This window comes from Rhamphochromis longiceps, linkage group LG3 (assembly GCF_057381845.1).
Source record: "Rhamphochromis longiceps isolate RC_006_pf linkage group LG3, R_longiceps_female_GT1.1, whole genome shotgun sequence".
NCBI classification, from domain to species: domain Eukaryota; kingdom Metazoa; phylum Chordata; class Actinopteri; order Cichliformes; family Cichlidae; genus Rhamphochromis; species Rhamphochromis longiceps.
The window spans coordinates 30,551,550-30,695,728 of NC_140559.1; the positions used below are offsets into that span (position 1 = coordinate 30,551,550).

The 144,179-nt window shown below is 40.6% G+C and overlaps 8 protein-coding genes and 1 pseudogene across 11 annotated transcripts in view; 3 read left to right on the forward strand and 6 right to left on the reverse strand.

The window, feature by feature from the left end:
- Positions 1–8,882: 8,882 nt before the first annotated feature.
- Positions 8,883–19,871, forward strand: LOC146674048 (uncharacterized). Of its 2 annotated transcripts, none has more exons than XM_085392477.1 (10): positions 8,883–9,109; positions 10,191–10,250; positions 10,903–11,018; positions 14,051–14,189; positions 15,443–15,469; positions 16,178–16,257; positions 16,393–16,483; positions 16,581–16,688; positions 17,251–17,418; positions 18,469–19,871. In XM_085392477.1, the coding sequence occupies exons 1-10, from the start codon at positions 9,079–9,081 to the stop codon at positions 18,603–18,605; spliced, it is 957 nt and encodes a 318-aa protein (XP_085248603.1). In that variant the 5' UTR covers positions 8,883–9,078; the 3' UTR covers positions 18,606–19,871. The 2 variants fall into 2 exon arrangements, with proteins under 2 accessions (XP_085248603.1, XP_085248609.1); XM_085392483.1 differs by having other exon boundaries at positions 18,472–19,871.
- Positions 19,872–20,412: 541 nt separating this feature from the next.
- Positions 20,413–22,711, reverse strand: LOC146674049 (programmed cell death 1 ligand 1-like). The gene is made up of 4 exons (XM_085402347.1): positions 22,571–22,711; positions 21,373–21,428; positions 20,912–21,265; positions 20,413–20,668 (listed from the first exon to the last, which is right to left on the reverse strand). Coding segments are annotated over exons 1-4 (444 nt in total). The 5' UTR covers positions 22,573–22,711; the 3' UTR covers positions 20,413–20,636.
- A 6,366-nt stretch (positions 22,712–29,077) lies between these two features.
- LOC146674050 (uncharacterized) lies at positions 29,078–45,292 on the reverse strand (annotated as a pseudogene). The gene is made up of 4 exons (XR_014908942.1): positions 45,231–45,292; positions 41,481–41,814; positions 30,653–30,820; positions 29,078–30,220 (listed from the first exon to the last, which is right to left on the reverse strand). The product of XR_014908942.1 is annotated as an uncharacterized LOC146674050 (transcript).
- Positions 31,690–33,906, reverse strand: LOC146674051 (tripartite motif-containing protein 16-like). Its single transcript, XM_085392496.1, has one exon. It carries the CDS (start codon positions 33,882–33,884, stop codon positions 32,217–32,219), a length of 1,668 nt encoding a protein of 555 aa, XP_085248622.1. The 5' UTR covers positions 33,885–33,906; the 3' UTR covers positions 31,690–32,216.
- Positions 45,293–69,292: 24,000 nt separating the features above from the next.
- On the reverse strand, positions 69,293–72,055 carry LOC146674052 (nuclear factor 7, ovary-like). Its single transcript, XM_085402348.1, has one exon. It carries the CDS (start codon positions 71,858–71,860, stop codon positions 70,502–70,504), a length of 1,359 nt encoding a protein of 452 aa, XP_085258474.1. The 5' UTR covers positions 71,861–72,055; the 3' UTR covers positions 69,293–70,501.
- Positions 72,056–85,515: 13,460 nt separating this feature from the next.
- Positions 85,516–93,109, reverse strand: LOC146674053 (uncharacterized). The gene is made up of 6 exons (XM_085392518.1): positions 92,713–93,109; positions 91,068–91,187; positions 90,359–90,390; positions 89,934–90,278; positions 89,750–89,827; positions 85,516–86,767 (listed from the first exon to the last, which is right to left on the reverse strand). The coding sequence occupies exons 2-6, from the start codon at positions 91,073–91,075 to the stop codon at positions 86,619–86,621; spliced, it is 612 nt and encodes a 203-aa protein (XP_085248644.1). The 5' UTR covers positions 91,076–91,187; positions 92,713–93,109; the 3' UTR covers positions 85,516–86,618.
- A 1,037-nt stretch (positions 93,110–94,146) lies between these two features.
- LOC146674054 (protein NLRC3-like) overlaps positions 94,147–144,179 on the reverse strand; it is a 176,731-nt gene continuing 126,698 nt past the window's right edge. Inside the window, exons 12-13 of one of the 2 annotated variants that reach the window (XR_014908972.1) lie at positions 94,383–94,451; positions 94,147–94,349 (exon numbers count right to left, since the gene is read on the reverse strand). Coding sequence is in view for 1 of the 2 variants with exons in the window: in XM_085392568.1 (XP_085248694.1) it covers positions 94,436–94,451 (16 nt within the window). In the remaining variant the exon portion in view is untranslated. Of the gene's footprint in view, positions 94,452–144,179 lie in introns of both variants that reach the window. The other variant, XM_085392568.1, reaches the window with a different exon arrangement.
- Positions 108,970–109,746, forward strand: LOC146674055 (uncharacterized). The gene is made up of 3 exons (XM_085393713.1): positions 108,970–109,021; positions 109,129–109,488; positions 109,631–109,746. Exons 1-3 carry the CDS (start codon positions 108,973–108,975, stop codon positions 109,744–109,746), a joined length of 525 nt encoding a protein of 174 aa, XP_085249839.1. The 5' UTR covers positions 108,970–108,972.
- On the forward strand, positions 130,719–134,432 carry LOC146674056 (polymeric immunoglobulin receptor-like). The gene is made up of 5 exons (XM_085393636.1): positions 130,719–130,813; positions 130,892–131,224; positions 132,283–132,603; positions 133,134–133,321; positions 134,282–134,432. The coding sequence occupies exons 1-5, from the start codon at positions 130,774–130,776 to the stop codon at positions 134,366–134,368; spliced, it is 969 nt and encodes a 322-aa protein (XP_085249762.1). The 5' UTR covers positions 130,719–130,773; the 3' UTR covers positions 134,369–134,432.

Genomic DNA, 144,179 nt, shown 5'->3' on the forward strand with positions numbered 1-144,179 from the left:
TTTAGTTTAGTCTGTTTCACCCAGGCCTTCTGTGCTAGTTGTTATGTATTTCTTGTTTGCGTGTTTCATGTTGTCAAGCCTGTGTCGTCATATCTACGTCGCTCCATGTTTCCTGTTTTATTTTGAAAGTCTTGTGTTTCTTTCTTTAATGTGTTTAGTTTTACTCTTCTCCTGTGATGTTGTTATGTTCATTTGAGTCAGCTGTTTCCCCGTGTGTTTCCACTTCCCCTGTGTGTATTTAAGTCCTCCTTCTTCCTTTGTTCTGTGTCAGGTCGTCTGCCCTCCGTGTCACTTCAGGTTTCCAAGATTTTCATGATTTTGTTCAGGGCATGTTCATGTGTCTAGTTCATGTTTGTATTTCACAGTTTCTTTCATGCCTACACAAAATCATGTTCATAGTCGTCATAGTCATTTCTAGTGTTTCCAGTTTAGGTTTTAGTTTAGCCTTGCCACTGTTCATGTTGTTTTGTTTTGCACTCTTGTCATCAGTCCTATTAAAGTCTCGCTTTTTGTTTAAAGTTCTGTACCGTCTCCTCCCGTCTTCTGCGTTTGGGTCCACTATTCTGCTCACAACACACAGTCAGCTCCCGCTGGCCGTGACACTTTGTCCTACTTCACTTATTCAACAGAAGAAAAATTCAACATAGTAAATGTTTTATACACAATTTTTCATCACAAAACAGTTATATGTCTCATACTGTATTTTATTTATAAAGAAGGAAAGCTTCATATGTATTGCTGTTGTTATTTACGACGTCACTGCTTTCCATCATCCTCACTGCTGATTTTTCTGAATAAATATACATGAAAATTGGAATTATGTACAGTGTTGGGAAGGTTACTTTTAAAATGTATTCCACTACAGATTACAGAATACATGCCCCAAAATGTATTCTGTAACGTATTCCGTTACGTTACTCAATGAGAGTAACGTATTCTGAATACTTCGGATTACTTAATATATTATCACGCTGTTTACAACTACATGAATGTACTATTGCTGTGTGATTTATTACTGTTACTGAAGGTCCGGACTCCGAACCGTAGTAAAGGGACCTCTGACTAATAAGGCGGGGTCCCTGTCGGCTCGTAGCCGAAAAATAGCTTTACTTTGTTGTGTGGGTCAATTTTTCTTGCGAGAGACAGAGAGAGGCGTTGAAAGGCTGCTCCAACGGAACTTATTGTTTCGGAGGAAAACACGAACACGGTGTACAGTCGAGTCTTAGCTTACTTACAACTGGGCTCGTCAGGCACTCTTCTTGGCTGCAGTGGTTATTATTATATTTACATGCTTCCAGCTCCCGTTTTCACTCGATGACAACTCGTACCTTTCCACTCTCCTTTTTCTCCCTCCTCGCGCTCACAGACACATAACAGGTATGGCAGTCCATTCTCCCTGCAGCACTGAAATGTGACTACACTGCCCATGATGCTACATTCTTTAGGGCTATGTCTGTAACACTCTACCTTTTAGCTTAGCACAACAACAACAACAACAAAAGGCGCTCTCTCACCCAGGAAACACACAGTCGCAAAAAGAGAGCGCGTCACCATGTAACCATGGCAACCGTAACGCTGCCGCCTGGAACAACAACAATATGAAACAGGAAAGTACCGCCGTGTAATCCATTTATTTCAACAAAGTAACTGTATTCTGAATACCACCTTTTTAAACGGTAACTGTAACGGAATACAGTTACTCATATTTTGTATTTTAAATACGTAACGGCGGTACATGTATTCCGTTACTCCCCAACACTGATTATGTACTGAAAACACAAAGCTGTTGTGTGTCAGCAACATGACTCCAAGCTTCTAACTCTAAGCACAATTCCACTGATCCAAACACCGCTTTAGCAGCAAATCAGCATAAAGGTCATCATATAGCACTCGTCTTTAAAGTACAACACAGTGGTTTCATTAGGTCTCAGTCATATTGCACCTGTTCAAACTTGGAAGAACAACTCAGTCACGTGTCAAAATATTAAAGAGACCTCAAGTGACTTTTGCAGGTGTTAGATAAAAAAATAACAGAGCAGGAAGAGGAAGAGTAGGGTAGAAGTAGGGTAAGGGTAAGAGCAGACCTACAATATTTCCCTGTTCAGCTGAACACTTTGAATTGCCCCAACAAATGTTTTTTTAGTACCTTTTTACAAATCTGGCTTTCTTAGTGTTTCTAATTGCGCTTAATTCAATTCAATTCAATTCAGTTTTATTTATATAGCGCCAAATCACAACAACAGTTGCCTCAAGGCGCTTTATATTGCACAGTAGATTATATGACCCCCTAAGCACTTAAATTAAATTGGTGGGTTTTGCCACATACTGTATAAAAGAGGTAACATCTACACATTGAGTTGGGAGTTCCCAGCAGTCCTGCTTAAGTATTAGTTCAGTTCATTAATTTTAGTTTTTGTCATGAACCGAAGTTCCGAGCGCAGGCAGGACCCAGTAGCAGAACACACACACTAGGGTAGGAGCGAATAAAGAAAGTAATTTTTATTGCAACTAAAGGTGTCCCGTGAGGGTAACCTGAAAAACAACGTATGGAACCAGAAGAAACCGAGGGACCGCGCAGGGAACGCCGAGAGCGGGGCTGTGAGAGGCTGTAAAACAAAAAGAGAGACAGATTACTGGGGTGCGGAAAAAAGGCAGCATACGAGGGAAGGTGGAGTGTGCGTCTCACGGTGATAGCCGGGCCGAGTGAACCAGAGGGGGGTGGAGCTCCAAAAGGGGTCGAGACGGCGAAGCTGATGGTGAACCAAATCTCAGGCGGACAGGTGGACAGGCAGGTGGCTCGTAAACAAAAACACGCCGAGTTGTGATCTGGGTACACAGGGAAAAAACACTGTTAGGTCCGATGGAGAGTTTGTCATAAGAGTTCTTTTCCCGCAGGCGTACGTTACCGCTGAGAGGCGACTACGGACTGGCGTGGAGCAGCAGGTAGGGCAGGATTAAATAGTCCACCTGATGATCGCCTGGGATGGGATGCAGGTGTGGGGTTAGCAGCCACGCTCGTGGGCGTGGACATCCCAGCAGCACCCCGGACGCCGGGCCGCGGACCATGACAGTTTTGGGGAGAATCCTGAGTCAGATGGTGGCTGTCACATGATGTTCTTCCCCCTTTTTTTTCAACTGTGGGTCCTCTCTCTTATTTTGTCAAGTACATTAAGTTTCTTGAACTATATTTGTGTTCCCTTAACGCATGGTGTTTAGAGATTTGGAGACTCAGCTAACAGAACTATGAGAACTGTGCATGCTGGATGTTGTATGTTTGGTGCTTGCAAATAAGCCAAACACATGGCAGCAGCTCAGTGTAGACATGGTCAAAGAAACCTGCTGAAGTTCAAACTGAGCATCACAATGGACAAGAGGGCTGATTTAAGATGGACTGTCTGAGTATTGCTAATCTGCTGGGATTTTTTCACACATCCTTTTCTAGGGTTACAGAGAATGATCTAAAAAAGAGAAAATATCCAGTGAGCAGTGGTTCCTTTCAGAGGAGAATGTCCAGAATGTTTCACGCTGATTAGAAGGCAGCAGTAACTCAAATAACCACTCATTACAACCAAGATATGCAGGAGAGCATCTCTGAATGCACAACACGTTGAACCTTGAACTAGGTGGGTTTTAGCTGGGGCTTGTGACCAAACCGGATGCCACTCCTACCAGCTAATAACAGGAAATTAAAGCAAGCGTTTCTACAAGATAGAAAAATGTTGCCTGGTCTGATGAGACTCAATTTATACTGCAACATTTAGATGACAGGGTCAGAATTTGGCCTAAAATGAATGAAAGCTATGCATGTCACACAGCGTCACAGGGATCTCAATCCAATAGAGGACCTTTGGGATGTGGTGGACCATGAGATTTTCATCATGGATATGTGTAACTGTGTGATGCCATCAAGTCAATATGAACCAACATCTCTCAGCACGGATTCCAGGACGCTATTAGTGCCATGAAAAATTAAAGGGGGTTAAAGCAGTTACAGTATAGCAAGGTGTGCTTAATAAATTGGAATGTGAGTGTAGGTGGTTCAGGTTTAGTATAATAAATCCATATTTCTACATAGTTTCAATTTTCATAGTATTTGGTACGATTACATTTGATTCAGTTTTATGTATACATCTCCAGTTCACTACAACAGTTGACTAAAGTGAGTTTATACTGGAGGATAAAGACAACAGGCACTTGGTGACTGTGGAGAGGAAAAACTCCATTTTAACAGGAAGAAATCAGCAGTATCAGGCTCAGGGAGGGGCAGCCACCTGCTGCAACTGGTTGAGGAAAATATTTGAAAGGGACAAAGTCTATGTCCCAGTCAGTTACATTATGAGGTAAGTGTTTATCACCCCAGGTAAAGTTAGTAAATTTAAGCTTGGGCTTCCAAAGGACTTGAAAGAATTCATCCAAGAATTTCCATTAGATGAACAGAAGAGGAACAGAAGATACTGAATCTGGTTGTTGACTGTTAGTCTCAGTAATAACTCACAAAGAATGAAAATCAATACTGATAAAATGCAAACAAGACTTTCAAGTTAGCTCTCAGAACTGTGCTTTTCTAGTTCGTACAGTCACCACAGGTATGTAAAGGTCCAGGGTTTGAATCCCACAGTTTCCACCAGAATAATGATTCATGCGTGTGATATTTTACAAAGTGCTCGTTGACATTTGCGTGCCATCTGCTCGGACTGGCAAAGGTCAAAAGCTGAGTTGGTCCTCAGAGTATGCAAACTGAAACCTCTTGGTTTCAAGGTGTACTGGAGCTGCTGTAGAAGCAACAGGTTCTGACTATGGCCATCTAGCCACAAATAGGCCATGTGTGTCATTTTCACAACTAGTGAAGAAAGAGTTAAAATGTAGTCATGGTGAGATTCAGTTAGTTACTTTGTCGGGTTTTCTTCATACAAAGCAACAAAAAAAATGTTTTGCTTTATATTCTTTCTACATCTCATCAGCTGTATATGTCTCATAATATTGATTTATTTTTATAACTACTCATTGTTATGTACACCTCTGTCTCCTGAAATATTTACCATCCAGTTACTGAGTTGACTATCGTTCTTTTTAACCTGCTCTCTCCTCGCTGACTCACGCCTTGTGCTGATTGGTTGCAGGAAATCATGTTCATGCTGGTTGGCTCACCTCCATCAGCTCCTGCATTAGTCCTCACTTGGTCTTTGCTGTCTTGTTTATCACTTTTGAGGTGAGCTCGGACTTACCAGTAGTACTATTTTCATTGATGGTTGTCAGTAATATTAGTTGGGGTCAGTGATGGGAATAACAAACAAATCGTGGCAGGATCAGCCTGATGTTATTTGTATCCCGCTGTAACTTTACTGTATAAAGAGCTAACATCTCCAAAATGTCAGGAGTAGTTAGTCATTACAACAAGTGTTTGTGAACTAAAAATCAAGAATGTGGGATACTGTTTGTCTGTGATTTGAAGAGCCCAGTGCTGCTCCCGACGAAGGGAAACCAATTCTGCAGGGGAGACCTACCTTGGCACTTGTGCAGGTGAAGCCAAAGGGAAGATATGCTTCACCATATTTTCTAGTCTTTGGCTTAGAATGAAGTTGGTTTGGAAACATATTCAGCTATGCTTCATCTCCTGCTTTGCGTTTGTGTTGGAGCCCCGTCAAAAAACCTGTCCATTATGCTAGCAGTGTCCAAGCACTGTTTTTGTTTTTTTTTCCTTTTCATACCGCGGCCCCCTCCTGCAATGGTTCTGCGCGCCCTCTAGGGGGCGGGCCCCACACTTTGGGAAGGTCTAGTCTAGCACAACACCTGGAGCTAAGGGGGCAAAACAATCGCATGAGTGTTGCTGTATGACTGACAAAGAATAAAGTAGTTGTGGTAAGCCAATCACATGACCACTTAAAGACAAAGCAAGGTGACATATCCCATTTTTTAAATTGTGTTGATAGGCCACGTAAAACCAGTCATGATAAACAATATATACACTGTGTTTTTTCCTCAATAGTTTCGTCACGTTTACTGTCTAAGGACAGTGCTAGCAAGCACTCTGTGCTTATGAGCAAAAAAAAACAGCAAAAAAAAAAACTGGGGAAGTCTTAGGAGTGACGGCGAGAGAGAGAGAGAGAGAGAGAGGAGTGGCACAAATAATTTGTGTGGCATCTTATTGAATGAAGAACAGCTGATTGTTCTGTAAATAGTTTGAAATGGTTATTTAAAAAATCAAGGTAAAAGGTAAATGGGGGGTAGGTGGGAATAGATGGGAAGAACAGCACCAGCAACAGCAATTGGTAACCAACATTAACCACCTCATGAGGCCTTGACTTCAAACTCTCTGTTGTGATGTTTTGATCTATTGCCCCAGAATGAAAAACTGCCATGGAAGGAGAGCGGGGAGTTTTGGGGGTTTTAGTGAATGAACTGAAGCTTCTTTCCTCTGACAGGGGCAACATCAATGTTAGAAGTCAAAAATTAAATAAATTAAATAAAAAACAAGTCACTTCTTTAATAAATATCTTATTATTTTTGTCAATTGTGTATAAAAAGGCGGCTGGGCAGTGTTTCAGGCTAAGGATATTACTTCCTTATATCAATGACACAGTATTGTTGTTAAGAATATTTTTAAGATTTCAAATGTTGCTGAAAATGAAAGCGAGCTGACATGATGTACCGTTTTTAATCTTTCAGTTTCCTCCTCAAATACCCAGTCATGACTGCATCTGTTTCCTGGGGGCAGTTGTGGCTCAGGAAGAGGTTTAGTGGGTCGTTTATCAAATTACATGGCATGCATGTTAACATATCCTTGCAGTGCGTGTGTGTTAAGACAAGGTGTTTTGGTTTAGAAGTCACTAAATGGGCATAATTGGGTGAATGTACTGAAAGCACTTTGAGTGTGCAGTTGGTTAGAGAGGAAAAGCAGCAGTCCATTTACAATATGATTACATTATACTGTGAGACACTGTGTCTGTACATTTCTTTTTTGTTTTCTTTTTTTTTGCCTGTTTTGTTCGGTACTTTAGCAATCAGAATTATTGTCTGCCAAAAAAGATGCCCAGCGGATTTGTTTTTCCAAGTGGGTCATTATGGCTTTACATTGGTATATTGGTCCATTTGATTGATCTTTATTATTGTTTTTATTATTATTATTAATAATAATTTATTTATTTATTTATTTTAAGTTATTAGAGACTGGACAGACATGAATGGGGGATAGGAAAGGGAAAGAAAGAAAAATAGGGGGGAAGAGGGTCAGTGAGAGAAGACACTAAAAAATAATCCTCCGGATCACCTGTTGGAACAAAAAAGAAAACAAGCAAAAAGAGAACAACACAGCAGGGAGACCACAGCAACAACCAAGGTAAGTAGAGTAACAGTAAATAATAATTATTGAATGTTACTGAACAGCACACAAGACCCATGGTACACAGTATGCTTTGAGGCAGCAGCCAAGGAAGATATAGTGTTTTTCTGTGAGCACCCGTGTGTACACCTGCTGTCACAACCTCAAAAGGTTTCTCCATGCAACTATCTGCTAGAGGGTGTGGGGAGTCATAGCCCTGCCCCCCAGGGCATGAAGCAGGTATGGTGGAGATCCAGGCCCCAGACATCCAGAGGCCCCCTAGAGTGCAAGAGTCCAAGCAGAGATACGTGGGGGGTGGCCCTGCCGAGGGTGCCCCGACCAAGCCACGGGCGCCAGGATCCACCAACACATCGATGGACGAGGGCATCAGCCACCGCCAGGGAGTGTGGTGAGGGGAGATATAGGCCCTCACACCGGGGGGGGCTGAGATGTTCCCAGAGAGGTGGAGTCCAAGACCCGACCTGACATGTTTAAACCATGTTTAACACAGCGGCTCAAATTTCATCTGAAATTACTGATCTTGATCTTGCTCTGCCTCTTATATTGTTGCCATCCTTTATCAGTGTCATCTTTGCAACATCAGTGATGTCTGTGCTGTAGTTTTGTCTAACTTCTCCCTCGTGTGGTTAACATTAGACATCACATGAGAATCACTGTGCGAAATCTGACAAGACACGCAAGTTGAAAACTATTGTAAGCCACAAAAAGCTTGAGACATTCAATAATCTGGATCAAAACATTGAGACTGTGGTTAAAAAAATGGGACAAAAGCTGCAAATTTAAAGCATCTAATGCACCAAAAGCTGGATTTCAAACACTTTAGGCAATCGTTTCCCTTTCTGGAGTTTGTGTAAGCATTTTTTAAAATGCTATATGGTGTGTCGTGGCTTTAAACCAGTGAAAATTAACACTAAAGAGGTCCTGCCGATGTGTTTCTGAGGTGAGAGGCCAAAACTGAGCTAGCATCCTGTGCCTGTGGTCGATGACTCAGTTCCTGAGAGCGAGGGAAACATGAGAGGGTGGAGATACATGCAGATCATATAGAGAATATGAGAGCGAGAACAGTGGGTTGAGATGTTGAGAAATAAGGGGGGAGGGGGGGGGGGGGGGGTAGACTGCAGCAGGTGGAGAAAAAGAGAAGTAGACACAAAAACAGTGAAGAAGAACAGCATGTAAGCATGCATCTGATATGATGCTCTCCTTTTTTCAGTGTTTTCACCTGATTATTATTATTACAGAGATTATAATCCCAACCTGCAACTCAAGGACCAGCGACTAACCCAAAACTGATGCCGGGTCATAGGTTGTAACCCACAGTCCAGGTTCAGCTTCATCCTAAAGTTGTTGGATGAAGGTACAAAACTTTAAGATTCTTCGAAATAAAGGGCCCACATCAATCAACCGCCCTGTTTTCAGCATGCTTTAGCTTGTGTAGCGTGCATTAACAGAACAAGCATAGAGCACTAAGCACAAATGAAACAGGCACTGAGTGACAAGAGACACAGTGAGGGCGGGAGGAGAGCGTGAGAGAGAGGAAGAGAGAGAGAAAGCGGCAAGCAGAAAGCTCATAGCTAAGGAGCGAGAGCAGCATCAGAAGAAGAGGATCGCTTTAAAAAGGACAAAATAAGGAAAAAACAAAAAAGGAAACTCACCAGTCCTGCTGATGGTCATACGTCAACTTTAAGTGGCTAAAATCTCAGTGAGTAGGAGAGAGAGAGAAAAGTAAATTCATCACCACCATGAAGCTGTGGAGCCGTGCCTGCTTCCTCGGTGAGTTTAACTCAACTGTCACGCAGCTTTCATCTCTGATTTCACGCTCTATTATCTCGCTAGAGGAAGTTTGAATTTGTGGTAAGTTAAAAATAAAATTAAAAGGGAACAGAAAAGCTTGCGATCGGGGTCCGTGTGCGCGCTCAAAAACTCAGAAGCTTTCAAGGGCAACGTTCAGATTGTTTTTAGGGTCAGACGCTGCAGGAGGCTCGAGTTTTTGCTCCACATCAAACCTTTCTTTGACCAACACAAGGAAAGCCTTGATTTGCTCTTAAATCTGCACTTGCATGCATTTAATTACATTTCAGCGTCATCCAGGGACTCGAGAAGCATGACATATCCAGGAAGTAATCTGGGAGCACACGAATCTCGCCATATGCACGCCCTTCTTTGAATCTGCTTTTTGTGCAGATCAATGCAAATATTAACAGATTAGCAGAATGTATTAATTCAACATGAGGCTTTTCTCTTTAGCTATAATTATTTGAATTATTTGTCTTGCTACAAATTTAAATTTGTCAACCACAAAAAACGTGAATGCCCCTGTAAACATGAAAGTGTTTTGGTTGCTGTAATTACTATAAATTAGGACCACAGAACATGTATGCAGTACATATAACAATGTAATATACAGATAAGGTTTGCAGGCTTACAGAGGAACTTTGGTAGAGAGGTCAAAGGTCAGAGTGCAGAGTGACTGAAAGTTTGTAACTGACTGATTGATACGATTTAAAATGATATATCTCCTGTCCTGCTTCTCTCACCATTCTCTGCTCTCATTTTCACACCAGCTGTTCTGTTTTTCACACGTATTTGCAGCAGCAGTTAACAAGTGTGCTTTGTCAAACAAGTGACCGTAAATGAGCATGTTTAGTTGGTTTGTGTATCTCACACCGGCTAGCCACAGAATCTGGATGACATTTACTTGTTAGGGTAAAGTGTAGAATCATGTTGCACACCCACAGTCTGCGTCCTGAGGCAATTTTAGATGTTTTTTATTTAATTTGATCTCTTTCCATGACTAACTGGCTCATTTTTAACCTCATGTTTATCTGTTGCTCATTCTCTCTCTTTGTTTCAGTTCTAGCAGTTTCTCCTATTTGCCTGGGACAAAATGGTGCAAGTCATGTGCAACCCAACGGTATGTTCCACTAGAAATTAGAAAATTATTTAATTAACATAAAACAAGCTGAGAATATCAAGGTTCTTGCATACCACAAGTCCAAATACAGATGGACCTGTGGTATGAAAAGGACAAAAAGCAAGAGTCTGACTTTTTGAAAGCATTTGAATAATTCTCTGATGTCCTTAATATGTTTTGTTTATGCCTGTAAAGTCTATGAACCCTTACATGTAATATTAGGCTGTAGAAATAAAAGTCACTTGATCTGATAACCTGAAAATCTATTTATATTGATTTCCTTTCTGGTGTAAAGTAGAGAATATTGGAGTATTTTTGTCCTTAAAAAAGTAGCAATGCTACAGTATAAATGTCCTCTGTAATAAGAACAACTCATGTATTGTGTAAATCTATTCAGATTTAGACACTAACCCCTGAACCTGGTCAGCACTCTGTATCTTCTTAAACTACCATAAAAATCTGCATTGGTTTATCTTCTGAAGCAGACTGCTGTTTCTCTTGTGTTGTTGCATAACTGTGTCACTCTATTTATTTTTTATATCACTTCATTATTTGCAGAGTTGTAATAGTTTATTATTTTACAGTGCTATTTTCAGAGGGGGGAAGTTAACTGTGGCTCAAAGTGATTTTATGCGTCTCTCCTTTATGTCAGGTACAGTTTCTCCTGTCCCCTCAATCGCTGCCACATACGTTTTGAATGGAACTGAAAACGAGATGCAAAATGACACAGACCCTGAGAGTACTACAGCAGAGGAAACAAACAGTATGGTAAGTCAATTATCTCAAAGTTAAATAGCAAATCTTGGTTCTCAAAGTGTAAAACGACAAAGTCTGGTTTGGGAATTCATGCTTATGAGTTCACATTATTGGCATCCATTCAGTGACCATAAACTTCAAATAGGCTTTATTTTAAGAAGGGAATAAAAAGTAACATCCACAGCAGTCTGGTTCTTTTTAAAGTGCAAAAAGCCACCTACTCAGGCTTTATGCACAGTTACATGGTGGAGCTATTTCCTGGTGCACAACATGCAGTCACTTCCTGAAGTCTTGTTGTCACTATGAAGCTGCGTAGTTAAAAGCAGAGTAGCTGCACAGACGTAAAGAGAGTTGGAGAACCACAAGCTGTCGTTTACTGCCTTTAATCACAACTCTGATCATCACACAACATAAAGAGCAATTATTCAACTTCTGTTTTCACAAATTCAGTTTAATCTTTGACTTGATTCTCCATCAACAGCTTTACATCCCAAATAGTTATTTTCAGCTACTGATGAAGAAAAATATAACAGTTCAGCAAAGGATGAATAACACTGAGCACGCCAATTTCATATCTTTGTTTAATTCCTTATTAATAATTAATCACAACACCCAAGTCAAGGTAGGATACTCATAGTTGAAATTATTATTTTATTTGCCAAAGCTCATAGTAGTAAGTTAGTATTACTAGGGGTGGGACTTGATTAAAAAAATTAATCTAATTAACTGGAGGCTTTGTAATTAATTAATCTGATTAATTGCATTTAATCACATAAGAAAATTTGCCCCGAAGCGCAAATGTTTTTTTAATCCAAAATGTTTTAGTGGGCGACAGAATCAAATAATAGACATGGACATGAATATTGTGAACTTAAGCACTTTTAATTTCTGGAAAGAAAAAAATAGAAAAAAATAATATCCCTCTCCAAAATTGGGCGGACTTAAAAATAAAGTGCTATTTTAAGTACTTTAAGTAAATTTTCGAAATGGTATTGTCTTTAATTAATAATAATAATACTTGTTTCAACATAAAGTGCAGTTTAAAAAAATAAGGCAAAAACATAAAAGGTTATTTGACCAGCTTCACCTTTAAACTCTGAGTAACCTTAGCCAACATTATTTTAACATTAGGCTAAAACAGTGTGATCATCGAACATTTCAGTGCAAGAAAATAGCAAACCCATTGGACTCACTATACCTCCATGCTTATTTACTGTCGGTCTCTTTCAGCCAGTTACTTAGACAAACTAACCTGTTCACATTTTCAAGACAGCTCTCTTTTTTGTTACTATGTGAGCTGCAAATGAGAACAGTCTCCCACATGGGACAGAAGTGGCAGCACTAATCAAATACCAGGACAGACAGCTGTGGGTAGGTCCCTGCTCGACTGGACCACCACTGCAGTGGACAGTCTGTCAGGGCCTCAAGGCTGGTCCAAGCCTCTTCTCGCTCTACCCTTGCAAGACATGTGAAGTCCTTAAAGCGTGGGTCAAGCACAATAGCTATCTTGAGCCACTGATGGTTGAGTGTAGCTACACGTTGGGATAGATCCTTTGTGAAGGCAGTCTTAAATTTCACCATGTAGTTTGAGTCATCATCAGAGACCATGTTGTGATGCAGGCGGCAGAAAGCAGGTAAAACCACTGAACATGAGACACATGTCTCACCTCCAAGAAGCTCAGTCACAAACCGGTAGTACACAGTTCAAGAAATTCATTATTTATCCACATAATAACTGTAACTATAGGGCTTTTTGAAGAAACTGTTAAAAATAGTATTATTTACCTGCATGGCTCAAGGACAGTCGGCAGCTTTAGGAGTTTTACCAGCTCTGATGGAGTTAAAATGACTACGGTAGCTTGTGCTTTTGTTTGTCTAAAGCAGTAAAAACAGCCTCTTGATTCTTTAGTAGACGAGAAACCAAATCCAGGGCTGAATTCCACAGTGTGGAAACATCCTGTATGAGTGGCTCTTTCTGTTGCCCCAGTCTCGTTTGTTCCTGGTGTAGTTCCTCCATATTAATAGGGCTGTCTGTAATGCATCTAATTTTGCTCATTTATTAATGTCAAAAAGCTGTTGAATTTTACTTAAAATAGTCTTTCGCCATGGCAGTTAGAAAGTTGGATCACCTGACGCTAACTGTAGCACATTTTCTTCTACATCTTCTACCACTGATAGTGGTCTACAGTCCAGAGCAATCCATCCAAAGTTTGTTGACTTACTAATATTGGTCCTGAAGCCTGAAGTTTGGGCTGCCGACACCTTTTGTTGGTACTTGGACTGCTAGCGCTAACAGCTCCCACAGTTTCTGCACTCGCTGCAACATGTTTTGCATTTAGATGGTACCATAAGGTTGAAGTGCTTCGATGGAATGCAAACTCCGTTTTGCACACTTTGTACAAAACCATGCTTTTACCAAGGCTTCCCTCGAGTAGTCTTTTGAAATGAAATTTGCCTCCAATCAGTCCTAGCAACACAATTGACTATGTGCACGTTAGCATATGCTACTTCCGGTGCGGAAACTCCTGTGGGGAGCTTTGTTTCCGGAGTTTATGGACTCTGATGCTAGTTTAAAGTCATATTGGACTCAACATAATGTCCTTTTTTAAATTTATAGTCTAATTTGAGTAAAATAGATGAGAAAGGAGTGTATGAATTAGGTTGTGGCTTCTGCACGAGTATGCAGTGAGCTCGGTTTCACATCCAGACTCATCCTTCAATGGTGACGTCAAATTTCAAAAAAACAAGATGGCGCCTAGAAAAGTTTTCAACTCAAGCCTTCGAAATAAGACTTCTAAAACCACTGGGTGATACCACGGTGGCTACAGTCACCTTTATTTTTTTTATTCACAGTCTATAGACATGGCTTCCCACATCAAAAAATAACTCACTTGAACTACAAAGACTCCTCACAGGAAGCCTTTTGAATCAGAAACTACTGCTGTACAGAGTCAGATGCCTTCATATTCAATGAGTGAAACAGAAATCAGGCAGATTACAGGATGAAATGTTTACAACCAAAGGATGTTTGTTACTCTTCACAGCCTGGAGGCACAGTGGCTACTACTCTAACAAGTACTAATGTACCAACAAAAGAGACTACCAGCATAGTCACACAAGGAGGAGCAGACCGTGGTGGTAAAATGACTCAAACAACACCAAGTACCAGCTCAGGAACTACAGGTACCGTCACATATTCAGAAAGCACATGCACAAGTTCTGCGCCCCAAGTTGTCTTCCTGTGCACCAAACCACAACACTCGCAGGCTCACACGCTCTGTAGCTGTAAGCAGGCTGCAGACACAACCACTCAAACACTCTCACCCTATTCTAACACACCGTCAAACTGAATATTCAGACACAGTGGCACGTCACCGTATCACATAAAAGGACCACAAAGCAGCACACTTGTACCCCTTTTTTCCTCTTTCTTTTTTAAAATTAGGACTTAAATATCAATTCAGGTTAATCATTTGAGCCATATTGTCAAGCAGAAGGAGTAAGTTTCTGCTTGACTTTTGATCTCTTGTATCTAAAATGATATATAGTGCTCAAAACATGTAACATGTAAAACATCTTTATCTATCATTATCTATCATTTTAAAGACAATTAAAACAATAAAGTTAACTAAGATTTAGAATAAGGGTTAGTCACATTATAAATAATCCAAAAGAAGCAACATATCAGCAGAAATATGTTTGGAAATCACAAAGTCAACATGAAATAGAAATAGGTTCATTGCTTTATTTAAACTTGGCCATTAGCTAGATAGTTCTTGTTGTGGATTATAAAAAGTAATTTTAATGTGTAGTAGAGAGAAAAACATATCGTCCTATTGAAAATAGAAATACACTCCAAGTTCAGTTTGAACTTTGTTGGACAGCCTGCAATCGAACCAAAGTTCAGGGTATTTTAATTTGCAGGTTTTAGGGTATTTCCTATAGACAGGACTAAAACAAAGGCAGACCTGGTGAGGGGTAGATATAAAAGTACGTAAGTAGTAGATATAAAAGTATCATTGTAATAAAATTGTAAACAAACAAGTATTAAAAGGGGCCCAGTACTGATCCTTGTGGAACACCTTAATCGATTCTTTGGGATATTAAACCGAAATAATCCTTAAAGTTTTTTTTTTTTTGAAAAGCAGCTTCTGAATAGTAATCACATGGATACTAACAGGAGATATGGATAGATGGAAAGGAGTTACTGACTTAAATTGAATCACTATGCTTAAATAGTGCCTGCTAAACAGAAAGTCACTTGTAAATGTTGCTGATTAACTAAAGAAAAATCAAATGCTCATCCTCTTGTAATTTAAATATTCAGACATATGCTACGCTTTTACCTATAAAGTGAATTTGCTTCACTTTTCTATTATAAAAAAACATAAACTGACTTTAGCTGAATTACTGAGCCTGCTGTTTGTTTCTTTTAGCACCCCCTCCAGCTGGCTCGTCTGCAGGTAAGAATCTTTACTATATTATCTATTATGTATTTAAACATCTGTCTGTTTTATTCTGCTATCATTTTCAACTGTCCAAATGGACACTAATGTTGTAGTGAACTTCTTAAAACTACAGTGGCCAGTTGTTTCAGTGGTAATAAATAGGATCTAGAATCTATATTTTAAAAAAACAAAAGAAAAAACAAAACAGTTAAATTTTTTTAGATGTTAACGGATTTTTGGCACATATCAGTGGTTTCCTGTGAGCTGCCTTGGGTTGTGACTGGCAGCACTTACTCAGGATGTGCCTGGTTACCACTACTCAGCCACAGTTCCACCAAAGTTTTGACACGACATGCCACACAGAACACTGGCCAGTGCCAAAAGTAGGCTAGATTTGGCTCAAATATGTATGCTGCCTGGGCGAGACACCTTTTAGTTTTTCTTACTTGGTGGGACTAAAAAAAAATCAACCATAAAAAATGCTAGTGTCCCCCTGTGGTTGCAATGCTGATTACATGATAAGAAATTGACACTGTAATTTCTCTACAATTCTACTTTTGAATATTTAAATAGTTTTTATATTTTTTTAAGTGATGTTCTAAGGAGTTTAACAATGTAAGAATAACAGCATAATATTAATTTTTAGAGCCCATTCCCTTTTTTGGGTGGTCCCAATGTTATTACCACTTCTTTTAAAACAGCTCTGCTTATCTTTGTCTCTAGGTTATGTTGTCCTGGCGCTTATCATCATAGTGATTATAATTCTGTGTATCATCCTCTACCTCTTGAGGCGAGCCTCCAGGGTAAGAAAAAGAAATGGAAGTAGAAATTGTTTTCTGTGCACTTAGCCTTTGCTTATTATATTACAGTTAAAACAGGTACACACACATCATGTTCGCTTATTAGTATCTTGCTTGCTTTTTTGTTTGTTTGTGCAGACATATTCATTTGACCTCCAGCGTCCAAATCCTGTTGGTCATCTCAACCAGCCCACTGGCACCTTTGAGCCAGTCTACCTGGATGATCTGGGTGTGTTTCTGTGGAATTACATTTTATATATACATGTCTGCACTTAAGATGATCCTAATGAGTTTGCTTTGGCGTTTGTATGTGTGTCACATCTCAGAGCGACCGGTACCTAAAGATATTGAAGCCACCGATGACCTTTCACCTCCACCGGTCGCTAATGGCACGAGTCTACAGTCGGAGGAAAAGGACTCCACTGGAGAGAACGGTACAAAATGAAACTGTTTTTCAGAAGTACAGATACCTGAAAATTCTACTTAGGTATAGTAACTATGTATTTGTACTTCATGACTTCTTGCCTCTGAGTACTGTGAATGCATTGTCATTTACAAGAAACCACACTGAGAGATTTGAGCTTTGTGACACTGTGTTTTACTCATGATCAGCATCAACACTAAAGTAGGATTTAAACAATGCTCTGTTTGTAATAAGCGGCCCAGAGAGGTCCAAGAATATATGCCTCCACACTACGCCATTATTTCTAAACAGCCTAAACTACAAGGCAAGATATTTTGTCATCAATAAGTTATTTTTTTAGAAGTAAAGTAAAATTATTTGGGTAGGACAGAGACACAGTAAGATTACAAATTACAAATAAGATTGCAAATTACATGTTTCGAAAAAAGTACTGTATGTTGTGGGAAGGGCTTTAAACTACACTAAATAATATCTTTAGCATTGCGGGGATTACCCAAAACTCTGCAGCACTAAAGAAAGTTACACCTTATCTTACAAATCCTGTTTGTCTTCTGTTTGACCTCTCTACTCAGCTCCTGAGGAACAGCCAGAAGCAAACGGTGTGGAGACTTCACCCGCTGAAAACACCACTCCCTCACTGAGTAGCGATGAAGCTGACAAGATATCCAACCCACCGAGCAGTACCAGCCTTTTCTTTGATGCTATTGGGGAGCAGCAGAATGAAAACAACAACAACCCAAGTAAGATTTTTCTTTAATAATGCAAATACAAACACAAAGCAGTACGGTCATTTCTCTATTGCATTTTCAGAAATCATGCAGGACTTGCACGAGAAAGTTTACCATGAAGCTCCAAAATATAACTCGCTTCTATGTATGTCTAAAGACAAAACATGAAATATTCACTGAAATTCTTTGTATACATATGGCTCAACTCTTTATGGTAAATGGGCTGTATTTGTATAGCGTTTTACTTTACACTACATCCAGTCATCCACCCATTCACACACTGGTGATGAAGCTACATTGTAGCCACAGCTGCCCTGGGGCGCACTGACAGAGGCGAGGCTGCCGGACACCGGCGCCACCGGGCCCTCTGCCCACCACCAGTAGGCAACGGGTGAAGTGTCTTGCCCAAGGACACAATGACTGAGACTGTCGGAGTCGGGGCTCAAACCGGCCACCTTCCGACTACAATACGAACTGCCAACTCTTGAGCCACGATTGCCCCTATATTTATTCCAATAAGTGCTGCTAAACAAATTGTTTTATGCGGCAAAGAAAAGCTGCCAGTTGTAGTCAACCATGATTACAATTAAAAATTTAATAGGCTTTATCCTTGTCAGACTATTTACCATGACATTCATGCCGATAATGAGTGTATGGAAACGTCCAACCACAGCTGTATATGGGACTCTTACTGTGGTCACTGGTGTAAGGAGTGATGTGAATTATGTCTCCCTCATCAATCCCTACCTCCAAATGTGGACTTTTTTCCTGAAATGTTTTTACTTCATGCAAAATTCAAAAGGTAGACCTACAGTAGCAACAGGTCAGTGACCAACTGAAGGTAGAGACCATTTGGCTTTAAATGAAAATGTCTGCATTTTAAAAGTGTTGGCTGCAGAAGTGATCCATCAGTTTTACTCTAAAAGTGAACATTGTCTGTTTCTGTGGCACTTTTTTAATGTTTTACTGCTGCACAGTGATTAGGTGTTTGCAGATAAGTTGGCATTTTCCATTTTGCAATCCACTGTCTTCTTCAATCCCAATCTTTGTCCTCTCTCACAGCAGTTTGCTCCAGTGACCCATTTGTTGAAATAAACCTGGACGAGCCGGCATGGTGTGATCAGCTCCTCAATTCTTCCGAAGGTTCTTCCTCGGTCTTCCCCTTCTCTCCATTCTCTTTATCCTCCTCTTCCTCTTAGCACTTTGAATGTTATCCTCTTCCATCAACATATAGGCAGAGACTGTCTTTCGTAGCACATGGACATGAGCACAACATGTGTTTTTTTCCCCAAAGCTAGTATGGATTGTGAAGTGAACAACCAAGGAATTAACATCAACCTGTAAACATGAAGCTAGCTTTAACTGATTTCTTATTGTGTTTTTATATGTTTTTGTTCAAATTTATTGGTCTCATTTAGTATTTTTTCTAAGACTATATGAAGGACTTTAAACTGATTTTAATTGAATTGTTTGAAACTGAGCAATTTGGGAAGCTCAAAGAGGCAGTCCAAAATTGCATCGAAGAAAAAGAAGGATTGAAGAAATGTTAATCACAACTTTTCCTGCATTTAACTGACTTATTATTATTGTTGCCTAACCACACTGCAAACTTCATACCAAAGGAAGTAAAATAAGCAAGGTAGCTTATTTGTGACATCTAGACTAAGCAATAACGCCTGAACTTTTTTTTTTTTTCCAAATGTCATCACTTCATGAGCGTATAGATTGGCTGCAGTTCCTCTCAGATCTAACATCCTTTGAAATAGGCTAAAGTTTTCTCAGAAGAGATGTTTGGTTTTAAGTCAGATTATTTTTGGGGAAATTAGTGTGTACAAAGTACTCATATAGGAAACAGTTGATTAACTTTTTGTACAGTTTAATATTGCAATAATAAGTTATGGTTGTAATCCCAAGACGCAAATGGACATACACAAGAATGATGCTTCATTTGGGAACCACATCTCATTACCAATAAACATAAAACTAGCTTTAACGCTTCCTTATGATTTTTTTGTTTGTTTTATACATTATCAGCACATCAAACTTAAATCAAATGAGTTTTTTCCTAAAATGTAGCATTTTTCTACTTCATTTTATTTACTAAAGCATCATAAAACAAGCTTAAAGTTAGCTTTAGCAGTGACAACTGTTACTCTCAAATTATCGATGTAGGCTAGTTTCCCCTAAACCTACAGGTAGATTTGTGAAATCTCTGAACTATAAAAATACACTCTGTGTCATAATTGCTGTAAATATTTTTGTACACGATATATATTTTTTAGTAGAATACTGTGAATTATTCACATTTATTCAAGTTCTATATTTTAATTTTGTGACTCTGGAGGTTTCCATTCTACTAGATGTTTAAATGCTTTCGTTTCTTTTAACCTACATTTATTTTGTCATTTTTTTAATAAACTGGTTTCTTTTCAGAAGCTAACTAAAAATACATTTCACCACTGCCATTTTCCTCAAAGTGCTAATTCAAACTGATATATAAATATATAATTTTCTGACTAATGTTAAAAAAAACAAACATTAAGAAGTGTTACTTTGTTTCATGTTAAAAATCAAATTGATTCAAATAAAACTATTTTTTTTCAGAATTTCACTGTTATCCCTTCTTCATTCTCTTTATTATCCTGATGGTTAAAATGTCTCTCACTTAACTAATTTTTGGGTTTAATTCCATTTGCTGCCTTACTCACACCAAACCTTTTCAGAAAGTCATCTGTATATTCTTTGGTCCATATCAAAACTATAAAACAATTTTGACTACCTGTCTGTGAGTATTTATGCTTCTTCTTGTGGCCATGGCCCTCAGGTCTCAGTGTCTTCAATCACTTTATTAGTGTTAAATAGCTGATGTTTTGTTTTTGTTGATTTTTACACAACACAGAAAGCCTTGATCAAGCCAGTATTGTTTCTTCACAGAGCCAGCACACCATAACAAAAAATACTTTTGTCAAATCCTATAATTAACTTCTTTAATGATCATTTTGCAGGTTGTAAAAAAACAGAAAATACATTTTAAACAAGAAATTGGAATTAAATTATTTGGTGTTGATGAGATGTAAAATCATCAAAGAAACTTGGATTTATTACTTGTAATCTGAGAAACTCATCTCTACAGCTATAAATAAGTCTTGTGTCTGCACTTTCTTTCTGAATTATGGCAAACACCACATCAGAGGTGGTGCTGTCAGTGCCATTCCCAACTGTGTTGGGTGTTAAAGTCGATCTCTGAGTTGATCAGCAGCTGCTGTAAAAGACAAAAAAAGAAAGAAAAGAAGAAGAAGAAAGAAACAGTTAACATATGTTCATGTCCAGCATGAGCACATTTTGATGTTTGTCTTACATGCATGAAATGTGTTTTAATTATGAAAGCTGATCTTGACTAATAATAAAATTCTCAACAATTAAACTCCATCAAGTGCAGATTAAAAGTCCAGCCAGTGAAAGAGTGAAAATTGAAAAATCTATTAATTCTACTGAATAAACTTACCAGTGATTTTGAGATCACATTTTGCTGAACCTGAGGAGTAGTTAGTAAACACTGCACAAACATAAAGACCCGAGTCATCAGTCCTGAGTCTGGACAGCTGCAGTCTGATTCGTCCTTCTCTGAGGGCGTCTTTGTCACTCTGGACTCGTCCTGAAAACTTTTCATCCCGAGACTCTGACACCTCAAAATAATGAACAAAATTGTACAAGACTACTATTTTTTCTTCAATTTTCTGATAACAGAGGACACTAATCAAAGACATGTCATCTATGATGGTGAACGTCCACTCCAGTGTGATGTTGTGGTTCTCCTCTGCCTGATAGCAGGTCTGTGTCACATTGACTACAAATGATCCTGTTGAGGAGACAGAGAGGGAAAGAGAGGAGCAGACACACTGAGAACTGGAACAAATCTGTTGTTGAGCTTTATTTGGAGTTCATAAAGTGAAGCTGTAAACTAACCAGAGACACATGAGGTGAGGATGATGAGCAGCAGGATCCTGCAGATCATCTTCTCCCTGTGAGAGGAGACAGAGGCGAAGAGTCATCAACACATGAGGTCAAAGGTCAGTCAGTACAGCTAGAAGAAGAAAAATCTACAGTCTGACTTCATTCACTCGTCACAACATCTGATTCTGTTCATGATGCTGATTATTACACTGACTGACCAAAACTACATGAACTACAAACACAGCATTGGAAGCAACCAGAAGAAAAATTTGCTCTCAAAATATTTGACATATTTTTTTTTATATTCAGAGTTGCAAAAATATATATCTGACACAAGGTTTTCTATATGTTTCAACATATAGAAAACAGCAACACTGTGAAATCTGTTTTCTGTGATGGTGTTTAAAGGAGTGTTTACCATCAAAATGCTATTTTTGGCCTGTATTTATATAGCCCTTTACTAGTCCCTAAGGACCCCAAAGCGCTTTACACATTCAGCCTTCCACTCATTCACACACTGGTGATGGCAGCTACATTGTAGCCACAGCTACCCTGACAGAGGCGAGGCTGCCGGACACTGGCGCCACCAGGCCCTCTGACCACCACCAGTAGGCAGTAGGTGAAGTGTCTTGCCCAAGGACACAACAACCTAGACTGACCGAGCCGGGACTAGAACCAGCAACCTTCTGGTTAAAAGACAAACTGCCACGATCGCCCTTTTTATGAAAATAAGTTCGAAATCAACTTGCACCATAGTTCTCTCTAGATTTTTTGAGCTTCATTTCAAGGATTTTTTTTTGTACCTGTTACTTAAACTGAGAATTTTTTTTAACTGTTTAAATACTTTGCTACAGACACACAGAATGAGCTACAGTCCTCTAAAAGCATTATGTTAATGACACAACCTCTTTAACTCTTTAAAGCATTAATCATAAAATAATTGGCAGAAAATTAGAGTGAAAAATGTAGTGTTTATTGAACCTGACAGATAAAAAAATAAATATGAATTTGCATCACAAGTGTTTTGGTGGGAAAAACAAAAATCACATTGATGATATAGAAATCTCAAAAACTTACAAATTCTCATATATCTAATAATTTACGACTACTTAATCCTACTACTACTTGTACTAATAATAGTCTATGCACATTCTTGCTTTTTCATCACTAACAGTAGTAATAGAAGCAGAAAAACATTATAAAAACATACATGGGTTGCTTCTTCCTTTCTCAGATTGTAACAAACACCGTTGTCTTTGGTTGTCACTGCCTCCAAAAAATGCGTAATTTAAACTGTTAACATGAACCTCGTTTAACAAAGCTCATCCAAGTCTGTGCAGAGTACAGGGTCCTCTTCCAGACTGCAGAGTAAGCAACAACTGAGTTTGTTAACCCCGAGATAAGAGAAAGCGAGCAACTGATGCAACAGGCTAAATTCAACAAATAATATTTGAGCTCACATATCCAGTCACATCATTAGACAGATAACAAGCTACAAGCTAATTTTCATTTAAAGGAGTCATCACCCAGTTCAGAATAAACTGACTTGTTTGTTGCAGCAGTGTGCCGGGACACTGACAAAAAATGATCAGACAAAAGCAGGTTCCGAGGAAATACTATTAAGTATTCACTGTTTCTGTGAAAAGTTAAGTCGTGATTTTTCAGATTAAAAAAACAAAAAACAAATAAATAAATAAATAAATAAATCCAGAATTTCAAGTTTCAAGTTGTTCATCTGTGGGAGTAGTACAATTATTATTATTATTATTATTATTATTATTATTATTATTATTATTATTATTATTATTATTAATTAATTAATTAATTAATTTATTTATTTTTTACAGTTGTGACTCCTGATTTGTATTTTCGGTCTTTTGTGAAGTCATGAACTCCCTCAGTTCTCTATAGGGATTGAACGTTTATAACTCCAGCAGTTTTGCCTATGTTGCACTAACCAGGGAGCAGCAGTATTGGGTCCTGGATTCGTGGGAATTCTGTTTATCTCCCTTACACCAAATCATTCTGGTATCACCAAAAATGAGCTTAGAGGTACGGTGTGTAAAATCTCAGCACTGGCAGTAGAGTGCTGTTAGCCTCTTGTTTTAGGCAGCATTAGAGAAACCTTCTATGACGTGGATCCAACATAACTGCACTTGGAAACTTAGCAAAGAAACCTTCGTGCTATGAGAGAATGTATTCAAACAATTTATCAGAGGGAAAGTGTGATTTTTTTCAGACACTGGAACCTAGCATTAGCTGGCATCATGTTAGCTTATAAGCAGCTCTTGTTATTAAAACTGTTTATTGTCAGCTGTTAAAAGAGGGGAGAGTCGCATGTGTAACTGTGACAATATATGGAAAAAAAAAAAGCTTGCTTATTTATGTTTTTATTTGTTACTGCATATGTGGTCAGTCTCTAGCTACATACATAAAACAAAATTAGGAGTAGGAGAATAGACGAATGTTGGCTTTATATTTTTGTACAATAAACAACTGTAAGACAGAAAATGTTTATTTGAAATACACAAACCTAGAGTGCAATAAAGCATGTGTACTCAAGTTCAGAGATGAGTGTTTGACATAAGTTGCTTTTTTCTATGTTGTTGCACTTTATTTGATCACATTTGGATTTATAAATCTGTTTCTTATCTGCAAGTTCCATGATTACCTTTGTAGTAATCAATTCAGGAAGAAAGATTTTCCACGTCTTTTTCCTTTAACCTCTTTAGACTCCTCCTCCCAGTAGCAACATCCAGTCAGACTCTCTCTACTCAGGACCTGATAATATTCAGTTAATCTGTCTGGATGATCAGAATAAGACTGTAGTTCCATCCATTCACTTCTGCTTACCCCTTTAGGGTCCCCTGGGGGTGTTGGAGCCTATCCCAGCTGAGCAAGAGGCAGGTTACACCCTGGACAGGTTGCCAGTCTGTCGCAGGGCTAACACATAGACAGAGGAAACCAGTCACACTCACATTTACCCCATTCAGACCTATGGGCAATTTAGTGTTTCCAATTAACCTATCCCCACTGAGTGCATTTATTTGGACTGTGGGAGGAAGCTGTAGGGATTTAATGTGAATATTTTAAGAATCCAGCTCTGGTCTTTGGCTCTGGTGGTGACAGTAAAACATCCATCATGGGGGCGATCGTGGCTCAAGAGTTGGCAGTTCGTCTTGTAGACGAACTGCCAACTCTGCTTTTACCATATGAACCCTCGCGGACCCTGAGGTCCTCTGGTGCTGGCCTTTTGATTGTCCCTAAAGTCAGGACACATACTCACGGAGAGGCAGCTTTTCAGTGGTATGGCCCTCGTCTGTGAAACAGCCTGCCGGAGGAGCTCAGGGCCGCAGAGAACGTACATGTTTTTAAGAACAGGCTCAAGACCCACCTTTTTAATTTAGCTTTTACTTAGCGTTTATTTATTTTATGCTTATTTATTCTATCCTGTTATTCTATTTATTAATTTAGGTTTTACCTAATATTTATTGATTTTGTTCTTATTCATTTTTTAATCTTCTTACTCTATTTATATTTATATTTATATTGTATCCTGTTCTTATTTATTTTATCATTTTACCCTGTATACATCGTATTGCGTCATATCTCCAGTGTTTCCTCAGAGGGCGCTCTCTGCACCGGGGCTGTGATCGACCGTGGCTGCTGGGTCTCTGGGGGTCCTCTCAGCCTGGTTGGGGGGCTTTTTTGCCTCCCTCCTGCTGTGTGCCCAGCCCGGAGGCTGCGGTCTGTGGCCGGCTCCCGGTGCAGACGGCTCCCTGTGATAGTGTTTCCTCACTTGGCACATGCGTACCCAGCCCAATTTTACTCTTTAAGTGTGTGTGTGTGTGTGTGTGTGTGGGGGGGGGAGATATGTGTGTATTCACATTGTTTATGTTAATGAGAGTGTGGGGAGTGAGTTGGAGGTGGGGTGGGCTGCTTTTAACCATGTAAAGCACTTTGTACTACATTTTTTTTTGTATGAAAAGTGCTTTATAAATAAAGATTGATTGATTGATTGTAATCGGAAGGTTGTTGGTTCAAGCCCCGCCTTGGACAGTCTCGGTCATTGTGTCCTTGGGAAAGACACTTCACCTATTGCCTACTGGTGTTGGCCAGAGGGGCCGATGGCGCGATATGGCAGCCTTGTTTCTGACAGTCTGCCCCAGGGCAGCTGTGGCTACAACTGTAGCTTGCCTGCACCAGTGGAGAAGGAACACAAATATTATGCATTTTGTATTGAGCTGAAAAGGAACAGTTTGTCCCGGACTTCAGCTAGAATGGAAAAAGACACAACGCTGGAGTTATTCTGCGTTTTTATGCTGCACAGCTGTTTCTTCTTCTCTCATTCTCTCCCCCTCCCTTTCCTGTTGCTACTTCAATCACAAAACTGATCAATGGTAAATGGTAAATGGCCTGTATTTATATAGCGCTTTACTAGTCCCTAAGGACCCCAAAGCGCTTTACATATCCAGTCATCCACCCATTCACACACACATTCACACACTGGTGATGGCAGCTACATTGTAGCCACAGCCACCCTGGGGCGCACTGACAGAGGCGAGGCTGCCGGACACTGGCGCCACCGGGCCCTCTGACCACCACCAGTAGGCAACGGGTGAAGTGTCTTGCCCAAGGACACAACGACCGAGACTGTCCAAGCCGGGGCTCGAACCAGCAACCTTCCGATTACAAGGCGAACTCCCAACTCTTGAGCCACGATCGCTCAATGATCAGCTGATCAGCATTTCTAACACAAGTCCCATCTCTCTTGCTTGTTTACCTTTTAGGCGACATGAATGAGTTGAAGGGAAGTTGTTGTGATATTTTGATACCATGGTAGCATTTACAGGATATTGTTTTATTGTGATATTATACAGAAAAGAGTTACTCAATAAGGCCCATTTAATAGTTGTTTTTCTCTTTCTCTCTGACCCAAGAATTGATGTGTAAGACTCACAGGCTGGTACCCCAAGGTCGAAAACACCACAGAGACGAGACCACTTCCTTACTCCCATCCTCCCTTCTTTATCTCTTAGAAAAAGGCTCGTTAAAGGCCAGGTGGTTTGTTTCAGAATTCACTAATGAAAGAACTCTGTATTCTATGTCTAGGAGTGTATTTTGCTGGGATGATCATAAATTGTAGCTGAACTGATAAACTACACACAGGATACTTCTTTGCTCACAAGGCAGGAAGACGTTTCCTTATTTGGTCTGTACCGGTTTGAACTGAGAACTTGCTGACACACGAACCTTTTTTTCCTCTATATAAGCTGTTATGTACTAAATAAACCTTTGAGTCGATTGGGAAGGCAACCTAAAGCAGTCTCTGTTTTCTTGTTCTCCCAAGCTGCTCCCGAGCTCGTACTAACACGCTGAATGGCATACCTGAGTGTTACTTTAAATAATTAGGAATCTTAGAAGGAAAGGACAGAACTCTGCTTATCGCTCGTGCCTTGGAGGGAAAACCGGGATGGACATTTTTTTCCTTCAGAAGTTATAAGCTGTTTCTGAGAGACAAATAACACCAGGATCCTTTTCTAAGTCGCTGACAGCTGGTAACTGTGCAGGGGCGGGTCTAGCAAAGTTTCAAGTTTCAAAGTTCATAAGATCACATTAACATTTGTATCCCTGTATCAACAAACATGCCATATCGGCTGAGTTTATTTGCAGCATATCAAACATCTGCGAACAAATATAATTGTATAATGTTGTTCTATATAGTGTGCAACTGTTAATATAGAGCGTTATTAAATTTATTGCTAATGCAATCATACGGCATATTGACTTCTGTGGAAATTTTAGATGGCACTCCTCATCAGAAAGGTTGCCTACCCCTGGTCTAAACTATGAAATTACTTTTATGTCATAAATTGCACACGACAAAAAAACAAAAAAAACAAAACATAATTTGAGCCAATAAATTCATTTCACAGGGGCAATTAACTCGCACAAACCACCAGAAACAAGCTGTTGGCCTCACAGCTTGACAAGCTCCAGTCATTGTTAATGGGAGACGTACACATGGACCAAGATAACTACATACAGGGAGTGCAGAATTATTAGGCAAATGAGTATTTTGTCCACATCATCCTCTTCATGCATGTTGTCTTACTCCAAGCTGTATAGGCTCGAAAGCCTACTACCAATTAAGCATATTAGGTGATGTGCATCTCTGTAATGAGAAGGGGTGTGGTCTAATGACATCAACACCCTATATCAGGTGTGCATAATTATTAGGCAACGTCCTTTCCTTTGGCAAAATAGGTCAAAAGAAGGACTTGACAGGCTCAGAAAAGTCAAAAATAGTGAGATATCTTGCAGAGGGATGCAGCAGTCTCAAAATTGCAAAGCTTCTGAAGCGTGATCATCGAACAATCAAGCCTTTCATTCAAAATAGTCAACAGGGTCGCAAGAAGCGTGTGGAAAAACCAAGGCGCAAACTAACTGCCCATGAACTGAGAAAAGTCAAGCGTGCAGCTGCCAAGATGCCACTTGCCACCAGTTTGGCCATATTTCAGAGCTGCAACATCACTGGAGTGCCCAAAAGCACAAGGTGTGCAATACTCAGAGACATGGCCAAGGTAAGAAAGGCTGAAAGACGACCACCACTGAACAAGGCACACAAGCTGAAACGTCAAGACTGGGCCAAGAAATATCTCAAGACTGATTTTTCTAAGGTTTTATGGACTGATGAAATGAGAGTGAGTCTTGATGGGCCAGATGGATGGGCCCGTGGCTGGATTGGTAAAGGGCAGAGAGCTCCAGTCCGACTCAGACGCCAGCAAGGTGGAGGTGGAGTACTGGTTTGGGCTGGTATCATCAAAGATGAGCTTGTGGGGCCTTTTCGGGTTGAGGATGGAGTCAAGCTCAACTCCCAGTCCTACTGCCAGTTTCTGGAAGACACCTTCTTCAAGCAGTGGTACAGGAAGAAGTCTGCATCCTTCAAGAAAAACATGATTTTCATGCAGGACAATGCTCCATCACACGCGTCCAAGTACTCCACAGCGTGGCTGACAAGAAAGGGTATCAAAGAAGAAAAACTAATGACATGGCCACCTTGTTCACCTGATCTGAACCCCATTGAGAACCTGTGGTCCATCATCAAATGTGAGATTTACAAGGAGGGAAAACAGTACACCTCTCTGAACAGTGTCTGGGAGGCTGTGGTTGCTGCTGCACGCAATGTTGATGGTGAACAGATCAAAACACTGACAGAATCCATGGATGGCAGGCTTTTGAGTGTCCTTGCAAAGAAAGGTGGCTATATTGGTCGCTGATTTGTTTTTGTTTTGTTTTTGAATGTCAGAAATGTATATTTGTGAATGTGGAGATGTTATATTGGTGTCACTGGTAAAAATAAATAATTGAAATGGGTATATATTTGTTTTTTGTTAAGTTGCCTAATAATTATGCACAGTAATAGTCACCTGCACACACAGATATCCCCCTAAAATAGCTAAAACTAAAAACAAACTAAAAACTACTTCCAAAAACATTCAGCTTTGATATTAATGAGTTTTTGGGTTCATTGAGAACATGGTTGTTGTTCAATAATAAAATTATTCCTCAAAAATACAACTTGCCTAATAATTCTGCACTCCCTGTATGAAAGAAGAACAGCTTTCAGTGACAATAACCAACTGCAGCCACAAGACGGCAGTAACATAAATATATTAAACATTAAATGAAAGTGAGGAGCTTTATGACTGTGCTGTCTGAAATGAAAGGAGAGACATCGCTTTACTTTGGTACATTTAAATTTATCAGTATTGTTTAAATTTGACAGGGCAAGCTTGTCCTGATGGAATGCCGCTGTCAGAAACACAAAGAAAAACCTGTGTTAAATAAGGCAGAACACTCTGTTATGCTGCTTTCACACATTTGAGATTATCATCTTTGTAAGAAAAAAATCATAATCATAATAAATCTTAAAAAACACATGAACCACACTTAAATCAATAAAATTAAACAATGAACCAGCAGAACAGGAGCACACTGAACTTTAACCTTGGTGAAATGTCAGATCAAACTTTCCCTGTTACAATTAACATAATAAGGTAATAAACTGAACAAACAATGCTGACATTTCTTTACTGTTCTGGGTCTAAAATATTGACTTAAATATGGATCATCTTTTCACTCAGGTGTCCAGCAATGACTCACAGTTTTCCCACATTTTACAAGTATGAACATTTAACCAATATGAATTCTCATGTGATTCTTTAAGTGCATCCTCTGGACAAATCTTTTCCCACAGGTACCACAGGAATACGGCTTCTCACCTGTGTGAATTCTCGTGTGTGTTTTCAACGTTGATGGGTGAGCAAATTTTTTTCCACAGGTGCTACAGGAATACAGTTTCTCTCCTGTGTGAATTCTTAGATGTCTAGTCATTTTGTATTTATTCTGCAAAGTTTTTCCACACATGTCACATTGTACAGACTTATTCTTTGCGTCCGTTCTACTTTGACTGACTGACACAGGAGTGTTGTCTACTCTCTGACTGTGACTTCTCTTTCTGTGACGTCTCTTCTTCAGCTCTGCATTTCTAGTTGATCTTGAGTCCACATGCTGATTTTCTTCATGATCTCGGCTCTCTGCTTCAGGAGAGCTGGGAGAAAGGAGCTGCTCGCTGTTTGGTTCTGGTTCACTGTGGGCACTTTCCCCATAAGCAGGAGTCTCCATGAAAGTACCAGTCTCCTGCTTCCCTCCTGACTGCTGCACAGTTCCTCCTGTTCCTCTTTAATCTGTGGAGGCTCTGGGTCCTCCTGGTCCAGACTAGAGTTCCTCTCCTGGTTACAGACCTGCTGGTCGGTTAAAACCTCTTCTTTCTCAAAAGCATGCTGATGTTGGACATCTGAAGGCACAAAGGGAAAAAAATTATGGCAAAACAAACATCTGAGAAAATATTTAGTGGCCTGAACTATTAGCAGGTCTCTACATAGCGAGCATGTTGCTCACATATGCCACTAAAGTGTAAAAACATGACAAATTATTCGGGCACTGATGCAAATGTTTAGTTCTGACACTCTTATTAGCAAAGTTCAAGGTTCAGCTTCATATGTGAATATCTGTGATGTATGAAATAAATAGATGTTGTTGTTTTTTGTTAAATGACTGTGGATGTCTCGATTGGCACAGTAATAAGATGGCATGCTGGGGCAGAGCTCTCTTACACAGTGGTAAATGTTTTGGTTATACTTGAAATGCCATGAAGTGCTAACCACTGTTCCTCTGTGACACCCATGAGTAACATTTACTGTTAGTAAAACGTCACAGTTTTACATACCTATTCTGTATAACTTTATCTCAGGTTTCCAGATGGTCTCCTTCAGTCCAAGCTGCTCTCCCTCCTGACTGCTGCAGAGTTCCTCATGTTCCTCTTTAATCTGTGGAGGCTCTGGGTCCCACTGTTCCCACTTTGTTAGAGATTTACATGATGAATTCACTGTAGGAACTAATTACAAGGTCAAAGATAAACAGACACAAAACACATGTTTTTATATGTGAACAAACAGAAATATGTTAAACATATAAATATACATTAAAGCCACTAAAGTGTCTTATAATCCCTGTTAACACATGCCTGCTGACACATGATACACAGTAATATGTGTTTGATTACAACCTGAAACCTGTTAATGTTCTGATTTAACAGCAGATTTCTCCACATGCAGGGCAGAGAAATTCCTGCCTTCCACCAAAAGTGGAAAATATATTTGTTTGACATTTTAATCACAATAACAAAGAAATAAACTGTTGGTAGATCCACTTTTTAGGAAGATGAGTTGATGAAGAAGAGAGCGTTCAGTGGAAAAAGGCCAGTGAGTTCATGTAAATGCTGCTTCTGCTGTAAGAAACAGACCTAAAAGTGAACAAATGCTTCATGATTTTCATTTCTATCCATCATCTTGAACACTGACTATAAATGTGTTCACGTCATTATTGTGTGATTTGGTTTCTTCACGTGTCTCCTTCAGTGCAAATAAAGGACTGTTAGAGTGTGTGCTGTGTGTTTTTCTGAAGCATGACAATCCTTTCCAACAAGTATTTCCAGCTGTTTGTCTCCACTCTGCACTTTAGTCTTTCTTCCTGTCATGTCTGTGTTTGTCCACCAGGTGTCTCCCTCAGCTCATTTTCTCCAAATCAGAAGCATCAGATTTGTGGAGACGCTCTGCCTGCCAGACACAGCTCAGGGCAAAGAAACATGTCTATCCTCCACAACATACAGGCCTGTATCGTTTATTGTCTGTATTTAAATGTATAAATGATCGAGTGTGATCAAACATCTAAAAAAAAATTACATTAAATGTCATCACTCTAGATACAATTAAGAACAACTAAAAAAACTTCAAAGATTCCATTTTTGTTACATTTTAAAAGTTCAAACCTCAAAGACATTAAGTTTACAGTCATATATGATCAAGAAAATCAACAATCTTCACATTTCAGAAACTGGAACCAGCTTTAAATGTGACTAAAATAATGATAAAACAATCAATTCTCTAATCATTGACTAACTGATGAATCACTGCAGCTCCAATATATTGTTGCATTTGACAACCCACTACAGCAACTACAGAATAAAACCACTAACCAGACTGATGACAGATTTCAAACATGCTGAATATGAAGAGTAGTATCATTTAAACTCACATGATTATCAGCCATAAGAACAAATTCAGATTTATATTGATGTAAGGTATATAAATGTAAGTACAGTTTGAATCAGTGCAATATTATTTTCACACATCAATGGACCACTGAACTTCTCAGCTTCTAAAATGTAAAGCCTCATTTAGAAACTACACAAGTACATATAATGGTCAGGGATCAACATGAACCTGTCTTCTCTATTTGACTTTAATCAACTCTGCAGTGACTCCAGGTCCATAAAGCCAAAGTCCAGCATAGAGCGGCTGAGTGAATGTGGTCTGGACTCTGTGGAGGAGAGTCATGGTTTCAGAGACGCTGTAGAAAGACAGAATACCTGCTCTGTGATCCAGGTACACTCCTACTCTGGAGGACCGAGGACCTGAGAGGACAGTTTGGACTTTGTTGTGAAGAAATTTATAACTGTCTGTGTCACAATATAATGCCCAAGATTTGTTATTGTTTCCAAATACACAGCCCAACCCTGCTCTGCTGATATTCTTGTATGCGACTGCTACACGAACTGCTCCCCCTCTCCACTCCACCTCCCAGTAACAACGTCCAGTCAGACTCTCTCTACTCAGGACCTGAGGCCATACAGTGAATCTGTCTGGATGATCAGAATAAGACTGTTGTTGTTCTGTTCTTGTTACTTTTCTGTTCCCCTCAGATAATAACAGACGTCTGTGTGCTGTGTTTGGATCCAGTGTGATTTCATGTGAATATTTTAAGAATCCAGCTCTGGTCTTTGGCTCTGCTGGTGACAGTAAAACATCCTCTTCAGTGACTGTCAGTGAGATGTTTGTCCATTCCTCTCTCAGAATGTCCTGTAGTTTATCTCTGGTCTCTGACACAGCTGCTGTCACATCCTCAAAGTAGCTCAGAGGACGAATATTGATGCTGGATGAGTGTGTAGACTCACTGAGTGCTGACAGTGAGGGGTAGTTGTGTAGAAACTGGTTGTGATCCTCTGTGTGTGAGAGCTGCTCCAGCTCGCCGTCTTTCCTCTTCAGCTCAGCGATCTCCTGCTCCAGCTTGTCCTGAAGCTCTTTGACTCGACTCACTTCAGTTTCCTGCTGGGATCTGACCTGCTGCTTCACATCAGAGCTTCTTTTCTGGAGGAGACGGATCAGCTCAGTGAACATCTTCTCACTGTCCTCCACTGCTTTATCAGCAGAGCCATTGATGGCCTCCACCTCCTGTTGAAGCAGCTTCACATCTTTCTCTCGCTCCTGGATTCTCTGCTGGATGTTTAGTCGTCTCACCTCGAGCTCCTTCTGCTTCTCAGTCCTTTCTGCTGCAGCTGGGACTGTTTCATGGCCTTTATGTTCATCCATCGTGCAGAGATAACAGATACTCTGCTGATCAGTACGACAGAAAATCTTCATCACCTCATCATGACGAGAGCAGATGTTCTCCTGGAGCTTCTTGGAGGGGGCCACCAGCTTGTGTTTCTTAAACTGAACTACATCATAGTGAGGTTGGAGGTGTTTCTCACAGTAAGAGGCCAGACAGAATAAACAGGACTTGATGGCTTTCAGCTTCCTTCCAGTGCAGAAATCACAGGCCACATCTTCAGGTCCAGCATAGCAGTGATCAGCTGGAGCAGCTTGGAGTCCAGTCTTCTTCAGCTGCTCCACTAAAGCTGCTAACATGGTGTTTTTCTCCAGGACAGGCCTCGGTGTGAAAGTCTTCCTGCACTGAGGGCAGCTGTGGATTCCCTTCCTGTCCTCTTCATCCCAGAAACATTTAATACAGTTCATGCAGTAGCTGTGTCCACAGGTTGTAGTCACCGGATCCTTCAGTAGATCCAAACAGATGGAACAAGAGAAGGTTTCTCGGTCCAGCTGAACTCCTTTCTGTGCCATTTCTCCTCTCAGTGTCAGCGACTGTGTGAGTTTCACTTCCTTATAACTGAAACTAGTCTGAACTCTGATCTCAACAACATGTTTCTGCAGTGAATGGAGCCTGTCAGCTCTTACACGTCACCACATGTTGGTTACACCCATCTTCAAAGTGAAGATCTGAAGGGGAGGGAACGAGGAAACACGTGGACAGAGAGGAGGTGCTGTGTTTAAGAGCAGGAAGAAGAGGGAGGGTTATCAGGCTGTGCTTCACTCCAGGAAGAGGAGCAGTTTGAGAGCGATACTGTGTGTTTAACCCTTTTTATTTACTGCTCACATCAACTTTTAAGCTTGTTAACACTTTCTTCTATAGAAATAAACTTCACTTTAGAAATGTCAGAGTTCTCACTGAAGTTAACAAACAGTCCTTCAGTTTTAGTCAATGCAGGAGGATAATGATCCTCTTTTTTTTTTTTTTTTTTTTTTTTTTTTGCCTGTCCCGTTTGGCTCTTTTGCCATCAGAATTGTTGTCTAAAGGCAAAGAAAGATGCCCAACGGATTTACTTTACCAAATTGACCATCCCAGCCTTGCCATAATGGTCCATTTGATTCACCTTTTATTGTTTATTTTATTTTCACTTGCTGAATACGGGACAGACTTGACTGGGGGAAAGAAGGGGAGAAAGAAAGAGGGAAAGAGAAACAGCTGAGAAGAGGGACGGGGGAGAAGGGCAAAAGACAAAAACCAACAGAACGGGCAGAAAAAAAAATGCATCTATCAATCACCTGGATCACCTGCTGAGAAAGAAAAAAGAGAACAAGCAGAAGAGAACAAGAGTAATAGAATAAACAGCATCACAATGATATATGTGAATATGACAGTAAATACTAAATGTTAAACATTATTGTGCAGCACATAAGATCAACAGAACACAGTGTGCTTTGAGGTAGGAGCCAAAAAGGGTGTAGTTTGTGGGTGTGATCACCCGTGTGTACACCTGTGAGCATGGACGCGCTTGTTTTTTGTTTTTTAAAAGGTTCCTTCATGTAATAATCTGCTAGAGGGTGTGGGGGGGCCACAGCCCCGTCCTCCAGGGCGTGAAGCAGGTGTGGAGGAGATCAAAACTCCAGACATCCAGAGGCCCCCAGAACACAAGAGACCAAGGAAGACCAACAGAGGGGCAGCTGCGCCACTGTCCCGCCACAGCCTGGAGCTGCAGGTGTTTTTCCAAATGTTTGTTTTGTAATTATGAAAGTTCATAATTGCCACACACAGACACACTGATTATTGTCTGAAGTACATCATTTTGGTTTCAGTTTTAAGGATTTGGATGTCATCAAAGTTGTTCATTGTGTGAACTTTAAAGTCCTCTTCTCATCCTTAGCAGCGATGATCTGTGGAGGAGTTCAGCTGTGTTGTTATTAACGTCAGAGACGTCACTGAGCACAGTGGCAAACACATCAGTCATGGTGCTTTTTATTTTGAGGTCAGGATTATTTTACAGTGGGGTTTTTTAGAATATTTTGTTTAAGGACAGTACAGCAGAGGCTGCTTTTTGCTATAATGTATGTCTGTACCAAAGTATAAAGATATTACAAAAACACATTTATCAGGATTTATATTAGACTTGATTTGGCATGAAAGCTCACAAACAGCTGAGTTCTCACTTTTCATGAAATTTAAATCTACAGCTCGACTGTTACTGATATTTTGTTTAAAGATGAGATTTGATTTCCATTGTTCTTTATTGTCTATTGTCTGGCATTTACGTCAGCAGGTGCAGGAGCAGTCCAACCTGTATCACGATTAACCCCACACACCCAACCCAGAAACTCTTCGACCTCCCCCCTGAGGCAGGACTATGCACAGCTTCTTCTCAAAGGCTGTAAGAGTGGTCACCTCCAAACCTCACTGGCCTCATTCTAGCTTGCTGTGCTGCTGCGCTGGTTTTTAAAATGCCACACCTGGGTCTTTTGAGGAGGATAATGATCCTAAACATACAGATAAGGCAGCGACTGACATGATGCTTATGTTGCATTTAAGTTTATGTTCATTTCAATTGTTTCTGTCCCTCAAACACCATCAAAGGTGAGAGGGTGCAGCAGGTGTAGTAGTTGATATATGAGGCAGTAAACAAATTAAATGGTTTTCAAACACATTCATCTCCATAAAAATGTGATAAGTGTTTTGCAGGAATAATAAAAAGAAACTCTGATCCTTCTTTAAAAGTATTTTTCTGTTATCATGGTTGAGCTGATCACAACTTCTACAATCATCTTGAGCAAGGACGTGGCTAAATACAGGCATGTGAGAACCAGTCAATATTAGCCCTTTATTGACCAAGTATCAGGCTGCCTGGACTTATTTGGTATTTTTGGCTGTAAAATGGCCAGAAATCATACTATAAGTGAATGTTTTTGCCCCTTTCTTCAGAATAACCTCAGCTTTTTCTGGCAGTCATTTTACATTATTGTACTGTTATGACAATGGAACAACAGTTTAAAGTGGAAAAAAATGGACTATTTTTTCAGATTTTAAAGTTAAGTGGAAACTGATATTCAGCAGGAACAAAACGTAACACGACATCAACTTCAAATATGAACTAAAATAAATATATACAAAAAAGTTTTTGAGCCTAGGCCACTCAGGTTTTTAAATCTCCAGGCCTTTTTTAGGGCATTGCCACTTCCCCACACCTGCTTCTCTGCTCATCAAGTTGACTTTTTTCAGACAGAAGAAGCTTGTGAACGGTTTATGCTATCGTAATACACCAAGCCCGTGATTCTCAGAAAACAATATTTCTTATAAATCAGCAGTATAATGCATCATAAAACAATATCATCCATTCACAATAAATCAGCAGTCTAATGTAATACAAATTAGAGCAGGGCGATATGGCCAAAAATATTTATCACGATATATATTTGAAAATTTGCAATAATGATATAACTGACGATATAATTGATGCGAGACAAAATACAACTCCACAACATTACTAGCGCAAAAAGACAACCTTCCATTTATTTTCACTTAAACAAGAAGCTGGTTTTTATGTACATTAAAGCTTTATAAAAATTTAACAGTGCAAATGCAAATTCCTTGCTGAAAGTTTAACCAAAAGGCATTTCCAGTAGAAATGGGCTGACATATCCTAAGCATAACCATGTATAATATCCACTGAAGTTAAAAAGAGGTGCTTTGCAACATTAAACTGCAGTGTGCAGTACGCATTTTGCGGACCATGAGGTGCATGGGATTATAAGGCACATTAAGCGAAACAAAGCAGTCAGATAAATCAAACTTTATTCAACTCATTCTTCTTGCTTCCTCCACTTCTGTACCATTGATTCATTAATGCTGTATTCTAACACAGCTGCTCTATTCCCATGTTGTTGCAGTATATTAATGACTAACCTCGTATTGTGGATGGATTATCTCAGTTGTTCTCCTGACTGAAGTTTGGTCCGTTTACAGCATCCTGCCATGCGATTGCATTTGTCTCTAACCATGAGGAACCTTCACGTTAACTTTTATAAGTGGAAAAGTGTTAGTGTTTGTCCTCCAGCTTCACTGTTTATGTTATGCTAACATAGCTGTGTCGCTAGCGATCACGTAGCACATCATTATATACCAGCTAGCCCAACTTCAGTAACCCTACAAACGTCACTGCTGTTTAGTTTCCTGTCTTCATTTATGTTGGAAGTGATAGCAGAGCTGTACGTTTGAATTTTTTCAGAAATCTCTCAGTCAGAACATGCTATATCATGCTTAGGTAACTAGCGAAACTAGCGAGCTAACTTCCACTAGCTTCCTGCTAACTTCTAACTCCGTTAAATGTAATACATTTGGTTTTCATGGATGCCTGGAAGTTAAACTTCATAGTTACACCTGGTAAAGCAGCAATGCTGATCGTTTTATTAAAGATGAAAGAGTTTAGACAGTTTTTAACTCTCAGTGATGCTGCAGTGTTCGTTTGACCTGAAGAGGGGGGTTTAGGACCCAGATTACTCCCAGATTTAAGAGCGACAAATACGAAAATAACGACGGCCGCTTGCATGTTCTGCAAAAAAAAAAGTGCTTTGTCGTGTATCTGACGGACAAACACCAAACCAGTTCCACATCACTGAAGTTGCACCATTTTTACAAACCAATTCTGGTTCATCTGTTTCACTCAACAATCGGCCATGTGCGTATGAAAACAAAGGCACTGCGCATGCGCGATATTTCATTTTCCTATCGTTGCCTAACATTATACCGATATTACCGTGAACCGTATAATATGGCCCAGCCCTAATACAAATCAGTTTAATAAATGTAATAGTTATCCCCTTCTTCTAATTCAGGAGAATAATGCAAACTAAAACTACATAATAATTTCACAATCTTTAATCAGGGGTTTAACTTGGCATAAGATAATGTAATAATCTGACATTATTAAGAGTTTATTTTTATGATTGTGAAATTACAATATATGAAATATCAGATTTTCATCTGCATTTGGGAATCCTCACCTTCAATGCCATTTTTTATTTGGTTTGGTTTCCTGTGTATTAAGTCGTGCAGCCACCAGGTGTCGCTTCTTTGTCCTTTCTTTTCAGCTAAATTCCATTTAAAGTGGAAATTTAAGCAGCTCCAGGTGCTTCCAGCTACTTTAGAGTCTTTTTTTTTTCTCGTCTAACTTTATCGACTCCATGTGGATATTTATGGGAATCAACCAGTGGTGTAGCTGAATTATGGACTAATGAATGAAGCCTTTGCTGTCATTAACATGTCACTATAGCAGTCCCTACTGTTTCTTCTTTCTCTGTTCTTCTTCAGTCTTTCTTCAGTCTTTGTAGTTCAAATGTGGCAGATGACATTTTATTCAAACAATTCTGTACTCAAGTTTTTTTTACTGTAACACTCATATAGAAGTTGGAGCCTACGTCATCAGTGAGTCACAATATACATCTTGTATTCTGTCCGCTGCGTGCGTGGTTCTGGTACACGAAGTGACAGATAGCTAAACATATGCCGTAGGAAATGAAAGCGTTGAATGAGTCAGACGTGAAAGTAAAGTTGAGGGCTGTTTACTTGTGTCTTTATCAATGTACATCTTACAGTGCTTTCCCAGAACTTGTGAAACTACAAAAATACAAAAAGAAATATGTTCAATGAAGAATTATGCATTTGCTTCACATGGCGAACAGATCTAGGCATTTATATATAAATCTCTCCAAATATGCATAAAATCAATAAAATATACACCACTCACTACTCATGAAGATGAAACACAATTCAAACTTACAAACAAAGCTTCTCCATGGCATAACACAGGTGGATGCTGAAGGATTAAACAGGGAGACTTCTGGTATGCCTCATTGTGCAAATCCCAATACAAAAAAGGCTTCCTGCATTACCCCACTCATGTGACCCTAAACATCCAATAGGAAGGAATACAAGCCAAACCACAGAAAAAATCACTTGCCCGCAGACTCCAAGCTAACCACTAGGAGATGCTAAAATTCTCAACGTGCACATAACATTACATCTTGTATATTTCATCTAATTTAAGATAAGATAAGATAAGATAACCTTTATTAGTCCAGCAGAAGGTTGCAGCTCCCAGTGTTTTGTTGGAGACTTTTTGCTTCCCCTCTTTGGTCACACGTCAAATCAGTTCAAGTTTTAAACGCAATCACCTTTATCCTGATCGCAGCGGTCTCTTTCAGACTGACAGTGGCCCGTATGCAGTGACAGCTCTCTGACTGTGAAAATGATATGAAACAAATGCGTTGGCCTTCACAGTCATCAGCAGTGATGGGAATAACGGCGTTACAATTAACGGCGTTACTTTTTCAGTAACGAGTAATCTAACTAATTACTATTCCTATCGTTACAACGCTGTTACAGTTACTAACAAGAAAACGCGGTCCGTTACTATTTTTCAATAAACAGACGGTTGAAGCTGTGTTCAGCTTACCGCATCTTATATCAGTTGCACGGAAGTAGCTGTAAGTAATCTGGGCGCTACAGCTTTAAGCAGCTGCGTGTGCTCCTGCGGACGGTAATCACGATCACTGTCTAGCACAACACCTGGAGCTAAGGGGACAAAACAATTGCATGAGTGCTGCTGTTTGACTGAGGAAGAATAAAGTGGTTGTGGTAAGCCAATCACATGACCACTTAAAGACGAAGCAACAAGTTGATATATACCAGTTTATAAATTGTGTTGATAGGCCACGTAAACCAGAGTCATGATAAACAATACATCGTTTATTCCTCAATAGTTTCGTCACGTTTACTGTCTAAGGACAGCGCAGCAAGCACTCTCTGCTTATGAGCAAAAAACCCACCAAAAAACAGGAAGTTTTAAGAGTGACGGTGAGAGAGAGAGAGAGAGAGAGAGAGAAAGAGCAGAAAAAGAGAGAGAGAGTTTTGAGATGTGATAGATTTGTGACGTTTAGCGTGTTTGGGGTGTGTAGTTAATGTGTTGTCTTGTGTAGTTAATGTGTTGTCTTGTGTAGTTAGTGTGTTGTCTTGTGTAGTTAGTGTGTAGTGTTGTGGATAGTTTTGTGTTGTGTGTCAGAACAATGAGGCAGCTGCTGTCTCCAGGTAGAAACAGGAGTGATACACCTGCTGCTGTCAGACCTGCAGGTATCAGGCTGTGATGTTCTCCTTTATAGTGGACAGAAATTATTTTTTTGGAGTGGCACAAATAATTTGTGTTGCATCTTATTGAATGAAGAACAGCTGATTGTTCTGTAAATAGTTTGAAATGGTTATTTAAAAAATCAAGGTAAAAGGTAAATGGCTGCAAATAACTTTGTTTGCAAAACTTGTGCATAGGATTTTAAAATTGACAATTTATATTTGCATTTAAAGTTATGAAATATGATTCATTAAACATGTTTGTGGTTGTTACAGTAAAAAATACAATTTTTCTACTCTAATTTTATGTTTTTTGTCTGATTTTAGATCAATTGTGTTAATACAGTATGTCAAAATGAAACCATAACTGTAAATTCAGACACGTGAGGTTGTGCTGAAAAGGATGATACCAAACAAGGCGAAGTAAATAGTTTTTAAGGGTAAAATGTGGAGGGAAAATCAAAAGTAGTTAAAAATGGCCAATTATACCCTGGACCCCAGAGGGCTAAAGGTTTTTTTCAAATATTTTCATGCCATGCTTTGTAATTAAAATGACAGATATTAAAATCCAGTATATTTATATTTCACTAAATATGTGCAAACTATTCAGACAGAACACATATGAGCAGTATTGTATTACAGTGAAGACAGCAATGTTATCAAACTGCTGCAATCATTTGTAATATCCAACTCTGTGGGTTACTGAAATTGAAATGTAAAGTTAAACTGAAAGTAGGAGAGTCCATTTGCAAAGTAAACACTTAGATATTTTGCTGGTGACCTTGATGTGAAGGACTTTTCCATTACATCTTTCACTACTTTGACATCTCCCCGAGCAGCCAACGCACAGAGATCACACATTTCTGTATTCTCAAGATTTGTGTTTTCTGTAGGAATAAGTTAACTTCACTTTGAGACACCCTGAGGATATTTATAAATTCAGTGAGATGAGTTAAAGCTTAAAAAAACGAAAATTTATTTAATCTTACCAGAAATGTTGAGCCTGAATTCTTTAACCTTCTTTCCCAACTCAGTGGCCATCCTGCAGAGGTAGCGTCCCGAATCATTAATCCTGACTTTGGGCAGTTTAAGTCTGACTCGTCCTGTGGTCACACTGAACACGTCCAGCAAACTGCTCATGCTGAGGCTCATCAGAACTATCGTCCATGTTGAAGAAAACCTTCAGCTCAGGTAACTGCAGGCAGTGGATCTTAAACATTGAGGTGGTGATGTTGACTTTTGATGCAAACTGCCATTCTACTGTAACATTGCTGTTTTCCTCACCTCGGTAGTACAGAACCTCGTTATCATCATCAGATGTTTCTGAGAGCAAGAAAGGAAAGAAGGGAAAAGTTTACTTATGCTTTAGATAGAGCAAGTCCTATGGAACGCCAGGACTGCCATAATGAATTAATTAAATACACCATTAAATAATTAATTAAATGTGGCAATAATTAATTAAAATTGGAATTAATTAATTAAATAAATAGTTATGACACATGTAATTAATTAATTATTGACACATTTAATTAATTATTTATGTATTTCACATTTTAATTAATTATTGACACATTTAATTAATTAATTATTGACACATTTAATTAATTATTTATGTATTTCACATTTTAATTAATTATTGACACATTTCATTAATTATTGACACAACGCTGATCGAGTCAAAACCATTGCTTTGGCCTGGTGGCCATTGTTTCTAGCACACAACAACCGGCATGTGGAAGCTAACAGAACTGAGCTTTGAAAAACCCTGTTTGTGTGTTACCAAATACCGTTTTAATATTTTTTTAGCCGAGAATGTAGTGGTTTAATCTTCATGTGTCTGGTCGGTTTGTCAAGATACAGCCTCTTTGCAAAAGTGTTTCGATGATTTCGGAGATGTCTGCCCAGTCTCACAGCAAAGCGTGGGATAGACCCGCTCGCCTCGCAAGCAATCCCACCGACAAAGCGCAGGCCCCGGTACACAGCTGTAGTAACCCCCGCTGACTTCTTTTACTGAGGTTATATTTATCTATGTTTTATTTCCTGATGTTCTTATGTGTCCTACGTGTTTCAGTCGCCAATTCTGAATTATAACTAACATTAAAAACATGTTTAAGGAGGAGAGAGAGCAAATAAATCTGTTTAACATCTGATCTTTGGGTTTTTGTTCAGTAATCAGCGTGACCTGTGTATAAACACATAAAAGAGATAACGTTGGTGTTTCCGTCATGTAGTAACTGCTGGCTTTAACTGTACAAAGGTTGTTCGACACTATGAAACACATACAGACTTCATGATGTTCGGCTAATATTTTTATTGTGAATATTAATCATGCTGACCTCGCTCTGTACACCACGCAGCGAGGTCAGCATATCCACGATATCCTCAGCTCCATGAGTTAACACAAAGTTTCCCAGCTGACTATCTAACTGCCAACTATTCCAGAGACGTGAAAATATACAGCATAAAGAAAAGTGTAAGAGACTCAGCAGCAGATTAGAATAACAGTTATACATTTAATAAATCACCAAATGAATCCAAGAAACGAGCAAACCTGTTCCGACAATTTGAATTTGTATTCCCTCAGCTGCAGACTCGCTGCTGTTTAAATGTTTGAAAAGGAAGATTAGATATAAACAAACGTCAAACATAGACTCAGTCTGCCTTCACATTTGATATGAGGCCAGCACGTATAGTGGCCTCAGCAGGCTATTACTGAAATACACGTGCTATATCATAAACTATGATATAAACAGGGAGGTCCTATTAACATGTTTTAAAGGACACCTTCCTGCCTTTAGTCTCATTCATGAGCAGTATTAGTTTTCTTCTAACATCCAGAAGTCTGCACAATGTGTTTCATAGTTTGTAACAAGCCTTTGACAGGTAAACATAACATGACCGAAAAAGCAAAAAAAAAGCAAAAAAAAAGAGAGAGAGTGTTGACATAAGAAGAGAAAATTCTCTCAATTATGGAGACAGACAAATGGTTCATTTATGTTTGATGTGTGTTTATTCCTCCCTAAATATCGTCGGTGAAGTTCGCCATGCATGTCAGATTTTCCTGCGCATTTTTATACCTCTGCCAACAGAGAGAGAGAAAAAATCACATTCTAACAGACAGCTGGTGCTTAGAATACAGTTGAATAACTATTAAAAAACAGATGATATTTAGATGATAGTTCAGTCTAACACATGTGCCAGTGAACCATTAAACGTCAGTGAAACTATGCAGTTATGAAACGTAACTTTAACCTCAGCCAAACCGATTTGCTCAGTTGTAAATAAAACAGCGAAGTAAACGTGACCCGACAGACAGAACCTGAGTGAATGAAGTCCAGCGTTTAACCACTGAGAGCTAAAACTCAGCTGAGGTTTGAAAGCTGTGTGCCGGTGATTGGACATCAGCCGCTGATAAAGCTGTTCGCCTATAAAGTGCTCTGTAAGGAAACGAGCTCCAGCAGCTCTGCGCTCGGGGAAAACACTATATTTACTTATGTTGTGCAGAAAAATGCGCTGACATTGCTTTATATCGAGCACCGGCTGCCCAGTTAAACTGTGACTATCACCAGGTAACTAGGCGTGTTTCTTGAATTAGCAGCAGGTGTTAAACAGCTGACAGATGAGGAGGAGGATGCATGCAGGTAAACTGAGGGTCTGTTGAGCTGATCGCTGGTTTCGTGAGAAAAATGTCAGCTCGTTCTTTATGTTACAGAAGCACAGAGACACAAGACCAGGCGGAAAGAGACGATCGTTCGGTGAAAATGAGAATCTGCGAATGCAACATGTGGAACACGGAGAGTGGAATATGTAAACAAACCGGTTAACGTAACCCCCTCGGTGCACTCTGCATGCTAACTGTTAGCAGAGCTAGTGAAATCTCTGAAAACATCTGAGCACTTTTGCAAACATGTTCTATGTTGACAACCTGACCAGACATACGTCGCGACATTCGCGGCTAAAACACTGTTAAAAGTGTAGCTGGTGACAGAAAAACGGGGTATTTTAAAACTACACCACCACCATTGCTGCCTGTGATTTGATCTGCATTCTGGGATAACTGGCTGCCCCAAGTCTACACAAGCAATCGATTTTCTAGGATCGACCTGTTTTGACTTACTTTGCACGGCAACCAATCAAATGTTAGAGAAGCTGCATGGGCAGCGTTAACCCCGCCCCCTGAGTTTGATGGGTGAGGCTGACAGATAAAATTATTTCATGACGAGAGCCAGGCGTCAGGACTGCCAAAATGAAATAAATAAATATATCATTAAATAATTAATTAAATGTGTCAATAATTAATTAAATGTGTCAATAATTAATTAAAATGTGAAATACATAAATAATTAATTAAATGTGTCAATAATTAATTAATTACATGTGTCAATAATTAATTAAAATGTGAAATACATAAATAATTAATTAAATGTGTCAATAATTAATTAATTACATGTGTCATAACGATTTATTTAATTAATTAATTCCAATTTAAATTAATTATTGCCACATTTAATTAATTATTTAATGGTGTATTTAATTAATTCATTTTGGCAGTCCTGGCGTTCCATACAAGTCAGGCTGCACTGATCTGAGATACTAATGCAGCTAAAATATTAGAAACAGCTTTTTAGAAATCAGGAGTCTATTTAAGTATAAAGTGGAACTTAACTAAATCCTAAATCAGCATCTTATTTTATAGCTCCATCCCTGTTTATGCTCATTATCTGAAGGTGTAAACTGACCATAAGCACCTGAAACCAGTGTCAGGAACAGCAGGGTCCTGTAGACCATCATCATTCTGTGAAAGAAAAGAGATAATTAGACAGATGGGATGGTAATGCACAGAATTTCTGTAGCAGTGTAACAGCGGGCAGTCACACTGCTATGCTAGTAACAAGCCACACACCTCATGTGTGTCGTCCAAATCTCAGAGCAGACCTGAAGCCAAAACTTCGAGGATTAAAAAATCCTCGATGTGTTTAACCCACAGCTTTTTAGTGCTCAATTGTCACCCTGTAAGTGTGAACCCACCTTTGCGAGTATAAAAATAGACCTTCAGTCGAAACCCAGTGGAGCACAGCTGTCAGTGAAACCTATTGCAACACCCAGCCCACGTAGCCCCCAGCTTTTCAACAAAGAAACTGACAACACCACAAAGTTTTAAGCTACAAGGTTAATCGGCCTCCACACACAGTGAAAGGTGCTCTCTCTCTGACACAGGAGTGGAAATGAAGCTTTCTGCTCTTAAATATTTTTATAAATCATTAACACATCATACTGCACAGAGGACGCTCACTTGTAGCTCCAGCCTCAAATGAAGAGACTCCACTTACTCTGACATCAGCTTATAAGGAGGACTGGAAAATCCAACCCAGGCTACAAAGGGGCTTACCACTCCCATACATGTAGCAGAGACAAACCGCAGAATAAATGTTTCAGTGGAGCTGTGACTAAATGTTCGGTCTCTCTGTTTGACACAGAGAGACCACAGATAAGAATCTGATTCTCACATTCACTCAGAGATTCATTCAGTTCAATCATTTTCTAAGCGTATGGAGATGAAAGATTGGGATTTATTTGTTTTATTCCAAAAGGGAAATGATTCTTAACTATGCAGCTGTTCAGCAACAAAGGCACTAATAACATATCTGTGCTACACTGCAAAGAGAAGGAATATAGCCACAAATCCAGTATTAGCACACAATAAAACCAGCATTCTTTTAAAAAAACAACATTAGTAATGGCAAGTCTAGTCAAGAAAAAGAAGAAACTGACATTCTGGGTTCGTCCAATTCACCTGACAAGGTGGAGAAGGAATTTCATGGTTTAAGCCAGGAGTTGAAGCTCTGTCACAGCTGTTTTTGTACATATTTCAGCATGTCAGTGGGGCAGTTTGAGCTCTTGTTGGCAGATTTGGGACCACATTGACCAGAAACATCTTCTAGCTGTTTACAATATCATTGTACATTTAGTACCGGTGTGCGATTTAAACTAGGAGTACATTTGTCGCTAAATGCAGTGATCCGATTGGTCAGATCCGTTTATTCATATCTGAAAAATCAGTGGAAAAAATTAAGCTTGGTTTGAAAATACATGTCGAAAATTCGCCCAGTAACATGAGGCAGTCGGTGTGAACGGCTGCTTTGAGAATAGGTAAGTGAAACATTTTGATTTTACACATTGGTAAATGTGTTGGAACAGATGTTTTTACTTAGAAACAGATCTGACCAATCAGATCACTGCATTTAGCGATAAGTGGGCTCATAGCTCAAAGTAGTCCCACTTGGTGCTGTCACAAAGAATTATAACATGATACAAGTCTTATACAGGATACTCGCTGCTTTCTACCCTTCATAAAATTTACAGCAATAGAAAGTTCTTATCTCAAACTGACTGAGAAATTGGTCGATGCTCTCGTATCACACATGTTAGATTATTGTAATGCCTTATTTGCAAGACCAAGTTGTTTCACTGGTTCCCACTTCAGAGCAGAATTGCCTTTATAAATCTTTCTATTTGCTCATAAAGACTCGATGGTTTGAAACCCAGCACATCGCTGACGGTGTGATGGGTGTTTACAGACATATGTAGTCACCACGTTCTGACCTTTTGAGGGTTAAACTTTCTTATTAAGGGAACTCTTCTGCTTCCATTTCTGAGTAGAGTTTCTGGTAAGTGAGGGGAGGTGGTTTGTTATAGCTGAAGTGGGAAAGTCCTACATGTAGGCTCATTTCATGTAGTTAGCCTACATATAGATGTCACTACATATGATGTCAACGTCACATGACTAAGACCTTCATCCTTAGTTATCAAAGGTTACTAACAATCCTTGCAACTCAGTTCTCAGTATTTATTTATTTGAAGTATTTCCCACTTCAACTAGTGAACCTAAATGTAGACCGTGCTACATGTAAGGTCTACACTGGGCTCACTACAAGTAGTGACGCCACATTGTTATTGTTGTCTGCAAGTAAATAACTTTTGAATGTTGCTCAACAGAAATAATGAAACATAATGCAGGCAGCATGATGTCACAGTATTTAGCCCTGTTATCTCACAAGAAAGTCCTGAGTCCATCAACTGAGCTGGGCCTATGTGGAGTTTGCGTGGGTTCTCTCTGGGTACTCCCAAGACATGCAGTTGTGGGGTTAGGTTAACTGGTGTGAATGTGAATGGTTGTCTGTCTCCATGTTTTAGCCCTGCAGGGTGTACACCATCTCTCGCACTATGAAAGCTCGGACAGGCTCCAGCCCCCACCACACTGACACGAATGGATCGATAAATATTTCCAGCCATTTGTAACTGCTGTTTAATGTTTTAAAAATGACCTACTTTTTACTTTGTATTCAATGCTCTGTCAAAGACTGAGCAAGTAGTAATGAGTTGATCAACAGGTGACATAAATGTGAGCTTGTTAACTTCAGATGGACAGGAACGAAGGGCTGGAAACACCAACCTTCACAGCAAGGCAGCACAAGGTTAGCCCCGCCCCACAAAAACACACGGATCTTTCTTTCTCTCGATCGAGAAAGAAAGACAGCAGAGATGCACAGGATTGGAGCTCTCCAGCATCATCTTCTTCAGCTGCCTCTCACGATGGTTGGAAGCATCAGGTAGTTTGTGTGAACACCACAGATAATTATCGTTTTAGTCCCCCGCTCAAGCTGACGCTGCTTGTGGGTTTTTAGTTTGTGAGTCATTGAGCTGAAAGGAGGAGGATGAGTTCAGGCACAATATTTCCGTTAGATCCACCAAACTGCGAATCATCAGCCAGCTGTTCAACATATTATTCATGTGGGTCAATGTGTGATCTAAGTCTAACTTTACTGCAGCAGTCAGTGAAAGTCTTCTGTGTTCAAGGTGGAAGAAGTGAGGTCAATAATACAATTATATTCATCAGCTGAAACATGGCACCACCTTCTGACAGAGAAAAAAAAACAGAAGTGAAGCTGTGAGGACTTTAAAATATGAAATCTGCCTTGTGACAAAGGACGGGCTCCTCTGATAGACTAAATTGGCCACCAATCAAAATACTCCCTGACTGCGCAAGGAGACTGCTGGTAGAGGTGTGGAAAGGGATCATAGTGGAAGGACTGTGGTGTTGAGTTATTATATAGATCTGGTGGTGAGTTTCAACGTTTGTGAAGACTGTACAGACAGCCAGTAAAAAGATTCAAGGCTTGCTGCTGATTTCTTCCCTGTTTATATTGTTTGTGATTGTGTAGTTTGTTCCAACTTTCCACGTGGTTGCAGTTGTTTATAAGGGCGTCATCAGACAGTTTATTACTTTGGAGGTGCTGACGTTTGAACAAGTTAATATGAGTTACTTAGTAATAGTTTGTGCAATGCTTTGTGATGAACTGTGTAAATACATGGCAAGCAAAGGTTTTATGTTAAACATATAGTATGGTGGCCTTGCTCTAGATTATGTTTATCTTAAGCATTTCTTTCTCTCCATTATGTTTAAGAAATTAGCAGTAAAAAGTTAGTGTCTGAATATGTTACATTGTCCACTTCTTCAGCAGAAAATAATCTCTTTATTATATCATTTGTTTCTTCTTACAGAACTACAACACTATCTCAAAACAAGAGCACAAGTGTTATTTTCACTTAATTTCAATAAAGGATCTGCATTCCAAACTATGCCCACTGGTGGCCACTTTTTTATGAAGACGCAACTTTACTCTTTAAATTCACTGTAACAGATGTTGTGGGGTTTTTGAGGGGGGTGCTATTTGTTATTGTGCACTTCTGCCAATTAGTGTTCCAATTAGGCCCTATGTAATACACAGAGGTAAATAAAGCACATGTTTATCTAGGTGATACCTAGTGATGTCTGGCATTTGTGATACAACAAGTGTTTGTTTTTTAAAACGTATCTGTGTCCAAAATAACAAGGTTCACTAATTGTAGTAAGGATATTTTATTGATACACTGAGTTGAAACAAGAAAAGGCAAAAATAAGACATCCAAAATTATTAGCCCCATGCCCATTAATAGTCAATACTGTACCCTTTTTGAGGGTACAGGGTATGGGATTGAGGTCTGGGCTCTGTGGGTTGCACACAGGTCCATCAAACCCTGGTTCAACCAGGGGCCTTGTTGGAGGAGGTTGGTGAGTAACAGTAACATGGATGGAGGTTAGGTGTATTTATGGGGACATTCACAAATATCCCACAGTGTCACTGCCGGTAGAGTTTAAGGCCAAAACACATAAAATAAATGCTGCACTTAGGTTGCGCATGACGCATATCTTAATCCTGGGGACAAATTTGCGAGGGTTTCATTACCTGTTGTGGCAGTGTGTGGGGATGCCTTCATGACCTTTAGTGCTGTGCAGTGTCTGCTCTTTGTATTATCTACACCAGCCCATGTTTAACCCCTGACTTTGAGACACAACATGTCTTTTTATTTTACTATTTAGGTTCAAATCAATTTGAAGTCTTGCAGTGACAAAATAATAATTTGACCCAATTGCATTAAAGCATAAGTAATGAGTCCATTTTGAAAATGTAGGCAGTAGAAAGTACAGATACTTGTTTAAAAATGCAAGGAGTAAAAGTAAAAAGTAGTCAGAACAAAAACAATAGTCAAGTAATGTACAGATTCCTGAAATTGTATCTAACTACAGTAGGAAGTAGTTGTTCTCCATTACTTTCGACCTCTGCAACCAAATGATAAAACTTGGTTACATGGTTACTTGGTGTGCTCTGAAGCAGTGTGGGCCCACATGCACTTCATATTGATTAATGATAGGCTTTATCGAGTAAATTGTGACACTCGCATGGTGATTTCGATTTTCCAGGTGGCTCATTATTTTTTTTAATACTTTTTATTTTGTACGTTTTCCAAATTTATAGTACATACAAACAATAAGAAGAGAAAATAACGCAAAAGAAACCAACTAAACAGAATGAAACACATAATCTGTGGGGTAAAGAAATAACAAATTACACACATATGTAAACATAACTGTTGCGACCCGAACTGGGGCGGCCCAACATCTGTCCAAATACTACACTGGAGTGCATGTGGATTTTGGTTGCATTCGTTCTGGTGGATTATTATTTATTTTATTTTTTTCCCTGTCCCATTTGGTTCTTTTGCCATCAGAATTATTGTCTAAAGGCAAAGAAATATGCCCAACGGGACTGACTTTACCAAATGGACCATCCTAGCCTTGCCGTATTGGTCTATTTGATTCGCCTTTTATTGTTTATTTTATTTTAACCTGCTAAATATGGGACAGACCTGACTGGGGAAAAGAAAGGGGAGAAAGAAAGAGGGAAAGAAAAACAGCGGAGAACAGGAATGGTGATAAAGGGCAAAAAAACAAAAAACCAACAAAATAAGCAGACAAAAAATGCACACATTAATCACCTGGATCACCTGTTGAGAAAGAAAAAAGAGAAAACAAGCAGAAAAAAAGAGCAACAGAATAAACAACATCACGATGATCTATGTGAATATAACAGTAAATACTAAATATTAAATATTATTGTGCAGCATGTAATATCGACAGTGCAAAGTGTGCTTTGAGGTAGGAGCCAAAAAGGGTGTAGTTTGTGTGTGTGTCTGTGAAGGTTATCAGTCATCCAGGTCATCGTAGTCAAAGGAGCTTGCAAAGAAAAGCGTCTGGACTTCTTTAAGTTGCTTGAAGACGTTTCACCTCTCATCCGAGAAGCTTCTTCAGTTCTAAGGTCAAATGGTGGAGAGTCCCAGATATAAACCTAGTGGGAGTGACCCCCCACCGAGGGACAAAAGGACCCCCTGATGATCCTCTAATCGCCTGAGCCAAGGTGGGAAACTGGGCGTGGGTCCCAATCAGCCAGAGTTTCGGGTGTGTTCATTGTGAAACCTGGCCCCACCTTATCATGCGAATTCCTGAGGCCAGATGGCCCAGGATGTGAGTGGGCGTTAAGGCGTCTGGGAAGGGATCTCAAAACTGGATTGGCAGAGAGTTGGTGTCGTAAACCCCCGCCTCTGTTCAAAGATGGTCGCTCACAGTGGACATAGATGGCTTCTTTCACTCCTCTTTCAAACCATCTGTCCTCTCTGTCCAAAATGTGAACATTGGCATCCTCGAAAGAGTGTCCTTTATCCTTAAGATGCAGATGGACTGCTGAGTCTTGTCCTGTGGAGGTGGCTCTTCTGTGTTGTGCCATGCGCTTGTGAAGTGGCTGTTTGGTCTCTCCAATGTAGAGGTCTGGGCATTCCTCGCTGCACTGTACAGCATACACCACATTGTTAAGTTTGTGTTTTGGCGTTTTGTCTTTCGGGTGAACCAGTTTCTGTCTGAGCGTGTTGCTGGGTCTGAAATGCATCGGGATGTCATGCTTGGAGAAAACTCTCCTGAGTTTCTCTGATACACCGGCTACATAGGGGATGACAATGTTGTTGCGTCTGTCCTTCTTATCCTCCCTCGCTGGTGTCTGGTCTTCTTTTCTGTGCCTCTTTGCTGACTTTAAGAACGCCCATTTAGGATAGCCGCACGTTTTGAGTGCTTCCTTTACATGTGTGTGTTCCTTCTTTTTCCCTTCAGGCTTAGAGGGAACATGTTCTGCCCGGTGGTGTAGGGTCCTGATTACTCCAAGTTTGTGTTCCAAAGGGTGATGGGAGTCAAAGAGGAGGTACTGGTCCGTGTGTGTGGGCTTCCGGTAAACTTCGATGTTGAGTTTGCCGTTCTCTTCAATGTGCACAGCGCAGTCCAGGAAAGGCAGACAGTTGTCCTTTGTGTCTTCCCTGGTGAACTTGATGTTTTTATCCACAGCGTTAATGTGCGCAGTGTGTATGTGTGTGAGCACCCGTGTGTACACCTGTGAGCATGGACGCGCTTGTTTTTAAAAGGTTCCTTCATGTAATGATCTGCTAGAGGGTGTGGGGAGCCACAGCCCCGTCCTCCAGGGCATGAAGCAGGTATGGAGGAGATCAAGACTCCAGACATCCAGAAGCCCTCAGAACACAAGAGACCAAGGAAGACCAACAGAGGGGCAGCTGCGCCACTGTCCCAGAAAGAGCTGAGGAGAGCCCCAGATGAGGGGTCACTCAGCAGCCGTGGAGCAGAAGCCAGGGGGGGGGTTGCAGTGACGTGCCCGTGAGCTCCGCCGGCAGCCAGCTGTGCTAGAGTGACCAAGCCCCAGGCCAAGAGGCCGAGGGTACCCCACCCCCGAAGTGGCCCGAGCGAGCCCCAGGCTCCAGGCCCCGACAAGCAGCCACCAGGAGTGAGCCGGTGGCTAACTGGACGCCCATTTCCGGACACAAAGAACCAGACATAAAGAGACACTGTACACACAATCACACTCCCCAAGCGTACTCTAAGCCCCAGGTCTAGGTACCCTTGCCCCTGGAGGGGGGAAACTGCATCCAGACCCAGGTAGTGTTACCCTTTTCCCTGGGGTGGGGAGAAGCAGACTGCCCCGGCTTGGCAGCAGCAGGGAGGCCCCACATTCCAGACGGCCAACTCCTCCCCCTGGCCCCCCGCTCCAACAGGCAGCAGAGAACGGAGGGGGGGGGGGGGACTCCAAACCTCCCTTCGCCCGCTCATATGTAGTGTTGGTGTATGTGTGTTCTAAGGTGCATTTAAAACCCAGGAGGGCATGGAGCTACCTGTGAGAGAGAGCAGCACGTAAGCGCATGGTCCCTCCTGCTGGCCCTCAATGTCTACGTGTATTTAAAATTGAGAGGTGGGCAACGACGCCAGGGGTGAGGTTGTACACCCTGATGGTTTTTTGGATTCCATGTAGCGTGCCCACCCCCAAGATCCTATGTGTATGTGTTATGAGAGTGTGAGTAATGTGAATGTCTAAGTTGTGATGGATCCATGAGTTCTGGTGGATTATACAAAGTGACACCAATTAGTTAAACTGCAGGAATGTCTTAAAGACATAAAGACCTGGATGGCCGCTAACTTTCTGCTTCTTAATTCAGATAAAACTGAGGTTATTGTACTCGGCCCTGAAAATCTTAGAAATATGGTATCTAACCAGATTCTTACTCTGGATGGCATTACCTTGGCCTCCAGTAACACTGTGAGGAACCTTGGAGTCATTTTTGACCAGGACATGTCCTTCAAAGCACATATTAAACAAATATGTAAGACTGCTTTCTTCCATTTGCGCAACATCTCTAAAATTAGAAATATCCTGTCTCAGAGTGACGCTGAAAAACTAGTTCATGCATTCATTACTTCCAGGCTGGACTACTGTAATTCATTATTATCAGGATGTCCTAAAAACTCACTGAAAAGCCTTCAGCTAATCCAAAATGCTGCAGCAAGAGTACTGACAGGGACTAGAAAGAGAGAGCATATTTCTCCTGTTTTGGCTTCCCTTCATTGGCTTCCTGTTAAATCCAGAATTGAATTCAAAATCCTGCTCCTCACATACAAGGTCTTAAATAATCAGGCCCCATCTTATCTTAATGACCTTGTAGTACCATATCACCCTATTAGAGCACTTCGCTCTCGCTCTGCAGGCCTACTTGTTGTTCCTAGAGTATTTAAAAGTAGAATGGGAGGCAGAGCCTTCAGTTTTCAGGCCCCTCTTCTGTGGAACCAGCTTCCAGTTTGGATTCGGGAGACAGACACTATCTCTACTTTCAAGATTAGGCTTAAAACTTTCCTTTTTGCTAAAACATATAGTTAGGCCTGGACCAGGTGACCCTGAATCCTCCCTTAGTTATGCTGCAATAGACGTAGGCTGCCGGGGGATTCCCATGATGCATTGAGTTTTTCCTTTCCAGTCACCTTTCTCACTCACTATGTATTAATAGACCTCTCTGCATTGAATCATATCTGTTATTAACCTCTGTCTCTCTTCCACAGCATGTCTTTTATCCTGTCTTCCTTCTCTCACCCCAACCGGTCGCAGCAGATGGCCGCCCCTCCCTGAGTCTGGTTCTGCCGGAGGTTTCTTCCTGTTAAAAGGGAGTTTTTCCTTCCCACTGTCGCCAAAGTGCTTGCTCATAGGGGGTCATATGATTGTTGGGTTTTTCTCCGTATCTATGAAGCGCCTTGAGGCGACTTTTGTTGTGATTTGGCGTTATATAAATAAAATTGAATTGAATTGAATATCCCAAAGCAACACTGCTGTGCACCATTTCACCAAAGAGTGTTGCACAAGGACTGTTTCAGGTCATCTCCTGAGCCGGCATCCTAAAAAAGAGACTGACTGATCATTTTAAAGCTCAGTTTTTAAAACCTTATGCTGTAACTACAGCCCAGCCCATCCAGCAGTATATGAATGACTAACCTCGTATTGTGGATGGATTATCAGTTGTTTTCCTGACTGAAGCTTGGTCTGTTTACAGCATCCTGCCATGAGATTGCATTTGTTCCTGACCTTCAGGAACCCTCAAGTTAACTTTTATCGAGTGGAATAAAGTTAGCGTTCATCCTTCAGCTTCACTGTTTATATCATGCTAACACAGTTGTGTCGCTAGCGATCACGTAGCACATCAGTATATACCAGCTAAACCAACTTCAGTAACCCTACAAACGTCACTGCTGTTTACTTTTCTGTCTTCATTTATGCTGGAAGTGATAACAGAGCTGTACGTTTTAATTTGTTTCCAAAACCCCGCAGTCAGGACATGCTATATTGTATTTAGATAGAAGCTAGCGAGCTAACTCCCTGCTAACTTCCGTTAAATGTCATAAATTCCATTTTCATGGATGCCTGGATGTTAAACTCAATTGTTACACCTGGTAGAGCAGAACGCTGATCATTTTATTAAAGATGAAAGACTTTAGATAGTTTTTCTACTCTCAGTAATGCCATAGTGATCGTTTGATATATGGACCTGCAGTGGAGTTTAGGTCCAGACACGGCTAGTGACGTCAGACTGAACAACTGGATTAAGGGAACTCTTCTGCTTCCATTCATTTATGTCGGAAGCGATAGCAGAGCTGTACGTCTTAATTTGTTTTGGAAATCCCTCAGCCAGAACATGGTATATTATATTTAAATGGAAACTAGCAAGCTAACTTCCTGCTTACTTCTAACTGTTAAATTTCATAAATTCTGTTTTCAAGGATGCCTGGATGTTAAACTTAATTGTTACACCTGGTAGAGCAGCCACACTGATCATTTTATTACAGATGAAAGAATTTAGACAGTTTTTAACTCTCAGAGATGCCACAATGATCGTGTGACTTTGGGATCTGCAGCAGAGTTTGGGCCCAGACACAGCTAATGACGTCAGACTTAAAAACCAGATAGACACCCAAGCTGAGTTCATCCTCAATCTTTGCTAGATTCCCCTCACCTTCGGAGGAGGGATGATCCTTAAAAGATGGTAACAACCCGTCCGCCAACTAACGAGACCCTCAGTTCCACCAATGCACAAATGTGTGTCACGTGTCATGACTGGGGCTCACATTGAAATGTAATATTTTGATGTAATCAGCTAGCAAGTCAACAGTTTCAGGCACATAACTTCTACATTTTGAGTTAATCAATTTTTTTGATCGACCTTTTGAGTTTCTTCTGCCTGGCTCTGGTGTAGGAAAACAAGTATCATCAGATAGATATGCTAAAATGCTGTAAGGTAAATTACACTAAATTATGGGTTTTAAGAAAAAAAACTGCACAAATTTCTGTTCTTTCTGCATTTAAACTTTTTTATTTTTATCTTTCAGTAATACTTGAGCATAGAGTTTTAATATTAAGGTATGTTTGTTGAATTATGTAATACATAATATGATACTATCATTTTGCCAACAAATTAATCTTTAATCAACATTTTTCAGTGTGCCAATGTCTATTAAGCAAAGTGTAAGAGAAAAATATGGGACAAAAGATTATTAAAGGTTCTACCATATCAGATTCAGTCAGTGGAAGTAAAGTTTATTAGTACTGGTGCTGCATGATGACTATATCTCACTATTAATTTTCTGGAAAATTTGACTACTTGGACAAACAAAAAGAATTTTAAAAAAGAGAGATTTATTTATCTATTTTTTATTTCATTTTATTGTCCAGCCTGACTCCGCCACCCATCTCAGTGCATTCAATTCAAGTATCGTTGTATTAAACTATTTGTCATTGTCACATGACAGCAATGACAATTATTTTGACATGAACACACACACACACACACACACACACACACACACACACACACACACACACACACACACACACACACACACACAAATGATGTGCAGAGTTTTGTATATTCAAATAAACCAGAGGCAATAAATACATCATCTGTCACTGTCTCGCCTCTACTCTGATCATAGTTTTGCATGACATATTTCCTTAGTAGCAGGAAATATGTAAAGCTGCATGTCTTTAAAGCACATTAAAATATACCTCAAGAATTCTTTTTATACATGTACCTTTTATAATTTTCTTTTAAAGATGCTGTTAAAAGCACTTTGACTTGGAACTTAAACACATATAATCTTCTGTTTCCTCATTAAATTTGTTTTAATAAAAAACAGTGAGATATTACCATTCGACATCGCCACAAAAAGATGATAATGCAATATGATTAAGGTACCTTGAAATATTTTTTATATAAACAGTCTATCCCAAGTGTTCAAGGTGGGGTTTTTTGTTTTTTTTGTCATGCACTGACTCAAAACCCGTATGATATTATACATTCTGAAAATTTAAAACAACGTGTACAGACTTGTCAGTTGCCACCACTGATGAACATATACACACATACTGTATACTACTGTATCATGGGTGTAATGAAAAAGGATTTTAAGTCAGTGCATCATGAAAACTGGACACACACACACACACACACACACACACACACACACACACACACACACACACACACACACACACACACACACACACACACACACACACACACACACAACAGTTTTCAAGATGTTCTTCTGACATACTCAAAGTCCTAATAGATATTATGAGTTTTAAAACTAACTGAACTAACTTCTATACAGTTAGTAAGAAAAACACAGAAATTACAACAGAAAGTGTAACTGAAAATAAACTTTGTTTATTTTTAATTTTATTACAATCCAAAGGAACACTAACCTTATGATTCTCTTCTCTTCTCTTCTCTTCTCTTCTCTTCTCTTCTCTTCTCTTCTCTTCTCTTCTCTTCTCTTCTCTTCTCTTCTCTTCTCTTCATGTGATTATTTGCTCAAAACATATTAAAGCTGCCATCCACCCCACTCACTCTCTCCAAGTACAATTCAAATATAGTTTATTTGCATAAACAATGTGACAATGATGAACTAACAAAGGAATAATTGCACTCTCAATGAATTGATCAGAACTTTATGTTTATCTATAATGCTAGAGTAATGTTCTACATATTCTTTGATTAAAGAATGCATCTGCACATGCAGTGCTGTTGTGTATCAAACATCTTGTGTTGATATATGAGATATGTTTCTCACATATGTGATGATTTTGGAGTTGAGTGAACTTTTACTTTTTTAAAATGTAATGCTACAAAATGTAATGCTTTTCTCTGCATGTATTATTGTAGGGTCTACCGTACAATATAGATGGTAAATGGTAAATGGCCTGCATTTGTATAGCGCTTTTCTAGTCTCTAAGGACCCCAAAGCGCTTCACACTACATTCAGTCATTCACCCATTCACACACACACATTCACACACTGGTGCGCTCTGGGGGCCTCTGGATTTCTGGGGCCAAGGGCCCCCCAATTCATGTTTCACATCCTGGTGGGGCAGGGCTTTGGCTCCCCACAGCCACTACTAGACACTAACGTGAAGAAACCTTATGAACACAAGCACGCTCACACGCACAAGTATTCACAGACACCCACTATCTTGGCCGGCTGCTGCCTCTAAAAATATTTTGTATTATTGGTGCTGTCTGCTGTTCAATGAAATGTATTATGTTAGACTGGAATTAGACAACTCATTACTATAACTGCATTGTTCATTGACTGGCTCATCCAAAACTGGAATCCTGGTACCACACTCGACTCTTCTGTGATGATAACAGAGAAGAACAGTTTAAAGGTTCAGTTTAAGTCCTTCTAAAATGTTTAATTATCAACCACTTTGGGAGGTTTTTCATTTCTGAATGATATCCTTAGTTTTGACTTTATTCAAACTGTTAGGCCTCATGCATCAACTCCTGCCAACTTCGATAGCATATCTTTGTTATGAGAAGAGCCACACTGACATGTTCAGACACAGTTTTAAAATCGCTTAAAGAAAAAAATACTAATTATTTGAGTTGACCACAAAAAAGACATAAACAGCAAACTGACTAAGGCAGTTTTCTGGAAAAAATAAGGCCCATTCCTCTGTGCTATAACCTTGAATGAGTTTCACATAAAATGCATTTTTGATAGTGCAGTACACCACAGCCCAACCTGAGCATCACCCACACGCAAGCCTATGATTTAGTGCCCCATGCATGGATATTGGAATAATCATATTTAACCAGAACTCAGTGGCACAATGGAAACAACGACTGGAGGCCAACTCCGAGGCAGTTACCATTAAATATGGGCTATATCAACGTAATGCACTGACCCTGCTACTTTATATAGCATGGTTAACATAGGCGTTAACCCGCTAAGCCATCTTGTCAAAAAGAGTGGAAACAGATATAGATTCGGGATTTTGGTGATCATCAGACACCACCTGCACATGGATGTCATCAAGCTTTATGCCAGGAGTGAGCAAGACGTTGGTTACACTGAGAATATAAGGATGTCATTCAGATGGGACAAATGTGGCCCCATGGGCCAGAGTGGTGCAAAGTGTGGGAATGTGACTGAAGGGGTGGCTTTAACAGAAAGCAGTCATATAAAGGACAGCTACAAGTATTTGGGTATCTGACAAGTCAGCAGGAACTGTGAGACAGATGCACAGAGGTCCATCACAGCCATGCACTTACTACAGGAGACAGGTGTTTAGAAGACAGCTGAATGGTAGAAATAAGATTCAAATCATCAATAGGTTTGCTCATCCAGGAGGAGACAGATGCCACAGATGTCAAGATACAAAAACTGTTTACAGTGCACTGAGGTCTCCATCCAAAGTCAATCACTCTGACGCTAAATGAGAAATGAAATGAGGGAGGGCGAGGATGAGTGTCATAGCCACAATCCAGGATGGAACATGGACCATCCATCAATACATCAGGAAGATGAACTCTCGAGATGAGCTGCTCATAGCACAGACTGAGAGGGAGATTTTTTTATAGTGTGATCTTTAAGTGTCAGGAAAAGGTTGAAAAATTTGTAGTGAAAATTTGGAGGGTGTTGGAAAATTTTTTAGTCTTTAACTTCAGGTTTGGAGATTGGGGCCATTCCTCAATATGTGACCTGAAAATACATTAAAAAGAGTACGTGGGAGTATAAAAATAAGAAGCGTAAAGTTCTTTCCAGAGAAAGGAAAAACATTCTGCAGTGGGTTGTTCCTGGAAACAACTTTGTACATCAGTGCAACTGTCATGGTTCTTGGTTTTGGTCCCAGGGTTTTGAGTTTCTTTGGAGTTTTTGGAATCACCTTTATTGTTGAATGTTTTTTGTTGTAATAACCACCATTTAAGAAAAAAGAAAAAAGAAAGAAAAAAAACATATAAACCTGCTATTTAACTCACAGTTAGTGATTTCAGTAAATTTGTTTGCTTTTCGAGAGTTTGTACAGCTTATATACATTTATAGTCTGTCTAAGTCTGTCAATCCCTAACAATTTATCATCACAGATATAAATGCAGTAGGATTAATCCAAAGAAGGTAGAATCTAGACTATTCACAGCAAAAAATATATTTATCGTGTTGATCAATTAAAATTGGCAGATAAAATATCAGTCATTTCAAATTCTCTTTTAAGAAAATCATTTAGATGGTTTTAAAATTTAACTTCATTGCGGTGAAGTGTGTGTTAAAATAATTATCTCTGTGAATCACCACTCACTGGGAAAACCTAAAAACAAAACTTTTATGAATTTAGAGTAATTTCCATTTCTTTGTTAGGTCCCTCAATCATAATTGATGTTCAAAATGATTTGAGTCAAAGTGATTCATTCATTTAAAGAAACTCTAACAGAATGAGGTCCCCACAGTGGCCACACTGAAAAGACAAGATAGATAATTGCATGTTAAAAGTGAAATCACTTCCTATCTGCGTATAACAAATCTATATTTCTGTTCTTCTTTAAACGTTCTGCTTAGAGTGAGCTGTGTTTCTTTTCCACAGGGGTTAAATGTGAAATGATTCATGAAGTTCTTCCATTTTCTGAATTCATTTGTTATTTATAAAACTGAAACTGGTTTTCAAGTAAATCGCACCTGAGAAGACTCTGCAAACATAAACTTTGATCCAACATGCATTTGCTCCCACTTTGAAATCTAACTCCATCTCAGACTTTGCACCAACAGCAACATGACCCCACCTTTCAGCACACAGAGGGAGTACATTCAGTCAGAGGCTCAGTTGTTTACAGCTCTGTTATATTCAGTTAGGAATTTCTGAACCCTTCACGTTTTACCATGCAGGCTACAGATTACTATAAATAAAGGGAACAGAACAGAAATAAACAGAATTCTATAAATTAACAGAAACAAGAATAAAAAACAAAGAAACAAACTTATAAAAATTATGGAAACACTTTACATAATAGAATGACTATGATGCAACTCTAACATGAATAACTACAAATGACATATTACACAGTGTCAAAGATGCAATTAACAAAAACACTTCGATGGAGTAGGTTGTAGAATTACTTTGAATGACACGGTCTCATGACCCAGTGAAGAGCAAGTTTTAGCTGTCATAAACATGGCCTCAAATTTGACTCAAGAATACTTTGATATTCAGACGAGCACATGGTCAGATCTGCAAAATAGTGATGAGGGAAATGAGGTTCAGCTCATTGTTTTTAGTGTTAAAGCATTAAAAGAACACAGTGCTAACAGTAAGTCATGAGAAATCTAATGCATCTGAACTCTGCTCTGTTAGTGTAACCAGTCTGAGCCATGAAGGCGTGTCAGCACCTGCAAAACAATAGAGCGTTCACATGCTGCAGGAAGTGAAGCTGCAGGCTGAAGAACAAAGCTGATGAAGATTTTTACTTTTTAAATTACTTTTAAATAGAGAAAAATATTATACATGGACCCATTATTCTTGATGACTCTTTATTTGGTGATTGTTGGAAGTTTCCACACAGACAGACTGAAATCGTTCTCTTTGGAGAGTCAAATCTGAGAAAGAGAAGACTGAATAGTTTAAGGATAGAGTTCTGTTAACTTTAACTTGATGATAAAATTAAAGAGATGACACACTGGTCATCTGACAAAAGAAAACATGTCTTATATAAAACAGCCAATGACTCGTGGTCTGTTATGAAAGCTGAGCTCTGTAGGTGCAATTAAGAGCTCAAAACAAAAAATCTATATGGAAAGCAAGTAAAGTAAAGTAAAGTCTGGAAATGGTCAAAAATTCTTAAGCAAGGATCAGACATGGTTTCAAAAGAGGAAATAATGAAACCAAACAATCTGATGAATATATATCGAATTAAATGTACGAACCCTTCCTCCATCTTTTTCTTGCTTTCATAACAATTTTTTTTTTGAAAAATATTATTTATAAATTAAGAATCAGCAAATATGGTTTGAACTACTTGCTACTACTACATGCTGTTTTGGGCCTTTTTCATTGTTTGAAATTGTTAGAAAATCTCATTCAAAAAAATTTTCAATTATAAACTGTGTATCAAATGTAAAACATAACATAACATAACATAACAAGAAGTATGGCTGTCCAGTTTTTCATGTGTAAATTGTTGAAGGAGAAGAAGCATTTAATGGTGATGTCTCAAAGAACTGTGGAGTGACAGCGTCACATTTGTTGATGTGTGAACCCAAACAGCATCTATTGTTTCATTTGTGATTTATTGTATTGCTTGTTATAAAACTGACATCTCATACTACAATTCAACTATCATATATAACAGCTCACTGCATTTATAATGAACCAATGTCCATCATGTCCATCTGACACTCACCAGCGCTTCCTCCTGGGTCTCTCACTGCAGACCAATCAGACTCTCTTACAAGGCCTGCTGACACAGATAGGAAGCAGCCCAGAGACAGTTCTGGTACCTGGTTCATCGACCCAGTGTTCTGTGGTTTTGATTCTTTGATTTAGTTTATTTCATTATGTTCTAGTTTTCTGTGTTATTGCATTATTCTACAACTGTAGCTTGCCTCCACCAGTGTGTGAATGTGAGAGTGAATGAATAATGGAATTGTAAAGCGCTTTGGGTGCCTTGAAAAGCGCTATATAAATGCAATCCATTATTATTATTATTATTCTAAGTTTAGATTCTCCGTGTGGTTTATGTGCGTTTGTTTATTTATGTGTGCTAGTAGCTACGTTTACCTTCCTCTGTGTCTAGCTGTGTCTTGTGTTTTGTGAATCTTGTCTCTGTTTCATTCCTCCAGTCCCTAGGGTTAAGCTTAAGTGTCTTGAGTTCAGTCTGTGTTTCCTCTATTATTTTGATAATCCCTATCCTGTATGCAATATGTTGGATTTTGCTTCCCTTGTCTCCCTTTTAACCTCTGTGAGTCTGCACTTTTGGGTCCACCATTCCTGCCTGCACACAGCACATGACACAATGAGGAAAAACTCCACTACAAAAGATCAGTCCATCTGTAGTTCTGTGGTTGCCTCCATAACAGACAAGAAAGTCCTGGCTTCAAATCCACTGGGAACTTTCTGTGTGGAGTTTGTATGTTCTCATCATGTCCATCTGTGTTGTGTCCAGGTACTCCTGCTTCCTCTGAGTCCAACGACATATTAGGTTAACTGGTGATTGTCATCTGTCTCTCTGTGAAAGATTGGCACCTTTACAGTTTACAGTTGGGTAGATGGGACAGATCGGCTCTAGCCCAACTGTCAAATTATTGATAAGTTATTGTTATATCATATAGTCATTAGTCAACTGATGATTTTGAATTTACACATAACATCATTCCTGGTTTTCAAGTTTCTGCATTGAATGAGTTTCAAAACTATTACGCAAACAAACTAAAAATCAGTATAAAGTCTTTTTCTGCATTTTTCAGTCATCCATGAAAATTTTAAATTTAAGAGCTTGACAACTGATTAACTGTTACATAAACTTTAATGAATATAAATGCAAACATGCATATACAGAGTAAGTAATACAGAATTTCCATGCTGAATTGTAATTGTTTCAGTATTGTTTCTATACTTAAGTACACTCAACAAAAATATAAACGCAACACCTTTGTTACTGCTCCCATTCCCCATGGGATGGACGCAGAGACCTAAAATTCATTCCAGATACACAATATAACCATCCCTCCCAAACAGTGGTCACAAATCAGTCCAAATGTGTGGTAGTGGGCACATCTGCTATATTGAGATAATCCATCCCACCTCACAGGTATGCCACATCAGGATGCTGATCTGACATCATGAGTAGTGCACAGGTGTACCTCAGACTGCCCACAACAAAAGGCCACCCTGGAATGTGCAGTTTTTTGCGCTATTGGGGGTCTGGGGACCCAGAACCGGTCAGTATCTGGTGTGACCACCATTTGCCTCATGCAGTGCAACACATCGTCGCATGGAGTCTATCAGATTGTCAATTGTGGCCTGTGGAATGTTGGTCCACTCCACTTCAATGGCTGTGCAAGGTTGTTGGATATTCGTGGGAACTGGTACACGCTGTCGTATACGCCGGTCAAGCACATCCCGAACATGCTCAATGGGTGACATGTCCGGTGAGTATGCTGGCCATGCAAGAACTGGGACATTCTCAGCCGCCATCTGCCCTGAACAATGTGAACCATGATTCATCCGTGAAGCGCACACCTCTCCAACGTGCCAGACGCCATCGAATGTGAGCATTTGCCCACACAAGTCTGTTACGGCGACGAGCTGGAGTCAGGTCAAGACCCCGATGAGGATGACGGGCATGCAGTTGAGCGTCCCTGAGACGGTTTCTGACAGTTTGTGCAGAAATTGTTTGGTTGTGCAAACCAATTGTTCCAGCAGCTGTCTGGGTGGCTGGTCTCAGACGATCTTGGAGGTGAACCTGCTGGATGTGGAGGTCCTGGGCTGGTGTGGTTACACGAGGTCTGCGGTTGTGAGGCCGGTTGGATGTGCTGCCATATTCTCTGAAACGCCTGTGGAGACGGCTTATGGTTGAGAAATGAACATTCAATGCACGGGCGACAGATCTGGTTGACATTCCTGCTGTCAGCATGCCAATTGCACGCTCCCTCATTGCTTGTGGCATCTGTGGCATTTTGCTGTGAGACAAAACTGCACATTCCAGGGTGGCCTTTTGTTGTGGGCAGTCTGAGGTACACCTGTGCACTACTCATGATGTCAGATCAGCATCTTGATGTGGCACACCTGTGAGGTGGGATGGATTATCTCAATATAGCAGATGTGCCCACTACCACACATTTGGACTGATTTGTGACCACTGTTTGGGAGGGATGGTTATATTGTGTATCTGGAATGAATTTTAGGTCTCTACGTCCATCCCATGGGGAATGGGAGCAGTAACAAAGGTGTTGCGTTTATATTTTTGTTGAGTGTATTTACTATTGAACACACAAGCGGTAACTTTTATCTTGCTATTCAATTTTATTCAATTCAATTCAATTTTATTCATATAGTACCAAATCACAACAGCAATCGTCTAATGGCACTTATTATTATACCCGAAATAACCCGCAACAATACAGACAAAACCCAAACAATCAGACAACCCCCTACCAAACACTAATATGCAAAAAAAATCCACTGTTGTTGCTTTTTTATTAGCTTTTTAAGACTGCTTCTAATCCACACGAGTATTATTTAATTCTATTACAAGTGTATACTATAATATACAGGAAATGTTTTATGTGTATTCTGTTTGTGTATCCAATGTGTATCTAATCCAACGCAGGAAATAGTGCACAGCAGGGGAAGACTGTAAAGTAATCTGAGGAATGCAAAGAGAAAGAGTAATAGAAATTACTATTAGGCTACCATTAGAATTAGGATCATATTGAGAGAAAAAAAATATTATTGATCATTTTGAGAATAAAGTCAAAATGTAAAGGTTTCAGTTGTTTCATTACAAACTGCCACGGTTGCTGTACCCTCTGACTCAATGAAATCTGACCTCAGAATCTGTTTTAGCAACAAGGAATGAAATGAGTTCTCTTTTAACCACTGAGAGGTGATCAGGATGAGGACGTTTAAGAGTTGTACAGATTTGTATAAAATTAAATGGCTGGTAAAGGTGAGATGAAAGATTTTTAACCATCACACCCTCATGCAACAGAGGGGATGAATGTTGTATCACAAGGTGACTGATCCATTTGTTTCATTAACTCACCTCATAAAGAAGACATTTTGTACCGAGTGTTGCAGTGGTGCCAGTCTGTGTTAAAACAACAGTAATCTCCTGATTTGAACTAATCAAGAATTTTACTTGAAATTTCAACTTTATTCTCAAAATGATCAATGACATAGGCAGTTTATGTTGAAACAGCAACAGTTTTCAAATATTCAATTCAATTTCAAATTTTCTCTCAAAATGAACAACGATGATCAATTTTTTTCTTAATGTACCCTAACACATGTGCTTGTTAATTTCTTTGCATGTTGTTCTTGCAACACACAAATTTACCCTTTCTGTACAGAAACAACAGAGGCAACAAGAGGTTGCTGGGAAGACTAAACCAGACACTCCATGACATTAAAATACATCCATTAAGGCCTCCTGTGATATACACTACAGACCAAATCAGATCCCAAAAAGATTTCAACACCAGCATTCCCAGTATGGTCACAATGGTGTAAAATGCTCTCTTCTTTGACTGGTCAACCCTGTCCCTGTTCCTGCTCTCTTCTCTTGGGCCTGGATGAATTAAAACACAGAGAACAGAAAGGCTGCAGAAGGAGGAGACGGTTAAAAACAATATCAAAACACATATATTCACAATGGAGATGATGATATCTTTTATCATTGTAAAACCTGTTATTGCAAAGCAAAGCAGCCAAACAAAGCCTATGCTGATATTCCTGATTCTGACCCCTCTTTCTTTCCTTAAGCTCAGATAAGTGATGGGATGAACAGCAGCCATGTAGTGCTCCACACAAGTCAGCATGTGAAAGAAAATCAGTCCAAACCAGCAGACAGAGTAAAGAATGAACGCCCATAATAACATGTTTAAATTTTTCATGACGCTGCCACAATAGCTGAAGACACACGCTAAGACAGCAAACAGGTTCATGATGACGATGTTGTAGGTGAAGCAGTCAGAGTGACTCAGTACTTCCATCAAGGTGGAGCCTTTTTTCCTCCATTCTTGGAGACCATGTTGGAGGATGAGGATGCAGACAGGGAGGACGAGGAAGATGGCGGTGATGTTAAATGCACGATAGATGAAGGAACTTGGTTCAGAGATGAGACAGTAAAAATTCAAAGAGGCCTGAGAGGAAAATGATGAGTTTGCCAACATCTGGGAAAATAAAATAAAATAAATTGAACTCCTACTTTGACTCAGTTTAAAAAAAAAAAGAAATCCAAAATGAGACATTTATTTATCAACTTTTTATTTCATTGAATTTAATATATAGGTAGTTTTGTTTTTTTCATTCACAAAATGGTTTTTAAGAAAGTACAGTATCATTGCCCAGCCTGAAGTGTGACAATGACCAAATGGGAAAAACAGTTCAGCAATGGAAATTATTTTGTCATACACATGCTTAACATAGACACACACACCTAAATCTTCACCCATGTCATGCATTTCTTCATTGACTACCACACACTGCACAAAATGCAAGATGCGCCTCATTTGGCTTGATCCACCTGCTGCAGTTTATTTTGTCCATTCATTAGGACAAAAAGTGTTTAGTATTTAAATCATGTGCAGAGCTTGGCATATTCAAATGAACCAGAGGCATTAAAGGCATCATCTGTCACTGTCTCACCTCTGTTGTGATGTTAGTTTTGTATGATATATTTCCTCAGTAGCAGGAAATATGCAAAGCTGCATGTTTTTAGAGCACATTAAAATGTCCATCAAGGATTCTTTTCAAGTTTTTTTTTTTTATTTTCTTTCACAATATGCTGAACTTAAACTTAAAGAACTTAAACACATATAAACTTTGTGGTACCCTTCTTTGTTTCTTGTTATGTTTATTTCATGCATAAGCATGACATGTTACTACATGAAAGATGAGAAGGCATTTAAACTGTCTATGCGCAGTGTTCATGGTGCACAGCTAGTACACAGTTAGTCAGAAAACTGCAGAATTTTAAAAAAAAAACCATACAGTACTATTACAAATAAATATTGTTTTAGTAATTTCACTTAATTTTATAAAAATCAAACGAACACCAACCTTTGATTATGTTCTCTTCTCTTCTCTGTTGACTCCTGTTCATTTGATTATTTGCTCAAAACATAATAGAGCTGCACTCCACCCCACTCTGTCTCTCCAAGTATAATTCAAACATAGTGTATTTGCATTCAAATAAAGACATGTGGCAATGATGAATTAACAGTGAAATAGTTGCACGATCAGCAGATTGATCAGAACTCTATGTTTACCTGTAATCCCGGAATCACTCAGGTAAGTGAATCTCAAAAGGCTGATTCTTTTCATCTGGATGCAGCTTCTCTAACAATACTCAAGAAGTATAAATCAAACACAAAACACTGGTGATGGGTTTGTAGCATAAACCTATTCGCTGGAACGTTGAAGGCAATATAATTACACCGCAAAGCAAGACACGAAGTAGGCAAGCTTCATGTTACTCGTGCACGGGAGAGAACCGGACAAACGCCGTTCCTTCGCTTGGCCCCAGTTGCTCTCGTCCGTTCTCCCGTATCACTGTCCTTTTATTGAGGTTACATGAATATGCATAGGTTCATTAACATATGACGTCTACATACACAAAGAGTACCGTGTGTGTGTGTGTGTGTGTGTGTGTGTGTGTGTGTGTGTGTGTGTGTGTGTGTGTGTGTGTGTGTGTGTGCGCTACTGCTGATCAAAGGGTCATAAAAGCACACAAGCAAACATCCTTGGTCAGGAAGAGGGTAGACCCCCCCTCATCCTAGATAACACAGTAAGGAAGTCTAGCAGTTCATTATACACAAAAAGCACTTAAACTAAAACAAATGTAACTACGTTAATCCTACCATAACAATTAAACAAGGTACGAACTTTCCCATGCTCCCAGTGTGGAATGCACACCAGGCCTCTGTAGCCTGTTAAAGATCACACAACTTATCACTACACAATTGATTATACACTTCTAAGCATCTATGGTTAAATATTTCTAAGCATAAATGAGTAAATGTTTCTAAGCATGAATGACAATCAACAATACAACTCTATCAACTGGGTCACCTGAGATTCTGACGTTTATGGCAAAATACATTTATATTAAAAAATCGATTCAGGATTTAATGAATGATAGCAACTTAAAACATGTACCTTGCTCCGCATTCCAAGGGCTGCAACCTGCAGCGCAGCTCTCTGGGCATCAACTGTTGTATTAACAAAAAAAAAAAAAAGCTGTGGCAGCTCATTAGCTACACTTCACCTTATAATCAGAAGAATTTTCTTCCTACATACATCGTTGTCATTTAATAATAATAATAATAATAATAATAATAATAATTTAATGTTGGATCTGATACAGTCAGAAGAATTTTTCATCAAAATACTTAAGCAATGATCACAGTGTCAGAAAAGGTTTTACTTGCAAGCAGTTGTGTTCTCTACATCGCAGTGTACAGAGAAGTGGACAGAGTAGGACTAAAGCACACAATGTCTTCCCCTCATTTATAGTGGGGTTGAGTTTTACGAGTACTTAAATGTATAGAACTTTCCACTGCCCATGCAGACATGCTGAGAACGGTGGTCTTGTTTTCATTTAAACAGCTCTCCTGCTTTCATTTCCTTCAAACAGCCTTTTTTTCTCTTTCACAAATCCCCTTTCAAGATTGATACTATTGATATTTGGATCAATCCGCCCTGCCTTCTTGGTGTAAGGCTGAAGTCATTTAATGTTCATCTGCATTCATCTGGGAGTTGTCAGAAAACACAAGGCAATCTCTGATGACTTCTCAGAGCAGCAGTGTTCTGTGCAATAAAGCATCTCAGATCAGCTGGTGCCATCTTGAGGTCACAGTTGGTTATTGTGCTTGAAATCTGTTTGATTGTTCCTGTTATCCTGTCATGCTGAAAGGGAGACGTATTTCTTGGGTTCTTCACACATGCTCATTTTGTTCTGATAGTCCTGTGATCATCCATGGAGGCAAACTTCAGATAAATGTGTTTAGCCTGGTTAGTTTTTCTCAGTGCAGTGGCTTGACTTTTCAGAAAAAGGATCTTGTCATCATAAATTGTTTGCTGATTGTCAATGTTTGTTTTTATTAGTTTTTTTTTTTTTTTTTTTAAATCATTCCAAAGATAAAACAAAGAAAAGACAGAGTTAATCATGTGATTATGGCAATCCAGTGTTCAGAGATATTAATTACAGAGAAACGATAATCAAAGTTTATATTGGACACAGTTTACATATCACATCATTCTAGAAACATCATTTCTTCTCCAGTGTAATTCTATTTAATGAATTTCTACATATCCTATCTCTTCTTATACTTTAGTTCCATCATCAAGGTTATAAATGTAATATTGTATTCACATTGCCCATACACATTACATGTCTTCAAAAAACTGCCAATAAAATAAACTGTGTGCTGCTGGTTGGTCAGATAGCTTTCTAACTTCTGACATCATCACAGATTAAAAACTTGATAAAATTTTAAATGTAGTTTGGGGGTCATTCAACAAGAAACAGTGAAATGATTTTCCATGTGAAAAAGTGGACAGCAGAAACAAAGAAAGAGTGAGAACAGTGTGAGTAATAAAGAGCTTTGGAACAATAAGGCAGCAGGTGGACAGCTGCAGTTTAACAGGTTTGTAACAACATTAAAATATAATTATAATGAATTAATTTACACTGACAATGACACCTTCTACAGCAGAACCTTCAATTTACCAACCACAGTGTTAATGAATGGAAACATCCTGTCAGTGAAAGTGTGTGTGAAGGTGTGTATGTGTGTGTTAGTATCAGGATCAGAGAACGACAGCTTTCCTCTGTTACAGTTCAGATTCACTCTGATCCTCTGAAACTTCTTCTGTACTGAGAGAGCAGTGTCTGGAGCTGATGGTGACCACGCGTAATATTTACCTTCATAGAACCTTATTCTCCATAATCCAGACAATCTGTCTCCCTTCCTCTGCACAGACTCTGCAAACACACCCAGGTTCCACCATGTACTGTATCCAACCTCGACATCCCAGCTGTGAGTCCCAGAGTCAAAGCCTTCAGAGCCCAGGACAGAGTAGAACCGATCAAACCTCTCTGGATTATCAGGAAGCTGTTGTTCATCTCCTCGTCTCACACTGGTCAGATCCTCAGAGAGGATGAGTTCTGGATGAGCAGTGTTTGGGTCCAGAATGATAGGAGTGTAGGAGACCATGTCCTTCATATTGTTCCAGATGTTGAAGGTCAGGTTGCCCAGGTGTTTGGCCTGGTTTAACAGAGCTCCTGAGGGCAGCTGTGGATCATCCAGCAGGGGGCAGTGCTGGACTCTTTCCACTGCAGCCTTGTAGTTGTTCAGGAATGAGATGTCTTCACCTCTCAGCTCCTCCTCTGTGGCTCTGACTGTGTCTGAAAGAGCAGCTATGTGTCTGCTCAGGGACTCCATCTTCTCCTTCATCATCCCACTCTTCTGCTCCTCTTCCTCCCTCAGTGCAGCCAGCCTGTCCTCCTCTTCCTCTGCTAGAAACTGGCGAAACTTCTTAAACTTCTCCTTAATCCGAGTCTCTGTGTGTCGGGCCTGGACGTTAATGTGTTTTGCTATTTGATCAAACTTCACTTGAAGTTCTGCACAAACCATCAACTTCTTCTTTAAGGACTCCAGAGTTTCCTGAAGTTCCTTCTTGTGTTGTTGTGCAGCTTCATCGATGGGTCTGAAACTGTGGTTGGTGTGTTTTTCTGAGTCTCTGCAAATGAGACACACTGGCTGCTGATGGTCCAGACAGAAGAGTTTGAGTTTCTCAGAGTGCAGACTGCAGAGAGCCTCTGAAGCTGTCTGATCTCCGTCTTCTAAGAATGACTCACACAGGTTCTTTAAAGCCAGGTTTACAAGTTGATCATTCCCTGAAGATCTTCTCTGACAAACTGGACACTCGTGTGTTGTTTTCTTTCTCCACCATCTCTTCAGACAGTCTTTACAGAAGCTGTGGCTACATGACAGAATAACAGGATCTCTGAAGACCTCCTGACACACCGGACAGCAGAGATCGTCCTCTGATCTGGAAGCCATTGAGTCTGTGAGTGAAGCTGAAAACAGCAGACAGGAGTTCTGCTCAAACTCACATTCAGTGTGTGGAGCGTCAGCAGCTTTAAGCAGCAGTGTGGGAGTTTTCCAGTTTTCTCTCCTGTAGCTCAGATGAAACTAGTTTGATCTGAACTCTGTCTGATCGTCTCTTTGTCTCTCTTTACTACGTATGAATAACATCCTTTTGCCTAGTTTTTCTCAGGTGAGTCATGTGAGGGGCGGAGCTTAGCTGTTGCTTCACTCATAAATAAGAGTGTTTCTCATTCCTGAGTTCAGATACTTCACCTGCACATGTCCCAACATGAAGACCTTTCTGAATCTTAGAAAAGAAAGTCTCATTCAGTGGTGCTGCAGAAACTTCACTTTCAAAAGGGACGTTTTTCTGGTTGTTTAGCAGACTCAGCAGCAGATTTTAATGCAGGAAAACAAATACGGATCATTTCATGTGTTTAGTCCTGAGAACACTCGTCATTGGCTCATATATCATATAGCAAAACCTCTGAAGTCTCCTCATTTCTCAGCCTCTCTTTCAGCTTTTAGGAGACATGATGAACTTCAGTTCATTTCATTTCAGCTATTTTAGTGAGAAATATTTAACTGTGATGCTGTGAATCTTTTTCACACTAATGTTTGAAATTTAAGTTCAGCCAAATGTTTTTTTTTCCTATGGAAAATTTCACACTTCCTTTGAATATCTCACATGAAAAGCCTTGGAATAGTGTTGCAATTTGGAAGACTGCTGCGGGAAAAGGAACATCTTCCAAACTGACTTCCTGTAGAAACCAGTTAAACTGGTTGGGTGCCAGTAATAAAGGAATCATCTTTTAAAATTAGGTTGCTGCACAACTAGTAAAAAACTGAAATGGTGGTAAACTGCTGTAAGAACACTTTTTTTTCCTACTAATAATCTTTGCACTTAACGAACATGTTTCCAAACATTCAGACATCAGTTTAGACAGTTATATTTAACTTTATTCACAACTAAAATAAACAACACTACGGAAACCAGGCATAATTTGTCTTTTGGATTCCTGAAATAAACAACTAACATTTCACACATAGGTGTTAGGAATTTCAGGTATTTGAACAGCTACTCAAACATATTTAACCAATCATGTCACTATGCTCTCATTTTGATAGTTTAGTCAGCAGAGCCTCGGCCCTGTTTCTTAATACTTCTTATCTGTTTTTTGCTTTTTAATAGAGCTCAAGCGCTATTAAAATCTTGATTCCTGTAAATAAAATCTATAAACCAGTCTCTTCTCTCTGGATTCTGCTTTGCAGTTGCAAACACTGGCGTTATGACACAGAACAATAAACCATCAGAGATCCCCTCTGCACAGACTCTAGACATGTTTGGTCCCTAACATGTCTAAAGAAAATCAAGTGCGGCTTTAACAGTACCCTTAAGTTTGTCCACATTATGAAATACTGATAGAGTAAATCAGGGAAACCTGCAGCACAGCTCTCTTGGTGTCAGAAGAAAAGCACTGGCAGCTCAAGCTGGGCTTAGTCCCATCAAAGAGCTCTTTAAAAGAGTGGTGTCCTGAAACTTTAACATCTGTCCTTGCCGCAACACACCTGAATAAAAATTGTAGGTCATTAGCAACTGCAGTCCGAGGTGGCAGCCACTAACCCTACTCACGTAAATTTAAATAAAAGTGCAATTTAAAAAAAAATGTGCTTCTAAATGGGCAGCACGGTGGCACGGTGGTTAGCACGGTTGCCACACAGCAAGAAGGTCCTGAGTTCAATTCCAACATCAGGTCGGGGTCTTTCTGTGTGGAGTTTGCATGTTCTCCCCGTGTTTGCGTGGGTTCCCTCCGGGTACTCCGGCTTCCTCCCACTGTCCAAAGACATGCAGCTTGTGGGGATAGGTTAATTGGATAATCCAAATTGCCACTAGGTGTGAATGTGAGAGCGAATGGTTGTCTGTTCCTGTGTGTTGGCCCTGTGACAGACTGTCGACCTGTCCAGGGTGTACCCCGCCTCTCGCACTATGACAGCTGGGATTGGCTCCATTGCCCTCCGCGACCCTGAAAAGGAGAAGCAAATGGATGGATGGTATTTCTAAATCTACTTTTATTACACAATGTTCATTCACATTTGAGGTGCTCTAACATGAATCAAATAGCTGAATTGTCACCTCAACATGCAGTCAAGTTCTATAGTCTTGCTAAAGTCCTACGAATTTTATCCAGGTGTGTTGCAGCAGGGACAGATGTAAAAGTTTCAGGACAACGGCCTTCAAGGACTAGAGTATGAACCCTGTGGTTTAAAAAGTGTAGTCTGTGATGATATTACCCAGCAGGCAGTGCAGAGCTAGGATGGATCCATTAGGTTTGGAGATTTGGTAGTTCTAACTGCCTCTATTCTCTGGATGTCTACTCTGATATAAACCCAGCCCTGTGTAGTCTCGCAAGCCCAGTATCCTACCACAAACATCCATTGCTGCAGCTCTTGGAATGTGACTGGGCTTAATATAGTGGTTTGGAAAAGCAAGCCATGAGGGTTTGTTACTTTTAGAAGGCTGGAGTAACCCGTATGAATCATATATAAGATGTAAACTAGTGCTCAGAATTTAAACTTTACTGTTTCAAAAAAGGTTAAAAAATCCACAATTTTGAATTTTGAATGCAGGATATTTTATTAAAGCAATTTAGCAGGAGGAAAACAAAAGAATGCAAATCAACAATCAAATAAAGCTTAAGTTCAATAACATCTGTGGTCTCACATCTGTCTGCTCCCAGGTGTTCTCGGGTAAATCTGTAGGCTTCACGTCCACTTTCCCACTCTGTCAAGCTGTTTGTGACATCACTGGTCTAGTCCAATCATCTTTCTCCGGGCCTTCTTCAGGCCATTTAGTATTCATGCCGCTTACTTTCAATCTCACTGTCATTCTGTCATGCTCCCTTGCAGATGACTTTGTGAAACACACCTCCTCCCCATCACCGCCTTTTCCTTTTCACTAAGGCTCCATTCATGGCACCATCTTCATCTCCAACACCAGCATCTAGACTCCAGGGGGTCCTGCTCAGCTCGCTATCACAGCTGGAGTTCGGTTCAGAAGAAACGGGCCATCAGAGTCTAAGCACCACATACTTCTATTTATATTATGTATAACAATAAAGCATGTCCATTTATTTCTAATGGTCTCTCCTTATTAAAATAGTAATCTTCATAATCAATTCACATGAATTATATCTAATTAACCTACTCTGAGCTGATGCTGATTATGTGCTGATCTTTGAGAAGTGAGATTGAGAAGAAAACAGGAACGTCCAGACCATAAGATGTGCTTATCTCTGTGTAATAACACAACAAGAAAAGCAGCATTCCTTGGAAATTCAGTCCCACAGGAATACAGTGGAAATCAAAAATAAGCAGAGAAAGAGCCAGTAAACACAAAGTCATTAAAGGGGCCACAGTGTTCAGCAATCGGTTGCTCAGGGTCATCTGCTCATCGCAAGAGCTACAGGAAGAGACAACTCCAAATGTTCCTAGGCGCTCTTCTTTATACTCATTGCGTGTTGTTCTTGCAACACACAAATTTACCCTTTCTGTATAGAAACAGCAAAGGCAACAACAGGTTGCTAGGAAGATTGAACCAGACACCCCATGCCATTAATATGCATCCATTAAGTCCTCCTGTGATATACACTACAGACCAATTCAGATCCCAAAAAAATTTCAACGCCATCATTCCCAGTATGGTCACAATGGTGTAAAATGCTCTCTTCTTTGACTGGTCAACCCTGTCCCTGTTCCTGCTCTCTTCTCTTGGGCCTGAATGAATTAAGACATAAAGAACAGAAAGGCTGCAGAAGGAGGAGACGGTTAAAGACAATGTCAAGAGGCAAAAATTCACAATGGAGAGGATCATATCTTCTATAATTATGAAACCTGCTATTGCAAAGCAAAGCAGCCAAACACAGCCTATGCTGATTATCCTGATTCTGACTCCTCTTTCTTTCCTTAAGCTTCGATAAGTGATGGGATGAACAGCAGCCATGTAGTGCTCCACACAAGTCAGCATGTGAAAGAAAATCAGTCCAAACCAGCAGACACAATAAAGAAAGAACGCCCAGAATAACATGTTTAAATTATTAATGATGCTACTATGATAGCCAAAGATAGACCCAAAGACAGCAAACAGGTCCATGATGACGATGTTGTAGGTGAAGCAGTCAGATTGACTCAGTACTTCCATGAAGGTGGAGCCTTTTTTCCTCCATTCTTGGAGACCATGTTGGAGGATGAGGATGCAGACAGGGAGGACGAGGAAGATGGTGGTGATGTTAAATGCACGATAGATGAAGGAGCTTGGTTCAGAGATGAGACAGTACATGTATAAAGGGAGGGAGGTGTTCATGGAGGAAAGATGCAGATCCAAATTGAACAATGATGCCTTTGCCAACATCTGGGGGAAAAAAAGAATAGAATAGTTCCTCATTCTCATTGCACAACAATACAATTTTGGGTGCTTCACACCAACTGTGCAGAAATGAAATATAAATAGTAAGACAGCGGGAATAAAAAGAAGGAAAAAAGCCAAATCATTTGAATAAACTTACATTTTGTCTGTTTAGCCTTTATATGGTTTGTTTATTCAACTCCCCCCTCCCCTTTTTTTCCTCCCAATTTTTATTATGTATTTTATTTCTTCCATTATAAGAACGTATATTTTTTTCTAAATTGAGGTTTTGAGGATATAGTATAGTGTGGAAATTGTAGTGTTGCCTTAGACAATAATTTTGTTGCCATGGAACCCAAAAGCTGCAAAAAATTTGTGGGCAAATTAAAATTATTCTGAAGTGATTTGAAATTTTGTTATAATCAGCCACTAAGTCAAAGGTTTTGAGAAAATAATAAAACAGTTTGCAATAACTTGACTGTTTGGCTTACTTCTGTCTGTAGTTGTGGTGGAGGAAACAAGCATCCATAAACATCAGATAGAAATGCTAAAATGTTCTAAAGTAATAACATTAAATTATGTGTTTGAAATAATTTCAAGAAAAAAATACTTTCCTTTCCTTGTTTTTGTTTTATTTTTCAGTAATACAGAAAAAACAGATTTTTACAATATAATGCAGTATATGATACTATCATTTTACCACCAAGTCTTTGATTAACATTTGTCAATGTGTCAACATATGTCAAGCAAAATGTGAGAGAAACATCTGCTACAAAAGATTATTAAAGTTTATACCATAATGTTTCTGAGCTTCCTCTGTGTTTCTCTTCACAGAAACACCGTATCTATATACAATTATTTGCTCAAAAGATATTTCAGCCCCACTCCACCTCCTGCCTCAAAACAGTCAATTCAAATATGGTAAAAAAACAAACAAAAACAAAAAAACAAAAACTGAAACAGTGGAAAGCTATGAAAAACCATTCAGCAATAGACATACACACACAAATCAACCACTAAGATTACTCTACACAAATGCAAACCTTCAATTCACTGATGTCCTGCATTTCTTCTTTGACTACCACACACTGCACAAAAATGCACTATGTGCCAGACAGGGCTTCATCCACCTGCTGCTGTTTATTTTGTCCATTGGGACAACAAGTGGAAAGAGTTGAAATCATGTGCAGAGTTTTGTATATTCAAACAAACCAGAGGCATTAACTACACCATCTGTCACTGTCTCATCTCTACTGTGATTTTAGTTCTGCTTTACATATTTCCTCAGTAGATGGAAATATGTAACGCTGTATTTAAAGTACATTCAAATATCCCTCGAGATTTATTTTCATATTTTTCATTTTCTTTCACAATATGTTGCTGGAAAAACTCTGACTCAGCAGCAGCCCCCTCTAGCTTCTGCTCGGTGGCTACTGGGTGACGCCTCGTCTGGGGATCCTCAGCCCTCCCCATTACATGTGGAAACCATTTGAATACAAGCGCGCTGATCCACACAGGTGTGCACACGGGTGTTCACTGCTCATAGACTTAAATTACACCTTTCTTGGCTGCTACTTCAAAGCACATTGTGCGCTGTCTGTCCTGCGTGCTGCACAACAACATTGAATATTTAGTATTTACTGCTGTTTACACTTAGCTAGATTAATGCGATGGTGATGTGTTTAGTATGTTGCTTTGTTTTTTTTGCTTGTTTTCTATTCTTTCTCTCTCAACAGGTGATCCAGGAGATTTTTTTTCTCCTCCCTTTCTCACTGTCCCTCTCCCCTTCTGTTTTTCTTTTCCTTCATCTTTCTTTCTCCCTTTCCTATCCCTCACTCATGTCTGTCCCGTCTGTAACATCTGAAAATAAAATATAATAAATAATAAAAACAAAGGTCGATCAAATGGACCAATACGGCAATGCCACGATGATCCATTTGGCAAAGTAAATCCATTGGGTATCCTTGTTGGTCTTCAGACAACAATTCTGACAACTAAAGAACCAAATGGGACAGGCCAAAAAAAAAAAAAAGGAAAAACTCTGACTCAGAACTTAAACACATAAAGCCTTTGTGTTTCCTCTGCTGGTGCCCTTCTTCGTTACTTGTTAAATTTTAATTAATTATGAATAAGATTGATTAAGGTACTTTGAAATATTTTACATATAAACTGTCCGTCCCCAGTGTTGTGTTTTTTCATGCACTGACTCAAAAGCCTAATGATATTCTGAAAATATAAAACAACTTGTACAGATTTAGTAAGACAATTTTAGTGTTTATAAAACACATACTGTATAGTACTGTATGGATGATTCGTGTTATATGTGAAAAAAAAGGCTTGAAAACTGAACACACACAATTTTTGAGATGCTTCTATCACTATTCAGAGTTCTAACAGATCTTATGATTTCCAAAACATAAATCAACTTTTTATGACACAGTTATTCATAAAACTGCAAAATTGACAGAATATAGTGGAACTGAAAATAACTTCTTTTTTTTTTTAATCTAATTTAATTTTTTAATAATCAACACCAACCTTTGGTTTCCGGCTCTCCTCCTTCTCTGTCTGTTCTCTGTGGGATTATTTGCACAAAACACTGAAGCCACACTCCATCCCTCTCTGTCCAAGTATTATTCAAATTGGTGTTGAAATAAAACCATGTGACAATGATATAATAAAAAATAATAATTACTTGATTAGTAAACTATTAGTGTCATAGCCCAACTACCTATACATAGTCCACATACAGAACATTATGTTTATCTCTAATACTAGAGTGAGTATTATTCGACATTTATTTCATTCAATAATGTATCAGCACATGTGGTGCTATTGTAAGTGTTAGGGCCCCTGGCCTTGTAAGAAGTGAGCCAGCCTATCTTCAAGCAAATTTGAGTGTAGTAACACACACAGAGAATTGGCTATTGCAACCTGTGGTGCAGGGAAAGTCTATTAGACTTTTTCTCCCTGGTAGTGGGAAGTTCGGATCTTGTGGGACGGCTCCCAAAGAAGAGCCGGCTCTTTTGGATCCTAAATGGCTCTTAATTTATTATCATCTGTAGCCTCATATTCTAGCCTTACTTGGCAAATATGAATGTGCCGTGTATTGCTAAAGCTTTTGCATTTAGCGTTTTTATGAGAAGCCTTATAATTGCCTAATTTTGTGTATTTGTTCTGTTACAAAAGCAGGAATTCTTTTAATAGTATTAATCATACTTTTAATTTTAATTTAACACAAAAACAAAATACTGAAAACAAATCCACAGAACAGAAACCAAACTCAGCAGCCAAACAGTCTGTCCTCAGTGCAGGTTGAAATTCAGGGTGATTTGATTTCTCCTCTGTTAGTATCTGCTTCTTCTTTAAACTGCAGCCAGATGCTGCTTTGTTTACTGGAGTCAGTCTGCAAAGCCCTTTTGCACATGACACATCACTACTGCCTGGAGCCCCACCTGGAGCTCATTGTCATGGCTGTATTTAAGACCAGCGTTGACCACTACTCTTCCCAGATCGTCTGCTAACCAGTGTCGGCATCAAAAACTGAGCTCACTATTGGAGCTGGGAACAACCCCAGATTTTTTGAAGCTTATTAGACCACACAAACAAATAAATCCACAACATTATCAGCAACCAACTTCTGTTAGTTGCAAAGAAATAAAGAATCAACTAAATCAAACTACCACATCAGATTTGAAGTGTGAGTAAGTTTCAGAAACAGGCTGAAAGACATAAAAACAGTTACACTGAAAATTTAGAGGGTGTCAGACGATTTTCTATCAGTGTTTAATTTTTAGACTAATTATGACATTTTGAAGTTGGTTAGATACATTTAGTTTCAGTTGAGTTTTATTTATGTAGCACCAAACTCAACAACAGTCATCTCAACTTTACATTGTAAGATAAAGACCCAATAATAAAAGAGAGAAAACCTCAACAATCAAAAAATCACCTCTGAACAAGCACATTGTGACAGTGGGAAGGAAAAACACCCATTTAAAAGGAAGAAACCTCCACAGTATCAGGCTCAGGGAGGGTCAGCCATGGCAAACGGTTGGGAGTAGATCACTATGAAAACTAATGCTGAACACATATCCTGGTCCAGGGCAGGTTATGTTGAGACTTTCAGTTTAAAATCCACTGGAGAGACACATTTTGAATTTTATTTACAGTTCACTTTAGGTGCGGTACACATTCTGCACATTCTGATGTAGGAACACATTTTATATATGGAACTTGGTAAACAAAGTCTTACTAACACTACTGAATGAAGGCCAGCTGGGAAATTACAGCAGCTCTGATGATGGGTCTCATTTACACTGCTGGAAATGCAGCGACACAGATTAAAACTTTCACCAGTTCCTTTTTTGGCTATTGGTCACCAAGAACATCGGTCTAATCAAAAAAATGACCTGTCCACAAACTAAGTTGATTTCTTTTTCAGTCTCTGAACAGGTTTCCGAGCTGAGCACACTGAGTGTAAAGTCTGTACTAAACAGCAGTAGGCCTACCTGAGTGATAACCTCTCTGTGGTTTGTAGTGATCAGGTACGACTGTGCCACCCACAGTGGGAAACAGAGAATGAGACAAGCAAACAGTGGCCGTTTAATTTGACTGGTAAATCAAGCTCTCTTTTTACCATGACAGACAGCATACATAAGCTGCGATGATCCCAATCCATCTCTTGATCTCTCGCTCCCCTCTCCTTTCACTCGTGAACAAGACCCCAAGAAACTTCTACTCCTCTACTCGGGGCAGTAACAAGCCCCAGAACAGGAGTGGACACTCCGTCCTTTTCCTGCTTAGGACCGTGGCCTCAGACGTGGAGGTGTTGATTCTCATTCTCAGTGCTTCACACTTGGCTACGAGAACCGCTCCAGTGCCAGCTGAAGACCATCACTTGATGTCATAACAGGTGGTTTATACAGATAAACAATCAAAATGGATACACAGAGATATAGTAAAATATGATGAAAGGTTTTTGCTCCATAATAAACAGCAAGGAAATAATAATGTGTAGTTTCACTTTTTATCTTGGATCCACATACACAACTGCCTGAATGCCTGACAAGCATGGGGTGAGATTACATCAGTTCCTGTTTCTCTTTGTTGCACTCTTTGACCTTAGTTCTCTTTTGTACAGATACATGCAGTCATGTAGTTCTGTTGGACTGTTTACTGTAGTAATGTTTGAGGGCAGAGCAGTAGCAGAGTTTTTATGAGTTAAGGATAATCTGGAACTCAATTTGGGATGGAAGTTTGGCTTTTAAATTTGATCTTTGTAGAGTGTGGTACACTCTGGATAGGTTGTAAATCCATGGTAGAGTTAACAGAGACAGACATTACGAGCCATTATTTTAATTTATGTATGCTATGTGCTCAAAATGATCTGTGATTGGCTATTATTATTCATGGATAATGTGTATAAAAAGAATAAACAATAATTGCATTATATAGGATATTATGTAGGCGTAGCAATCAACTCTACTTAAACTATTTCATTTACTTCTCTGTTAAACGTAACCAACTCTACTGCTTTCACAGCGTTATGTGGGCAAATACCTCCCAACAGCGCCATCATGTGGTTATATGGATTAAAAACAAAGTTCATTTAGTACTACACTGTTCAGCAGATGGAAACTATTCTATTACCAGACAAAAGGAGAGCAGGGCCCTGTTTCAGGAAGCCGGTTTAGTGGAAAAACTGAGTAAGTATACCCTGAGTTAACGAAAACTCTGGGTTTTCGGTTTCACAAAGCGAGTTCAGCTGCAGCCTGAGTGAGTCACTATGACGACACACTCCGTGAAGCTAACCTGCCCCCTAGCAGGTTTACTACAACTAACCCTGACTGTCTCCGCCCCTTTGTCGGAAACCTGACTGTAGGAAGTGTCAGACATGGCGTGCCACTTCCTTGAAGAGCCAGTAGATCGTGAAGCCCAAATTCTCCGCAGAGCTCTCCGCCGGGAGAGAGTGATCAGAGCGCGTTTGGACATTTTATCATTTCCTGATGATTTTCTGTGCGAACGTTACCGTTTCTCAGCACAATCTATAATTTATTTGGATAACATCCTCAGGCCATATATTACGCATGTGACACATCGCGGACATGCTCTCAGTTCTGTACATATTATTTGTATTGCACTTCGGTTTTTTGCAAACGGGAGCTTTCTGTATAATATTGGTGACGCTGAGCACGTTTCCAAGGCTACCGTCTGTCGGGCAGTCAGGAATGTTACAGTTGCACTGAAACGTCTCCTGTACTCGTCTGTGGTGTTCCCCGGTCACAGACCCACAAGATTTATCAAAGAGGGATGCCACAAAATTGCAGGTATCAGGATGACCAAAACTTAATTTATGATGTGGTGATACTTGGACTACTACTTAAATTTTACATTTATTTTCAGGGTTCCCAGGCGTGATTGGCTGTACAGATGGCACTCACATTCCAATCATTGCTCCTTCAGTAAATGAAGGAGACTATGTGAACAGGAAGTCTTTCCACAGCATTAATGTACAGGTACATAGTTCCCTGTAGCATGTCAAACTAACAAATTATTTCATTATAGTAATGGATGCTAATTTGTGTTCTCTGCACTGTGAAGATCATATGTGATGCTGCCAACATTATCACAAATGTGGAAGCCAAGTGGCCAGGCTCTGTCCATGACTCACAAATATTCCGTGAATGTACACTGAGCACAAAATTTGGACATGGTGAGTTGAGAATACTTTAAAATATATAAAGACCAATTGCTTCAGGGACATTTGAACTGAAGTGCATCCTTCTGTCTTAGGAGAGTTCACTGGCTACTTGCTTGGTGATAGGGGGTATCCATGTTTACCCTATTTGCTTACCCCTTACCCTGACCCTGAACCAGGCCCACAGCAGCGATATAATCTGGCTAATTGCAGGACAAGAGCCAGAATTGAAATGACTATCGGAATGCTTAAGGCCCGGTTCCAGTGCCTGCAAAGACTCAGGGTCACCCCAGAAAGGGCATGTGACATTATTGTGGCATGTGTGATTCTTCACAACATTGCCACAATTAGAGGAGAACACTGTCCTTCTGAACCAAACATCAGCAGTGATCCAAACCATGAACATCCTGACCCTCCCACGGACATACAAGATGGAAGAGCAGTCAGAGACACCATATGTCACAATCATTTCCTTTGACCCATCACCTCAACATGTTGAAAGAAGAATAAACAGATTTTTTGTTCAACTGGCTTTATTGGTCGCCTGTGTTTCCTGTACACAAAGTATTAAAAGATGTAAACCTCATAAAGTGTCTCTGTTGCTTCCTCCTCTGTAACAGCTGTCAATGTTTCTTCATTATTTTCCTGTAGTAAAGAAATAAACAACATTGCTGTTCTACTGTAAACTCATATAATCTGTGGAGTATTACTCACAACTGCATGTTGGTCTGGCTCAACAGGAGGCTGCACCAGATGCAGTACACCACCACCATCAACTGATAGAATATGAGGTTTATACAGGTCACTTATAACTTACAAGGGACCAAATGGCAATTAACAAACATACCAATCACCTTACACTTCATTGTCATTATGCTCTCAAAGACAACCAAGACTGAGGGAAGGCAAAATCAGTAGGAAAATAACTTCACTACAAAATAATTCATTATGGTAAAGAGTTTATCAAATGAATGAGTAGCACTGCAAAGGTGACTGTGAAGAAAGGATGTATGCACATCATGTATTATTTTGAATTTACCCCCTATGTAGGCACTTGTGTCTTGCGGGGTTATTGACTCAGAGGATGTCCCCACAGAGATGCCTTCGGCCACAGGGCGCCCACTGTTTTGGCTGAGGGCCAACTGCTCAGCCTCTGTGAGTGGTGGTGGTGGAGGACCCCCACCTGTTTTTCGGGCCTCCGCTTTTTTTCTGTTGGCTATAACGGGTCACATTTGAGCATACAGAGTAAGCAAATATGTACTTGTAATGTGCTCAGATAATTTCAATAAGTGCTTACAGACAGAAAATTAATGTAGCCTCTAACTGCAATTGATTTACATGGGACAAACAGACCAAGCACTATGGCTCATAATACAATTACACCTTACCTGTTTGGACTATATTTTTATATTTCATTTTTACTTGCTGCCAGGCACGTTTGGGGCCTGTTGGGTTGCACCTGCGCTCACATCACATCACAAAATAAAATGTATAAAATAACAAATAAAATAACATATGATAAAATAACGTGTTAAATGGGTGGAAATCCCTAGATCAATGTTTAAATTAACACTCACGCATTGACTCTGTCGGCTATGTTTTGCCATGCATGCTCCCTTTCTTTTGCAGCTGTGGCTGTGTTACTTTTTTCCGCGGAATTTGCATGTTATCGGCATATGCTGCCATCAGAATTTCGGCCTCAAGCGCTGTGAAATACATTGACCGCGCCTTCTTTCCCTCCGTCTCCATGGTGACTCGCTTAATCTGTGCTCCGCTTATCAGGGCTTTATGTATCCTCGTCCGCGCGCTTCACTTGGGGTTAAAGCAACTCCGCGTTGACTGAACTAATTGTTATCAGCCTTTCTGAAACCGAATATTCCGAGTTGGACAGTTCGGGGTTACTCAACCGTGAGTGTCGTTTTTCCACTCTGAGTTTTCCAAACCGGCTTCCTGAAACAGGGCCCAGGTGTTTAATGGACAGCATCTTTAAATTTTGTTGACCTGATGAATCTCTCTGAAAGTTTATCTAGATATAAATTCCTATCAGTACTGACAGGCCGTTTCTATAACAAAACAATTATGGAGTTGATCTTTTTAATCATTTATCTGTATAAAAATCACGTTTAAACACATCAAAAAAAACCAGAAAACTTTCAGTTATTTTTGTGTATTATAGTGTAAACAATCCAACTCACTTCACGGTCCCATCTTTTTCTTTTGTTTCTCTGTTTATGTATCAGCAGTTTGGTCTGATTTATTACAAAGAGCTTAACAGTCTGTCAAATGAACACACAGACAAGCAGATGAACTTGTATTAGAGATGTTAGAGCTCCTCTCAGCTCTTTCCTCACAGTTATGACCTGATCTCACGTGTGTATTTCTGAAGCAGAGCCCCTTAACTTCACGAATCTAATGTCTGTACCTCATGCTTCACTTTTGCTTTTGTTTTAAATGCAGTCTTCTCCAGATCAAGAGCAAATAGAAACATTTTTTTATTGATTTATCAATCAATTTATTACAACAAATGAAGAAAATTTTATTACAACAAATGAAGAAAAAAAATATAAAACAAAGAAAATCAGACAGCAATGTTCTTGATAACAAATGTCACCAAAACACATTACTACCAGATATAGATCTCTCGATATAGACACACACACACACACACACACACACACACACACACACACACACACACACACACACACACACACACTTTGTTAAAATACCAACATATGTTTTAATATTGTTTAAAAAATATATTTATACAAATACAAAATAATATCCAAAAACTTGGGTAGTGCGTTTATAAAACCAATAAAAAAAAAAAAAAAAAAAACCTAAACAGAAATAACACCAAAAACCCATAAACACTGTTATTTTTTTCTTTTTTACATGAAACTGAAAAAAGGTGTTTAAAGGTGAAGCTTATGTTATTAGAAATTATTGCAAGTATTAGATTTAAAAAGTGCTTAATTCAGATATTTAACGTTACATACATGAGACTTTTGCAGCTTTTATCCAAGACTGAAACACGTCTGTCAAACTGAAGAGTGCAGTTATTACATTTATTGTTTTTATCTTTGTTTAAGTCAGATGTGATTTATAAAGACCAAACAATTACATCAATGGTTTTATGTCTTGCCACTTACATTTTTAATAGAAATGAAGTGTGTTACTGTAACATTACTGTGAGAACATGAAAATGAGTCATTGTCAATTTTGAGCTGAAATGCTGCATGTTTCACATTATTTGCTGAGAGTGAGTTCTCTGAAGAGACAGAAAACCCACTTAAAATGTCTAAGGTCATGTTAAAAAGAGTAAAAGTGCATGTTCAGTGATTTTTCTTTCATAACCCATGCTCATAGTTGAAGCTGATACTGAGAACGGCTGAAAAGCTGTGGTTATTATTTCCAGGAGACCACGAAGGGGATCTACCTGGAGCCATAATGATGCTGAGAAATGTGCATTTGGATCAAATGTAACTTCGAATGAATCTTTGAATATAAAGATCTAGGCTTTTGTCTTTATAAGTGCAAAACGAAATACATCAAAACATAAATCAGAGCATAAAAATTGTTCGATTAAAATTCAACTACACAGAGGAAAAAAAAAAAAAAAAAAACTTTCACAGTATTGCTTGCAGATGTCTGTTAGCCTCTTCTATCACTAACACTAAACCACCAAGTATTAGAGCTCCAACATTTAGAGCTCCTAAAACAGTTTTAACATTGTTCCAGTCATGAGCTCTGTGTTTCTCCTCAGGACTTCTTGCTCCTTTAAGAAAAAAAAAAACAAAAAAAAACATCAGTTTATATCTGATGTCAGGTGAAGCAACTATTTATGTTTGATTTAACCTTGTCATGCTCAGTCATTCAGGGAAGGCAATTACAGAAAGTTGATTCTGTTCATCTGGAATCAGATACTCTTATGTGACCATTTAAAATACATACAGTAGATTTTGTTTCTACTTTCCTTTAAACCCTCCATTTTCTCCCCTCTTTTTCTGCAGCACCAGCCAGTCAGTATTTTTAGGTACTGAATAAATAATAAACTTGTAAAAAAAAAAGAAAAAAAAAAGAAAAAGCCATGGCAAAAAAAGGAGCAGTGTTATCGTTGTCAACGCTTCTAAATAAGTGCACAAATAAATGCCTGGCAGCATTTCAGACTGGCTACCAAGTGGTTAGATTTGTTCTAGAGAGACTTTGTTTTAAAAGAAAAGTTTCATTACAAAGCACTTTGTTAATTAATGAGTGAACACCTTTAAAACCTTTAATAACCATAGTAGCAGCTCGGTGTGTCCTACTGTAGAATAAGGAGGGGATGTTTTTCTCATTATCATTCATTATTTTAAGATGGCATTATTAGTTCATTAGAAGTATATAACCAGCTTTGCATTAAACATAAATTGAAGTTTTTGACCTTACATTATCTTTTGCATTTACAGTGATGGCTATAATTTCAGTTTGATCTTTTTCCTTGCAGGTACCAGAATAATAACATGATTTTCCATTGCAGATGTAACCCTGATCATTCCATACACATTGCAGTTCGTTGCTTATTCTAGAGTTGTGCTCAAGGTAATTAAAGGTTAAAAGCTACAGCCAGTGCGAGTCTGGCTGATCTATGGAGGGCAAAGGCTTTGAGCTTGGAAGGCCGCACGCGCTTACACAGCACTTATAAGATGTTATTCTTGGTGATTTTGTGCTTAGTCATGTTTTAATATGTTTTAAGTAGAAGTAGCTGATCCAGCAATATTCATTTAATATTATATACTTGATTTAGAGCAATACACACTGATGGTCTTAACAAATGAAAGAGTCCTTGTAGCTGCCATGTTGTGTCTTAGCAGGGTACAGACGGTTCTAGGAGACGGGGGCAGTCAGCGTCTGCCCTCGGGAAGGAGACAATGTTATTCTTTGTGTTAAATAAAATTGTCAACATTGATTGTATTACACCTGTCACTACGCATGCAGGGGCGTTCTAATACCCTGATTTCATAAAACTATGGTGATGTGTTTTTTGAGACGAGATCTGAGACTGTCTGCATACAGTGTCCATCTCCCACGTGTGTGATCATTAAATCATCGTTTGACTCAACCCGACCGGACCAGTGTTGTTATTGTGGGTTTTTCCTCTGGGCCCTGTGCTTCGTACGTCGCTTACTACATCCAAGATCAAATGAAACATCCAAGACCAAATCATCGCGCTAACTCTGAGCTCGCTATTCCGGTTCCCCGAACACACTTGTTGTTGACGATTAGTATAGCTGGATGAAGTAATGTGAGATCACTGGGTGGCCCAACAGGGGCTACGCATCGATAGTAGAAACATTGATCGGCAACCCTTTGATTGGTCGGCGAAAATGTCGAAGGAGCGCGCTCGGCTCGGTATTTTCCGGCAGCAGAGCAAGAACTCTTGAGTGAGGGATTTCAGGAGTTTCAGAGTTTAATTAAAACGCAAGGGAACACTGCAAAGGCTGCAAAAGCAAGGAGAGAGGGCTGGCAGAAAGTTGCTGACAAATCAAACTCGTAAGTAATTTAATAATAATAATAATAACAATAATAATGGAGTGGATTTATATAGCGCTTTTCAAGGCACCCAAAGCGCTTTACAATGCCACTATTCATTCACTCTCACATTCACACACTGGTGGAGGCAGCTACGGTTGTAGCCACAGCTGCCCTGGGGCAGACTGACAGAAGCCAGGCTGCCATATTGCGCCATCGGCCCCTCTGGCCAACACCAGTAGGCGGTAGGGTAGATTTATCATATCACACCATATTATCCAATATTATATTACATTATATTATATTATAATATGTTATATTATATCCCCTTTCACATTAGAGCCACAACAGGACCCACTAGAACATGGGAACAAGTAAAAGTGAAATATAAGAATATTCTACAGAATGGTAATATTTATCACTTATATTGCTTTTCGTCTCTTGGAAAGAGACCCTGGAATAATCTGTTTGTTTGTTCATAACAGCAACCAAGAAAAGGGCAGAGCAAAAAAAAAGACAGGTGGTGGTCCTGCACCCCCTCGTCAACAAGTTGGTTAAGTGAATAATACCCTCACGGGAAAATCGATATCTCTCTATGAGCACACTGTCGCGCTGAGCTAAAGGATCCTGTCTGTCCCGCAATATACGCTGAATTCTGAGGACTCTCCTTATCAATCTTGCACCTTCCGCAATGGGTGGCTCGCGTAAACGGACAGGATATGACTGCGACAGACTTCCCAAATCCACCTTCGCTTTTATAGCCGTGGTCTCCCATCTTGATTACACGAAGTAATTTGCAATTACTACTCTGAAATATGAATTACATCTGTAATAATCACATACATGTAATAGAATGTTAATAGTACATTTCCCTTTTTTAGGAAATGACCTGTATGTATCTGTGTGAAATCAATAAAAGGATCAAGTGCTGCATTATCTTTAGTTACATTGATGTTATTTATTTATGGTGAAACAGTGGTGGAATATCGCTGTTGCTTTCGTATGAATGAAGCGGACATACCTGCGTGGCCGCGATCTAATCCTGTTTACATAAAGTAAACCTGCTCCCCAGCAGGTTTACGCTTACGGCTCTGTTGCTATGACAGCAAGTCCCGGATGGGCTTCGGGGAACCGAACGATCCAGGATCACGCGAAATCGTCAACAATCTAATCCAGCTAACTCACTTAGCGCGGTACGAAGCACAGGCCCCTGGTGTCCATCCCCAATATTTTGAACTCGTAACACTACCTTCACTTGGTTCTGGTGTTGTGTGGAAGCCATCACTGCTCACTGAATGAAGGCGAGTCACATTCAAGATGAAATTTTCTGTAGAAGCAGATTAGTTAGGTGTTAGATTCTCATCCAGGTCATCTTACAGCAGTAACAAAAACAAAGGCACAACAGGTTTGCATCTGGGGTTCTGTTGACTTACCAGAGACCTCATGCTCCCACCTCCTCAGCACCTTATTATAATCAGCAGCCAGATCACAGCGGTAGTTTCCAGAGTCTTCAGCTGTGACTCTGGACACACAAAGTACGACTCTTCCTCCTCTCAGGGCGTCTCTATCGATCTGAACCCGTCCTGCAAACTGCTCATGCTGAGACTCAGAGTCCTCCACTCCTCTGATCATTTTAAACAAAGTATTTCCATTATCTGAGAGGAAAACACACATCAAGTGAGCTAGAGACACGTCAGCTTGGAGCTGACGGTCCAGTCTGATGGTGATGTTGCTGCCCTCCTTGGCCTCATAGACACTCTGAGTTCGAGCAAATATACCTGAAGAGGAGATAGAGGAAGGTCAGGATTGTAGCTTTATTTAAATAAAAACCTCTCAATGTGTCAATGTGAAAACTCACATAAAGACAGAAATATCGAGATGATAATTTTCCTGTGAGGAAAAAAAAAAGAAAAAAGGTGAGGACAAAGTTTTAGATTTTTTTTTTTTTTTAAACTAGGAGAATAAAAGTAAGACATAAAAAGTAAATGTACATAAAATGGAATACAATGAATTGGAAATGTCATAAAAGGTCTCAATGGCAGGCAGGAAGACTTTTTTTATTGCATTTTATTGCATTTTTTAACGCAGTGAGGACCAGAACATTAAGGGCATTCAATGCTGGTTTTCATTTTTGTCCCTTGCCCACAGAGATTTCTCCAGATGATCAAAATCTTTCGATAATATCATGTACTGTAGAGTATTATGTATTTGATAACATTTAGGTCTTCACAATTTTACACTGAGAAACCTTATTCTGGAACTGTTTAACCTTATTCTTAAAATGGTGTTTTTCTTAGTTTAAACAGTTAATATTTTTTTCTATTTTCTATTGTGAATTAAATGTGAGTTTATGGGATAAGCAAATTATTGCATTCATTTTTCTTTATACAGCTTTTTTAATTTTCAGAATTATTATTGTTATTATTATTACTACTACTACTACTACTACACACTTCAAGCCTATAGATTTAAAGCACCTGTTGACATCAGTGTGCAGTGCCTTGTCTAATATTACCTAAGTCAACTTTTCTAACTCTTGTAAGCTCAGTTTTGAATGACGTTCCTACCCCTTCATTCTGCTCAGCTTCCAGGAGCCAGGAGCTCCTCTCCATGAAAGTGAGCAAACATGTGACGATGAAGTTTTCCTGGTGAACTTCCTGAGTGCATCACAATCAAGGGCCTGGAACCTAGAAAAGAAAAATGACAAGCATGTGTTTTTTTTTTTTGGTTCTTCACTTCCACTAAATTTCGATTCATGGTGTTGACGTATCCAAGAATTAATCTGTTAAATGTTCCCCCACAGTCCACGATGAAGTTTACAAACTTGTTGTTTAATCAACGCAGGCTGTTTTCTGCCCTTCCGATACATGGATTTGCCAAATAAAGAGCAGAGCCTCGTTTTAATCTAGTGGACTGAGAAACATGAATGTTTGCAAGTGTGGACCATGATGTTTATCTTTGGTTCTCCACTTTGTCATAATAATAGACAATAAAAATAGATGGATGGATCTGGATAAAAGGTTCTTCTTATGAAATATAATCGTATTTATAATATACGTTTATGAGAGTAATGCGGGTTTTTTTTCCTTTTACACGATTCTGTTATTTCGTCAGGTTCATCAGGAGGAGGAGTTTGCTGGAGGAAACCTGTCAGTGAGTAGGTCAGGTTCACAGAGTCTGTTACTCAACTAAGCGCTTAATTTCACTTGTAGAACAAAAAACCAAAATTTCTTTCAATCTCAGGCTTAACAACCTCCCAGAAGCAACTATTATTAAAGCATTACACCGGTCATGTTTCGGACAGTTTCCATTTAACAGTCTGTCTTTAATTCACCTACAGTAACAACAAAATATTGAAAATCGCGACTCTAACGACACGGCGCTTTCAGATGATGTTTAAAAAAACTTCAACTGCGTCAGGTTTTATTTTGTTTCTGTTTCTGCTACAACCAGCAGAGCTGCTGGACCTTGTTGTTGCGCAACCTTAACTTAAAAACGTTAGTGTAAAAACCAGTAAAAAAAACCAAAAACAAACAAAAAACAGTTAACCTGGAACACAGGGCAACAGACGAAAACAATTTAAACACAAACTTTGATCTTTGTTGGGGAGCAGCTTTTAGTTTCTAAGAATCAACTAAAAACGATTCACTGAAAAAATATTTTTTTCAACCAGGAAGTAGCAGATTTAGAACTCGTGACAAAAACAAGGAAGGAGGAAGTGGAGTAATGCAACGATAAAAGCATATTTCACGGCTCAGAGTTGGTACAGATTTACCTCTGAGAGCTAAATAAATATTCGCAGCAAACAGCAGCACAGTAGTTCAAACAAAAAATATAGCTTTTATTTATTCATTTGAATGGTTTAAGACGTGAACTGCTCTTCTGTTTCCTCAATGCGCACTTTAAATGTCCACAAACTTCACAGCTGTGATCGTTCCAAACAAAAACCGACGAAGAAGCAAAGCCAAAACATTAACACTGGTTTAATAATACTTAAATCAATTAATGCGCTTCGTCTTCATTAGGTAGTCCAAACTTAAATCCTGCCGAGTTTTAGAATAGAATAGAATAGAATTCAACTTTATTGTCATTGCACATGCACAGGTACAGGGCAACGAAATGCAGTTGACATGTTTACATGTTGACATTAAATACGTTTTAAAGGACTGAACATGAAGACACAAAGAGTCAAATCAGCTTTTAGATACTCGCCGGTTTAAAGGAGAGACCGCAGCGAGCTGTCCACTTCGTGTAACTTAATAGTGATGGGTCCAGCAACACTGATGCACGTATGAAGCTCACAGAGCGAAATTTGTCTTCTTCTTCTTCTTCTTCTTTGTGTTTAACGGCGGTTGGCAACCAACGTAAAGGAGCATTACCGCCTCCTACCGTTCCGGAGTATGGGTCAGACAGTGAGTTTACAAGCTGTATCAAAAAAAACAAAAACAAAACAAAACAAAAAAAACCTATACTCTTAGCGAAATTTGTATCTGTGCTGTGTCTTTTTAAGAAAAAAGTCAGGTGATCGGCACAGCTGCTGTATCGCTCGTTGCCAAACTGTGGCTGTATCCCAATCCAGCGACCGCACGCTTCGGAGTATGCGCAGTACGGGTACTATGTACGGTGCGAGAAGTGCGGAAGTGCGAGGCTTGTGAAATGGGACGGTCTAGCCTTCGTCGCGCTGCTCAGGTTGCCTAGCAACCATGATACTACAGCATTGTTTGACATAAATGAAGGAGAAAAAAATGTTTTTTTGTTCGTTCATTTTGTCATGACATCACTTTGATTAGTTGAGTATCTGAGGCTGAGACCACGGGACTGTAAAACATGATTGCTGGCCTTTATTTCTGTACTGAACAGTCATTTCAAGATTAGTTAGTAAATAACAATTAGTTAATGTTGGTCATGAGACTAAAATCATCTCACTTTGGTAATGTGAATATAATATGGCCAATATTATATTTATTGTCAGATTATTATGATATTACAGGATATATTACAGCAGTGAGCTTGGACTCTGTGTCAAAGATTCAAGTTGCAGTTATTTATATTTCCTATCACCTTAAATCTTCACTCAAAGACAAGTACCTTTGACAGTGTATATATAGATGTATTATGTATGAGACAAATATTGTTCGTTTAATATGTTGGCATTAGATTACATTTGGCTCAATGCTTACATATATGTGTAAAAAGCAAATGTACGAGCTGTGATAACGGTTTCTGATAGAATGAAGAGTAGACTGATATATGAAATATTCCTTTATTGGGTGAGAAAATCAGACCATGTCATAACTGCTTTAAGTCATACAGAATAGATATCAGAGCCTTAAACAGGTTGACTTCTGCTAAATGGGTCAAACTGGGCAGAAAGTATACAAACACATAACATCCTTATAGAATATGATGTAACACTATAGATCAACTTACCTCAGAATATATAAAGCATATAAACAATTACAGCAATATGATGCAACAAACACAGCAGTTCTACTAATCCAAAATACTCAAAGCTTCATAGAACTGAAACAAACATTTATTTTTAGCTCCATTCTGCTGCTGATACATACTTTAGGTTTCTGAATATTACACTTGTTGCTGCCTTTCATAGTGTGTAACTTGAAGGCCCTGAGTACTTTCTCCCACACTGAAAACACTGGAATGATACAATTATTTGAACATTACCTAATAAGACTGATTCAGGACAGACAATTAGTGATTCTAAACTTGTCTAGCAGTCCTTCACAAACAGGGAACAGTCTGTCTATTCTCTCCATCTGTCAGCTGCTGCTGGCTCTTCCTCCTCCTCTTCCTCACACACTGCTGAGTTTGTCCTGGTGGATCATCAGGGGTGCAAAGCCTCACAGATGATGTGCAGCAGTGGGTCCCTCAGTCTGTCCTCACTCTGGACACTTGCAGTTGTCACACATGGAAATCAAATGTGTGATAAGCTGCAGGATTCAAACACAAGTGTAACTTATAAATACATGTTCATACTTTTATTCCACAATCAGAGAGAAAGAAAAAGAGAGAGAGTGCAGGACAGACAGACAGGTGACAGTCTCAGGTGTATACACTGCTACAAACAGGAGGATTTAGTGTTTGTGTTATTACGAGTGCTAAACAAGAAGAGTTCCCAGATGGTACAGTGGACACATGTGTGACTCCTGTGATTAAAGCATCTTTCTTTCAGCTTAACGAGTGAACCATCAGCTCGTTCAAACACACGTTAAAGTCCGTTTGGCTCGACACCACCGAGCAGAGGCAGCAATGTAACATAGCTAACATTAACAGTGCAGTGGATCCTGCTGGTGCCGTGATATTCAGGACTGCAAACCGAGCAGCATCACTGACTTTCAGCTTGTTGTGTTTGTGGATATATGACTGACTTTAATTATCCACAAAATCATCACATTCTCTGTAAGATTAACATCAACTATTGAACAGCGTATATTTTACAGTAAAGGCTTTAAAACCAAGTTAGTACAAACATCACTAATGTCACATAACTTTGCTGACATGTGGCCAACAGTAATGTTTTAATGTTCTTCATTATTCAACATTCACACATAAATAAGTGACATCACTCAGTACTTACTTTTGACAGTTCACTCTTCGGCTGCTCCCTACTGCCGTATTTTTGCGGCAAAATTATCCACACCCACCGCCGCGCTATGAATTGTGGGATATATGGGACCACGAAGCGTGCACCGGACCACGCTTGATATTTGGGGAAATCGACGGCGCATTTGGAGTACGCATTTGAAGTGCACTTCGAATTGGGACAGCCGTCGTCGCGTCGCTGTGACGTAATAGGTCTCAAAATGCGTACTCGAAGTGTGCGGTCGCTGGATTGGGACACAGCCAGAGTTTAAAAGGTACCGCATGCGCATCTGTCAACGGAATGAGTCGCCACCAAAAAAAACAAACAAAAACAAAATTATTCTCACAAAGATAAAAAAAAAATACATTTCTCTCCATAACAAAATGGATCCCGAAAGAAAAAGAAAAGTTTCTTTCGATCTTTTAACTGCAAATAAGGTAACGGTTTGTCTGTCTTTGTTTCAGTGTAATCTATCACAATAGGAAAAACAGCAATGTGACTTGCAGTGTAAATTATTTATTTCATTTTATGCAGGTTAAATGTCGCATCTGTTCTGTGGAGCTTTCTTACACAAACAAAAGCACCTCCTCAATGTTTAGGCATTACAGTGCCAAACATGAAAATGAGGAGACAAACACACTGAGAATGAACACTGGTAGGCCTATATAGATATTGAGCAGCATTATCATCTTTTTATTAATATGCGTTTTATTATTTTGAACTCAAGCGTCTAGGAAGATTGACCAGGCAGTCCTGAATTTTATTATAAAGGACTGCCAACCCCTTAGTATTGTGGAGAGTGAGGGGTTCAGGGAGCTGGTTCAGGTCCTTGATCCATCATATGTTTTGCCAACCAGAAAGGTTTGTATAGACAATGTTTCATCAGGTAGCTGATGTTAAGTACTGCATACTGGTTTAACTTTGTTTCATCTTCACACCATCAAGGTATTGATAGCCAAAAAACATGCGGAGGAACTCGAACGAGTGGAGTGTGCTGCAGTAATTGCCCGCACAACAGCTGAGCCACAGCCTGGACCTTCATCAGAGCAGTCACCTGTTCCAGCCAAGTTCACTATTATCAGATTATTTGTACATTTATTTTGATGCTAATGTGTACAAATTTTGAGTAGACGACAAAAACTAAAACGGCCATGCATATGTTATTATTTCAGAAAACCTGTGGCAGCGGCACAATGAAGAAGCTGACAGATAAACCAACAATGCAACAGCAGACTCCATCATTGAGGTCCAGTGAGAGACTGAGAGAAACATTCCAAGATCAGAGGATCCTTTAACGTACTGGGGGAATAGGAAGACATCTTATCCGAACCTTTTCCACCTGGCTTTACAGTTTTTGTGTACCCCAGCTTCGTCTGTGCCCTGTGTCGTGTGTTTTCCAAAGCTGGGGAAATGGTGTCAAAAAACGCAATAGACTGAATGCAAAAACAGTGTAAAAACTGTATAAACTCTGAGTCAGTTACATTTAAATGGGTAATATTACATTCACAATACTTTCATTTTAATTTCCACTTAATGTCATTCACAATACATTTTAAAGATGTCTACAATATTTGAAATGTCAAAGATATAAAATGATTCCATGGAAAGTACAATACCATCCATCCATCCATCTTCATCCGCTTTGTCCGGGGCCGGGTCGCGGGGGCAGCAGCCTAAGCAAAGAGGCCCAAACCTCCCTCTCCCCAGCCACTTCCTCCAGCTTATCCGGGGGAATACCAAGGCGTTCCCAGGCCAGCCGAGAGATATAATCTCTCCAGCGTGTCCTGGGTCTTCCCCGGGGCCTCCTCCCGGTGGGACATGCCTGGAACACCTCACCCAGGAGGCGCCCAGGGGGCATCCTTGTCAGATGCCCGAACCACCTCAGCTGGCTCCTTTCGATGTGGAGCAGCAGCTGCTCTACTCTGAGCCCCCTCCCGGATGGGGTATACAGTGTATACAAGTATGACTAGGTCATTGAATCAGTGTCTGTTATGAGTCTCAAGTAAGTTGCCTGCAATGATATTTAAGGTCCAGCAGGTGTCAGTATGGAGCAAAACAACACTGTGTCGACACAGTATAAATACAGTTTGGGGAATGTGCTGAAACGCTTCACGAGGCTTCATCTACCCATCACTACAAATTAATAATTTAATGATCGACTGAAAAACAAAGTGACTCTCTGTGGCAGTGTGAAAGACTTCAACGAGGAAAAGGCTGCTGGTTACAACTCACTGAATGATTGCACCAGACAAGAGTTGACAGAGGAGGAAGGGAGGGGTGATGTATCAATCAGGGGAGAAAAAAACCTGCATGTTTACTAAAAGGGAAGGTTTGATTTTCAAGCAAGAATAAACATGATATTAAAAATGCAAGTTATTTAACGAAAAAAGCCTATTGAATGGAGAGTTGTCCCATTTTGTCTCACATGGTTACCACACATAATTCTCTAAAATCTCTCCCCTGAATGTAAGACAAAAACATTTAAAAAAACCCCTTTCTATTCATACTGCCCACACTATGGGCACAACATTCTGCTGTGCCCACCAGTGTTGGTCAAGTTACTTGAAAAAAGTAATCATTACTGATTACTTCCCCCAAAAAGTAATCCCGTTACTTTACTGATTGCTTATTTTCAAAAGTAATTAGTTACTTAGTAACTTTTTAAAAACATGATTTACAGCCTGAATAGGCGATAAAGCGATCGATCTTTCAGCCCAATTCTAATTTCTGCCTAATCCATCATATAAAATGTAACCAAATGGAAAAAAAAGCCTCTTTTTAAAACTTATTTTATTAGTTTGAATCTTTTAACTTTATTCATTTCTCTGTGAATTTCCCATTCCGTGGGTGCTTGCTCTGAAGTTTAGGGGTTTTTTTCGCTGTAAAAAGAAGTTTTCTTCCCATGCACTGTACAGCAGACACTAATGTTTTTGTCACTTTTTATGGAATCAAACTTAAAGTAAGGTCAGTACTTCCTCGCCTTAAACGCTGCACGGTCATACTCTCTCCCGCACTCGATATATTATCCATTTTTGATCTGCACACAGCTGTTGTTGTAACCAATACGTCTACTCACCAAAGAATGAGTGAAGCAATATGGATAACAGCAGAGGACAATTTATTTAGGGTCTGATGGCAATTTACCATCGGTGTCCAGCACTTTAAAGGATTGATGGACTGGAGCACATCTGTCCTTAACATACCCTCTTAAACATCAGCTTGACACTGATATATCAAAGGAAACTTAACCGACTTTAAGTGCAAATGTTTCAACCTGAACAACTTAAAACTTCTCTGGGATACAATGTAGACAAAGACAAGAAGAAGAAAAATATTTCCATCAATAGTCACTTTTCCTAACCAGGAGACAAGTGAATATATTATGTAAAGAGTCCTTTTTCTCAGTCCTGGGGTTGTAACACCACAACCTCCTCAGTCCGTAATCAGAGAGTGTCTATTTGACAATAACCAAAATGTCTTTGGATAGTCTTTGTGAATGCAAACAAAACAAAACAAAAAAAACAAATGATATTAGCTGGCCAGCAAAATAAAGAGAGTGTATGGCACTGAGTGCGGGCGTGTGTGTGAGTACTTCGGTCCAAATAATCAAGGTCCGGATGGATGAAGGGATGGCGGCCGCTTGTCCTTTAATGGCACCAGTAAGGCAGCACAGTAGTAAGGCAGCACAGCAGCGAGGCAGCACAGCAGTAAGGCAGCACAGCAGCGAAGCGTCTGGCAGGAGAACGAACAATAGTCCTTTTCAAGGCTACTGCAGAAGGCGATATTCCCCGCTAGCTCACCCCAGCTTGCTCTCTGGCACAGCTACAAGCCACGTGAGCTCATAGCCCCATAGTGACATACGAACTTGGCTACCAACGTCCGCTTAGCATGGCGGCTAATTGTCGAGCTTGCTAGCTTAGCCTCGATTAGCGATTAGCACCTTAATAACCATTACTACACATCACATCATAGCAAACACATGATAACACATGGAATAGTATAATATACATACGAAACAGATTTTTACCTGGCAGGAGAACGAACAATAGTCCTTTTCAAGGCTACTGCAGAAGGCGATATTCCCCGCTAGCTCACCCCAGCTTGCTCTCTGGCACAGCTACAAGCCACGTGAGCTCATAGCCCCTCCCGCTAGGATGTACTACCACAGTCGACTGTCGTAAAGCAGCCGCAAACCAATAGCAATAAAAAAAAAACTCAAAATCATTGAAGAACATTTTATAACACCCAATATAGGTATATACATATATACTGAATATCACACAATATCAGATAACCAAATTAACACTGGGTTACATCCACCCCTGCTTAAAGTGTGACGTCCCCGTCACTATCACCCGACAGAGATTGCACTAACCCAGCAATCTGTTGTTGTAATGACAGGAAAAAGTTATTGAGCAATGCAAGTGTCATCGGCACATTGAAACTGTGATGCTTACAATCGACTTTGTAGCCGACCTGATAGTCACTGAGATAAGCCGGTGGCACTCTCCTCCTTTGTGGCCTACCACATGTTGGGGCTGGGCTGAGCACCTCCTCATCGTTTGCTGTCTCCGATCCTGTCAGATCTACAATGAATTCAGGTGCCCCAGGATTCAGAGGATACTGTGGCTGGGACGCCTCCTGTTCTCCCAGAACATCCCTTTGATCCGCCAACAAGTCATTGTCAGGAAATTGGCTGGATGTAAAGTTTATTTCCTCGTCTTGCCCAAACTCCTCCTCCAGCCGAGTTTCTTCTGTGTTGCTCCCTGCATCCTCTCTCATGAGAGGTTGAACCGAACTGGTTAGCACATCCTGACTGTCACATTGCAGGTTAACCGGTAGGAACCCACAGGGAAGAAGCATGTCACGATGCAGAACTCGCTCTCTGCCCTCTGCATCCTCTGGCCTAATCACATAAACCGGGATAGACTCATCCGTCTGCTTAACAACGATGTGCACAATAGGCTCCCACTTATCAGAGATTTTGTGTTTCTTTCTTAGGCTCAGATTCCTTACCAGGACTCTGTCACCCACTTCCAATGGAAGGGCAGTAACCTTAGCATCCCAGCGTCTTTTGTTCAACAATTGTCTCTTCTCAGCATTTCTTGAGGCTAGGTCGTATGCATACTTCAGCCTACTCTTTAGTTCTCGTACATACTGAATATGTGTTCTGGTGCTGTGGCCACGTGGACTATGTCCAAAACAGAGATCAATCGGAAGGCGTGGCTCTCTACCAAACATCAGAAGGAAGGGCGCTTCTCCAGTTGCGTCATGTTTTGTACAGTTATAAGCATGTACAAGGGGGCGAACATACTTCCTCCACTCCTCTTTTTTCTTATCCTCCAGAGTTCCGAGGAGGTCCAACAGAGTCCTGTTGAATCTTTCCACTGGATTTCCACGTGGATGGTAGGGTGTCGTACGGGACTTTGTAATCCCTGCTAGTTTACAAAGCTCTGCCACTATTTCAGATTCAAAACAAGCACCTTGATCACTATGGATTCTGCGAGGAAACCCGTAGTGACTGATGAAGTTCTCCCATAACACTGTGGACACCGTTTTCGCTGTCTGATCTCTCGTGGGATATGCCTGTGCATATTTTGTAAAATGATCAGTTAGTACTAGGATGTTCCTGGTGTCTCTCGAATCGGGTTCTATTGTCAGAAAATCTATGCACACTAACTCGAGGGGACCACTGACTTTGATGTTGACAAGTTTAGAGGCTTTCTGCACTCGTGCCTTTCGTTTCACACACCTCTCACATGTTTTACACTTGTTCTCAATGTAGCTAGCCATTTTTGGCCAGTAAAACCTCGCTCTAGCCAGTTCTAAGGTTCTCTCAATACCCATGTGACCTGTCTCGTCATGAACACCTTGGAAAGCTCTCTCTCGATGGCTATTAGGGATGACAAGTTGATGGAAGGCCTTCCCCTTTTGATCAAAAACTCTACGGTATAGCACCCCATCAACTAGAAGTAACTTTGATTTCTCCCGTAAAAACAGAACCACCTCAGGTTCCTCAGACTTTCTGTCAAAAGTCTCATCCCCAGTCTCTAAAATGCCTATGATGCGGGCTAAAGAGCTGTCATTTCTCTGTAACTGATACCAGTCCACCATAGACATTCCTGGTAGGGCTGACTGGCCAGGTAGGGGGACCGGATCCTCAAGGTCATCAGGAACCGCACTGTCATTGCACAAGAGTGTTTCCACGGCAGGGATTACAGTGTCGACTGTCTGTGTGCCTTCACCTAAGATCGTGTTGACATTGACACTATGACGCTTACACACAGTACTCATTGCCTCCCCATCGAGAACTTTAAACTCCTCAGGGGACAAACTAGCACAGTCCAGCATGCTGGAGATTCTTCTGTCTGTCTCCAGGGACTCCTCGTCCTCCTCTGAGGGTCCATGAGGCCTCCTAGAGAGCCCGTCAGCATCAGTGTTATGTTGGCCAGATTTGTAGTGTATGTCAAAGTTGTAAATCGACAGAGAAGCAAGCCATCTGTGACTTGCAGCATCAAGCTTCGCACTGGTCAACACATACGTCAAAGGGTTGTTATCAGTCAGCACCTTGAAATTAGCCCCATACAAATAATCATGGAACTTCTCACTTACTGCCCACTTGAGGGCGAGAAATTCTAATTTATGTACAGGGTAATTCTTTTCGCTTTTGGAGAGGCCACGACTAGCATAAGCTACTACTCGAGTCTGGCCGTCTTGAACCTGATACAACGCTGCTCCCAGGCCTGACATACTGGCATCTGTGTGTACTACGTACGGGAGCTGCCAGTTGGCGAAAGCCAGAACAGGTGCTGAAATCAGTTTTTCAACGATAAGGTCAAAAGCAGCCTGGCAGGCAGGGGTCCATTTTGCCCCAAGTGAGGGTGACTTTGTTCGTGGCCAATGTTTTTGGCCTTTATGCCTGGGGGCTAGTTCTCCCTTTAACAAGTCATTGAGAGGCCTGACAATGCAAGAATAATCTCTCACAAACCGCCTGTAATACCCCGTGAAACCTAGGAATGACCGAAGCTCTTTGGCAGTTTGTGGGCATGGCCAGTCTTTCACAGCAGTAATTTTGTCTGGGTCAGGCTGGATCCCCTGGGCAGATATTACATGCCCCAGATATTTCACGGAGGTTTGGAAGAACTTGCATTTAGAAGGGGATAACTTCAGACCAAACTCAGCAATGCGCTTAAGGACCTTCATCACCCGCTCTTCATGCTCTTCCAGTGAGTTGGAGAAGATTATGAGGTCATCTAGAAATGCAACAACCTCCTGGAGGTTAATTCCCTCCATCACTTTCTCCATTGTCCGTTGAAACGTGGCAGGGGAGTTAGTCAAGCCTTGAGGCATCCTCCGAAATTGCCATGTTCCAAACGGCGTTGTAAATGCTGTCTTGGGTCGATCACATGGCTCAACTTCAAGTTGATAGTACCCGCTCTTGAGATCTAAAACAGTGAACCATTTTGAACCAGAGAGCAGAGTGAACGTCTCCTCTATACGAGGCAATGGGTATGCGTCCTTTTTGGTGAGGTTGTTTAGTCTCCGGTAATCTACAACCATTCGCAGTTCCCCATTCTTTTTCCTTACAAGCACTACTGGAGAGGCATAGGGGCTATGTGACTCCTCTATAATGCCTGTTGCCAAAAGGTCTTGGAGGTGTCTTTTCAAATCATTGAAATCAGCGGGCGAAACACGTCTTGTCCGCTCTTTGAATGGGACATGAGGTTCTAACTCAATGCGGTGACTGACCCCCGTCACACTACCAACGTCAAGATCATGTTTCGAGAAAGCATCTGATGCTTCTCTGACAATTCTAGCCTGTATGTGCTCTTTGAATTGTGGTGATATCGGGCTGTCCCCAAAATCAAGGCCAAGAAGCACGGCAGATTGGTTACTGTCCTCGCTATGAGAAGCTAGCAGGGACTGTGCCTGCAGAGGAGCATCTTCGGGCTGGGGGTTCATATCAGGGAGTGCAACAGGAACCGCCCAATCAATGGGGGAGCACTCAGCAATAGCTGTTCCAGGATACAGTGTGATGCCCCGCCGAGAGGCATTTTTGACCGCAACTTTAAACTTACAGTGAGACATAGGTTTTACATCAACTATCTGGTCATAGATGATAAACCCCCCTGGTGTAGGTGTGTCCTCCGAGCTACACACAAGAGCCTGAAATTTATCGCTCCCAGGTTTAGTGTGGCAGATGGCTTTCAAAGTATACACCTCACCTGGTTTCAAATGCACCGGTACCTTGCTGGAGAGTGCAACACGGAGGGCTTTGACCTCGTCTGCTTGGGGGTCAGCCTGCTTGAAACATTCGGTATATGCCATGACCCAGTTAGTGTCAATGGGTAGAGTCTGCAGGAACTTTGCTCCACCCTTTTTTTGACAGTCTTGTAGCATGGGACCTAACACATTTGTGCCCACAAGAAGAGAAAACTTATCATTGTACGATTGATCTGGACTAACTAATGCTAAGATGTTGAAACACTTGTCTGTGCCACAAGCACTTTCAGGGAACTGAACTTTAGCCTCAATGTACCCCACATATGGTACCTTTTGTCCAGCCGCACCTTCGATGTCCAGTACCTCTTTTATAGAGAACAGTTCTCTATGAGAAAGATAGCGAGAATAGAATGACTCTGATATTATTGACACTTGGGACCCGGTGTCAATTAAACACCGACACGGAACTTGATCTAACCATGCTAAACCATCACAAGGCTCCCCAATTAGACCCTGAGGAAACTGGGGAGGCACCGTTGGAGCTGGGGCTTCGTACATGCACTGGCTTGAAGGCTTGGAACTGCTCTGACCATCAGCTCCTGCTCGTTCCACAGCAGGAGCTCCTACTGGTTTAAAGGCAAGTTGGACTGTGGACTATTCTGTCGCTGAGCCATTGAACACTGGCTTTGCCCAGCACTGTGCCTCTCACACAATTTCTTTTGCACTAATATGGCATTGGTTGGGTTTGAACATTGTGGCAACATATGTGAATCCTCCCCACAATTATAGCAAAATTTCCCAACCCTTTTATGATCACCAGGTAGCCTAGCAGGAGTTGGTGGAGCTGGATTGTGGATTTTGGTTCTGTGCGATAGCTTCTGCCTAGTTTTATCACTTTTGGGACACTGAGAATTTGCTGCAGATGAGCTGTTCATTAGCTCTGCTTCTAGCTGCCTGATTCTTTCCTCCAGTTGCTCTCTGGTACAAGCATCCAGCGCTGTGGGAGGTGTGCCAGAATGCCTGCCGTCATCTGTGGCTACGAGTGTTCTAGCCTGCACTTTAGTTGAGGTGCCGCTCATGTAACGTCTCCTGCGCATTTCTTTTAACTGACTCTCTTTCTCATGCGTTCTGATTTTAAAAAGCAGCTCTGAGAAAGTGGGAATAACATGATGTGCAGATCCCACTATTTCTTTTAGATGCAGAGTGGCAATTAGAGAGTCATCCCAGCAACCTCTGAGGAACTGCTTTAGTAGCTGAACATCAAAATCACTTCTAGGTATGCCATTACCATCAACTACCTCCTGCAGCAACGTCTGGAGTCGGCGCAAGTAATCAGATGCCTTTTCTCCACTATTCTGATGAGTCTCTAGGTACTGAATATACAGCTCTTCACCTCCAGTGACATTGCCATAAGCCTTGTCAAGCTCATCGAGATAGTCTTTTGGTGGTGCTTGAGACCCAATAGAAAGGGCCACATTCAAAGCAGGGCTAGCCAAGCTATCGAGGAAAACACGGCGCTGCTGCCCTTCGGAAAGGGTAGAGTCATTTAGTACCTGTTTAGCTCTAAGTCGCCATACCCTGTACTCTACCTCATTAGGGGGTTTTGGAGAGTTTCCTGAAAATGAGCGGAGCTCAAAACCAGAGGGAGTGTGCATGGGCGAGTCATGTTTTACAATGTGCTCCACAATGACTCTCTGAACCTCCGCTGGCAAAGGATCAACAAGCAGGGAGTCCGCATCAAGTGCCTGTTTAGCCTTGGGCACATGGCCATCATCACAGGCGGCAGTTGACCTGGGACCGGGTGTGGACTGAGTTTTAACTCCCAAGGTAGGAGTTGAGGTAGCTAACCCCTTATATGTATCATTTTTCCCACACATGTGGCTCACTGCAGCCTGATTTAAAGTCATGGGGCTCACATTATATGCTAATGCCAGTTCGTTCACTTGTTCTCTGAAACTAGCAGTCACATCATCAATTGCTCGAGCGAGGGGGACCACATCATGCGCCAGGTGAAAACTGTCAGGTCCCTGAGGACAGTACTCATCTATCTGAATAACCTCCCAACACTCCCCATCTGCTGAATGTTCTCCATCTAAGAGCATTGGGGTAATGCACTCCATGAACTGACACAAAATAGTGTCAGGGAGACTATCTATTTGTTGAATTTTGACAACGTGATCCAGCAAAGCGAATGCTCTTTGCACCTCTTGTAGTTTAATCTCGGCTTTAGCCCCTTTTAACAAAACAGTGTACTCTGGATCAAAACCATACCTGTCACAAAACTCCATTGTCTCTCTCTGCAAAGCAGTAGATGAATTCACAGATGTCTGTGCATGTGCTTCAGGATAAAGTTAGTGATGCGCTCCAGTCCCTGTTCGGGCGCCAATTTTTTCCTACTACTCTTAGTTGTAACCAATACGTCTACTCACCAAAGAATGAGTGAAGCAATATGGATAACAGCAGAGGACAATTTATTTAGGGTCTGATGGCAATTTACCATCGGTGTCCAGCACTTTAAAGGATTGATGGACTGGAGCACATCTGTCCTTAACATACCCTCTTAAACATCAGCTTGACACTGATATATCAAAGGAAACTTAACCGACTTTAAGTGCAAATGTTTCAACCTGAACAACTTAAAACTTCTCTGGGATACAATGTAGACAAAGACAAGAAGAAGAAAAATATTTCCATCAATAGTCACTTTTCCTAACCAGGAGACAAGTGAATATATTATGTAAAGAGTCCTTTTTCTCAGTCCTGGGGTTGTAACACCACAACCTCCTCAGTCCGTAATCAGAGAGTGTCTATTTGACAATAACCAAAATGTCTTTGGATAGTCTTTGTGAATGCAAACAAAACAAAACAAAAAAAACAAATGATATTAGCTGGCCAGCAAAATAAAGAGAGTGTATGGCACTGAGTGCGGGCGTGTGTGTGAGTACTTCGGTCCAAATAATCAAGGTCCGGATGGATGAAGGGATGGCGGCCGCTTGTCCTTTAATGGCACCAGTAAGGCAGCACAGTAGTAAGGCAGCACAGCAGCGAGGCAGCACAGCAGTAAGGCAGCACAGCAGCGAAGCGTCTGGCAGGAGAACGAACAATAGTCCTTTTCAAGGCTACTGCAGAAGGCGATATTCCCCGCTAGCTCACCCCAGCTTGCTCTCTGGCACAGCTACAAGCCACGTGAGCTCATAGCCCCATAGTGACATACGAACTTGGCTACCAACGTCCGCTTAGCATGGCGGCTAATTGTCGAGCTTGCTAGCTTAGCCTCGATTAGCGATTAGCACCTTAATAACCATTACTACACATCACATCATAGCAAACACATGATAACACATGGAATAGTATAATATACATACGAAACAGATTTTTACCTGGCAGGAGAACGAACAATAGTCCTTTTCAAGGCTACTGCAGAAGGCGATATTCCCCGCTAGCTCACCCCAGCTTGCTCTCTGGCACAGCTACAAGCCACGTGAGCTCATAGCCCCTCCCGCTAGGATGTACTACCACAGTCGACTGTCGTAAAGCAGCCGCAAACCAATAGCAATAAAAAAAAAACTCAAAATCATTGAAGAACATTTTATAACACCCAATATAGGTATATACATATATACTGAATATCACACAATATCAGATAACCAAATTAACACTGGGTTACATCGTCACAAACGTCGCACTCGCTTACCTCATTGTAATGACACACTCTTGGAAAAACATCAGAAGTCAGAGGGATAAAATGCTGGATAATCATCAGAGTTTTACTTTTCAGCTGTCTGTAAATGAACAGCTTCAAAATGAACTGTTAACAGCGCAATCAGGATCATTTTATTTTGGTGTGCTCAATCTTCAATGACCAAAGAAGGTCGTGTTTGTAACTTAGCTGGAGTTAGTACTGGAATGGATGTGGTGGGAGGGGTCCCTCATGAAGAAACGACTGCGACACATATGCAGGTAGCTAATGTGATGTAAGATAACTACAACCTCTAAAAGCAGTTACCTTCACTGTCTCATATCAGTATAATTTAATTTAAAGAGTAACTCCATGAATGAAGCATGTTTAGATAGTTTATAGTATTCAGCCTTTTAGACAAGTACTGCTGTTCGGTCTAGCGTGAGACCATCCGGTAAAGTTTTAAAATCTGGAAAAAAAAAAAAAAACGTTTGATGATTGGCTGATCTGAGGGCGGATCTGCCTCTAAGACCTCTGCTACCCGGACACCCAGGACATCTTTCCTCTCTTCACCCTTTAACATGTGCTAGAAGGTAATGTGACACGTCGCTGTTGTTGTTATTGCGTATTTGTGTTCAGAAAAAACACCTCCCTTAAAAAGCAGCGGGGCATAGTTTACACGTCAAATAGTGACAATCTGCAGTCCACCGGCATCCTCTAAACTGCGAATTTAGCTTATAAAAATGAATGAAATTAAAAACGTTTAAAGTTCAGTTTAAATCCAGCTTCTCTGAAATGTATAATAACTCGAGTCACCTTCGTGAAATCATTTTGTTCGTCGTGTTTTTTAGATGTGTGTGTGATGAATTGGTGGGGAAGAAAAAGAAGGAAGGACGGTTCAGTTATTACATCAGCGACCTGTTTACGAGCCTTGCGCTGCCGGCCATCGGGTGTTGCCCGTTCTCACTCCCGGAGCGTAACATCCCGACGATTTGTCACGTCCCGCGGCGTTCCTGGGGAACGCGAAAGCGTAGCGTCAATTTGGGAGTGAGAACGTGTTGGCCATTTTTATATTGAGTAAAATATGCTTTTTGTCTCGTGCTTTAGAAAAAGAACATCATTATAATATTAATATAATAATAATGATGATGCATTTCACAGAGCTGTGCAAAGTCTACAGACACTGGGAGATCCTGGAAGTGTGCCTGCAGGGTACTTTCCAACTCAGCTCAGTTTAGCGCCGTGAGGGGAAAAGTACATGCATGTTCAAATCCGGAAGAAACACCACGTGCTTCTATTTGTCTGTCAGTTCGGGTTATAAATGCTCATACTTCCTGAAACACTTTGAGTTAAAGAAGCGAAGAATTCACAGACAGACGCTTCTCCTCTGTTCTGAATGACAATGGTGAAAACGCTCAACTCAAGCCTTCATATTAACACTGCACTTAACGCCACTCTCTGTTCATTTTTCACACTATAGTTGACGCCTGGCAAAAAACAAAACAAAAACAAATAAAAAAAACCCTAAATCACAATAGCTTATGAAACCGTAATTTTATTATTAATAGAACCAGCTGCCAGTTTGGATTGAGGAGACAGACAACAGTCCATTCAATCCAGCTTTATTTACATTTTTAAGGTAAAGACAAGTGGACAACATTTCTACTTTTAAGATTAGACTTTGCCGGGACAACTTTCACTTTCAACTTGCTGCCTGTACTTTAAAATGTGAAATATTTTCAGAGTAAATCAAAGTGCAGGTTTTTCTTCTGGTTGCTTTAATTGCAGAGGTTGTAGTTCATGTAGTTTTGGTCAGTCAGTGTAATAATCAGGATCATAAAGAGGATCACATGTTGTAATGAGTGAATGAAGTCAGACTAGATTTTCCTTCTTCTAGCTGTACTGACTGACCTTTGACCTCATGTGTTGATGAGTCTTCGCCTCTGTCTCCTCTCACAGGGAGAAGATGATCTGCAGGATCCTGCTGCTCATCATCCTCACCTCATGTGTCTCTGGTTCGTTTACAGCTTCACTTTATGAACTCCAAATAAAGCTCAACAACAGATTTGTTCCAGTTCTCAGTGTGTCTGCTCCTCTCTTTCCCTCTCTGTCTCCTCAACAGGATCATTTGTAGTCAATGTGACACAGACCTGCTATCAGGCAGAGGAGAACCACAACATCACACTGGAGTGGACGTTCACCACCAAACCTGACAGATCCTGGATCTACATTTTCATCATCTGTTACCTGATAAATGCTCATAAAGATTCAGTCCTGTATCAGGTTCATGAAGGTGTTGAGGTGTCAGAGTCTCAGGATGAAAAGTTTTCAGGACGAGTCCAGAGTGACAAAGACGCCCTCAGAGAAGGACGAATCAGACTTCAACTGTCCAAACTCAGGACTGATGACTCGGGTCGGTACAGATGTGAAGTGGAGACAGATTATGGAAACAACCTCCAGGAATGTCAACTCAGCGTCACTGGTGAGTTTATTCAGTATCTTTTTTTTTTAAATTTTGAGTGAAACAGCTTTCATGGATAACTGGAAATCTTTTTGTAAAACTTATTCTGATTTCTTTATTGTTGTTTTTGTAAATGACTGAGATTTATTTGGTGTCTCTGCAGGGCTAAAGGTCAGTACTAAACCTGAGAGAAAACCAGAGGCATCAAAAGCAACAAGTCAAGGCAGGATCAGAGTGTTGCTGCTTCTCTGCGGGTTTTTCTTCACTCTGTGTCTCTAAAGTTAGGAGACTTCCCCTTTTTTATAGCTGTGCTGCAGTTTGTGTAGTTGAACATCAATGAGTTTTGCAGCTGATAACTGCTTTCTTTGTTATGACTTTGATTTTTCAAAATGAAATATGATATAGTGTAAATTAGTGGTGCAACGGATCACGGTTGATCCGTAATCCGTCCCAATCCCACTCCACGGTTCGGCACGCACGTGATCCGAAGATTCGAAAAAGAAAAAAAAAGTATGTGTATGGTGCGCGTGGTCGGTCTGTCAAGCGATAGTTATGGCCAGCGCTAGTGGTCCAAGTAGCGGAGCAGAGGAGTTTGCGGTATTTAAGGAGCCCTTTGCTGCCTAATCCAACCGGGCTAAAGCTATTACAAAAGCTACTGGGGTGTTTAGCTGCAGACGGGAGGTGTGCAAAACAAGAGGTTTAAACTATGATGAATGTGCTTGAGCCACGCTATGATATCCCCTTCGCGTCCACTTTAGTGGCAAGATTGTTCCAAGCATGTATGAGCAGGAAAAGATTTAAGTTATGGCTGAACTGTCCCAGGCATCTTCTGTTGCCCTAACTACTACAAATGGGTGGACCTCCAGGGCAACGGAAAGCTACGTGACCGTGGCAGCTCATTACAGTGGAGTGCGATATAATGAGCGGTATGTATTATTGTAGGGTCTACCTTACAATATAAAGCGCCTTAAGGCGACTGTTGTTGTGATTTGGTGCTTTATAAATAAAATTGAATTGAATTGAGTGGTAGATACAAAGCTGCCCTATATTGAACCATAATTTATTTTTTTTATAATTGCGTGGAATGAGACTTGAGTTGAATGTTTTTAACAGGCAAAAAATACTTCAATAAGTAAATGTTACATTTTTGTCTTTTTTCTTTTTTTGCTGATCAGAAAATTGATCCGATCCATGACTTAAAACCGTGAGCCGATCCGAACCGTGAGATTTTTGATCCGTTGCACCACTAGTGTAAATCGAAACCAACATCAGGTTCAAGTTAAAACAAATTTTTGTTTGTTATTTTTCTAGCAGCTGCTGATCCTCCTCAGCCAGAGAAATTTATTTTAAGTCCACAGTGGGAGAGCTCAGGAAGGACCTGCTTGATTCTTAGTCAGGGAGTTTTAGTTCTCCTGCCTCTCTGTGCTTTTCTTTAATTTAACAGATTAAGACTACGTCGAAGTTTGTGACAAGTATCCCAAAAACTTGATTCTGTTCATATGAATGTAGCGTTTTTAAAGGGAGAAACTTTTTGTTACTGATCCAAATAACTTCTTCAGTCTCTGAAAACGTTACCACCAGATAAACAATATCAACTTTTTAGGATTTCCTTACCTGGATGATTGAGCACGCATTTGTGACGAGTATGTTTTGTTTGTTCTGCGTGTCATTCGAGCAGCAAATCTGCTGCACAATAATACTTGTGGAGATCCTGACAGTCCAGGAAAGCTGTGTGGGATTTATGAGAACCACAGCCGTCTATCACACTGACACTATGCAACAGTGATGTACAGAAACACAGTGAGTTTTAAAGTTCTCAGTCACAAACTAACACACTCCAACCCACTGTGGGTGTGGGAGAGCGACAGTTAAATTATTGTTGCATTACTTTGGATTAGAGTTTTAATTATCATGGGGGTAAAGCTTAACTATCATCATAATTATTATTATCATTATTGTCGTAAAGTGGTAAATTAAATACAAAATAAGCTATTCAGCACCACAGGTGCTTTCATTTTCCTTCTGCACTCCTTCCGTTTCTACTTTAAAGCAGGCAGATCCAACACGTGTAGCAGGAAAACTTTGCTACATGTTTGGTTCATTTTAGGAAAAGTGAGTAAACATATCTGCAGTTTTAAGACTGAGTACAAATGACAGTGGTGCCAGTGAGATGTTGTGTGGAGTTTTTTATTTTTACTGACAACACAACAACGGGTATTCGACAGTTGAATGTATTATCCTGGTGAGTTAGCTGTTAGCATCAAAGGTTCAAAGTTAATGCGTGTAATTGTGTTTTATGTCAGAAATATGCCAGACTCACCCTGTAACTACATAATTATATTTTACGATCGCGTTACTCAGGAAAGACCGACTACAGCTGATAAAGATTACACACTATAAATAGTTGTGAAAGGGCACAAATGTGTCGTTGTGTACATTGTTGATGTTATTGGCTTGGCGAGGAAAAGCTAGAGTGTTGTTTGAGTCACTCAGACTCTCCTCCACACAGTCCGCATTTATAAAGTGCTTTACAAACCTGAACATCACAGCTAACAACTGGACTTTCCATTTCATAGCTTTAAACACTTATTTCCTAAATTCATCTTTGTCAGTTTTTGACAGCAGGGATCCACAATGTAAATTTGCCTTTTTATGTGTAGTGTTTCATGCCCACTTTAAGAAAGAGAAAACTAGCTTTGTAGCAGCCAGAGACCTTTGAATGCCAGTGAAGTTCAGCACCTTGAAGCAATGACTATTAGCCACACAACGTGGGTGGGTGCCAAGTTAAATTTGAGACAAACAACTGAAGCAAGTATTTACTAGTTAATGTGAAAAGCTGTATTTTTACACGTGAAATTCATTAATGTGTGTCCTGTGGAAACATAGGGTCCAGGAATAGTACTGTAAAGGAATAATGCACTTGTACTGTTTGTTATACATTTGCAAATAAATTCTTATTGATATAAATGGTGTTGGTATGACTCCTCTGTTTGTAAGAAACAACAACCATAACAAGACCAGTTTGACACAGAATACCTCACCCAATGAATTCAGTCTCCTGGATCTGGGTTAATCACACACAGCAAATTATTTTATGATAGTTTCTTTGGAACATTAAGATAATGTTTCCCATTTATTCTCTTTTTTTTATTTTTAAAGAAATGTCCAGTTTTCACCGAAAGGGGAAAAATAAACTTCCAGATATTCCCAAAGCTTCACCTACGTTAATCACATTGGGATCAGCCTCCTAGTAGATCTGCTAAAGGATGCTGGATACAGAGGTGCCATGTAACAGAGAGAGAATGGAGGTGGTGAGCATCCAGGCACGAGCGCTGGAGAAACCAGGTAAAGAGACTGGTGCACTGGAAACAAGGGGAAAACAGGGTTAATGCAGAGGAGCTAAAAAAAAACAACTGAGACGCAGTGGCTTGATTACCACTTGGAGTGCAGGTGTCCATTGACCAGCGCTGGAAACTGACTCCGCCCCAGAGTGAGCAGAACCCAACCTGAGCTCAGAAAAGGAGAGAAAAACAAACTGCAGATACCACAACATCCCAGATTATTACACAGTTTTATAAATGTCTGCAGTGCTGAACAACACATGCAAAAACTCTGTTCTTTACCACAATGATGTGCTGAGCTGTTGTACTCGGGGCGGTCCCACACAGTCCTGGCCTGGCAGACTCCCACTGCAGCCTTCAGGAGACCCCTCTGTATGGCTGGGCATGCTCATTCAAGTCTGAGAGAGAAACATATTTATGTGCTGTATATGAGATCTGGCAGCCAAGAGAAAAGTGTTGATCATCTGTTTTCACACATCTAAACAAACTGGTATGGTGTCATCAGATTTCTCACCAAATGAATGGATGTGAATATATAAAATGCGCAGAGGCCCAGTTTGTATCACTAATTGCCCAGTACGATTACAACATACAATATTATTGTCACTGCTACATTTCTGTAATGAACCAGAAATTATTTCCACTACTAATTAATTACTGTTGAGCTCAAAGGTTATATTAATAAACGGTTAACGAATGTGTATTTATGAAGACGATTTGTGAGACTGGTAAACTTACCTTTGTTCGTACGATGGTCTTTCGTTCTACACGGTGCATTTCAAGGTCCTGCACCCATCCGGCGGTAAACTGTACCTGGGCTTGTTGCAGTGACCTGAAGTTACTAAACTTCATGAGTGTATGCACTCACTCCAAGAACCGTATAATTATAAATCTGAGCGTGGTGAAAGTTGGGCAGCACGCTGACGTCTTTTGTCCACTCTGTGTGCTCGTAAGGCTCTGACCCTTTCACTCCTTTGATTTTTTTCCTCATATCTTTTCTTTGTCTTTTCGTCGAGTCTGTCTTTTTACGGACCGGCATTGTTCTCCTTTTGTTTTGTACATTCCTTTTTTGCGCGGCAAAGAAAAAACAAGAAGGTATTGGAACCGGAGAATGAGCGTTTTGCGGTGCTGCAAACGCTTGCATTTGATGCGGTACTTGGATTGTTTTGCCACGAGTTCCCGGCATGCAACACGCGAAAATCACGTGATTGCTAAACAAGGGGGAGGGTGCATCCAGCCTCCTTGGCTGTAATTGGTCCAGCCCAGAGTCGATCATGACAAATTGGCCAATCCAACACCTTTCATTACTTTCATTATATATACCCTTCCAAAAAAAAATAAAAATCCATCGGCCCATAAAAACAAAAAATCGCCAGCGGCCCACCGGGCAAATGCCCGGTATGCCCGATGGCCAGTCCAGCTATGGTATCAGGCGTAAAATGACTTTTTAAATAAAGTTGTTTTTTAAAGTGAGCGATTCCTATTCGAGGTCTTTTTTGTTTAAATGAGGGAGGAGTGGATTGCGCCGCCTATGGACTAGTGTGGTCTGTCCTCAGTTGTGAGCAGGTTTTTTACTCGCTGGTGCCTGGAGCACGTGGAGGACATCGATTAAGGATATAAAAGAATTTAAAACTAACACCAAGGTAAATACTAAAGGTTTGATAAGTTATCATCAATGGTTATTTTAGTTGCTTTTTATACTTGTCCTAAACGGTATAAGGGAGAGAGGCATAACATCCTTAGCTAGCAGGTGGAACTGGGTTAATTTACTGTCATTGTCTTTGGCTAACATAATTAAAAGTTACTCACAAAACTCCTACTGCCTATATTCTACTCAGTAAAGTACATTTTATCTTATCTTATTCTGTTTCCATCGTACCAAATACAGTTTGTGAATTTACATAATATAATGTACACCGCGTTTTTTCTCCCTCTCTGCTTCTGCAACCAGGTACTTTTATTTAATTCAAAAAGTAATGATTTTTTTATTTTTTAGTACTGTGCTTTAGTGGATTCCCAGCGCTCAGGTAACGCGGCCATTATGCACTACTCAGTAAACAAAATGGTAGTTAGTTATACAGTACCACGTGACATACATGTGCAATGTGGCAAGCTCACTTTATAGGGGTGTAAAATATGAGATGATTGTTTAAATTATTGCAGTAGATGCCTGTAGCTTAAATGGTTTCATGATCTGAATGTGAACCTACCGGTCACGTCTACGGTAATGTTACCAGATATGCATTTATGGTGTGCAAAAAGAAAGGGGGGGAAGAAACACACAGCTTTTTCAGCTTAAACACTGCCTGGATCACTCTCTTAGGCTACGTCCACACATACATGGGTAATTTTGAAAACTGACATTTTCTGTTTTCGTTTAAAAAAAAAAAAAAATCCGGTCCACGCGTAAAAGCCAAAAACGAAGGAAAACACTGCTAGGAACATGCCAAAGCAGCAGGTGGCGATATATTACTAACCGTGTAGAAATGTTTGCCAATCAGAAGTCTAGAAGCCTCGTAAACAAAGATGGTGCATAGAAGCAGAACTGAGTCCTATAGAGATTGAAAATGTGCTGTCATTCAGGGGTAAAACCGCAAATGATTCTGGGAACTCGTGGCAAGAGGTACTAGCACACACAGGCTTTCAATTGAAATCAGTTACATAGCGATAAAAAGAAACACAAAAAATGGCAAGAAGCTGTTGTATTATTAACTGCAGTAGCCGGTCGCATGACAGCCACAGGAAGCCGACGGGTACAGAGATCAGTTGTTATCGGATTACGTCGTTGAAGAGAAATTGTTTAAGCCATGTTTCCGAAGTAACAAAGAGCCGACGGATGGCCTGGATTGCAGCCATTCGAAGACCAAATATAACGTCCCAGAACACTCCAGCTCACATGTTAGTCTGCTCCAAGCATTTCCACAAAGGTCAGTCTTCTGTTGTAGTTAATACGTCATTTTTCTTAACATAATTGGTGATATAGGTTACAAGGAAGTCTGGCGCTGAACAGAAATTGTCACGCTATGCTCCTTTGTTTATTGTGCATAAATAGTGAATTGTCCTGACACAATATTGTGTTTCGCTTCTGTTATTACCATGGTACATTGACAAAAACTTTACTTTTATTCACAGGATAAAACAGGTTTTTTGTATCACTAATTGCCCAGTACGATTACAGCATACAATATTATTGTCACTGCTACATTTCTGTAACGCATACCAGAAATTATTTCCACTACTAATTAATTCAGAATCAGAATCAGAAAGGGGTTTATTGCCAAATGTTGAGCAGGTTTACAACATTAGGAAATTGCTGCGGTGCTTCAGTGCAAACATAGTGTCATAAATAGCACTTAAATAGACATGAAAAAATAAAAGTAAGAATAAGAATTAAAAGTGCTACGTAGAAAGATATGTGCATGAGATATACATGAGATATATACATGAAAATAAGAATTAAGAGTGCTACGTAGAAAGATATATACATGAGTGCAGGTGGTGATCAGTGCCAAACATGGAATGATGCAGTGACACAGCGTAGGGTCATGTGTTAGTGGCGGGGACAGTCATATGGTTATTGTTCATGTGTCCAACAGCAGAGGGGAAGAAACTGTTCTTATGGCGAGAGGTTCTGGTGCGAATGGACCGGAGCCTCCTGCCTGAGGGGAGCAGGTCAAACAGACTGTGTCCAGGGTGAGAAGGGTCAGCTGAGATCCGAGCTGCACGCCGCAATGTCCTGGAGGTGTACAGGTCCTGCAGAGATGGGAGTCTGCAGCCAATCACCTTCTCAGCAGAGCGCACAACACGCTGCAGTCTCTGTTTGTCCCTGATAGTGGCTCCAGCGTACCACACGGTGATGGAGGAGGTGAGGATGGACTCGATGATTGCAGTGTAGAACTGCATCATCGTCCGTGTTGGCAGGTTGAATTTCTTCAGCTGCCTCAGGAGTGATCAAGATGGCGCCGAGTATGGCAGCCTCGTCGCGAGCTCCCCCAAGCACAAACAAAACAGTGAAGAAGGCGCAGCAGCGCCTCTTCTTTCTCAGGAGACTGAAAAGATTCGGCATGAGCCCCCGCATCCTCAGGACCTTCTATCGCTGTGCCATTGAAAGCATCCTCACTGGATGCATCACCACCTGGTATGGCAACAGCACCGCCTACAACTGCAAAGCTCTCCAGCGAGTAGTGCGGTGCTCTGAACGGATAATTGGAGGTGAGCTTCCCTCCCTCCAAGACATCTACAGGAAGCGCTGCCTGAGGAAAGCGGGGAGGATCATCAAGGACTCCAGTCACCCCAGCCATAAACTGTTCAGACTGCTTCCATCAGGAAGGAGGTTCTGCAGCATCCGGTCCCGTACCAGCAGACTGAGAGACAGCTTCTTCCATCAGGCCATCAGACTGCTGAACACGTCATAGACACCTCAGCTTCACTACTGGAACTTCAACATTATGCACTCCATACTGTACAGTAATGCCACTGTTCTGCACATGTCTCAACTCTGTATATTTTTATATATTTTATTATTATTATTATTATTATTATTATTATTTTATTTTATTTTTTTACTATTTAATTTGTAAAAATGTGTATACACACACACACACACACACACACACACACGTAGGAAAATATTTAGTATACACATCCAGAAATGCATACACTATTATATATTGTACATATATTTATTAGTTTCAGGTTGGCCATTCTTGTATTTTGCTCGTTTGTGTTGTTGTGTTTGCACATCTCTGTTGCTTGTGGGGCTCGCACACAAGAATTTCACTCGCATGTGCTGTGCCAGTGTGCCTGCACATGTGATGTGACAATAAAAAGTGATTTGATTTGATTTGATTTGAAGTACATCCTCTGCTGGGCTTTCTTGATGACGGAGGTGATGGTGGGCTCCCACTTCAGGTCATGGGTGATGGTGGTACCCAGGAAGCGGAATGAGTCCACAGAGGTGATGGGGGTGTCAGTCAGGATGATGGGGGGGGAGTGGGGCTGTGTGCTTCCTGAAGTCCACAATAATCTCCACTGTCTTCTGGGCATTCAGCACCAGGTTGTTGTGGCTGCACCAGGACACCAGACGTTCAACCTCCCTCCTGTAGGCAGACTCATCCCCGTCCGAGATGAGCCCAATAACGGTGGTGTCATCTGCAAACTTGATTAGCTTGACAGACTGGTGGGTGGAGGTGCAGCAGTTGGTGTACAGGGAGAAGAGCAGAGGAGAAAGAACACAGCCCTGAGGGGAGCCGGTGCTGATGGTCCGGGAGTCCGAGACATTCTTTCCCAGCCTCACATCCTGCTTCCTGTCCGTCAGGAAGTCAGTGATCCACCGGCAGATGGGATCAGGCACATTCATCTGGGAAAGCTTGCCTCGGAGATGGTCTGGAAGGATGGTGTTGAAGGCAGAGCTGAAGTCCACAAACAGGATCCTGGCGTAGGTTCCTGGGGAGTCCAGATGCTGCAGGATGAAGTGTAGGGCCATGTTGATGGCGTCATCTACAGACCTGTTGGCTCTATATGCAAACTGCAGGGGGTCCAGGAGGGGGGCCGTGAGGGTCTTGAGATGGGAGAGAACTAGGCGCTCAAATGACTTCATGACCACAGATGTCAGAGCCACGGGTCTGTAGTCATTTAGTCCAGTGATCCTAGGTTTCTTGGGGACAGGGATTATGGTAGAGGACTTGAAGCAGACAGGCACATGACATGCCTGCAGTGAGGAGTTGAAAATGCCAGAAAACACTGGGGCCAGCTCGTTTGCACAGTGTCTGAGGGTGGCAGGAGACACGCCGTCTGGGCCGGGAGCTTTCCGAGCATTCAGATTCTTAAACTGCTTCCTCACATCTGCTTCATGAATATGAAGAGTTGTGGTGGGAGGAGGTGGTGTGAAATCCTCTTTTGTGTGGGGTGAGGAGGGGGGTGTTGTAGGTGAACAGTTTGAAGGTGGTGATGGCTCTATGGAGGGGGGAGGGGTGGGGGAATTAGTGTCCAAAGTGCCTCTATTGTTGGGGCCGTTGGAGGTGTGAAGGCTGCCTGATGGCTCGTCAAAACGGCAGTAAAAGTCGTTAAGGGTGTTGGCTAAGAGCAAGTCATCAGTGGAGTGGGGGGTTTTAGGCTTGTAGTTGGTGATATTCCTAAAACCTTTCCACACAGAGGCCGAGTCATTCTCTGAGATCTGCTGCTGCATCTTCTCAGAGTGCTGATGTTTAGCAATGTCCACTTCTTTAGTGAACCTGTACTTGGCCTCTCTGTAGCAGTCCCTGTCTCCGCTTCTGAACGCCTTTCTCTTTTCCAGCCACAGCTTTTTGAGTTTAGGAGTAAACCAGGGTTTGTCATTGTTATAACTCACCCTGGTGCGTGATGGCACAATGCTGTCCTCACAGAATTGGATATAGGAGGTGACAGTGTCCGTAAACTCGTCTAAGCTGTTAGAAGCAGCCTTCATTGTGTCCCAGTCTGTGGTCTCCAAACACGTGCGAAGCTCCTCCACAGCCTCGTTGCTCCACAGTTTTTTAGTCCTCACGACAGGTTTGGAGAGCTTCAGCCTCTGTCTGTACGCGGGGATTAGGTGGATCATGACGTGGTCAGAAAGTCCGAGTGAAGCGCGGGGCACCGCACGATAGGCCCCACTGATCGTGCTGTAACAGTGGTCTAATGTCCTCTCCTCTCTGGTCGGGCATTTAATATACTGCTTATATTTCGGAAGCTCATGGCTCAGATTGGCTTTGTTAAAGTCCCCAAGAGCAATGATGAGAGAGTCCGGGAATGTCCGCTCCATGTGGAGAATCTGCTCCGCGAGTGCGCACTGAGCTGCCTGCGCATCCGCGTCTGGCGGGATGTAAACAGCGGCCAGGATGAATGAAGCAATCTCCCGCGGAGAATAAAACGGTTTGCAGTGAATAAAAAGATATTCCAGAGAGGAAGAGCAGTGCTGAGCAATCACTGTCACATCTGTGCACCAGCCACTATTGATGTAGAAGCAGACCCCTCCACCTTTGGACTTACCGGAGAGAGCGGCCTGCCGGTCCGCGCGCAGCAGATGGAAGCCCTCCAGCTTGAGCGCGCAGTCTGGGATGTTCTCACTGAGTCACGACTCCGTAAAACATAAGACACAGGAGGAGGCAAAGTCTCTGTTCATGCTTCTCATCAGGGCCAGTTCGTCTATCTTATTCCCGAGTGAGCGTACATTGGAAAGGAAGATCCCAGGAAGAGCAGTTCGCAGTCCGCGTCTCCTCAGACGCACGAGTGCGCCGGCTCGCTTCCCTCTCTTTCGGCGTCTCGCTTTCCTGGTCAGAGTCTGCAGTAAATCTGCCGCAGATGCGACAAATATTGGAAATAAATCCACAGGCGTTGTAGTCCTGTAGTTAAGGAGCTCTTCTCTGGTGTAAGAGTATCCAGAGCAGTGCCCAGACACAGAAGAAATGCACAAAAACAAAACAAAAGTAACGCACTGAAGCACCAGGGCATCCATACGCGGCTCCATCTTGATTTTTCCTCTCTAATTACCATTTTCCTTTCCTCTCTAATTACCATTGAGCTCAAAGGTCCTATTAATAAACGGTTAACGAATGTGTATTTATGAAGACAATTTGTGAGACTGTAAAACCTTTGTTCGTACGATGGTCTTTCGTTCTACACGGTGCATTTCTTTTTTTTTTTTCTTTTTTTTTTGTGTCCCGTTTGGATCTTTAGCCATCAGAATTGTTGTCTTAAGGTCAAGAAAGATGCCAAGTGGATTTATTTTACCAAGTGGATCATCATGGCCTTGCCATATTGGTCCATTTGATTGACCTTTATTATAATTATGAATTTATTTTATTTTTAGTTGCTACAAACGGGACAGACATGACTGGGGGATAGGACAGGGAGAAAGAATGAAAGAAAGAGAGGGAGAGAAAGAAAACCAAAGGGGAGAAGAGACGGTGAGAAGGGGGGGGGGGGGGGGAAGAAAGAAAAAACAAACAAAAAGACAAACAAACAAAACACCTGGATCACCTGTATGGAGAAAAAAAACAGAAGAGAAAGCAAACAACAAAGAGCAACATAATAAAAAAAACAGCACCATCACAATAAACTAGCTAGCAGTATATATCAGTAGATACTAAGTAATAAACGATATTGTGCAGCAAGCAAGATAGACAGCGCACAATGTGCTTTGAGGCAGCAGCCAAGAAAGGTGTAGTCTGCTTCTGTGAACACCCGTGTGTACACCTGTGTGCATACCTGTGTGGATCAACATGCTTGTATTCCAAAGGTTTCTCCATGTAACGATCTGCTAGGGAGTGTGGGAAGCCATTGCCCCGTCCACCAGAGTACAGTGGGTCAAAAAAGTATTTAGTCAGCCACCGATTGTGCAAGTTCCCCCACTTAAAATGATGACAGAGGTCAGTAATTTGCACCAGAGGTACACTTCAACTGTGAGAGACAGAATGTGAAAAAAAAATATCCATGAATTCACATGGTAGGATTTGTAAAGAATTTATTCGTAAATTAGGGTGGAAAATAAGTATTTAGTCACCTCAAACATGGAAAATCTCTGGCTCTCACAGACCTGTAACGTCTTCTGTAAGTCGCTTTTCTATCCCCCACTCGTTACCTGTATGAATGGCACCTGTTTGAACTCATCATCTGTATAAAAAACACCTGTCCACAGCCTCAAACAGTCAGACTCCAAACTCCGCCATGGCCAAGACCAAAGAGCTTTCGAAGGACACCAGGAAAAGTATTGTAGACCTGCACCAGACTGGGAAGAGTGAATCTACAATAGGCAAGCAGCTTGGTGTGAAAAAATCAACTGTGGGAGCAATCATCAGAAAATGGAAGACATACAAGACCACTGATAATCTCCCACGATCTGGGGCTCCACGCAAGATCTCATCCCGTGGGGTCAAAATGATCATGAGAACGGTGAGCAAAGATCCCAGAACCACACGGGGGGACCTGGTGAATGACCTGCAGAGAGCTGGGACCAAAGTAACAAAGGTCACCATCAGTAACACACTACAACGGCAGGGAATCAAATCCCGCAGTGCCAGACGTGTTCCGCTGCTGAAGCCAGTGCATGTCCAGGCCCGTCTGAAGTTTGCCAGAGAGCACATGGATGATACAGCAGAGGATTGGGAGAATGTCATGTGGTCAGATGAAACCAAAGTAGAACTTTTTGGTATAAACTCAACTCGTCGTGTTTGGAAGACGAAGAATACTGAGTTGCATCCCAAGAACACCATACCTACTGTGAAGCATGGGGGTGGAAACATCATGCTATGGGGCTGTTTTTCTGCCAAGGGGACAGGACGACTGATCCGTGTTAAGGACAGAATGAATGGGGCCATGTATCGTGAGATTTTGAGCCAAAACCTCCTTCCATCAGTGAGAACTTTGAAGATGAAACGAGGCTGGGTCTTCCAACATGACAATGATCCAAAACACACCGCCCGGGCAACAAAGGAGTGGCTCCGTAAGAAGCATTTGAAAGTCCTGGAGTGGCCTAGCCAGTTTCCAGACCTCAACCCCATAGAAAATCTGTGGCGGGAGTTGAAAGTCCGTGTTGCTCGTGTGGCAGGATGAATGTTATCCCTCGGTCCAACCCACTTTCATCCTGGCACATTAGGGGGCGCTGGTATAAATAGTGGCCATTTGAGTGACCCTGGGTCGCTTGCCTGTGATCCTTTTTGGTCACCTGACTTCCCTTTGGTGTGGTAGAGATCATTTGCGGGTTACTCTTCTGAAGCCTCCATCGCGGCTGGTCGTAGCTATAGAAGCCTCCTCTGAGCTATTTTGCTTACGTTCTATGACACGGCTTACTTGGTACGTAATCAACTTTTGTTACGCTCTCTGCCTTCTATTGTTCTTTTATAGTAATTATTTATTATGCTTCGCAGGAAGTGTGGGCCTTAGTTTTGCGCCAAGCTACGCGAACTGAAGTGCTGCTGCTTTGCCTTGCTGTGCTTTTACCGTCTGTTCCCGTTGCGAGATTGTTTTCCCTGCTGCTGTCAGCTTTTACCGTGGACGTCGGCGTGGACAACGGCCATATGCATGCCGATTATCGGAGTCAGCTGGCGTGCATATTGATTGACTGTTAACTTGTCGTCGTGTGGACGGCAAGTTGGAGCAGTACGGCGATTCCGTTTGTAGTGATGTGCGGATCGATCCTGAAATATCGATTCCTCCGATACCAATCATTTATGTTCTAGAATCGATTCTCACATTAAAATATCGATATTTTAGTAATTTAGGGTTAATTTGTAGTTTATCATTAACAGCAACACAGTGGAAAGAAACTATAACATTCGGATTGTCTACATTCAAAGGAACTACTTTCTCTTCCGCCTTTCATAGTCATGTGCGAAATACGGCTGTATAAATGTCTCGCAGCCCCTTGGCGTGCGCACTCGCAACAATGGCTGAGCGTAATTGAAGTCATGTGCGGACGTATTTTACCTCCACACACAGCTGAGACGTGGTTTGCAATACATGTGGCAAAAAAAGTGCTCCAAGAGTGAGGTGTTGTGGCCATACTAGGGAGACATTCAAAAGGGCTGTTGGGGGGGGAATACATTTTACAGGGTTTATTTATCGGATAAAATACGTTAAATGTCACCGTTATTATTGGCCGGCCCGGAAACAGCGGGAGTGTCCAAATTCAGAGGAGGACCCGGCCTTCGCGGTCTAAAGAAAGCCGGGTAGTACGTCACGAGCTCCCTCGGTGGAGTGAAACTCAGCCGTCTGCTCCTTGCCATCTAAAATATAACCGGGAACTGACGTAAACTCTCGACCGTCTCACACTTATGTTTAACCATTTTCTGTTTGACGTTTATTCAGCTGTGTGAAAACCACAGAGGAACCCTTCCGAAGGATTAATAAAGTCAAATTTAATTTAATCAAATCTAATAACTTTAATCTCAGCCAAACCGATTTACTCACGAACAAATAAAACACTGAAAAAGCCAAACAATAACATTTTTAAGTTATCAAAGTGACTTATATATCATGTTTAACCCGAATAGGGAAAGAGAGGGGGGGGGGGGGGGGGGGGGGAACCGAAACCAACCAAAACGAGAGCAAAAGTCCCACAAAAAGGGCGCAAAAAGCCCATGAAAGGCACTAAAGCTCCGGAGACAGTTCTCAAAACTTTCCGGGGGCCGTCCTGGAGGTCGATAGCATAACAGTTCATAGTTCAAAGGTTCAGGGGGCCGGCCACGAGGAAGGAGGCAGTGGCGAAGCAGGTATGGCTGGCCACACTCGGGCGGCTTGGCTGGCGGCCGGCGGCGACGTGGACAAGACCCGTCGGGTGGCTTGGCTGGTGGTCGACGGTAGTGTGGATGTGGACGTGACCCCTCGGGTGGTTTGGTGGGTGTACAGGCTGTTTTGACAGGCCCCGGAAACAGCCATGCTGGACGTGGCTTGGCAGGCGAGACGAGCAGAGGTGTGGTGTCGACCTCTGGCTGGGCCGTGGCAGGACCAGGCGAGGCAGGACCAGATAATGGCGCTGCAGTCGACGGCATGGAAGGATGCTGGACGGGCTTGGCTGAACCTCCAGCTGGCGCAACAGGACCAGGCGAGGCAGGGCCAGCAGGTGCGGAGACCTCTGGCTGAGGCGAGGCAGGGCCAGACGCAGCAGAGGCAGAGGCCGGACATGGCGAGGCTGAAGACTCTGATGAGGCCGGACATGGCGAGGCTGAAGACTCTGATGAGGCCGGACATGGCGAGGCTGAAGACTCTGATGAGGCCGGACATGGCGAGGCTGAAGACTCTGAGGCTGGACATGGCGAGGCTGAAGACTCTGAGGCTGGACCAGGCGAGGCTGAAGACTCTGAGGCTGACCAGGCGAGGCTGAAGCAGAACCAGGTGACAGTGAGGCAGCCGCAGGTGGTGGCTGGATGGGCTCCTCGGGCCCCCCAGCTGACGTGGCAGGAGGCTGTGTAAGTTGCAGCAACACACAGTCTATAGTGGGTGAGATGAGTTCGTATAAGTTCTCAGACTGAGGTGTAGCAGAACCAGGCGAGGTGTCGTCCTCAGGCTGAGGCACAGAAGCAGCAGGCGGTAGCGCAGCAGGTGGTGGTCCTGCAGGTGGCGGCACTACAGCCACAGGTGGTGAAGCAGAAGGTGGCCGGACGGGCTCCTTGGGCCCGCCAGCTAACGTGGCGTGAAACTGGATGGGCTCCTCGGGCCCCCCAGCTGACGTGACGTGAGGCCGGACGGGCTCCTCGGGCCCCCCAGCTGACGTGGCGTGAGGCCGAACGGGCTCCTCGGGCCCTCCAGCTGACGTGGCGTGAGGCCGAACGGGCTCCTCGGGCCCTCCAGCTGACGTGGCGTGAGGCTGAACGGGCTCCTCGGGCCCTCCAGCTGACGTGGCGTGAGGCTGAACGGGCTCCTCGGGCCCTCCAGCTGACGTGGCGTGAGGCTGGACGGGCTCCTCGGGCCCCCCAGCTGACGTGACTTGAGGCTGGACGGGCTCCTCGGGCCCTCCAGCTGACGTAGCGTGAAGCTGGATGGGCTCCTCGGGCCCTCCAGCAGTGGAAGAAAACTGCTCCGCTGCTCGGGATCGCTGACGGCGTGAACGCCGTTTTCTCCGGGAAGGAGGGGGAGGAGACGTGCCAGCCCGCGAATCCTCCAGCGGACCGGGCTGAACCTCCTCCGAGTCTTCATAGTGGAGAGGCCGATCCGGGCGGATGTGTACGGTGGAAACGAGGAAGTCCTGGATGAGAGGGTTTAGCGTGCCAAATAGCCAGGGAAGTCCAGAAACCATCCTCTGCAGACGGATGGCTAACTCCTCCTGGTACTCTTCAAAGGGCAGCGCAAACCATTCCTGGCATAGAAACTCCACCGCATAGATCATGTCCTCCCGGAGCTCAGCGGAGGGATTATGAGTTGCTGGGTCCATTGTCTGGTTGCGTCCTTCTGTCACAGTACGGCTGTGTGCAGGCAAGAGTAGGACCCAAACGCAAACTCACAGAGTCAAAAGTTAAACTCAAAAAACACAGCTTTATTGCTGGCGTGGAGTGGGACACGAAAAACAATACAAAATAAACTAAACTGGGAAAAACTAAAGCACAAGGAGCCACAGGGAAAAATCACACAGCTATGATGGAGGACGCAACACTGACAAAGAGAAACATGGGGCTTTAATACACTGAGGGATAACGAGGGGGAATGAGCCACAGGAGGAGAGCACAGCTGAGAGTAATTAAGCAGGACGAGGCAAGGGAAGCAAAACTAGAAACATTAACATAGAACAGACTGTGAAAGTAAAACAGGAAACACACTGACGGAACTCAAGACATGTGGACTTAACAGACTGGGGGAGACAGAACATAGGGATCTGAAACATGGAACAGAAAGGCACAGTAGATCAACATGAACATAACAACGCCACAGGGGAAGAGTAAAACTGAACACGATGAACACAGAAACACCAGACCTCTTCACAATAAAACAAGAAACATAATGAGACGTAGACATGACAACCCAAACTTCACAATGTAAGACACAGACATGAAACACATGAAAAGCAGGGGAGATTTACCATAGTTGGAAACACGAGGGGGAAATAATAAGAACTAGAAACACTTAAGCATGATAACAAATGAACTTAGGAACCTGAAGGGCTTACATAAACTAAAACATCAAAATGAACTAAAACTCAAAACACTGGGTCATAAGACCCAGGATCGTGACAGTTTTATTGCTTTTGATTTGTAGTTTGGATTTTTGTTACACCACTGGTGGGAGGCCCTTTTTCTAGCTGTAGATCACCAGTGTGGTCCTGCAGTTGGGTTATCCCCCAGTGCTACACATTAGTTTGTTGTAATATATTAAAATTTTCTTTGTTTCTTTTATTCAGATGTGGAGTGCCGACGTGGAGGAGACTAGGGTGCCTTGGTGGTGGGATCCCTTGAGTGTACACACCTGCCTTGTTTAGTTTATTAGTGTGAGTGTGTGATAGTGTGCTGCACTTGTGTTTTGGTGTGTTTTCTTTCTTTAGTTTGTGTGTGGCATCCCTGCCCCTCCACTGGTAAGCCTTAGCTCTGGATACCTTTTTAAGCATATTTATACTTGGATATTTATGATTGTGCTTTTATATGGTGTTTTAAATAATTATTAATAAATTGTCAATTTGTTTATCATTGAACCTCGTCTCTGGACTGAGTATAGCGAACCTAAGTGCCTTTCTGGTGATTTAGTGTTACTTTCAGTATTCTCTGGGTGAAATTCCCAGGGTGGCGTTGTCTTTTTAAAACTGCAAAGAGTATTTACTTTATTTCTACCTCGTCCTGCCACACTCGGCGACAGCCCCAAAACATCACTGCTCTCGAGAAGATCTGCATGGAGGAATGGGCCAAAATACCAGCTACTGTGTGTGCAAACCTGGTAAAGACCTATAGTAAACGTTTGACCTCTGTTATTGCCAACAAAGGTTATGTTACAAAGTATTGAGTTGTATTTTTGTTATTGACCAAATACTTATTTTCCACCCTGATTTACGAATAAATTCTTTACAAATCCTACCATGTGAATTCATGGATTTTTTTTTTTTCACATTCTGTCTCTCACAGTTCAAGTGTACCTCTGGTGCAAATTACTGACCTCCATATCTTAAAAGTTTATTTTGTGACCCAGAAAGAGTAATATTTTAAAGTCCACCACTCTGTGTTCCTCCGCCACTGCCTCATTTGAGTTTTGGACGAAATGGATTCTGGGATATTGCATTTCGTCATTTTGAGCTGATTGGAGACCAAAACAGCCAATCAGATTTTTTTGCATCCAAGTCTGTGATTGGCTGGTTTTCTGGCACAAATATAACGATGTACAGAAAGAGTTGAGCACGCATGGGCAGAAATGTTGAGAGCGCAAGCAACACATTGCAAGCGAGCACAAGTGCAAAAACTGAGTGAGAGGGGCTGCTATTGTGTGTGTGTGTATGTGTGTGTGTGTGGACGCCACAATAACGCCATAATAAACAGCCTGTTAAAAAGCAAATATGAAAATATATGTTTGATAACAAATTCCCAGCGTAACATAGGAGTGAGTGACCACTACTATCAACACTTCATAAAACCTTTTTAACTACAAAGTAAATGTTCATCATAGTACTACATCTTATTTATTTTACCTTTTTTATTAATATGAACACTGGCATTGTTTCAGTAAAAATGACAGGGAAGAACATAGCACAAATAATTCCCTGTAGTACGATTTAAACATCTTCCCAGATTAGCAGATTGTGATAATTTAACATCTCAATTTCATTTTTCTATTCTCATCACATGTTTACAACCTTAAGAAAATTATTGCGGTTTACATACCTGTTTCCTGTTTACATTGTTGTTATAATCCAGGGCAGCAAGCATGGAGGCGTGGATCATCACATCGTATCCAAAATGTGTTCTCTTAGGGAGGTAGTTGATACCTGTAACAAATCTGAAATCAAGAATATCATTTATATCTGAACAATATAAGATTAGAGACTATATAAGTGAAATAAAGTAATGAAATAAAGTAAATCTTTGTTATATGATCCAGGTCTTTCAAAAGCCGCTTGTCTGTCACAATCTTCACAAGTGCAATGTGGGCTTCAGATCCTGGCTTTAACCAAAGTTTGCATCTCTGGACTGTGTCATCAAGGGGGTTATGGGCACATTGGTGATAATGTCTGTTCCCTTGCCATTCATGTCGGTTGGTTACATGGTCTATTACTGATATCCTTTTCTCCTTCAAAAGCAAAACATCCTCCTCACAAGTTTGTGTGCTCTAACACAGATGATTGATGATGGATGGAATCCAAGCTCCCAGACCTTCACAAACCTCTCTCTTAGATTCAGCTGCAGATTTTTGGACACTCCTTTAGCCAAATTCCAGGGATCAAATTGGTGAAGCTTTTTGAGATTGCTGACCCTCGTTTCTTTTAAAATTTTAGGATGTCTGTCAGTGGAAATGGTTGACACCTTCACTTTATTTTCCTCTATGGTTTTGAGAGGCTTTCACTCGCTTTTTGCAGACCCGTCGTCTCCTTATGTGAAAAATTCTTGTGACTGCATTTGGTTTTAGTGTTTGCTTATAACCAGATGCATCTGTGAGCTCTTTTACCAACTGTGGTCGACTAAATGCCTCGAACGTATCAGGGTTAAAATGGCGAGAGCACAGCTGTGTGTCTTTTGGGAGTTGTACTCAACCGCAAGCATCTTCCTATTGCTTTCTTCTTTTTTTTCTCATTAGGAAAGCTGTGCAGACTTACATCTGTTCCTTTGTTGCCCTTCGACTGAAAATTACAACCAAAAGCTGCACAATGTGGCATGATAGTTCCTCTCCTGCAACCGCAAGTTAGCTGAATGAAAGCGCCTATACTGCCAACAACCAATATATGTCATCCTCCCAGAATGCATTGAGTGCACAAAAACATGGCTGCTCCCACGGCCCCCAAATAGTTATATAATAAAACAACAAAGATTTAATGAATAACGGAAATATTGTAGTTATTCTCAAGTATGTTTTCATGTAGTGGAGATAATTTATAACATATTTTAGGCAACTTGTAGTATTAGTCGGGGTTCCTTTTAATGCTTCAGCGCACCATGACATTTTGAAGAATTTCATGGACTGCTCACTTACAGTTTTTAACCAGAAGCAACATCAGTTAAGTTGATGGCAACACTAAGATATTGTGATTAACAATAACATTCTGTGTGTGTGTGTGTGTGTGTGTGTGTGTGTGTGTGTGTGTGTGTGTGTGTGTGTGTGTGTGTGTGTGTGTGTGTGTGGTGGGGGGTTGGGGATAATAAGATTTAGATGTTAGCATTGTATCGTCATCATATTTGAGTATGTTTGTTCAAGGTTCATTGAGATTGACCACCTGTTAAGGAGCAGATACAGGCATGCACACATGCATGCACTAAAATAAAAAATATATTTCTTGTAAGATTTTTCTTCTGTATTTCCTCAGCACGTGCAGTGGTCTCGATACTGTGTGCATGGATGTTCACAGAGGTAGAAATACAGATACTTTGTTACTGTACTTCAGTACAAATTTCAGTTCATGTATGTACTTTACTTGAGTATTTTTTCTGACTACTTTTTTACTTTTACCCCCTAAATTTTTAAACAAATATCTGTAATTTCTACTTCTTACCTTATCAAAACAGACTTTTGCTTTAACACACTTGAGGGGAGTTATTTTTTCTTCACGTTAGATCAAACTCATTTTAACCTAAACACAAACACGTAAAAAGGAAATCCTGTTCCTGTAACTAGAGCAGGCCTCAAGTGCCAGTTTCCTGCAGGTTTTAGATACCACCCTGGGTTAACACACTTAATTCAAATGATGAGTTCAATACCAGGCTTCTGAAGAAGTCCAAAACAACTCTCAAGCCAAAGTGAGGGAGACAACAACTATTTATTTTTACCTTCAATGATATGTGTTCTATTGCTGGTCTTTGCCATGGCACCAACTTTGCCATTTATTTTCAATATTTAATATGAAATAATCTCAAAATGCAACAGCAAAAAAATGATGTTGATTTATAAATAAATATATAAATAAATATATTAATAGTAAATTAATTAATATTACTCTATTCTAATTCCTAAGAAATGAGTCAGCTTTGACATGTGGTGTTTTTTTGTGTGTGTTTTAGATAGCACAGTAGACAGGAGCGTGGGGGAGAGTGTGAGAGGAAATGACACACTGGAAATGTCATTTCCATTTTTTTTCTATCTCTTAAGCTCAGGATATCATGTGTTCCTCTCAGACATTGCCTGAGCTGGCATCAGGATTTAAAGGTCAAATTTGGTCTGAAACTCCTCATTAGAATGTGATGAATGTATCTTTGAAAAAGTTGAAGGAAGTGCTAAAAAGGAAACGACTCACTAAGTAACTTCTGTTTTCAGATGATAGACACAGACACAGTGAAGAGTCAGACGCTGTTCTTCTGAAGTTTAACAACTTTTCTGCATCAGGATCAAAGTCAGAATGAAAATCTTTCATTTTCTCTTCTTCTGCTTCTTGTCAGGTGAGAACTGATGATCTGATTTTGTCTTTAATGCTGCTTTTTAATTTTAAAAAAATTTCATCTGTTTTCATCTGACAGATGCAGCTGTGCTCGTCAAGGCAAAACACAATATTTGGTCTGCAGCTGAAGGAGTAAATGGCACACTTAACTGCAACTTAACTTTGTCCGGAAGCACAAAGTTCTGCTGTAAAGAAAAATGTGAGCGAGCAGAAGATATCCTCATCAAAACAGATGGAAGGACAGCTCAGAGTGGGAGATACAGCATTAAATATAGAGATGGAGCTTCAGGAAGAGGAATTGTGTTTTTGACCTTCACACACATGATCACGTCTGACTCAGGAATGTACAGGTGTGGTTTGGGAAGATCTGCTCCAGACGCATACTGTGACTTTGAGGTCAGAGTTTCAAATGGTGAGTTTTTACTAAAGGTGACTTAAATGAAAAAGTTCAAGTTCACGTTCAATTTTTTATTCATCACATACACAGTCATACAAGTACAACATGCAGTGAAATGCTTGTGTCCAAGAGAGGGAGGGGGACAAGCTGCAGATGTGGCTGTGCCAAAAAGAAAACAGTGAAAGTACTCACATCAGGGACAAGAGGAGAGAAAAAGAGCTCTACTCAAACTGGGTTTGAGTAGAGCTCTGGGTGGCTGTAGCTCAGGTGGTAGAGCAGGTAATCTACTGATCGGAAGGTTGGTGGTTCGATTCCCGGCTTCCCCTAGTCTGCATGCCAAATATCCTTGGGCAAGATACTAACCCGAAATTGCTCTCCGATGCATTCATCGGAGTATGAATGTGTGTGAATGTCAGTTGTGCTTGTGCGAATGGGTGAATGCACAAGTTGTGTAAAGCGCTTTGAGTGCTCAGAAGAGTGGAAAAGCGCTATATAAGAACCAGTCCATTTACCAAACTGGGCCCCTAACTTGGATACCAGTTTGAGGACAGTAAAAAACCCCCATCTCAGCACAGAAAAGCACATGAATATTCACATCTACACCATGTAAAACGATGTGACATGCAACGGGGGGAGGGTATGAGGTAAGGAATGATCTCGTGTAGACAGCGGGCATCTTGTCCTGCAGCCGTGCTGGACAGACCTGCCATCTGCATCGCGTGGGTAGCAAGCATTGTAGGCGTTTATATATATATATATATATATATATATATATATAAATGTATATATATAAATAAATTCATTGGGCATCTTTCTTTGCCTTTAGACAATACTTCTGATGGCAAAAGAATGAAACGGGACAGGCGAAAAAAAATTAAAATAAAATAAAAAGAAGTTAGTCACTTTTTTTGTTTTATGTGTGGATACCAGGCTCATCTTGTAGCTCTGAGTTCTGATAAACGCTTCAGAAAATAAGACAAATGAAAAAACATTCACACTCTCCCCTGTGTACTTCTAAGACCTCTAACTCTGCCCTTTAAGTTCATAGTAATGCATGTTCTTCTATTTCACAGATCTGGATAAAAACAATGGCTTTTATCACACAGAAATGAAGGGAGAAAACATCACATTAGTATGTTCCATTAATGCGTATGGACAGAGGACGTTCTTTTGTAAGAATGAGTGTAAGAATGAAGGGGACATCCTCATTGACACAACAAATAACAAATCTGTGAGTGGCAGATACAGCATTGAACACAGACCAGGATCCATGTATCCACTGTATGCGACCATCACACAGCTGACCAAGTCAGACACAGGATTGTACAGGTGTGGTTATGGAAACCCTCTGTCTCCTGATTCATACGAGAGTGAATATGTTCTTGTCAGTGATGGTAAGTTTCTGTTCAAAATAGTACAAACTTTTTGCATATTCCATGTGCCTTAAAATACTACTAATGATAAAAGTAGATCACTGCTTGGAAAGTAAAGTAAACACAATCAGAACAACAATAAATAAAATCATGAAACTTTTGGTGATTTTGAGGTGAGATTCTTGCTACTGCCTGAGATCATCTGATACACTGAGTGAAAGATCTATACCTTCCTAACATCAGAGGGTTTGACAAAGAAACAAACAAATGTCCATTTTTTTGTTGCTGTTCCCAGTTTAATGTTTAACAGCATTACCTTATCCATCAGCTGATTTAACAAAACTGCAACTGAACCTGACTATGTGGTCTATCTATTTCACTATGCACAAAATGCTGCATGTAGTGCTTCCTAAATGTTTGTATTAACCTGTATGATAACATGATTTAAATTAGGCTGCATTTGCCTTCATCATTGTTGATTCAATAACCATATGCTTTGTGTTTGTTGTTCACGGCTTCAAACCCACCTACTTCCACACTACAAACAACAGCAACAACACAGAGTGAAAGTGTCACTGCAGGAGTCACTACACATTGCCCTGACTCCTCCTGGCTTCTGGTTGTGCGTGCGTCCTTGGATGGTGTTTTGCTGATGGCTGTTTTCCTCACGCTCTTCTACATTAGTAAGACAAGGAGGAACTTTGGACTGAACACCAGAGAAAATGACACAAACATGGAGGTGAGTTTGTGTCACTTGTTTTCTGTCTGTTGTTGCAGGTTTCAGTGAGCGTTGTTGATTCATGCTGTCAGAGGGGACTTTCTCAGTGAAATGTACTGAAAAGAGGTGATGTTACCTGTTATTAAAGTTTCTTAAATTAAAGTTTCTTTAATAACACCATCTTCACCAGGCTCTTCAACAACAAGCACCACCATATATTATTGAACTTTTACAGCCCTATGCCCCTAGTAGGTCTCTGAGGTCGAGTAGTCAGGGCCTACTTGTCTTTCAGTATACGAGATTGAAAACTAGGGGTGATAGAGCTTTTGCTACTGTGGCCGCCAGACTGTGGAATTCCCTTCCTCAGGACTTACGATCCGCTGATTCATTGATTACTTTTAAAGAACAGCTAAAAACACATCTTTTTAAAATTGCTTTTTGTTAACTTTGTTTGTATTTTGTCTTTTAATCTGTTATATTTTGTAAAGCGCTTTGGGTGCCTAGAAAAAGCGCTATATAAATCCAATCCATTATAAAGCACTTTGTGATCTCTATCTAGAAATGTGCTATATAAATAAAAATTTACTTACTTTCTTACCAGCAGAGGGAAGTGAAAACAAAGCGAACAATTGTTATACCAGACAGAAACCTGTTACATAATTATTTAGGTAGAAAACCATACAACATATTTTACTGTCCCTTCTGAGGTTATTCCACAACATCAACATTTCAGGGTGTCATATCTAAAAGTGTGAAAGCACCTTTAGGCCTGTTTCCTTACACTGCAGTACATGTATGCTGCTCTGAAACTTCTTATAATTTTTATATTGTAACATCTGTTTTTGTTTGTTTATTACTCTGGGGGAAAAAACTCTGTGTTTCTTAGTTTTAAACTTCAAAGTGCATAAAACTGTGATGTTACATGAGGTTATTTAAAATCTGTTGTGCATCTCAGGTTTATTGTTGGTGTTTTATTTTCAGTTATCTGTTGGGTATGAGAACTTTGATCCAACCTCCAAACACAAAGAGTCTAAAAGAAGCAGGACCAAACCCACTCTTCATTGTTAAAGACCAAAATCTAAAAAGTAAAAATTAATTTTGGCCATCTACTCTCTGCGGTTATCTCCTCTTCCACACCTGTTTTTTGTTGATATTTTTGGACATATTTCTGAGATTTCACTAAAAGCTCTGGATACGAGGATCACCTCCTATATCATTTGCTTCACTATGCTTTAATGTGTTCCTGTTATATAAATGCTTATATGTATTGGCATAGTTATTTGCAGAGGTGGGAAGTAACAAAGTACATATACTTCATTATTGTACTTAAGTACAATTTTCAGGTATCTGTATTTTACTTAAGTAGTTTCTTTTCTTTTTACTTTTACTCCTTACATTTTTAAACAAATATCTGTACTTTCTACTTCTTACATTTTCAAAATAGACTAGTTACTTTAGGCTTAATGCATTTGAGGGGAGTTATTATTTAATTAATGAGCGCCTTTAAACATCCAACTTAAATAAGAGGGTCTCACGAGTTCAACTGGGACTTAAACCAGCAACCTTTGTGTTATTGCTCCGAGTTGTGCACTAACCCTCTAAAGTTAACTATTAAATATTTTAATCAATTGACATCTTCAGTTTTTACACAGCCTGCTGTATTCGGCTCATATGGACCAGCAACCAAAAAAAAAATCTAACCTGAATTGAATTTAAAATTAATACGTTAATAATTCTGTTTTGCAGTGTTAGTCAGTCAGTGACTGGCTGCTCCCGGATGGGATTAGAACGACGTCACCTTATCCCATAGTCCAGCCATTGATGCCATTCACATTCGTATATACGCAGCTAATCAACATCGTTGACAGCCTATGACAGCGTCCTTATGTGCCGACACCGGTGTTTTAGCTAGCAAAGCGGCGTGGCTGATGTGGAGCCACGTTAATGACAACGTGTACAACCACTGGAGATGTGAGCAGGACAGACGGAACAATTGAGGGAAAAAGTGTGGACTTTATGCCAGTTTTTAAATTGTTTAAATTGTGTTGATAGGCGTAAAACCAGAGTTATGATAAAAATATCTGCAGTGTTTGGTTTTCTTCCTGAATACTATTATTCTGAATATGTTGTTTATATTTACTGCGGGAAGAAACGGGAAAAACAGCGTTTTATAAGGAAAACGCTCGAAAGCCTGTGAGCAAAAACAAAACCAAAAAACTCACCCTTTCCTATTGGTGGAAAAAAGTACCATGTCGAAACGGTGGGAAGTTTTAGGAGTGACGGCGGTGTTTTGAGATGTGAGAGATTTGAGACGTTTAGCGCAAATCTCGTGTAGTCAGTGTGTAGTGTAGTTTTGTTGTGTGTGTCAGAACAATGAGGCGACTGCTGAATGTTACAGGAGTGATACATCTCCTGCAGGTATCAGGCTGTTGTTCTCCTTTATGGTGGACAGAAATTATTTTTTGGAGTGGCACAAATAATTTGTGTGGCATCAAATTTGATGCAGAACAGCTGATTGTTCTGTAAACAGTTTGAAATGTTTATTTAAAAAAACACCTTGGCTGCATTAAAAAAATAAATAGCTGCAAAAAACTTTGTTGTTTGCCAAACTGGGATACTTTTTTGAAGAAGTAACTATATAATTAATTGCTCAACATTGGTCATTATATGCTGTATTTTGCAGACAGGACTCTCTTCCAGACCACAGACTCATACTAATAATACAAGTCAGAGCTTTATAAAAAATTTAAAAAAAAAAGAAAGAAAACAAAGAAAGTTGTGTTTTCAAAATTGGAGTTCAAGTTATTTTTACTTCCATTAGGGATAACATACATACTGTTGGGGTTTTCTCTGTATCTATTATTGTAGGATCTACTGTACAATATAAAGCACCTTGAGGCGACTGTTGTTGTGATTTGGCGCTATATAAATAAAATTGAATTGAACTGAATTGAATCTAAATCCCACAGAAAATTTGTGGACAGCATTGAAAAGGCAAATGCAAGCAAGAAGGCCTACAAACCTGACCCACTTACATCACTTCTGTCAAGAGGAGTGGGCCAAGATTCCAGCAAACTATTGTAGAAAGCTTGTTGAAGGATACCTGAAATTTTTGGCCCAAGTGAAACCGTTTCAGGGCAATTCTATCAAATACTAAGGAAGTGTATGTATACTTTTTTTTGATGAAAGTATTACAAAAAACAAAAACAATTTTCCCTCTCTTTATTCTGACATTTCACAAATACAAAAATTATATTCTCGGATTTGATGTTTGATAGTAAAGATTAAAATGTGTTTGCGTTTTTAGTGTATGTAAATAAGTGGTTTCAATTGTATGTGATGAGAGGAGAAACTGACAGAATGAAAGTCGGAACGAGTCATTGTGCTTGTCGCCTTTTCTCCTTATATACCGTATAGACAATTTATAATGTAATGTTTCATACCTGCAGCATAACACACCCTATCCTATAAATAAACTTGTTGTATAAATGTTTACTAAGACATTTAAAAAAACATCTTGCCGTCTGTTTATTTATTTGTTTCCTTTAATTCTCTGTACACAATGTTGAGTTTATCCAGATATAAACAGTTTTATTTCAGTTGTTTTTACATAAACAGTGCAACACAGTAACGGACAAATGGTCCTTTTTTATTTATTTAAAAGAAACAGCTGTTTTTAAATTCGGCTGTAGAATATTTAAACTGACAAAGGTTTAAAATTAATTACACGCATAAATACAAGTGAGAATTAAACACACCTTATACGCTGACAACAAACACTCTTTGGTTTTAGTTTAATATGCAAGTTGACAAGAAAAAAATCCCACTGTTTTTATCTTGGTTTTTTTTCCCCCTTCACCTTCCCTTTTCTGTTACAATTCAAGATTATGTTTTTCACACAGAATAAAAACCAAATCTGAGGTTTTAAAACGGTTTCTGAATAGTTGAGAAAACACAGACTGGAGTTCATCCATAATTCAGACTGTTTTTACTTAATATGAAGTGAAGAGAGATGTATCCAAAGCTTCAGGTTACAACCTCCATAAACTGCACTTGTGTCAGTAGTATTACAAGCTAGTTAACTGTAGTGAAATTATACTTAAATATATTATCATATTATCGTATTAGTAGAAACTGATAAAACATAAAATAGCTATCATAGCCAATGACAAATAAATAAAACGTTTTTTTTTTTCAGTAGAATCAGTGTCATCCACCAACTTTGGACTGGAAACCAAACTAATATAAGTACAATGTATAATACAGAATATCTGATATGTGGACACACTGTACAGTTTATACCTGATCATACCTGATACTTATTTAACTTTCACAATATTTAAGTGAGAAGAAGTGTGAATCACAAATGTGACAATATTTCTTTGCACAGTAAGTTCATTATTCTGAGTCAGCAGAGAGGTGGATACTGGAGGCTTGGGCCCACTCTCGTGCAGGCTGTCAACTGTGGCAAGGATCCCACAGGCAAGGGTCGGTGCATTGGTGGTTCTTGATGTCCAGGGCTGGGCGCTCAGGTATGTACCAGCTCACTCCCGGTGGCTACTTGGCGGGGCCTGGCGCCTGTTGCTCGGTCAGGCCTCCTCCGGGGTGCGGGGGGCCCTCGGGCCTCCGGCCTCTGGGCCTGCGGCTCGGTTCACTCTGGCACAGCTGGCTGCCAGCAGAGCTGGCGGGCATGCCGGTGCAGCCCCCTCTAGCTTCTGCTCGGTGGCTACTGGGTGACGCCTCATCTGGGGATCCTCAGCCCTTCCCATGAGGGTGGCACGGATGCCCCTCCGCTGGTCCTCCTTGGGCTCTCGCACTCTGGGGCCTCTGGATGTCTGGGGCCTGGATCTCCTCCATGCCTGCTTCACGCCCTGGGGGACGGGGCTATGGCTCGCTACATCCTCTTGCAGACCATTACATGTGGAAACCATTTGAATACAAGCGCGCTGATCCACACAGGTATGCACACGGATGTTCACTGCTCGTAGACTTAAATTACACCTTTCTTGGCTGCTACTTCAAAGCACATTGTGCGCTGTCTGTCCTGCGTGCTGCACAACAACATTGAATATTTAGTATTTACTGCTGTTTACACTTAGCTAGATTAATGCGATGGTGTTACATCCCCCAGGAGGATGTCTCTTCTCCCTATTAACCCTTTGTTTTGTCCAGGCTCCACCTCCTCTGTCCTGATTGGATGCTGTGCAGAGTCCGGCTGATTGGTAATCAGCAGAGCACTATTTAAGGCCTGTGGAGCTGTGCTTCTGGGCCCTCCGGCCATTTTGGTTGCCATACTTGTGCAGGCTTGCATGCCTTTGTATTTTGTGTGAGCATTATTGTTTCATGTTCAGACTGCTTGTAGGGGAGAGCTGCCTTTTGTTTTGACACCCTGTTTTCTCCTGTTTATGTGTTGTTAGGTAGGTTATGGTTATAGGTTGTATATTTTGTTTCTTTGGAGTTAGGTAAGTTTCTTTTATTTCTACGTCAGGGATGTTTTGTTTGTTATGTTGGCCTTGGCTCTCCCTGACGTTACACCTCGGTCTGAACCCCATCACCAGTATTAAATAAACCTTTTAAATTTACCATCTTGGCTCCTCCTTCTCTATCCACATTTATGTTCGTCCCTTCAACCCCCTAGACTAGCCAGGGGGACGTAACAGATGGTGATGTGTTTAGTATGTTGCTTTGTTTTTTTTTGCTTGTTTTCTATTCTTTCTCTCTCAACAGGTGATCCAGGAGATTTTTTTTCTCCCCCCCTTTCTCACTGTCCCTCTCCCCTTCTGTTTTTCTTTTCCTTCCTCTTTCTCTCTCCCTTTCCTATCCCTCACTCATGTCTGTCCCGTCTGTAACATCTGAAAATAAAATATAATAAATAATAAAAACAAAGGTCGATCAAATGGACCAATACGGCAATGCCACGATGATCCATTTGGCAAAATAAATCCATTGGGTATCCTTGTTGTACTACTACTACTAGTATTTTCACCATTTACAACAGCACCATTAAGTGTAAAATGAAGAGTGTGTGAAACTGTGTGATGTATCCCAGACCGCCAAGTCTCCCAGCCTCCTGCCCTGAAACAATCAACCTTACAAAACTCATATACAATATTTTTCGGTCTATATGGTACACTTAAAAACCTTGAATTTTCTCAAAAATCAACAGTGCACCTTATGTCTGAATTCTGGTTGTGCTTAATGACCTCGAACCAATTTTATGTGGTACACGTCGCTCAAAAATCCGTCAAAAATGTTTTAGTACGACTTTTGTAAGCTTTGAAGCAGCATTGCTTGATGGACTACCCTTACAGTTACCGTAGTCAGGAGCCTCGCAGAGTAATACGTACTGTGCTTCAACATAATACAACCAGATTGTATGTATGGTTGTATGTAAGGACCCCAAAATGGCACCTGTTAAGAGACATGTTTAAGAAGTTGATTTCAAACTGAAGGCTGTCAGTCACGCAGGAGAACATGGGAATAGAGCAGCGGCGAAATCTGTCTGTCTGTGTTATTATGCTCAGTGTCTTTTACGCTACGTTCACACTGCAGATCTTAATGCTCAATTCTGATTTTTTGATCAAATCTGATTTTTTTGTCTGCTTGTTCACACTATAAATAAAATGTAGTGTGACGCGCTGTTTAGACCCGGAGCAAACAGTATTGTTTGACTGATGGTCGTTAATATACAGACTTGTGTCGGACTTTACGTTTCCCAATTTTGCTTTAAGTTATTTTGTTATTTACATATGGCCTAATAATGATCCTTGTTGCTGTTTTAGAGGAGCGGTGCTTCAAAGGATAGTTGCAGATTTCTGTCAGAATCTGCAGATTATACAGTACAAATAAAATGTTCACTTTTCTCCAACGTTGTCTTCCCAACAGTTTCACTGGATGTCCAGGAAGCGTTCACAATGTCTTCTCCGGCGCTGATAATTGGCGTCTGTCTTGTGTCAGTGACGTAAAAGATGGATTTAATGCTACTTGACCGTACAAACAGCAGTCGCTTTCTAAAACATCAGATACGTATCGGATTCAGCACCACATACGAAAGTGACCCAGATTGGATTTGAAAATATTGGATTTGTGCCGTTCACACTGTCATACCATGATCGGATATGGGTCACATAGGGTCAAAAAAGTCAGATTTGATGCGCTTTTGCGTACAGTGTGAACATAGCCTATGTATACATTTTGACAGCACAATTGTGAGCTTTTTGTTATAAACAAAAACAATTTTGTTCTAACTTATTTATGGAGCATTATTATTTTATAAATGCTGCTGTATGTTAATAAAAATGCCTGTGTGACATCTTGGACACAGCTTTGACTAAGAACTCTCTTTTTGTTTTTACTTTATGGCTTAAAAAATATTGAGATATTTATCGTACATCGCATTCCATTAAAAGAATATCGAGATATGAATTTTTGGGTCCAGCCCTAGTACATGATGGTATGATGCAACAACAGAGTGAGGAAAACACAGGGCTTAAATACACACGGGAGTAAAGAAGGAATCAGACACAGGAGGAGAGGACAGCTGGGTGAAATTTTTTCTTCAAGGCTAGAGCAACAATTTAACGGTTGGTCACTGTTAGTCCATTTTTTAGTACATTCTGATAACAGCAAGTTCACTGGATATACAGACTTCCCAAGCTGTCGAAATGGCCTGTATGTCACATTAATCAAGAGTATATAAGCCAAAAAAGAGAAACACTGTTTTTATTTGTTGTTGCCTTTAATTACATTACATTGTTTAAAGGATTTGATTCCACACAGAGGTCTTTGAATTTAAATTTGCATTGTTGTTAATGGTAACTACAGAAATGACATTTGCATTCAAAGGAAAGTTATTGTTATTATCAGTGGACTGTTCATAAAAAAGTTTTCAGTTTCAGTTTTATTTGTCATATGCAAGTTAGCACAGGGTCAACATCGCAACGAAATGTATTTGACGATCAGAAGACAATCACTCAGCCAAATGGTACAGTAGAAATAAAATAAAATAAAATAATAAAAAATTAATAGAAAAATAGTAAAAGCAAACTATTAATAAGATGTAGTAAAAGAAAAAGAGATTTTCAGTTAACTGACTATATATATATATGTATATATAAATGTATGTACACACTAGTGATTAAATAAAGAAAATCTTAAATAGGAATGAGGGGGCAGATGGGATATTACACATTTCTCACTCACTATGTATTAACAGACCTCTCTGCAGTGAATCATATCTGTTATTAACCTCTGTCTCTCTTCCACAGCATGTCTTTATCCTGTCTTCCTTCTCTCACCCCAACCGGTCGCAGCAGATGGCCCCGCCCCTCCCTGAGCCTGGTTCTGCCGGAGGTTTCTTCCTGTTAAAAGGGAGTTTTTCCTTCCCACTGTTGCCAAAGTGCTTGCTCATAGGGGGTCATATGATTGTTGGGTTTTTCTCTGTATCTATGAAGCGCCTTGAGGCGGCTTTTGTTGTGATTTGGCGCTATATAAATAAAATTGAATTGAATGAGCAGCAGTACAAACTTAACAGTACAAAAGTTTTTGTTTTTTGTGGCAGTTGTTACAGTATTGCACTTTTTTTAAATATAAATATCAATAAAGTGGAGTGACCAGTGCAGATTATACAGAGTACTTGTGAAGCTGCAGGGTAGCTTCTGAGTGCTGTGTTGTGTGTGTTTAAGTGTTGTGGTTGAGGTGTCGTATGGCTTGGTGGTAAAAACTGTTTTTAAGTCTTGTAGTCTGAGCAGACAGACTCCTGTAACGTCTGCCAGATGGTAACAAGGAGAACAGCTGATGTGCTGGGTGGCTGTGGTCCTTGATGATGCTGTGTGCTTTACGGAGGCATCGCTGGAGATAAATGTCCTGAATGGCAGGAAGCCTCATGCCAGTGATGTGCTCTGCTGCCTTCACCACCCTCTGTAGTGATTTACGGCTGCTGGTAGAGCAGCTTCCGTACCAAACTGTGATGCAGCTCGTCAGCAAGCTCTCGATTGCACACCTGTAGAAATTTGAGGTGATGTTGGCATTCATGCGTGTAAACAAAGGATCCCAGGCAGCAGAGCGTCCACGGAGTCGAAACCTGTTGGGTCTGTGTCTCCACAAGCCCCGCTAGTTCTAGAGACTTATTCATCATGAAGAAAACAAGACAGTCAGTGATCGATCGATTTTCCTTGCAAGGGAGGCCTCGTCTGTGTCCACCACGAAAATGACCCAAAATCTGGCCCCCTCCTGCTGCCTTTTATTGAGAAACAGTTCACACAAAACACATCACAGCAAAGCAACGCCCGCATGGTTCTAAGACCAGGCATTGTATGCATATGTGTGAACTTCTGTAAGAATGTGTGTGTGTGTGTGAGCTTACATCAAAAAGACCCTCACAAGGATGTGTCTATAATAAAAAACTACAGCCCCCCCACCCAGAACCTCGAGAATCTGGGGAGGGGGACAGTGGAATTCCTTTTGTAGAGATGGCAAGCATAAAAATGACAACATTTAACAATTCACTCTAACAAAACCCGCTGTAAAGTCCGAACTGGCTGACGAACGTAGCTCCAAAAGCGTTTGTCTGTCATACCAAGTGTATGATCGTGCTGTGCGCACAGAAATAGAAAGCAGTACAAAATAAATAATAACATTTGTGCTGAGATGACTGGGAGCTGTCGTTGGTGCAGCCATCTTACAGTGCAACCGGACGTAAAAAAAAAAGAAAAAAAAAGAACATGTCATCAGCTGACATCTGGTTGAATTCATTTGTGTAAATCCACAAAGAGCAGCAGGTCAGCTGATCACAGCCTGTACATTCAGAAAATCTACTGAAGCTCTCAATAGAAATTATGTGAGTCATGATTCTTTTCCAGACACTGAGCCATTACAACTGATCTTAGGGTTCCTCCACCTGCTGAATCCACTTCAACCCCTGACTCCTCATTTTCCTGTTTAGAGACAAAGTCGCCCTCGACAATGTAGGCAACAGAAAATAGAGCCACTTTTTATTTTCCTTCTTTTTCTCTGCTCATGAGGCAGAGCTCAGCTACGTTTTACTTTCTTACTCTGAGTACATTTCAGAGCCTGTACTTTTTCACTTTTACTTAAGTAAAGACATTGAATCAGTACTTTAACTTTTACTGGAGCATTTTTTAACACAGGTATCTGTACTTCTACTTGAGTACAACATGTGTGTACTTTTGCCACCTCTGCGTATCAGCCACATTAAAGTCTCCCTCTTCTGTGGTGCCGCCTTTACAATGTGTTAAAGTCTTCTTCATCATGATCTTGTTTCACCTCTGAGGGGAAATTTTGATGCTGGTCCTCTTTGTCTGTTCACTGCCTGCTGGAAACTTACCTGCTCGCTGCTGCTGCTCTTCCTCTCAGCTTCCTGGAGTAAGTCTGAAAACTCACCCGCCTGCCCTCCTGTCTGCACCTCTGCTCTGAAAAAGGAAAGGAAAGGTTAGACATGTTGTTCTTCTCCTCACTCCACCACACACCTGGACAAACTCCCTCTCTGCAGCACTTGGCCTTGACAGCACAAGGTCCTGGACCACGTTTACATGTCTTCATAAGTTAACAGATGTGAAGTATTTTCACATACGGCCCTTAAAGCTTTTGTTAAAATGCTCCACAACACTTGGTTCAATCTGGCTTTATGCAGAGAAATGTGTGATGTTGAACTGAACCATCAGCTGATGCAAATGTTTATTATTAAACTCCTCGCCTTCATCTGTTGGAAGTTTAACAGGTACACGTCCCTCACTCATCCTCAAAAGCAGATGCAACAGATGCTGCTGTCTTGGTTTGAAGACACCTGCATGCATACTTAGAAAATCCATCTGTACATGTCAGTAAGTGTCTCACATTATCATTATCTGCACAATATTCA

What these genes read in the sequence shown, in the direction of transcription:
- LOC146674048 (XM_085392477.1), top strand. Translation starts at nt 9,079, where the DNA reads ATGAAGCTGTGGAGCCGTGCCTGCTTCCTCG. An exon ending in TCCAGCTGGCTCGTCTGCAG is followed by an intron (nt 15,470 to 16,177) that starts GTAAGAATCTTT and finishes CTTTGTCTCTAG; the next exon opens with GTTATGTTGTCCTGGCGCTT. An exon ending in AGTCTACCTGGATGATCTGG is followed by an intron (nt 16,484 to 16,580) that starts GTGTGTTTCTGT and finishes GTCACATCTCAG; the next exon opens with AGCGACCGGTACCTAAAGAT.
- LOC146674049 (XM_085402347.1), bottom strand. An exon ending in CCTCACCTCATGTGTCTCTG is followed by an intron (nt 21,266 to 21,372) that starts GTTAGTTTACAG and finishes TCTCCTCAACAG; the next exon opens with GATCATTTGTAGTCAATGTG. An exon ending in ATGTGATCTCAAAATCACTG is followed by an intron (nt 20,669 to 20,911) that starts GTAAGTTTATTC and finishes TGTCTTTTACAG; the next exon opens with CAGCTGCTGATCAACTCAGA.
- LOC146674051 (XM_085392496.1), bottom strand. Translation starts at nt 33,884, where the DNA reads ATGGCACAGAAAGGAGTTCAGCTGGACCGAGAAACCTTCTCTTGTTCC.
- LOC146674052 (XM_085402348.1), bottom strand. Translation starts at nt 71,860, where the DNA reads ATGGCTTCCAGATCAGAGGACGATCTCTGCTGTCCGGTGTGTCAGGAG.
- LOC146674053 (XM_085392518.1), bottom strand. An exon ending in CTCGATATTTCTGTCTTTAT is followed by an intron (nt 90,279 to 90,358) that starts GTGAGTTTTCAC and finishes TCTCCTCTTCAG; the next exon opens with GTATATTTGCTCGAACTCAG. An exon ending in GTGGGAGCATGAGGTCTCTG is followed by an intron (nt 89,828 to 89,933) that starts GTAAGTCAACAG and finishes CTGCTTCTACAG; the next exon opens with AAAATTTCATCTTGAATGTG.
- LOC146674055 (XM_085393713.1), top strand. Translation starts at nt 108,973, where the DNA reads ATGATCTGCAGGATCCTGCTGCTCATCATCCTCACCTCATGTGTCTCT. An exon ending in CCTCACCTCATGTGTCTCTG is followed by an intron (nt 109,022 to 109,128) that starts GTTCGTTTACAG and finishes TCTCCTCAACAG; the next exon opens with GATCATTTGTAGTCAATGTG. An exon ending in ATGTCAACTCAGCGTCACTG is followed by an intron (nt 109,489 to 109,630) that starts GTGAGTTTATTC and finishes GTGTCTCTGCAG; the next exon opens with GGCTAAAGGTCAGTACTAAA.
- LOC146674056 (XM_085393636.1), top strand. Translation starts at nt 130,774, where the DNA reads ATGAAAATCTTTCATTTTCTCTTCTTCTGCTTCTTGTCAG. An exon ending in ATATGTTCTTGTCAGTGATG is followed by an intron (nt 132,604 to 133,133) that starts GTAAGTTTCTGT and finishes TACAAACAACAG; the next exon opens with CAACAACACAGAGTGAAAGT. An exon ending in AAAATGACACAAACATGGAG is followed by an intron (nt 133,322 to 134,281) that starts GTGAGTTTGTGT and finishes TTTTATTTTCAG; the next exon opens with TTATCTGTTGGGTATGAGAA.